Here is a 144,179-nt window from a genome sequence, read left to right as displayed (position 1 = left end):
AGGGTGGGGAAGGCCATGGAGGGGCTAGTAATGGAACAGGCCCCCAAGGCCTTACCGACCCACTAAGATACCTCATGCTTCCCCCTCCCTTCCTGCTGTGCTGGACTCATCTTGAAAAGATCCATCTCCTCTCTGACACGGTTCCTGCTGCCGCCCGGATCTGAGGCCGAGGGATGCTTCCACAGCCCTCCGGAGGCCCGATCCAGGCACCGGACACCTTCTCCAGGCTGCTGCTACATTTAAATTCTGTTATTACATCTTCTCTGAACCAGGTTAGACAAAGTTAAAACATTTTAATTTTATTTTTTAACTGACGACAAAGACGGAAGCAAGGAGCCCTGATTTCCATAACGAGGTTATGAGAATTATTAAAGAGTAGTAATGATGGGATCTTTCTTCAAATTAACTAGTAATGGTTTGTCTTCACCTGCTTTTGGGAAAATTAGGATAATAAAGAATATTGTATATGAACTGTATGAACCATTGTATCAAATTCCATGATGACATTTTCCAATCTGAATTGGAGCCTTATAATCCCTTTCTGAATTCTATCTCTGTTCACAGAAACTAAAAAATAACAGATTCAAAAATAATCTTCCCAATAGCTAGTTTCTAAGCATGAAAAAATGGTAATATCTCCAAGTACAAAATCAAAATTGTGAAAAACAAGAAAGGAAAGATAATAAGAGCATCTCCAGATTCAAATAGTTTGCAAGCAAAAAGTGATCAACCGAGTCAGGTGAGCAAAGCTAATCCAAACAAATACAATATTAGGAACACAGCAGTACATGTATAACAGCCCTGTCCCACCAAAGCAATACATACTTTTTACTGGATTATCATGTTGTAGGGAATTTTAAATGATTACCCCCACAAATCTTAGAAAACTAACACTAATGCTTTAATACTGAAAATTGGTTAACATTGTATGGCCAGAAAACAGGTATCACATGGGCAGGAATATATCAAGATCACAATTTGAAAACTTGTGCCTTAAACACTAGGATGTAATTAATGGCAGCCCAAATCAATTTGAAAGCATTCAGAAAGATTACATTTTCACAGAAATGTCTTACCACTAAGTAGTTCTATCCAGTTCTGCACTGTTTCTGGAGGCTGAGTTTCTTTAATGTGCTTCAAAGCTTCATCAAGTAGAACATCTCCTGTAGGAGCGTCTGATTTGCATATCACCTGATTGGAAGTACAACAGATAAAATGAGCACTTCAGACTTTAATTTCTTAACACCAAGTAAATACAGCCATATAACTTTTTACAATTAAAGGATTAAAGACAGCAGACTGTGTCAAGCATCCTTTCACTTTTCACAATCAAAACTCAGTATCTTCTGTGAGCTATTGAAGAATTTAAATGAAGAGTAATTATTCCAGATTACTAGTGTGTGTGTGTGTGGTATTAACAATCACAGAAACAGAAATCCACATCAATGCAGAGACATTGAAAAGAATGGCTAGGATAATTAAACTCAGTATGATTCTTCCAAATATATCCCTATACTGGTCAAATAAAAAAGGAGTCAGGAAGCAAAGCAATTAAAGCCACTGCTATCAAGTCATCATAGATTTAAAAAAAAGAAGGTACATTAGCAATAAATGCAAAAAAAGCTATTGTATGGATCTTAAAGGGAATGTATAAGATATTGGAAAGAGAATGAAAAGGAAGTATGGATAATGGCTCTCCCTTAATCTTTTAAATGCCAAACTCACTCTCCTTCTGATAGAGACCAGATGTCAACTCTTTGAGGTAGTCCAGAAAAGAAGCCCCAACCATGAGTACTAACACTACCTTTATTAGAAAATTACAGTAACAGAATCTTGTAAGTCTGAAAGCCCTTCTCCCCTCCTTTACTTTTACTTTCCAAAAAATTGGGAGGAGTGTCTTCTAAGATGCTTCCCCCTCCCCCTTCTGGAGAGTGAGATTCCTTTCGCATGATGGCCAGCTTTTCCTCCTGTCTTCTAAGGTCATTCTCATAATTCTTATTCTCATACTATTACACCAGATATGGAGAATGTACAGTTCCAACAGGGTGAATAGGATCCAAGAGATCCCAATAGAGCTCATAAATGTTCTTGTTGGGGCCAATCTTTTTTCCTAAATAAAGAAAATATCTTGTACCTGATTAGTTGCTGATTTCACATTCTATAATCACACTTAAAAGTCCTTCTAAAAGTCCAGCTAAACTTCTAAATACCAGAAAATGATGTAGGGACAGTATTTCCCAGGATGGCAAATACTGGGGAAGGATCTTCTCTCTCAGCACAAGAAAGTGTACCCTCACTTCAAACAGTGGGGGGAGGAGGCTGGGGGGGGGAACCAAGGATACAAGCAGAGAAATTTAAAAAGTAAACTGCAACATCAGCTGGGGCTATTGAGAGATTATTAAACTGAGGGCATGAATGGAATGAGTGAATATATGAGAAAGTATGCACCAAACAAAACATTTTGCTTCAAACACAAAACAAAGCAGTAATACCTGAAGATATCTGAGACTGCATTCCAGCTAAATAAAATTCAAAATATTTTAAGTATTCCAGCTATAGGAAAAAACAGAGAATTCAAAACAAGTATTTTTTTTTTTTTGGTCCTTTGTTCCAGAGCCACCAAGGTAGGTGAGATCACAATCCACGTTGCTATTTAACAGGCACTAAACTTCCACCACGTTGTGAGGGGATTATTTTAGAATACATTAAACATACATCAGGATTAGAGCAGAGACTGGAGTTTGATTAGAAAAAAAAACTTCCTCCTGCTATATTTTTTAGATTAGTATTTTTTTAAGAAGTTGTAAGCTTCAACACAAAAGTTTAATTGCAATACTCAAGATGAAACATTTGAAATGATCGAACTTTGTTCTGAGGTTGGAACAAAACAGAATTGCATTTGAGAGACCTGCTTCAAGGTTGATATATTTCACACTCCTGTAGTGACTACAGCTCTATGAAAATGCATCACATTTAGTTCAATTAAAAACATTGCTGACTATTGAGGGCTCTCAACAATTTATAATTAAAACCATTGTCCACTCCATAGTCACTTTTCCTCCTGGGCTTACCAGAACAAATTCAGACCATACTAAATGAACCCAAATATGAACAGAAAGAAAAGTGGAAATATAGATGTGAGATTCAATATAAAGGATGTAGGATAAAGCCAGAAAGAAACATTACAACCAAATAGAAGTCTACATGAAAAAGTCATAAAAACAGATGAATGATTACAGATGTAAGTGATAACCAAGTAAGAGGTAGATCCATTGAGGATCCCGGAACAACAAGTTGTTGGGGGGAAAGGGGAATGACTTTTTAAGATGGAATTTTGAGTTATCAAACCAAGATCTTGTCAACACTGCAGGCACTTCAAACGACACTGGGTGTTAGAAAGAAGGAATGGGGACAGTAACTGAATTTGAACATTTTAAACACTATAATAATTCTTATCAGCTCAACATCAAACTTGGGTGCCTATTTTAAAGGTAACGTACAGTTAATGGAAAGCCCCTGTAATATAGCTGTTCATTGTTTGATTATGTATAAACCTCTTTATACTTTGTTACATGTAAACTTGATCCCCAAGGCAATGGTTAATTGAAATCATGATTAAAACAAATTGTCTTTAAGGGTAAGCAACCGGCAGTTCAAAATTTTCCTCTGAATTTTGGTACCAGACATAAATATTCATTTGTTTTATTTAAAACATTTATATAGCTGCTCATCCTACAACCAACTTTGGCTACTGGAAAAATTAAGAGTAAATTATGAATCATTTCATAGGTGCAATTAATACACCTAGAATAGTTCTTTAAAAGCTCCCCAAAGTGAAAAGTAAAAAAAAAAAATAAAGAAAATCTTAAGATTGCATTCTTGTCCAAACTTTTTCAACCAAGGAATTATTTTTGAAAAAGGGGAGCCTGGTTTCTACCTCACGTCTACTAATTGCTCATTCCTAGTTTAATATAATATTAAGAGCTACCAGATCAGTAAGTACTTTGCAACCTTCAAGAAATGGTTAATCTTAAATACTCTCTAACTGCAATTAAAAGTTCATATAACAAACACTGGGTTGAAGCCCATAAATACTTAATGACTATAAAGACCTAATGTTTTAGAAACCAAAGTATTGCTAAAGTACAATTGTCAACAGGCCCAACTAACACAACCAATAATTAGGTATCTACAGAGTTATAATTTAAAAGCATTTGAAGGCCACAGGTTTCTACTCTGCTATCTCTCAACCAAGTTATTTGCTCGTATTGTCTAAACATCAAACCTTCTTCCTTGGATGTATCAAAATAAAAAAAGAAAAGTCGTCTAAGTTATTACTGTACAGCTGTTGAATTTCAAGGAACATTCCTGCATTTTTGGCAAATCTAAGAATTCTGAGTATTCTGCAAAGGAGAAAGGAAACCCATTTAAAATTAACAGCTGTACATTAACAGCTGTACATAAGTAATATGTCTTTGCTGTGCAAAACTTAATTCTGAACAGTGCAGTAGTGTGGAATTTTTTCAAACTTGCTTTTTGCATAGGTGAGTCAAATGTTATATTGACATGCAACCAGATTTGTGGTAGAGAATGAAGCGGGTGTTATTCACAAAATCTCTCCAGGAAGAAGGGGAGAGAACTGCCTTTATATAATGCCAATAAAATCAAACTGAAAGCAACACTGAGTGATTCATTCCCTAACTAGGCCTTAACAAATTTCATATACTAAGCACTTTTATAAGATTGACCAAATTTTTAAGCTATGCAAATTAAAGTACCAAACTTACTGATTAGCCATTAGCCATTTATAAATATCACCATATGTATAAATGTAAGGGAAAAAGATTTTAGAAAAATATAGAGGTTTACTTTACTGCACTTACCTTTCTAGTTAGCAAACTTTTACGTCTCATTCCAAATGCTTCAAGTTGAAGACGCCCCCTCAGTGCCAATTCAATTAACATGCAACCACGAAGCCCAGATGAAATGCAATCATTCCAAAATGATGTATAACCCTGAAGGGGGGGGGGGGAAATGTATAGCTGAATTTTTTGTAAATGCATTACAAGAATAAGTACACAAATACACAAGTACACAGATAAAACATTCTGTTGTCTTCTGATTCAACAAAAATAGTTGCAACAAAAATAAACTAAATACCAATGAAGAAATATTCTCTTCCATTTTTTGGGGATTGGGAAACCTGAGAATTTTACAGGAATGTTCTTAAATTGGGTCTGTGATACATACAAAGTCCACTCTTAACTACGATTACAGTATATTGAGGTTTCCACACATGTATGTGTATCCATAAATTAACTAAACAGATGTATTAAACAGTAAAAAGGCTAAATCTACAAGCATCTTCTTTTACTACCTTTATTTACAAACTCACACAGTAATATCCATTTGCAATTAAACATTAATATCTGAGTTAGATATAATTAGTACCATAATTTGTATTGATTCTAGAAAGAGGTAGAAAAATTGAGATCACATTATTAGATCAGGAGACCTCAGGATTTAAACTTTCTTTATGCTTGTCCACACTGAATGAGATTTCTAATTTAAGGTATATTACACTTTTCTATATGCAAAGTACTTTTGCTAGGCTATTAATGAACAGTTTTTCTTTAGCTACTATGTACTTTATGCTTTCCTGGAAGCTGACATACCTAACAATCTCTCCCATTTTTCCCAACATCCCTATGAAATAGGTTGGACTAAGAAAATGAATAAAATCAGCCAGTGAATTTACATCAAGTATGTACTGTATAGTATTTTCCTTCTGAAAAACTACCAGTAAAGCATCAAATGCTAGTTTTCACTCTCTTGCACATCAACAATTTCCAGATACTTTTCTTGTTCTCTTATATAACAAATGTTTCCACTTTTTTTCTTTTTCCCTACCTTATTCTGTATTATCTTTATACTACAGGAATACTGCTGAAAAAGCTTTTCTTTCTCTAAATTGGAATTGAAAAGGAAGTTTTGATATCTGCATGCATAATTGTTCATTATATAACTATTAAGGAAGCATTATATTTGTGTAAAATATATGTCTAATCATATTTGGCCTGTAACTGCTAAAAGGAGAGACAAGACCATTGTCACTGATTCACCTGTACCAATGTCTCTGCTTCTGAAAAGTTTTTCCAACTTGTAGTGAATATAAAAAATCCCAGGCTCTTCCACAAATGGAGGAAGCCCTTTCTTCTACCTAATGGCAAACCCAGACAAAAGGAATTTAAAAAATAAAATTAGGACACCAATCTTTACTCACCAAATAAAATTATCTTTAGATTTAATTAAGAACATTCAAAGCTACTTGGGTTCTGAGGCATTAAAAAGAAATGGAATGGAAAATATTAAATACAGTACCATCTTTCTTTGAGCACTATAGAATAACTCTGGAAAACTATGAGCTTTATTATTTGCTCATATATTTTCAAAAGAATGCTTCAATAATAAACATATGTATGCATCTTCTATTAACTGAATTATACTGCACATTACACTTAGAAATCACCCATCCCCCTCACAAAATGACTATGGACAAGTGTACAAGAGATAAAAACATAAATATTATACATACATTTTGTATTAGCAGACAATTAAAACAAGAATAGAATAATGAAAATTAAACATTAAAAAGATGGGGGTGGGCCCTCAAGGCACTAACCAGCCTCATGACTGCCTGCTCCTCTATACACAACAAGTAGACAGAGTAAAGTCTTCAGACACTTCCAAGGCCAAGAAAGTGGGGGCCTGCCTTACCTCTGGGGGTGTGCTGCCCTGCTCCCCCCACATATGGCAAGAGTTCTACAGGTGTTTATTCCAATCTCTCCCCCAAACAGGTCCTCAGAAAGCACTCCTGCTGCACAATAGGGCAAGAGTCCCTGGAAGACAGAGTCCAGGAAAGCAGTCCAAGAGTCAACCAGACCAGAAGGCGCAGAATTGGGCACATTGCTCCAGCAACACTCAAGTCTTCAGGGCAGGATTAAGTAGGCAATGCCAAGTATAGCCCTTTATAAGAGGCAAGGTTGCCTCCTCGTGAGTAGTCTAGCTGACTGGCATTGTGCCTATATCAGTGTTTCTCAACTTTGACAATTTTAAGGCATGTGGACTTCAACTCCCAGAATTCCACAGCCAGCATTGCTGGCTGTGGAATTCTGGGAGTTGAAGTCCACATGCCTTAAAATTGTCAAGGTTGAGAAACACTGGCCTATATCCTCTCTGCTCTACGTGTCCTTGGATCAGGAGGTGGTGTGACTCTTCCTCATTGCTGATCAGTGGCAGCTGCTTCCTGTCCTCCCCTGGAGCCTTCTGGCCAACTTGCTGCAGCTGTGGCTCTCCTAGCTCAGCCTCTCACTCCTCCGATGGACCCAACTGAGGCTGCACCATCAGGCTAACATTCTCTGAACCCCAATCTTGACTATACTCAGCTCCAAATTTTCCTCTGCAGACTCAAACTCACCCTCCTCCTCTGAACGCGCATCTGAAGAGGGCTGGGGGTGGATCCATGGGGGGGGGGAATAATATTCCAAAGGGTGGGGGCATGGGCAGACAAGGCTCCTTCCTAGACCCTGCCAGGCAATTTTTTTTAAACCGGGGGAAGGAAAGGACTGCAACATATCTTTCCTGCCCACCAAATGGGACAGGCCAATGTAATGGGACAAAGATGGTTCCACAGATAATCTGACCCCATGCCACATAGGGATTTAAAAGTCATAGTCAACACTTTGAATTGGAGCCAGAAACAAATGTAGCTCATGCAGCAGAAGTGTTTCATGCATCGTCCTTGGGCTGCCCAAAATTGCTTGCATGGCTGCATTCTATACCAGCTGAAGTTTCTGGATATGTTTCAAAGGTAGACCCATGAAGAGCACATTAGAATAGTCCAGACAGAAGATGACCAGGGAATGAGTCATGGAGCAAACAGCCCCCCTTTCCAGGAAAGGACATAGGTGACAAGCAACAGGAAGTTGAGCAAAGGCCCAATTACAATTTGAATGAAATTATAAATCACCTAATTTGCTTATAAATCACAATAAAATTGTAATACAATACAAAAAAGATATAAACAACTGAACATCTGAAAAATATAAAGCTAGAAGTCAGTAACTGAGGTGATGTGGTGTTAAAATGTTTCATGCTACATTCTAAAATCTAATATTTGAACATAAAGTAGGGAAAACTGAGTGGGAGATATATATTCTGAAAATAAATAAGAGGCCCAGGAATTCCACTTAATTTGTCTCTCCCTATGGTCGATGATTTACAGTGCTCTCCTATACATGTAACATGGAAATAAGTCCAATCAGGTAGTTTCCTCTTAGATAATTAGACAAAGAATTAACCCAACAAGGGATAAACTGGTTCATAAAACAAATGTACTATTTTATTCATATTAATCAAACAGAAATGAAAGAAACCTAAATCTTTAACATTTATTAAGCATGTTTACACTGCAGAACAGTAGCCATCTGGATTGATGACCAGATTTTTTTTCTCAGAAAAAACAAAGCCATCAGAAGAAAAAAAAAAAGGACCTGACTCAGTAGTACCACAAGTATTTTTATAAGTTCCAAGACTAATTTTAAGCAAACCTAGAATTCTACAACACACAGGAAATACATGACAAATTAAATGCATAATCAAGTTTTTTTCACAATGCTCCTGAAAGCAAACATATTACAGGCAGTCCTCAGGTTACAGCCACTTGTTCAGCAATCATTCAAAGTTACAACAGCACCGAACAAGTGGTACTTATTACCAATCCTCAAAATTCCATCTGTTGTATTATCCCATGGCCGTGTGCTCATGACTTGGGTGACTGGCAACTGGTCCCCATTTTTGACAGGTTTCAGTATCCCTCGGTCACCTGGCCACCATTTGCAACTTTCCCTGCCAGTTTCCCACAAACAACATCAATAGGGAAGCCAGCAGAGAAGGTTGCATGTTGCTTTCACCACTTTTTCTCCTGAGGAGATTCATTACAATAAATAAGATCTCAGGAACCTTGTACTCTGTAACAACTCCTGCCTATCTACATTTGTAAGTGCTCATCTGCACTCCCTCGCCAGCCCGTACTGCCTAGCACCCACTTGAAGCCCTACCCAGTACACCTGTTTCTCCTAGCACAGGGGTGTCAAACTGCCAGCCCATGGGCCAGACGTGTCACCGGGAAACCGCGCCCACCCCATTGCCGGCAATGGGGAAAAAGCTCCGATACATTGTGTGATGTCGTGAGTTTGACATGTCTATCCCTACACCTGCCCACAGCATCCCTTGAACTCCATAGTGCATGCCTACCTGCAAGACCCCACCACAGCACCCACATTTACCCCCTCGCTCCTTGCCTGGGACTCCTATCTCTTCCCATTTAGTAACCTGTACAATTTGAGGATTACAATGGCAGTCAAGAGTACAAGGATTGCTCTTGATAAATACACAGACTTTACAACCATCAAACTTTAGAATCATTTATGGCATCGCTCAGTTTCAGAAATTCTAGTCCCAATTGCTTTTGTAACTGGAGGATTACCTGTACTTATTAATAAGTTGCAAACTTTCATCTACTAAAATCCTACTTCCTGCTATGAATTGACACAGACATTAGAAGCTTCATTTTGATATAAACATGTACATATGAATATTACATCCTGAATTTGGGAACAGGTATTTCAACTTTTCACATATGACATGACAGTAACGTAACAGTAATATGAAACGATTATAAATATAACAGTGATCGTTTCTATTTTGAACTCAAAAAAGGACTTTAATGTACAAAAGAACAAAAATTGTATTAGAAACAAATTGCATGTTACTACTGTAATATTAATGAACTGAACTGTGTATCTGAAGATACCTAAGATATCTAAAGACAAGTTTTAATCTGATGCTAAACGAAATTAAGAAAGATGTTTTTATTTTAAATAGATATAATCATAACCTATTGGGAAGGGGTAGAGAAACTCCTTTACATAAATTATTCTGTATTTCTAAAATAAAGTTTATTTACTCCTTCATTTTTCTCCACAAATATTATAATATATAGCTACAACATGAAAAACATTTTCTTATATATGTAAAAAAGAAACAAGCCAAAATAGTAAAATGCAACAGATGTTATTGCATAATTTTATATCTATATCCCACCTGAATGATTTTGTCTGGATTTGAGAACTAAGGAGGTTGTTAGTACTTTTATAGGAGACCACCAGAGAATAGCAAAGCTGCACACTTAACTAGCTTGTCAAAAGACATACTAGAAGGCAGCCATAATTAATTTTTGTATTGTTTCCATGAAAACTACATGGATGGGTGAGCTTGAAGATTTCCCTTTCTACTGAAAATCTATCTTACAACTTTGCAAAGCAAACTTTTAAATCTTCTCCTCTGATACAAATATACACCGACCATATAAACTTATATGTGATACTGTTATGACCCCAAAATGTTGTACTCGTATATCTTGCATGAAAAATATGAAATTTCAGCAATTACATTACAGAAGCATTATAGTACCATACATCAATGTATAACTAATCAGTGTAAAAGGTGCAAAGTACTCTAATTCAGATGACACCACCTATGAAATTACTGCAGAACCTGGCTGATCTGCAAGGTCAGACTTGATTAGGAATTGGATGGAAAACACCAGAGAATTCCAGGGCTTTAAGCTAACCTGGGAAACTGAAGAAATATCCAGAAAAAAGCAATGGAAAACCATGAATGAAATGTTACCAGGAAAATGTCATGGATGCATCCATGGAGTGTAGTCAGCAGAAGTCATGGACTCAAGGACATCTTTAGACTATTGTCCTTGAAAATGAATTGCAAGCTATTTGCCCCAAATGCAGTAACACAGCTTTTAACACAAAGGGACCAATTTAATAGGATTGCACCTATTCTTCAGTCCCTGCATAGGTGCTAATTGGCATCACTCTTTAATTTAAATTGCTAGCAATCACCTATAAAGCTATCTATGGCTTGGCACCCTTTTACTTATTCGACAAACTTTCTTACCCAACTTTTAATCTAGTTTGAGCATGCCTCCAACAGCTCCTCAAAGGCTTTTAAAGAGTTCAACTATGTATTGTTATGGGTTCATCTAGTCTACATACTTGTTGACTCCCTCAAAAAAGTTTAAAATTAATGAAACAAGGCTTACATATGCAGAAACAATGTTTATTCTCTTTTAGAAAGAATTTGTCTCTTTGTGTGTTTTGACTATTTTCTCTTTAATAATAAATACTTTCTACTATACTATCCTAAAAGATGTTAAGCTAACTAAACTACAGTATAATTTCCCATTACCTTTCTTGATTTTTAAACCAATTTTACATTTTAATTTTTTAAAGAATCCTTGGATAGGTATTTTATAGGCCTGGAGATTGAATTATTTTTCATTTTATAAAACTTAATTTTCTTTTTCATCCATTTGTCTCAGTTGACTTGACTCCTCTGCTTGGAAACCCAACTCTCCTACACCATCACTGAACCTTTAGCCAATACATTGGCACAGAGAGCTTACATCATTATAGCTATTCACTGATTTTTGTTTCATATTTAGATTTTCCTCCAAGCAAAAGCTTCATACTACTTTTCCATTGTTCATACCCTGGGAATTTATCAGGTTCTATAAATGAGGAAGATTCCAGAATTTCTGAAACTCTAGGGTTGGACATCTCAAACTTCCTCTCCCAGAAGCCCTCTGGGTTCTGAGCCCCACTTATGTGATAAAAAATGGATATACTGAGCCATTGCATCTTCACACTGAATAATTTATATGATAGTCAGGAAACATATCATATAATACTGGGCTAGAATAAGTAATTAGAACCAAAATTACATCAGCAAGTACAAAAATCACTTTGCTGCTTAGTGTTAACAAACTAAGATAATTTCAATATGAAGTGCCAACACAATGCAAATAGGCAGAGAAGGCTGAATTGGTAACAGGTTTTTATCTTCTAAGCTACAGATTCACAAGGGATCTCCTATTTGGGAGATTCTTCTATGTGGGAGAAAGGCTATCTCGACAAAATATTTAGTGCAAAGAAATAATATTAACAGATGTGTGTATCAATAGCTTTCAAGAGTGGTGGTGGAGAAGATTGTTGAGAATATTTCATAGTTCAAGAACAAATAATATAATAAAAGCATGGTTCACAATTTGTGAATCAAAACCCTACACATAATAAAAGGATTAGCATTCCATAGTGCTGTCCTTTTTTGTAATTGAAATATACAGCTATCTTTTCCAACTGCTTTCCAGACATGCTCAAAAACGTCAAGTACCACTTCAGCTGCATCACACTGTAGGATTTTAAAACAAATATCCTGGTATTTCATCAATTCTTGTTTTAATGCTAATAATATTTTCTAATTACAATTAATGTCTGATTCAAGTCAGTATATAAAGCTTTACACCTATTATTAATTCCCCTATATATTAATACCATCCATTCTTTTTATTGTCTCCAGTAGATTTTTGCTTTAATTTCTGAAATCTTTTTTAAAGTTCTTGTTCTTCCCCTTTGATTGCTGTTTCTAATTATTGTACATTGCATATTTAAATGTAACATCTTCTGTTGTGTTGCTTTGTTATACACATTTTCTTCTGTTTCTTTTATAACAGTTTTCAACACCCCATCAGACAGCAATTTCTACTCTTTTTCTCTCCCTTGGGATATTGTTGTTTGCTTCATTTTTAATTATGCTTTAAATTGCAGTCTAGAGTTTTTCAAGTATGTGTCATACCTAATCCATTAAATCTATTCTTTACCTTCAATTGATAATCATGCAGAAATTTGCTGAAGTTGTATCTTCTTAGTCTTCTTTAGCTATAATTTTGTAAGAGGGATTTCATAATCTGAGCAATAGTCACTTTGAAGTCTTTTTGCTGACTAAATAGAGCTCTCTCTCTCTCTTTGCTTGCAGAATAAATAGTCAATCTGATTTCAGTATTGTCCATCTGGTGAAATATAAGTGTAGTCACAGTAGAGTTTGCTGGAAAAAAGGCATTTTGTATAACACTGTTGTTGCTTTTTTGGCAAATTCTATTGCTTTTATACTGAGGCTGAATGTTCTTGTTAGTCCTGATGCTATTCTACTTCCACTGTAGTATTTCCATCTTAAATAACATCTTTCTTGAGTGCTGTGCTAGCAAAATGTTTCAAGTCATCTCAGAGCTATTCAGTTTATCTGTGATTGAAGTATCAATGTAATACTAATTGGCTTGTCTTAGATGCAAATTAAGATTATTCTATTATTTTCTGAGTTATATTCAAGCACTGATTTTAAAATATTTTGTTACTTCACACACTTATTAACAGACTATGATTTTGAATGTGTATAGCTGACTTGTCAGAGCCTGAAAATAAAAATTCTTCAGTTGCAGCATGATCTTCAGATCTGAAAAAAAAATAAATCTATAAACTGGATTCCTCAGGGTTACTTAAGATTTGGATTCTAAGTTCCAATAGTCCCTCTCCCTGGTCATATGATTGTATTTCGGATGCTCAGTAACTGACTCATATTTAAGACTGTTTGCAGCGTCCTGCAGTCACATGACTGGCATTTACTTCCAATTTCCAGCAAAAAACACACATTGCAGACAATGGATCTGCAGACATGTCACTGGTTAATTACAGCATGTGCTTAACAACTCTTGCAAAGTCATAATAGTAGAAACAGTCACATGATGACTTGTCAACAACTGGAACAACATACGGCTATAATTTTGGGGTCAATTAGTCATGAATCAAGGACTACTTGTATTACTATTAGTCATTTCAGGATTACTCTAAATCCGTGGTGTCAAACTGGCGGCCTGTGGGCCAGATGCATCACGCACAGGCCATGCCCATCCTGGCTCCGCAAAAGCAAAAAAAGTCATATGTCACGTGACACAACCGAGTTTGACACCGGTGCACTAAATTATGGAAGTTAGAATTTCTATAGTGACTTCAAAAATAATGGAATCTACATCCCAAAATTTTCATTTACAAAAGCTTTTAAAATTCTGAACTCCAGAATATTTAACTGTGCTTTTAAAAAGCTATTTACTATGAGAAAAGTGACAAGAGCTTTTACATTTAAATATTTAAATACGTAATTCAATATTAAATGCCTGCAAAGCAATTCATTTTGAGGCAAGTGTACTAACAATAACTTTACATATATGATGCGGAATATTAAACACTATCCTGCCTATACAAAAGTTGACAAAAGATCAAAAATTGTTCACTATTCCACAAGAAGTATATCTAAAATCTTGCATAATGGCTACATCAATACTATATAGCAGTGATGGCGAACCTTTTAGAGACCAAGTGCCCAAACTGCAACCCAAAACCGACTTATGTATCGTCGGGTGTCGGGTGTGTGTGGCCCATTGGGCAGGTGTGGGCAATTGGGAGGGCGGACTGAGTAGGACTAAAAAGTTCAATCCATCAATTCCAACTTTGTGAGATCTTTTTTTTCTGTGAGAAGTTGAAATTGATTGATTGAACCTTTTTTTTTTGCACATGGCAGTGGAGGCCTAAAGCAAAAAGGTTTTATAAACCCAGCTAAGGGTCTAGGACTGGGGTGATGGTGGCACCTGTGGCTCTGCGTGGCACCTGTGGCACGCGTGCCATAGGTTCGCCACCACAGCTATATAGCAACTCTTTCTTCAGAAGTTTTAATCAAATAGCACACTCTGATTCCATATTCAGAATCACTGCTAAACTCATCATAGGTAGGGAAGGCTAATGCCAGGAATCCTTCTATCACACCTGGATGAAAACCCTGCAACCAAAACTACCTTTGTGAATCTTTGTTATTAATGGTACTGCAGCTAGGCCTGCAAATCAACAGATCAGAAATAAAATTAAATACTCATATGAGAACTGTAAAAAGAGTACAGCTTTGTCGCACATTAATTCATTACAAGTTCTGATAAGTATCAATAATTTATAGTTACCCTATCTTTTGAGAATATCTGTAAGCAGAAAGCAACAAGTATTGAGTCAGTCACCTTTTAAGCAAGACAGTAACAGCTCTTTGAAGGTAATGCTTTTTGTATTTACTTCAATGTGTACCTTATCTAACAAACATGACCGTCTTTTTCCAGCAAGTAGCTACAGAACATTAGCTTCAGAACATTTGGTAGCGATAGAGCATTAATTCATTGTTAAAGATGTAACTCGGAAGAGATAATGAAGTTTTCCAACTTAGGTTTGGAAATCTTTACCATCTTCAAGTCAAGGTGACATGACAAGATGTACTGTTTGCCTTTATTTAAGTGGAATTGAATTTTCTAACAACAAACGATATCACAGCTTAAGACTGTAGCTACACCCTACCTCATCACAAGAAGTTGATTCTTATCCATGAAGTTGTACCATTAAAAATGTATTATAAAGATACCACAAGACTATTATTATTAAGTTTGGCTTAATGCAACAGGTTACAGATTTGCTTTTTCAAGGATAATTTTAATATTTTGTAAACATATTTAATAAACCTTTCCTTTCTAGGAAAAATGTATTTATATGAAGTATATGGCATTTTTTACATATCTAAATAGCCATTTATTTAATAGTTTAATGGATGAGTTTATGTAATTTCCAACTGTTCTTCTCTTTTCTTAGGCACATCAATTATATCACTATAAAAAAGTGCCAACTTTTATCCCACAATCTAAGAGGGATCTATATAAGTAAATGAGAGGGAATAGGAAAGGAATATAGAGATGATGAATTAATGGTCTCAATGTTATGACTTGCACTAGCATGTTAGAGCAAAAATTGGTATGTTAATTTTGTATATTATAAGGCAACTAAAATAAGAAACCATGTAAAATAATCATCTCTCTCTTCCCCTTTCCCTCTCTCTCACACAAACACTCCTCTGAGGAAATTTGAGGCTAAATTACTTTCTAATTAGAAGCCCTGTTGAATTTTCCTGTTACAGTATATTCCAAAGCTTAGAGCTGGGATCCCCTTCCCCAATGTAGTACTAAATACACGTTTATTCCCCCAGTAAACTCTCTTTAGGTCAGTGGTTCTCAACCTGTGGGTCGGGACCCCATTTGGGGTCGAATGACCATTTCACGGGGGTCGCCAAACAATGCAGTCCGCCATTTCCCCCCCTCTTTTCCTTAGCTGTGCTACTCCCTTTTATTCTATTGGCTTTTGAAAGCCAATAGAATAGACTCTCTTGAATAGAGTCTAATTCTATTGGCTTTCAAAAGCCAATAGGAATTGTCCAGGCTGTCTCTGCCCTGCTGAGCCCACCAAAAGTCCCATTCTGCAAACGGTGCTGCATCAGTTGAGTAGCCCTCGACTTACGACCGGTTGAGTAGTCCTCGACTTACGACCGGTTGGGGGTCACGGCATTAAAAAGGTTGAGAACCACTGCTTTAGGTACAGTTCTAAATTGCTGGCTTTCTCAATTCCAGCCAATTATAGTTGCTTAAAAAAAGCTTGAACAAGGATGTGCATATTTCTGCTAGCTCATCTTCAAATGATATCAATTCCTCTGTTCTTTTCATACTATTTCCTTAATTTCATTATATTTTTCTATAAACTCACACGATTAAAAAAATGAATAATTATAATATGTGTGTGTGTACACACACACACACATATACATTCATTATAATTGTTGCTGGAATTGGGCAGTTCTAGTTTAATGAGAAGGACTAGGGGTGAAATGATAGCAGTGTTCCAATATCTCAGGGGTTGCCACAAAGAAGAGGGTGTCAAGCTATTCTCTAAAGCACCTGAAGGCAGGACAAGAAGCTATGGATGGAAACTAATCAAACTAATCCAATACTGGAAGTTTTTAAGAAGAGAGTGGACTATCATTTGTCTGTAATGATATATGGTTTTCTGCTTGAGCAGAGGGTTGGACTAGAAGACTTCAAAGGTCCCTTCCATTTATTTATTTATTTATTTAAACTTGTGAGCCATCTCTTGAATGATTTCACTATAACAAGCCATAAAGGGAGAGGGCTTTACAAGGAGAATGGCACTCAAGTCGGCTGGGCCCCTACAACTCAGTGGCTAAAATGTGGCAGTTTGTGGCACAGCATAAACTCCTGCCAATTCAACTTGGTCAATTGAATGAATTGTGTTGTGCAAACTGAAACAACCCGGAACCCATCGACTTCTAAATCCTAAGCCTTTACCCGGAAAAATCAAGAAGAAAGGTAGCACCTTTTTTTTTAATTAAGAGAGATGCTTTTGCGAGTTGACTTCCTTAGAAGCCCAGAGTGGCTGTATAGAGCATCTGAGGAAGGCAGCTGCAGCCTCCCCAAAAGTCACAAATCTGGAAAGGTGCTACCAGATTCCAGATGACTCGCTAGGGTAGACTATGCCAGTAATCTTTCTATAATGTTTCTTTTTACGCCAATAATTCCGGGTGAGCATTCCTCTTCCTCCTGCAATATCAATCTCTTGCCTCTTCAATGGCTCTCTCAAGACCCCCTCTCCCCCAAATAGCCTCCCCCCATTTAAGGCTCCAGGAGACTCTTCCCAACTACGCTGGCTGGGGAAGCTAATCTTTAGTCCAGCGGGTCGGGCCGGCGCTATGCTGGGAATGTCCACCCTCCGGCCTCTTAACACCCCCCCCCGGCCCCTTGTTCTCTCACAATCCGCTGCCCCCGAAAGGGCCAGACTCGCCGTCCCTCACCTCCCGGTCCTTAAGGCCCAGAAGCAACACCTCCTCCATAAGCGTGAGCCGTGTTTCCTTGGAGTCCCCCTTCTCCTCGTCCCCCTGCTCGTCTCGCCGGTCTTCCTCCTCCGGCCCGCCGCCGCCACCTCCCCCGCCGCTGCCGCCGCCGGCCCCCCGGTCTTTGTCGGCCGCGCTGCGCGAAGCCTCCGTGCGGCGCTGCACCAGGCCCGAGTTGCGCTGGGTCAGCGAAGTCATGGCGCGGCGGCGGCGGCAAGAGAACGGAGCCTTCGACCCCGGAGGGCCCCGCTCGGTGAGCGGAAAGCGACAGGAGCCCCGGGCGGCCGCGGCCTTCTCCCTCGGGTCCCGCAGGTAGGGCTCAGGCCCGCCGTCGCCGGCAGGCCAGAGACGGGATGGGCGGGCCGGTTCCGCCTGTTGCGGCACTCAAAGCGGCGGCGGCGGCGGCGGGGGCGACTTCGGCGGCGTCTCCTCCAATATGGCGGCGCGGACTCCCTCGGCTGACGCCAGCAGCGACGGCGGCGGAGGCGGAGGATGTGGCATAAGAGGCGGAGGGAAAAGGGAAGAGAAGCAGGCCGGCTCCTCAGAGCCCGCCTGCCGGCCCGATAGAGGCGGTCCGTGAGGGAAGGCCTGCGAGGCCAACGTGGCGGAGTCGCTCCGCCCTTCGCGGGAGCGGTACTGCTGAGGGCTGTGGAAGCGGAGGTGCCTCCCGGGGTCTTGCTGATCCAGTTCCCCGTTATCTTCAGGGAGAGCGCAGGAAAGCACCCCGGCCCGAGTGAGCAGAAGAAGCCGAGCAAGGGAAAGTGAGTCTGGGTGGGCAAAATACAAAATACTGGTCGGGGATAATTCTTAGGGTTCCTTTTTAATACTGTAATCTTGCTTAGGTATCAGCAAAGGATACCTCCTGACTTACTGTTACTGCATTTTCACCGACCCGAAACCAACCTTAGAGAAAAAAAAATCCTGAGGCAATTACTGGTTTGGGTTTTTTGGCTTCTGCCATGGTGCAGAATTTACAGTTTTATGGAGTATCTACCGGTACATGAAACAACATTACAAAAGAGGATTGGCTGTGCAGTTTGGTGCAGTGGTTAAGGCACCAGGCTAGAAATCAGGAAACTGAATGCTAGTCCGGACTTAGCCATCAAAGTTTGGCTGTGTGATCTTGGGCCAGTCACTTGCTCTCAGGCCAGCCCACCTCACAGGGATGGTGTTGGGGGGAAAAGGAGGAGGGAGGGTATTAGTATATTTGCTGCCTTGATTACCTATCAAGTAATTAGGGTGAGGAAAGGAAAGGAAATTCTCTCAGACTGGAGCCAAGGGACAAACAAATAGAACAATCATCAATTGTTCTACTTCTTCAATTCTGTACTTATAGTCAGGTCCAGAAATATTGGGACATTGACACAATTCAAACATCTTTGGCTCTAAACACCACCACAATGGAGTTGGAATGAAACAAACACAATGTGCTTTAACTGCAGACTGTCAGCTTTAATTTGAGGGTATGTACATCCAACTCAGGTGAACGTGGTAGGTCTTACAGCAGTTTGTATATGTGCCTCCCACTTGTTAAGCGACCAAAGGTAATGGGACAGAATAATAATCATAAATCAAACTTTCCCTTCTTAATACTTGGTTGCAAATCCTTTGCAGTCAATCACAGCCTGAAATCTGGAACGCATAGACATCACCAGACTCTGGGTTTCATCCTTGGTGATGCTCTGCCAGGCCTCTACTGCAACTGTCTTCAGTTCCTGCTTGTTCTTGGGGCATTTTCCCTTCAGTTTTGTCTTCAGCAAGTGAAATGCATGCTCAATGGGATTCAGGTCAGGTGATTGACTTGGCCATTGCATAACATTCCACTTCTGTCCCTTCACAAACTCTTTGGTTGCTTTTGCAGTATGCTTTGGGTCATTGTCCGTCTGCACTGTGAAGCGCCATCCAGTGAGTTCTGCAGCATTTGGCTGAATGTGAGCAGATAATATTGCCCGAAACACTTCAGAATTCATCCTGCTGCTTTTGTCAGCAGTCACATCAATAAATACAAGAGAACCAGTTCCATTGGCAGCCATACATGCCCACACCATGACGCTACCACCACCATGCTTCACTGATGAGGTGGTATGCTTAGGATCATGAGCAGTTCCTTTCCTTCTCCATACTCTTCTCTTCCCATCACTCTGGTACAAGTTGATCTTGGTTTCGACTGTGAAGGCTTTGTTAGATGTTGTTTGGCAAACTCTAATCTGGCCTTCCTGTTTTTGAGGCTCACCAATGGTTTACATCTTGTGGTGATCCTCTGTATTCACTCTGGTGAAGTCTTCTCTTGATTGTTGACTTTGACACACATACACCTACCTCCTGGAGAGTGTTCTTGATCTGGCCAACTGTTGTGAAGGGTGTTTTCTTCACCAGGGAAAGAATTCTTCGGTCATCCATCACAGTTATTTTCCGTGATCTCCCGGGTCTTTTGGTGTTGCTGAGCTCACCGGTGCATTCCTTCTTTTGGAGAATGTTCCAAACAGTTGTTTTGGCCATGCCTAATGTTCTTGCTATCTCTCTGATAGGTTTATTTTGTTTCTTCAGCCTAATGATGGCTTGCTTCAATGATAGTGATAGCTCTTTGGATCTCATCTTGAGAGTTGACAGCAATAGATTCCAAATGCAAATAGCACACTTGAAATGAACTCTGGGCCTTTTATCTGCACATTCTAATTGGGGTAATGAGGGAATATCACACACCTGGCCATGGAACAGCTGAGAAGCCAATTGTCCCATTACCTTTAGTCCCTTAACAAGTGGGAGGCACATACGCAAAGTGCTATAAGTCCTACACCGTTCACCTGAGTTGGATGTACATACCCTCAAATTAAAGCTGACAGTCTGCAGTTAAAGCACATTGTGTTTGTTTCATTCCAGTTCCATTGTGGTGGTGTATAGAGGCAAAGATGTTCAAATTGTGTCGATGTCCCAATATTTCTGGACCTGACTGTATGTTCTAGAAGAACTTTGCAAGTAGCAATTGGTGTCAATTGATTTTTCCCTGTTTTCCCTGATTTTTCCTGAACAGTCTCAGAAAATTAAATTGACTATAATTTCTTATCTTTGTAACCCTTTCTCAAATAAAGACTTTGTGCTTCATTTTGAACATTTTTATGTATGTAAAATAGAATGGCGTGATGGCTTAGTAGTTAAAGACACTGAGCTTGTCAGCTGGAAAGCTAGAAAATTGGGTTGAGACCCCAACTCCGCACAATGGGATGAGCTCCCGTTCCTGCCCCAGTTCTTGCCCACCTAGCAGTTAATGAAAATGTGAGTAGAAAACATACATAATCATGCTGGCCACATGATCACGGAAGCATCTTTGGACAACGCTGGCTCCCTCGGCTAAGAAATCGAGATGAACACCACCCCCTAGAGTGGGACATGACTGGACAGGAGAAACCTTTACCTACATAGGTAAAATAATGTCATCTAGCCATTAATAAGTCATTCAGTGTATAAACAAAATTATAACCTTCCTGCCTATGTGCATACATGTATATATAGATATTCATGGGAGTAAAGTTGATTTGTATACAAACTCCATCACTGTGGGTTCCAGTGATAGAAATAGGTGGCAGGAGCAGACTAACTTAAGTAAAGATTATGCAGAAGGATACTATCCAAAAGATGCAAAGAAAAATTTCAGAGCCCTTGTTACAAAATAGGACACAGGCTTCTGAGTTTACCGTGATGTCTTCAGGAAAGAGGATAAACAAAGCAATTCCGGTTAATTATAGTCTAAAGATGGAGCTTGAGTTTATTGCAGACATGAAAATTGGGTTCATCTTGTGCTGCGTAGTTCCATAATAGATTTTGTCTATGCTTTGTCTCAGCAGCTTTGAGAAGTATGGTACTTAACACACTTTTGAAAAGATGTTCTTACTATCCTAATCCAAAATTAGGATTAACATACAGGTTTTTTAGTAGTTGGAAAACAGGAAAAATTAAATTTAGATGCTACAAAAGGTGCTTAAAAAAAAGATCAACATGTACTTGTTGATAAACTCAACTGAAACATCTGAGAATTATTTCTGGCTATGCAGAAAATTTATATTTGGATATAGTTTTACTTAGATATTTATTATTTATTTAGGTTATTAACTAGATTGATTTATTAGGTTTATCCTGCATTTAATGCAGATGTTCATGCATTTGGGAAATAAAAATTAACAATATACCACTGGCATTGACAAAATCACCATTAATTGCAAAAAGCAACTTAAAATCCTGTGACAATACTTTTAACACCATCAAACAACATCTGCCTATTCCAGGTCATTGAGAAGGATTCTATAGATGGATAAAAATACTAAATCCAGTCTAAACATCTGGTTAAGTGATGAGCCATAATATTATGATTGCATTATATGTTACATATAAAGTACTATTTATTAGCACTGTGAAAACATTGAACCTTATGGGAACAGCCTGATGAAAGAGGGGCTGCTTAAGTGAATAGCTGAGAAGGCTGTGCTAACATTTCTTTCAAATGATTTTTGAAGCATGCATATATATCTGTACACTTACATAAATGATTGTAAGGTCAGTGTCAAGAATGTGGAATAAGGTTACTGCAGTTGCATCAAACAAGTGACCTTTATTAGCCACTGACGGTTTCTCTCTCAGAAACAGTGATTCTCCAAACCTTTCAATATGTTTATATAGTGTACAGCTTCAGAGCTGTTATTTTGTGGATTGCATTTGCTAATAATGTTTCTACAAGTTTGTTGCAGCAAAAGCACAAGAGTCTTCTGGTATTTAATACACTGTGATATATAGTCTAGCTTCAAGATGTCAGAAGCAAAGCATATTCCAAAATAACCCAAGAAATAGTAGGGTTACTTAATGAGATTTATTGCTGTGGAGCAAACATCCTTACAATTTATTAGCTTGCTGAAGGATTTTATCATCAAGATACATTCCTATTGCCTTATTTGACACCACAGTATATAAAAGCTAAAATACTTAGTGTCAGCACTTTCAGAAAAAAATAAATATATTATCGGTATATTTCTTTCCTCTGTCAGAGGCAAGAAGATATGTTTTAATATTTAGTTAAACAGGAATGATTCTAATTCAGGAATATGCGCTTGTGCAAGTTTTAATCTCTGATTCAGCTAGAAATGATCACTTTCACTTAGGAATTATATTTACCAGTGCAATTTCTGGTAATGAAACATTTCTGAAAGACTGTTTCCTTAACAGACACTGGACTAAAGGAGAACATAGCTTCTGTCTCAACAAGGGATATTTCTAATACATCAGGAAAATATATTCACAATATAACCAATATTCTCCTTCACTGATTTTCTCTGGGGGAAATATCTAAAGTAATTGTGATTAAAGCTAGAAAATTTACAAAGAGCCCTGAGACTTTTAGACTCTCAAAAATAAAACATTTTATTTTTCTTCCTTTATCCTTGTTTCTCACCATAATTGTCAATTTGCTAAGAGAGCAAACATTTTACATTTTCTCTTGTCCTTTATACTTTTTTTCAAATTTCTTGTAAAAGTATCATTTCTTTTGTAAGCATGACAAAATTCTTACACATATGCAAAATTAGGGTGTTTCCAAACAAGGAATTTTATTCTGTTCCTTTCCTGAACAGTGCGGTTATCTATTATCTTGGCTGTCTACACTTATATAACCATCTGATCAGGAGAGAGATAAATATAAATATACAATACATTTCATTTGTAATTCCTGGTCTTTGTGAAATGTTTCTAGGAGTCTGCATTGCTAGAAGGCAAATGCTTTCCTCACTAGGAAATTTAAGTCTGCTGCAACTGGGTGAGGAAATCCCTCCAGCAACAGATGGTTTTTTGATGCCTGCCATCTTCTCACAAACCAAAATGCTTGCTCTTCATGTGATATATCTTCCATCACCAGTATCTTAGCAGCATGTGCACATGCATGCAGGAGTTCATTGTTTGTCTGCCTATAAAACTAGCTATTTTAGCTCACTAGATGCAATACATTGTTCCTCTTGATCTGCTGCCACCTAAAAAAAATGTCTGATTCACGAAAAAATCAGTAGACTAGCACAGGGGATAAGGATTCCAGAAATAATGTGAATCAATCCTTGGTATCAAGAAAAATGACTTATTTTTCAGCAGTTGTACCACTTGGAGTTGACAGATAGAATGTAATAATACGGTAATAGGAGCCTTTCCAGTCAATAATTCCATATGGCCCCTAGTTGTTCCTCTCTTCCTTAGTGCCCCCAAGAAAGGTAACAATTTAGGGGAAAGAGACCCCTACCTTTTCTATCTTGTCTATCCACTTTTTTGCAATGCATCACCAAGATCATCCCTTGGAAAGGGGAGATCCAGAGATGCAAGTTCAGGTTACACACTCTAGCTGATATATGCACTTCTGTCTGGTGTTGATGAGTGCTGCATTGCAGCATTTATTAGTGAGTAGGCAAAAGCAAAATTGGTAAGCAAATGCCAATGAAGCATTGGGCAGAAATGTCTGTATTACCTGTACTACCTTTACCCCCATCCTAGTCTAAAGCAGTAAATAAGAACTGTTTGATTGAATTGAAAGTGGACAATGAGGTGCCACCTCATTATTTATAATGCTGTCACAGTCCAACAATAAAACGGACAAAATATCTTTAGAAGAATTCTAGGTAACTCTACACACTTCCACCTTAGTCTCTATGTCTTCCAGATACATCTTTTGTAACTCCAACAACAAGAATTCAAAGATTCCAATGTATAAATCAATCTGGACAGATTCAAGGATTATCACTTAAACAGCTTTTCATTGCCGAATACATTCACTTTGGAAACTATTCTGAGTGGAACCAATTTCTAGTATTACTTCATGTCAATATAATTATCAGCAGTTCTTGAATAAATGGAATGCACATACACTTTAGGCATTTCCTTATCTACATATTGCATACTCATACTCGAAATAGCTCAACATTGAACAAAAGTTATCTTTTAAAGTGAACCAGTGAACTAAAGATAAGTATAGACGGATGTAACTGACTGAAGTAACTAGCTTGTTCCTGTTTAGGTGGCACCTAATAAGGTTAAGCAGGATTGGACTGAACTCTGATTAGATGGGAAACGAGACTGGGAGGTTAAAAAAAATCATATAAAATGATTTCCCTTTTGTTGTATGGATGTGTCTTTGTCATCCCCAAGAATGGAATTTGACTCAAGGAAGCCTGTGTCCTCTCCCTTATTGCATCAGCACTGTAACACATTTAAAGATCATACTTCCAACCTTCACATCCAGCAAAACATGTCTTGTATTTATAGTTATCACATACATTTATCTGCAACAGCTTTCTTCAAACAGGAGAACTTTTAATTACCGTAAATGCCAGCATACAAGGCGACCCGGCGTATAAGACGACCCCCGTCTTTATAGCCGGGCCGCATTCCTAGAACGTCGTCTTATACACCGGAAACTACCAGCATTTCCGGCGTATAAGACGACTCGGCGTATAAGACGACCCCCGTCTTTGGTGCCGATTTCAGCGCTCACGGAAGTCGCCTTATATGCCGGCATTTACGGTACTTCATTCTCAGTGTGATGTCTGATAAACCTGCAGTCAGATAGCCAAAATATGATAGCCAAACACAAGGCCTGGGGGCCGGATGTGGCCCGCAAATTGGTTTCATGTGGCCCGCAAAGCCATCCTGGAAACAGTGAGGGAACAGCCCCCGCTGCCTTAACCCTGGTCCAGGCTGGCCGGGAACCAATGTACAATTTTGTGGTGGTCATCTTGCTGAAACACATTCAGTCTTAGCTCTACAAGGCCATCTGGAACCAGCGAGGAACCAGCCCCTGTTGCGTCGGCCCCACCCCCTGGGTGCATGCTGGGGAGGTGTCACCCTTTGTGAGGAATGAAGAAATGCACTATGCCTTGGCGCTTGCCCCGGTCCCACCCCCTTCTGTCAGAGACCCCCAGATCTGTCCCATTCCTGCCCAGGCCCCCACAGACACCCTTGACGCGAACGATGTAGAGCTGGCCATACCCACCCAGTATGCCACGCCCACCCTGGCCACACCTCCCTCCCTCCCTGAGGACAACCGCAATGGTGATGCGGCCTTCAATGAAATTGAGTTTGACACCCCTGCTATAAGCTAAGGAAGAGGTATGTCTGAAACTTCTAGCAAATTCTAAGCAAACAGATCCTGTACACAAGCAAAGTAAGATCTTTTTCCTCCTGTTCCTTTGAGTTAGTGGTCATTCCTAGCGACTACCTGGACAACTTCCTGCTGTTTTCTGGGCAAGATTTTATAAGTGGCTTATCACTGCCCACATTCTAGGGCTGAGGGAGGGACCGCCTCAAGACCACCCAGCTGACTTCTTGCCTAAGGTAGGAGTAACTTATTTACTGCTTTCTTTAAAGACTCTCTGCAGAAGTTGTAACACAGTGTCCCACACATTTTAAGAAATTGAGTTTTAATGTAATATGGTAACAAAAATTGAAAATAAACTAGTTGTTTGAAAATGGAGACTTTTCTTATTGGTACAACACACACACACCCCATATTTGTCCTTCAGAGAGTTTTTTTCCTGTACTGGGCCATTCTCTTGTGTAAAGGCTGATAAATATACATCAATATGATAAATCTTCAGTCAGTTAAAACCTACAATACAATGGAAACTAATTGAATTGAAAGAAAAATACAGATGGTGAGAGTCAGAAAGAGATAACATTAAGGAAATAAGATAACCATATAGGCAAAAATAGCTGGGTCTGAGAAAGGAAGAAGAGAACCTATAAAAATATATAGGAAATGGCTAGCCAGGAAGGTTGAATGGAAAACAGGAAAATAAGCTGAATAAGATAAGAAGAGAGGGACACTGGATTGAAAAGCAGGAAAAAGAACTTATTGTTTAAAATGAGGACATAAATATATCTGAGTTTAAAATAACCATAAGAAAATAATTTTTCTTATTCTTATTGTATATGTGAATATGATTTAGTATGTTATCAGGAAATGTGTATAGGCGGACGGAAAGAGTGTAACCTCATACTACCTCAGCCAATGGGGAAAGAGGAGGGCTGTAGCGGCCGGTGATAGGGATGAATAAAAGAAGGAGATATTTTGAGTTAAAACTTTGGAGAGAACCAAGCTTTGAAAGCTTCTCTCCCCGCTTATTACAATAAACGAAACAAAAGGCCTTCACTGTGTCTTGGCTGGTTATTGGTCAGGCGAGCTTGCCTCTGGTCACAAAGGAAAGTAGCCAGGAGCACATAACAGCCTTGGGGGCTCCTCCGGGATTTGCATCTGTTCCATCTTTGGCAGCCGGGGATATTCGAAAGGGGAATGCGCACCTGGGTAAGTTTTTCCCAGCCCTAAAGGTCGGATTGCCCCTGGTCAAACGAGGAATTGGAGATCCCGAGATGGAAAGCCAGGACCCAGTGAAAACCTAAGGGAAAGTCGGCCGACCTAAGGAAGGACTTCAACTCAGCCTGACAGGTAAGATACCAGAGGGGTATCTGTATATCAGAGAGGTGTTAATGGGCAATAAGAGTTTGAAGAGGAGGGACGCCTCCCCGGCCAGTGTGCCGGCCAATAAGGAAAAAGAGGAAAGGTATTTACATTCTGGAATGAACCCCCTTAGGGAGATGGGAATCCCTTAGGGAGAATGTTGAAGTGTTTTAAGTCAATGCTTTAAACAATGCATTTGAACAAAGGAAGGATGATACATTACAGTATATATTTGACCTAAGTACATGTTTGGCCAGCCAATAAATTAAATTGGGCTTCTCAGCTTAGCTTAGAGCAATGGGGAATGGATAGGCAGTGGTTAAAGTCTATCAGAAACACTCCTTGCGTTTCCCCACTGCCTGGAGAACAAGCATGATCTGCTATTTTGTGTGAAAGAGTTAAGTAGAAAGCTATGTATTTCATGAGGTTCCTATAATTTGGAAGGTGACAAGAGAGGAGAAAACCTCTCTCCAAAGGGGGGGGGGGAATTGTCCCCCCTAACAGCTTTTGAAATCAGGCAATCTAGGAAAGAATGGCCCAAACTAATAGAAGATCCTATTGAAGTAGGAAAACAGGTTAGAAATTTTTTTTAGGACCAATGGAAAGCATGGGAAGGTATTAGGGTACAAATGCAGAAATTAGACAGATGGAAAACTAAAACAATAGAAGATTTATTAGCGGTAAAAGAGGCTCAGAAAGTATATGCGAAGTGAGAAGAGGAGAGAGATAAACATAAGATAAGATAAAAATCATGGCTCAATTATTGCAAACAGGCCAGCAAAGAGGATGGGGAAGAGGAAATTAGGAAAGGCAGACTGGGGGTGAGGACAGCCAGTTGGCACCAGGGGATATAAATCTCTAGGAGAAAAATTTTCCCCAGTCCTTAAATAAATAAATAAATGTGCCTTTTGTAAGGAGGAAGGACACTGGGAAAATGAGTATGGTATCTTAAGAGGAAGGAGGGGGAAGAACTAGCACATTTGGTGAATTTTGAAGATTAGGGGAGTCGGGGGACAAAACTGTTTTTGGGTCCAGCTTTCCAGGAACCCCTGATAACTTTGAAAGTTGGACCAGAGAATGAAGACATTGTGTTTTTGGTTGATTCTGGAGCCACCAGATCCACATTGAACTTCATACCAAAAGGATTGAAAATTGGACAAGGAAAAATTAGGGCACAAGGCATAGGTGGGCATATAGTGGAAGCTAGAATTTTTGAACCCACTATAGTTAAGTTTCAAGAAAAAGAGCCTGGGGTATGATGTGATTTTGTATTGGTTGAAGGGAGCTGTAATTTGGTTGTGATGAGAGTTGGACACCCCCTCCCCAGCCCAACCAAGAAATAATCTAGGAACACCCCAACTAAATTGGGTCAACAGCAGTCTGAGGCTAAATGGCAAACACTTGACACACAATGAGGAACCAGCTAGCAACAATCAGGACACAACAATAAAGTAATTAACACCTTTCAGGCAGGATTAGCAAAGAAATTTAACCAACAATAGTCACTGACCAACAAATCAGAAAAGGCAAATTCAAACTCACCAATTAGAAATGATAAGTTTGTTACCAATCAGAAATGATAAAGTTTGTTACCAATCAGAAATGACAAGTTTGGAAACCACAAAAGGGTATAAAAACCCCTATTTAAAGATCACTCTGTCTAGCTAGCCGGGGACTCGAGCTGAATTGTCACTCAACGCTGATCCTCGAAATAAAACCTCTTTCTGGTAGCTGGCTTCACGATCTATTTCTTCTGCACTGCGCTGTCAAGGAGAATCCCGGCTGGAAGAACCGAACGGGGGAGTTCCTCCCAACAATCTGGCGACCTACGAAGGGACTTCCAGCTCACCCAGCCACCGGACCGGGCCCGGAAGAGTCATCACCCAGCCGGCAGCGGACACTTTGATCCGTGGGGAAGCCTCCTCGGACCCTGCCCGGTCGGCATCGGGTAGCAAAGGGAGTTTTTGAGTCTTACGCTCGAACAGCTACCAGGAAAGAGGGTAAGTGCCACCAAATTTAAATCTATTAGGTTAAAGGGTCTGGGGGACGAAAGGAAGAATGCATGAGTGTGTGTGTGAGGCATCCTCCTCTTAGAATCAGCTGGAGCTCGCTCCCTCCGTGTGCCCTCTAGCCGCACCCCGACCTGCTGCTAGCTCCAGTGGAGCCGTGACCGCGGAATTCGGGAAAGCAAGGGGGGGCATCGGAGCGTGAGACCTTCTGGTGAGAGAGGAGGACCGAGCGGGCAGAGAAAGAGAACCCTATTCTGGGCAAGCCAGGACCCCTTCTGCCAGTAAATATTAAAGCAGTAGCCCCGAGCGGAGGTGGCCGCTCACCTCCGAGAATCTGTATTAGGGGAAAGAAGTCTCGCAAGGAGACTTCGACTGTATTGGGAAAGAAGTCTCGCAAGGAGACTTCGACTGTTAGTACCCTTTAACATTGAAAGGAAAACCCCGTTATAAAAGAATGGGGAGTTCCAATTCAAGGGCTGAAGTGGGTTTAAAACCCCGTTATAAAAGGTTGGGGAGTTCCAATTCAAGGGCCGAAGTGGGTTTCCCAATTGAGAGCTTGCTCGAAGCCTGGGACAGGAATCAGCTTCCTGTCCAGGCTGGAATGAAGAAGAAGCGATTAGAGGAATTATGTAGGAAATGGGCTTTGCTTAAAGATGACCGCGGGAGACAAATTTGGCCCGAAGGTGGCACCCTAGAAATCAGAACACTAAAAGAACTTAGGTCAAGGATAGAGCCAACCCAACTACCCTACTGGTATTGCTGGGCCGAACTGTCCAGACAGAGGAACCCAACCCAAGTCAACTTGGACCCCCAGCCTCCCTTAGATAACCCTAAACCGACCTTCATGGCCCCCCTGTTAAACAGGCCCGTACCCGGGCGACAGAGGGGCCAGACTGAACACATTTTAACCCACACCCCTTTCTCTCCGTCTGATTTGGTCATTTGGAAGAAAGATACTCCCACCTTCCGAGCGGACCCTCAAACCGTTATAGAGACCATAAAGTCTATTGTAGACACTCACAATCCGTCTTGGGCAGACATGACCCAGCTGCTACACGTGTTTCTGACCAAAGACGAATTGATAAAACTTTTTGAAAAAACAGAAGAAATAGCCCGGCGTCCCGTAATACCCACGCCTGGGCAAAGAGCCCCTGCCAGGATAACCTGGCCCCTCGACCGCCCAGATTGGGATTATAATAATCAGAACCACTGGGACGATTATACTAGGGCAAAAACCAACTTAATGGAAGCCCTACAGGAAATAGGAAAAAAGCCCCTCAATTGGGCTGAGTTCCAAAAGACCACACAGAGAGACAAAGAGACCCCTGATGCCTTCTGGGTCCGCCTCTTAGAGGCCGGAACCGCATATGCACACTTAGACATAGGCTGCTCAAAGGATAAGAACATTCTTGCAGCCGCTTTTGTTAACCAATCGGCAAGCGATATCCGGGGGCACTTCCAGAAGATAGTCTCCAACTGGTCCACCTTAGATATCTCAGAGTTGCGCAGGATTGCGAACTTTGTATTTGACCAGAGGGAAAGGCGAGCAGAAGAAGAGAGAGAAAGGAAGGAAGCGGAACGAGAAAGGGAGAAAGAGAAAAGACACAGAATGGAAAGGAGGGAGGATTTGCAAGCTTTTGCCATGATAAATAGGGAAAGTGGGAGCAGATATCGTAAACCTACCTCAAGGGAAGCAATGTGCCAGCGGTGAAAGACTGAGAGACAACCCTTTTGCCGGCATTGTTTCCGTTGTGGTAGGGAAGGGCATCTTATGAGATACTGCAGGGGGGAACCGGAGAGGAACACCTGGAACCGTCACAAGCCAAGGCCCCCCTTCCCAAGGATGGCCCCTCATCGTCAGAATGAGGAAAGAGGCCAAAATATTCCCCAATGGGGACAGCCAGAACACGACCTAGCCTGACTAGAAATTGATTATAAGGCTACATTTCAGGGGTTAGCTATCCCCTTAAAGGGCGGCCCTGATGGGGAACCCCTGTTAACAATCACTGTAGGGGGAAAGACATATGAATGCCTCATTGATACCGGAGCAACCTCCTCCCTTCTCACAACGGCACCCTTTAAGGATTCAATAGTGCCTGGGGCCAAAGACAATGTAATGGGGGTTGGAGGAAAACTTATCCCAGTCGAATTTACAGATAACTTGAAGGTAGAAGTTGGCCCCTTCTCCTTAGAACACCCGTTTACTGTTTGTCCTCAATCCCCCTTATCCCTCCTAGGTAGGGATTTGCTTTGCAAACTTGGGGCAACTATTAAATGTACTGCAGAAGGGCTCCACTTAGACATCCCAGTCAAACGGGCACATTTTTCCATGGTTTGTTCAACTGGCAAGGAGATCCAGCTGCCTATGGATCTCCGAAGCTTGCCAGCCTCTCTGTGGGGTTGGGACCCTACCGAAGTGGGGCTGCTAAAAGCAGCTACCCCGGTTACGATCCAAGTTAAGCCAGGACCACCACCATGTATTCCCCAGTACAAGATACAACCGGAAGCGATAGAACCAATTCAAAAACTGATAACAGCATACCTAGAGCAGGGGGTGCTGCGTAAATGCACTTCCCCTTGCAACACCCCAATCTTTCCGGTTCGAAAGCCAAAGGTAGACAGTGAAGGGAACCCCATTTACCGCTTTGTACATGATATGAGAGCCGTGAACAATCATGTAATACCCAGAGCACCGGTAGTACCAAACCCAGCTACCATAATTACAGAAGTACCAGCGTCAGCCACCTATTTCACAGTAATTGATCTCTGTGCAGCCTTTTTCAGCATCCCTGTGGACCCTGCATCGCAATACCTCTTTGCCTTCACATGGGATAAGCAACAATACGCCTGGACTCGATTGCCGCAGGGCTATACGGAGTCTCCCACTTTGTTCTCACAGATTTTAAGGGAAGACCTAGCTTCCATCCTTCTACCATGCAAATCCACACTTATCCAATACGTGGATGACCTACTGGTAGCTTCCGAAGCTGAGGAGAGCTGTAGGGCAGATACCTACCACCTACTGAAATGTCTGGGGGAAAAGGGGCATAAAGCATCTCCTTTTAAATTACAGTACTTAAAAAGGGAAGTGTCCTATTTAGGGTATATTATTGCCCCTGGGGTCCGAAAGTTAGCACCCGAAAGAGTCGAGACCATCCTAAGAATGAAGCACCCACAAACAAAACGCCAGGTGCGTGCCCTGTTAGGGGTCTTAGGATTCTGCCGACCCTGGATACCAGCCTTTGGGGAATTAGCAAAACCTTTAGTCCAACTAACAAAAAAGGACCAACCTGATCCTATTGCACGGACAAAGGAATTGGCAAACACCCTAGAGAAAATAAAGCAGACCCTAGCCTCAGCCCCAGCTCTGGGTCTCCCTAACTATACGAAACCTTTTTTCCTTTTTATTCACGAATGCAAAGGCATAGGTTCAGGGGTGTTGGCGCAGAAGTTTGGTCCAAACCTTAGACCGGTAGCCTATTATTCAGTCCAGCTAGATCCGGTAGCTAGAGGAGCTGTTCCATGCCTGAGGGCAGTGGCCGCCACGGTAGAGCTAGTTAAGCGATCAAAGGACCTGGTTTTGGGATGCCCCCTCACTCTGAGGGTTCCCCATGATGTGTTTGCCATACTCTTAAAGTTGCAAACCCAGGCATTTACCCAACAACGCCTGGCCCAATACGAAGCAGAACTATTCACTTCGGAAAATATTTCCTTTGAACGCTGCAACACGCTAAACCCAGCAACATTGTTACCAACTAACCTAACAGATAAAGCATTACATGACTGCCTGCACCTAGTCCAGGATGCTGAACTGCCACGTCCTGATTTAACAGATAATCCTCTCACCAACACAGACCTAGAGTTATTTACCGATGGCTCTTCCTACCTTCTGGATGGGACCCGCATAACGGGAGCAGCAGTCGTTTCTCTGCATGAGTCAGTCTGGGCTTCCCCCTTGCCTCCACATTACGGCGCTCAAGCAGCTGAACTCATTGCATTAAAAAAGGCATGCGAAATAGCCGAGAACCAGTCTGCCAATATATATACAGACTCCAGGTATGCTTTTGGAGTCTGCCATGCGACCGGTGCCCTTTGGAAACAGAGAGGGTTTTTTACGTCCAGCGGCCAGCCAATTGCTCACGCGGACCTCATATCTGATCTGTTGAAAGCTATCCGTCTACCCTCATTCCTAGCAGTCATCCATTGCAAAGCACACCAAAGGGACGATTCAAGGATCACGAAAGGGAACCACTTTGCTGACGTCACGGCTAAGTGGGCTGCCACTCAACCCCTGAAGGCATTCACCATGCTCCCCACATTACAATTAAGACCAGTAACACAATACCAAGAATTGCTAGAACCTGGGGAAGAGAAATTATGGGAGGAAAAATGCGAGGCAATATATAAGGAAGGATTTTGGTGGGTCCCGGATGGAAGACCCATAGCCCCCAGACGTCTGCTACGGCTGATCTGTCAACAGTTACATTCTAAGGGGCACTGTGGGACACAGGCAATAGTAGATGCCATAAGGAGGGTGTGGTATGCCCCAGGAGTCTATAGTGAGGCCACTCGTATAGCTAAAACCTGTCAGGTATGCCAAGCAAATAATGCTTCCTCAAGAAAGGCCACACACACAGGGGGAAGACCATGGGCCCAACGCCCCTTTGAGAAACTCCAGCTGGATTACATTCAGCTCCCTAAAAGTAATGGCTACCAATACGTGCTAGTCTGCAGGGACCAGCTGACTCACTGGGTGGAGGCTTACCCATGCCGCCATGCCACAGCTCTGGAAACTGCCAGACACCTGCTAAAGGAACTTGTGCCCAGGTTTGGAATCCCAAGTGTTTTAGACATGGACAGGGGCACACACTTTGTGTCACAAGTAATCACGCATGTTCTCCAAGCATTGGGTATCAGGCAAGAACTGCATGCACCCGGACATCCCAGCTCCTCAGGGGGGGGTGGAAAGACAAAATAGAGAATTAAAGACTCTCCTAGGCAAACTCTGTCAGGAAACCCACCTGCCCTGGCCCCAAGCATTACCCATAGCTTTGTTCCATCTGAGAACCCGACCAAGGCGAGACATAGGCATCTCCCCCTTCGAACTGCTATTTGGTCGACCACCTGACACACTCAAAGGCCTGGACCCCCAGTCCCTCTGCTTGGAGAAAGGGGAGGTAGTCTTATCATCTTATCTTACAGCTCTGCACCAGAGGCTCAGAGAACTGTGGAAGCAAAGCGCCCTGACGCAGACTTTACCACTAGAAGAAAATCTACACCATTTTGAACCAGGGGATTAGATTTGGATAAAGTCATACAGCCGCAAGTCACCACTGCAACCAAAGTGGAATGGACCCTTTCAAGTTCTACTAACCACCCAGACAGCAATCAAGGTGGCTGAAAGGAATGCTTGGATCCACTGGACCCACATCAAGCCAGCAGTCATAGACCACAGCATTACACCTGAGACAACACCCAAGGTTCCACCCCTGAAGCTCAAGAAAAACCCCGAAACTGAAGAATGGACACTAAAAACGTTTTTTGAGATTGAAACAAATGGGGGAGGGAATTAAGTTTACCTTTGTTAGAATCTTATATGCAACTTGTATGATGTTTTTATATTTGAAATGTACCTCTGGGTTCATAGAACCAAAACTATTTCCGGAAAAGGGGAACGTGTGGGAGTATTTAGCGAAGGAAGTACTGAACACTACAGACTTTTGCCTTGCTGGAGGTAGGTCAGTGAAAGACATCTTAACCACATGCTTGATGGGGGTAGCAATAGCACCAAAAGCTATCACCAATGACACTAAGTTAAGGGGACACTCATTGATAGCCTCATACTATAACATTTTTGACAGGGGAACCAGTACAAACATAAAGGACAACAGCATGTACACATTACAAGTAGCAGCAGTAACCCAAGCAGCTACTTGTTTCACACTGACTGGATGCCACCAGCCTAAAGTCTCCAACTGCTACAACCTCACAAACACTGAACTGGTCTGCAACAACACCAAGGCCATCACCTTCTCATATGGCTATGTGAAACTTCCTACAGGATGGTTTCTATTATGTGGCCTGAGAGCTTATTCCTACCTGCCTGCAAATTCCACTGGGGGCCCTTGCACGTTAGGACAACTAACCATGCTGATGCCCTCCCTACAAAGGCGGCAAAGAAGGAGCTTCCACACATTACCTCCTGACTGCGATTTCAAAACCCCCCTTCTCACGAAAACTGAATATATTGCATTGGCTGTCTCTCTAGTGGGAGTGCCAGGGCTCGCAGCACGAAACTCAAGGAATATAAACAGCCTGGCATGTACCCTAGCTAAAAGTTTAAACACCACTTCCCATGCACTGGACGCCTTAAACAGAGAACTAAGGCAAATCAGAGAAGCCACCCTTGAAAATAGAGCAGCCATTGACTACCTATTATTGAGGCACAATCATGGCTGTGAAGAATTCAGAGGGCTCTGCTGCTTCAATTTATCCGACCAATCTGGGCTAATTGAACAAGATATCAAACATTTAAAAGAACTAGCACAAAACATTGGGCACAACCAGTCATCCTGGGACCTTTCCTGGCTCTTTTCATGGTTACCAGACTTCCATTGGTTGAAAATTCTTATTGGTAGTATAATCACAGTCATAATAGGTGGAGCCCTCCTTTGTTGCCTATGCCAATTAATTCCTTTAGGGTTAAAATGCCTAAAGATCTGCACAACTCCCATCAGGAGCAAGGGACAAAGCAAGAAAACATCTCTCATGATGTGCCAAATTGATCACCACTACCGTATATATGAACCAGTTGGGCTAATCACTGATACTCCAGTGATAGCCCAAAATGGGGGGATTGATGAGAGTTGGACACCCCCTCCCCAGCCCAACCAAGAAATAATCTAGGAACACCCCAACTAAATTGGGTCAACAGCAGCCTGAGGCTAAATGGCAAACACTTGACACACAATGAGGAACCAGCTAGCAACAATCAGGACACAACAATAAAGTAATTAACACCTTTCAGGCAGGATTAGCAAAGAAATTTAACCAACAATAGTCACTGACCAACAAATCAGAAAAGGCAAATTCAAACTCACCAATTAGAAATGATAAGTTTGTTACCAATCAGAAATGATAAAATTTGTTACCAATCAGAAATGACAAGTTTGGAAACCACAAAAGGGTATAAAAACCCCTATTTAAAGATCACTCTGTCTAGCTAGCCGGGGACTCGAGCTGAATTGTCACTCAACGCTGATCCTCGAAATAAAACCTCTTTCTGGTAGCTGGCTTCACGATCTATTTCTTCTGCACTGCTCCGTCAAGAAGAATCCCGGCTGGAAGAACCGAACGGGGGAGTTCCTCCCAACAGTTGGAAGGGATTTAATTGGTAAATTGGGGATTGTTATTATGGGAAATGAAAGGGAAATAATGGTAAACATTATGGCCTTAAGTGAGGAGGCTCAAAGAAAAGTGAACCCCTCAGTTTGGGCCAAGGAGGGGAATAGGGGAAGGGTTCAAATTAAACCCTTAAAAGTAACTCTTAAACAACCAGGAGAAGCTGTACATCAGAAACAGTATAACATTACATTGGAAGGAAGAATGGGTTTAAAACCTATGGTGGAAGGGCTATTGAAGGGGGGTGAAATTTTTGAGCAATCCTTTTAAACATGTTTAGTTTGTTACTTTTTTAACCCAAGAATTTCTGCCTTGGAAAAGTAAGAGAGATACAAAAAAAAAAAAGAAGAAGAAGAAGAAGAAGAAGAAGAAGAAGAAGAAGAAGAAGAAGAAGAAGAAGAAGAAGAAGAAGAAGAAGAAGAAGAAGAAGAAAAGAAGAAGAAGAAGAAGAAGAAGAAGAAGAAGAAGAAGAAGAAGAAGAAGAAGAAGAAGAAGAAGAAGAAGAAGAAGAAGAAGAAGAAGAAGAAGAAGAAGAAGAAGAAGAAGAAGAAGAAGAAGAAGAAGAGGGGGAGGCAGTTTCTGTCTGCATGTTTGTTTGTGTGTAAAGAACAGAAATTGGGTAAAATTTCCTGACTGTAAGGATAATTAATCAATGGGATAATTGTCTCCAGAAATTGTGGATGCTTCATTATTGGAGGTTTTTGGGAGGAGGTTAGAAACTGATAGGGTCTGAAATGAATAGAGTTTCCTGTTTCAGTAAGGGGTTGGACTAGAGGATCTCTAATGTCCCATTCAACTCTGATATTCTGTTTTTGTATGTATGGCACGCTTCAGTGATTTTCCTTTGCATTTTAGTTTGGATTTATCCTTAACAATGCATTTGAGGGTATTCTTGTCAAAGGAACAATCTTATGATGTTTTATTTAACATCTGATAAATATGTGTCTTTGGGACTCCTTGCTACTGCAGAAAAGATGATTAATTGCATACTGTGTGTGTACAATTTGTTTTCCTTTTCCTTGGAGCCAAAGAGGGGGAGGGAAATCTTTATAGAAAACCAATTTGGTTTCAGGGTTATAGCCACAGGCTGCAAGGCTGGATTTGAGTTCAAATCCTGCTTTAGCCATGAGGGTTGACTGAGTGTTTTGAGGCTGGTTTATTTTTAGCCCTAGGAAGGAGGTATTGGCAAGCCACTTTTGTAAATGTTAAGGCAATTTTCCTCCTGAGGGCTGTTTCAAGCAAAAGTTTTGTATAAATTTTTGTCTGGTTTAGTGAGTGGGGGAAGGGGGAGACAATCTTTTGTCTTCTTAGCTATCCTGGTGTTCTTTGATGTGCTGCCACAAGAGTGATTTGAATGTTATTTGCCTGAGACAAAAGGCATTCCAGAAATGTTGGCCCAATGCTAATTGGTGAGCCTATGTGCTTTACCTTTTAAAATCCTGAATGTGTTATTTACAATAAGTTTATTGAGTTATATTTTTGTAACATGGTATCTAATCAGGGTGAAAGGGGGAGGAGAAAGAAAAATGTGACAATTTTTGATAGAGCTTCCATGGACAAGTGTAGTCTATCTGATACAGGATAAATGATTTTTTTCTTTCTTTTCTTTCCTCCCCTTTTAAGATGTGAAAGCAAATACCTTTTTATGTAGCTTCCCAATTTTGTAAGATCTGTTCTGGGAATTATAAAGAAATGGGAAAGCAACTTTTTGGCAGAAGAAAGGATTGAGGGTGTCTAGCAAATAAAGCCCAATTGGTATGAAAGAAGGTAAAATATCTAGAATATATTATAGAAGGGGAAAGGAAAATAGATAGTAAAAGGATTAAGGATATAGATTTATAATTACCAAACAACAGAAATGGTCTTAAGGGGATTCTGTGGTTATTACAAGGTACTGCAAGAATGGTGATCCAAAAACTATATGAGGGAAATATTGGGGAATTAAAGCATAGGTAGAAATGTATTTGAAATTCTATGCTACCCTTGGAATTTATGGGATAGCCCAAAGGGCTACAGAGGGATGTTTGATATGTAAAAGGGTTAATAAAGGGTTAAGGCTCCCAAAGGAGGGAGACAAATAGCTAAATGTAGAACAAGTACTGGGGTCTCTGTCTTCTCTTTGACAGGAAGGCTTGGTGGCGCAAACAACTCCTTTGGAATTTCCAGTCCATAAGATCCAGCCGGGACAGTGGGTGCTGAATCATAAATGGAAGGAGGAACTACTACAACCAAAGAAAGGAAGTTCCTTATGTTAAATCTGCTGTCCGGAGGGCTGAGAAGGGTTGGACTCATTACACATGAGCAAAGGTGGTGACTGGACCTGAAAGAGGGTGGACGGTTATTCCAGGACAAGGACTGAAAGCCATGTTTAAAAGGACTTGAATGGGTAGTGGACCAGAACCCCTACCTATTTTGAATATCTCTTTTAGAATTTCAGGTGACCCCAGATGAAGAAAGATGTTGGTGGTGACTCATCAGAAAAATAAAAGTTGTTTGTTACAAATAAAATGAATAACTAAGTCCGAAGTCATACCATTAGAAACTGAAAATGTAGAATTGTACATTGTAAGAATTAGGTGGTAGATGTGTTACCTCTGTAATAGCTAGTGATTATTGTTATTGTTGTAATTGTGGATCAATTTGTGGGTGTGAGATACTGTGTAATAATCATGAGAGGTGGATTCTACTTCTAATATTACTGAAGACAACACACCAGAACAGCCTGGGAAATAAAGGTAAAAATTTGTTTGTGGGATTTAAAGGTAGATGATAATCATGAAGCAGTGATGGACATTGCAAAAGGAATCAGGAATGTGGCCAAAGCTCCTGAACAAAAGTATGTGGGGTGACTAGAGTTGGTTAACAAATTGCCTTCCCAATTTTGGGTGGTTAAAACAAACATTTATAGGACTAGTGTTTATAGTTGTGATAGGTATTATATGTTGTGTCTGTCTCCAAAGTTTACCCTGCTGTGTTTCATTTTGCACTAAAACATTGGGGTCAGTAGCGAGAAACATCTCTGGAGAAGATGTACAGATTCAATTTATGTTATCTAATATAACCAAAAATGAAGATTCATCAGAGTATACAGAAATACAGGGGGGATTGATAAATATACATCAATATGATAAATCTTCAGTCAGTTAAAACCTACAATACAATGGAAACTAATTGAATTGAAAGAAAAATACAGATGGTGAGAGTCAGAAAGAGATAACATTAAGGAAATAAGATAACCATATAGGCAAAAATAGCTGGGTCTGAGAAAGGAAGAAGAGAACCTATAAAAATATATAGGAAATGGCTAGCCAGGAAGGTTGAATGGAAAACAGGAAAATAAGCTGAATAAGATAAGAAGAGAGGGACACTGGATTGAAAAGCAGGAAAAAGAACTTATTGTTTAAAATGAGGACATAAATATATCTGAGTTTAAAATAACCATAAGAAAATAATTTTTCTTATTCTTATTGTATATGTGAATATGATTTAGTATGTTATCAGGAAATGTGTATAGGCAGACGGAAAGAGTGTAACCTCATACTACCTCAGCCAATGGGGAAAGAGGAGGGCTGTAGCGGCCGGTGATAGGGATGAATAAAAGAAGGAGATATTTTGGGTTGAAACTTTGGAGAGAACCAAGCTTTGTGATAACTTCTCTCCCACTTATTGCAATAAACAAAACAAAAGGCCTTCACTGTGTCTTGGCTGGTTATTGGTCAGGCGAACTTGCCTCTGGTCACAAAGGAAAGTAGCCAGGCGCACATAACAAGGCTGTTTGGTTTTTCCAACATAGAACTTTGAACACTCTTCACAGCACGGGACTATATGCAACACATTTCTCTTATGTCTTGATGTCTGATCTTTAGGATGGACAAGCCTCTATCTTAATGTGTTGGTGGGTTTCAAGAACACAGATATGTGATGTTTCCCAAATATTTGGAAAATGTGGATAATAGTGTTCACATTTTGGACAGGGAAGATAGAAGGTTTGAGAAAAGAGTGAAGGAATCCATCTATGCCAAAGTGCAAAATCTTTCCCTCAATAGAGGTGGATGCCTCAGACGCAATAGCAATAGCACTTAGATTTGTATATCACTCCATAATGCTTTACAGCACTCTCTGAGAGGTTTACAAATGTCAGCATATTTCCCCCCTAAAATTTGGGGCCTCATTTACCTCATAGCAAAAGGTAAAGTAGATTCAGAATTCTCTGTAGAAAGCAGCTATATGTATGCTCCCTATAGGCCCATTATTCATATTGCATTCATACAAAAATAACTCGAATCTGACACCACGTGTGAGAACAAAGAACACAATTATGATTCAAATACTATTTTTAAATTATTAGTAAAAGTAATTTTATTAACAAATACAGGTATCCAAACAGATTACAATGAATTTACAGGAAGGTTTTTTCTTAAGTACTGTTAAAGCTAAGCTTGCATTCAGTGTAAAAACTGAGAGGTAATAACACAATACCTGAAAAAATACATTTAAATAATTTTCATTCATACAGTGCTGTGTTCTAATCAAGACCAGAATGCAGCAATTCCATAAACTATTATAAAAATTCTTCCATATATTTTTCTATAAACATTTGACAGCTTAAATATAAGTACATTTCCACGATTAATATATTACAATCGTACTGTCAAAAATATTTAAGCTTAATGTTAGTGTTTTTAAAAAAGTATTCAAATTACAATTCAACCAGCTATAAATTTGTGTATAGGAGCCGCAGCAAATGCCGCACACATTACAAGGAAAAAGTATGAAATGTTAGCTCTTAGAAGGCTCAATACAAGTAAGTTTTATTGTGTTTCAAAATTCTGAAAACTCAAAGAGTTCATAGTAACAAGATGCATAAGGCAACATGGACTTTAGCACTTTGGCTTTTATCCTCACCAATGTATATACATATTCCAATAAAATATTCATTATCTTTGCTTCCAACAAAACTAAAAGAACAAGCAGACTCTTTGTTACTGTGAACATAATCCAAAGCAAGGAATGCACTTAGAAAGAACTAATTCAGAAATCAGACATTATAATGTATTTTTTTCTCATTCTACAGCTGGCTGGATTAGACAACTGTTTTCCGAGATTCTTAACCAGAATAGTCAAGAAGTGGAAGTGTTGGTGAAAGTTGTACTATCTTTATCAATGTCCAAAATATAGTCCTGTACTATCCTGTGCAGTACTTCTAATTTTGGATTATGTTAGTTTTTTTTATGACACTTGAAGTCTATCGGTTTAGAATAAGTATACTAGGTTTAACAGGCATTTTTGTATGGCTTTTGTAACTGCAATATTATTGTAGCATCATTCTGTAATCTGAGATTCCAATGTGCAGACTCTTTACATTCATTATTACCGTTAATGTCATGCTTTAAGAAAGCACAAATACTGGATGACAAGTCCAGTTTGATTTTTTTTAAATGCCTTCCTAACAGAAGGACTAGAGATTCAGTGCAAGTTACTAATATTGATGAGGAAGATCAACATAAGAACCCTACAAAAATTTTGATAAATACAATTCTAGCTTATTTGATACCTTGTAAATTGCTTCCTGTACTGGGCAATAAATTACCTGAAGTAATGAACTCAAGTGAGATGAACTCAAGACCATTTGTTTTATGAAAATAACACAGTGTTAGAACTCTGAAGAGGATGGATGATCAAAACAAGCAGGATTTGTGATAGTCTTTACTCTTTATTTTTCAAGCTCAAATTTAAAACAACTGACAAATTCAAACTACTTAAAAAAACAAGATTCTCCTCAGAAAAATCAGTTTTATCAAGGATAAAATAGATGACCCTCCCAGACTAGACTGTTTTCCAATGCTGAACATTTGACACCACTGCTTATTAAAACTGAAGTAGGCAGGTTCCAATAGATCTTTCTTGATATTTTCAACACCTTAATTTTTCCCATGACTGCTCAACAATCATGTTTTGTGGGTAGGAAGATAAAACTCTCATTTACTGAGGGGGGCAATAAATAGAACAGATTGTTGCTGGAGAAAAGAATCATTTTTGTTTAATCTTGCGGCTGTAGTATTACCTTCCATGCTGTCTCAGCAGGTTCTTACACAGTGATAATAAAAAAAGCGATCTTCCTTCCTGTGGCAGAAGAACCTAATCAAGAATAAGGTAATCCTCCCCCTCCCCAATGTCTATGGAAAATACATCCATGTTCTCAAGCAAAGTGGAAATCGTTCGGTATTAAAACTTTACTAATTATCTTTAGCCAGAATACAACCCAAAGGAAATTATGTGCCTCCCTGAAACCAATTTTATTCCAGTAACTGAACAGAAGTATGGTTCAAATCTATAATTGAAAGGAAGCATTACATTAATCACCACCTAGATCAACATATTCATCATCTCTCCTGGCCAAATCTTCTTCACCTTCCAAGTCTTTCCAAATGCTGGTAGGCAAAACTGGTTTAAGAGAATGTCTCTGAAGCAAGGCAAAGGGAAATAATGATGACAAACGAGCAGGATTTCTCATAAAGGGAGAAGCTTCTGTATCATCCTGAGTCTCAGCCTGACGATGCCTTTCGTCCATTTTCTTCTGCAAACCCTGTACATCCTCCATTACATCTAAGACTTTTGTGGCAGTGGCAACTGCGCCTCCACTAGGGAGTTGAGCTTCAGGAATCCATCGTAAATATCTCTGTGCCCACACTTTGATTTCTGGTCCTTCCAGACAAGGCAGGAGGAGTCCATGAAGGTCAACAGGCTTACTGTGCCAACTGTCATAGAATTCTCTGGAACTATTCTGAAGTTCATCGGAAGAAGTTATCAACCTGCTGATTCTTTTGCCCAAGAGGTTTTTAATTAATTGGTCTGTTTCCTCCTTAAAAAATCCCCTTCTTGGGGGAGGTTTCGTTTGTGTCAGGGGCAAAGAGAGTTGCCGCTGATGCTGAAAAAGAAATTTAGAAGACAAAATCAGAATTACCTGAACTCAATTCCAGCTTAGTTTCTGGGCAAAGTGGACAAAAGTACTAAATATGAACTATAAAGACATCCACATTAAAACAAAATGCATAAAAGTTTCAATTATTCTTTTTACTTCCTACAAGTAGTCCTCATGAAGATTTATTTTCTCAAAATTCACTATTTATAGCTATTTTAATTCACATACTCCAACCTAATTGAACAATGGTTACCATATTAGCAACCCATTCTGTATTAGTCCTCCAGTTATTTTTGTAGGGTTCTTATGTTGATCTTCCTCATCAATATTAGTAACTTGCACTGAATCTCTAGTCCTTCTGTTAGGAAGGCATTTAAAAAAATCAAACTCAATACTCCAAAAATCAATACTCCAGTTATTACAGTGGAAATATGCAAATATCTTACCTTGAATCGTGAAGCTTTTTTCTGAATTTTGTCTAGTTTTGGCTTTTCTGCATAAAGAGGGTTGTTAAGCAAAGCTTGACCCTCGTGTTCAAACTGCACAGACCAATCCCATACCGAAAGAAAACTAAGTTTGCTGCCTTCTGTATCAAGACTTCCTCCATACTGTTTTTTAAAAAAAAAAAAAAGTCTGGAATTAATTTAGAAATGCATTTTCTCCAATCTGCAACGCTTCAATTTGTGATACTTCAATTTTTAATAGAATGGAATGTCTTAGTTCAAAGTTTATTTATTTATTTATTTATGAGACTTATATACCGCTTTAAATGCAAGCACTCTCTAAGCGGTGTACACCAGTAAGCAATGTATATATATATTTACATTGCCCCCAACAATCTGGGTCCTCATTTTACCTACCCCGGAAGGATGGAAGGCTGAGTCAACCTTGAGGCGGTGAGATCTGAACCACTGACCTGCTGAACACAGTCAGCTAAAGTGGCCTGCAGTACTGCACTCTAACTGCTGCGCCACCTCGGCTCATTAGACCATTAGAATTAATCTTAACCATTAAACAGAGTTAACCTTAGCCATCAAACAGCCAGTTTGGTATAGTACTTAAAGTGCTGGCCTACATAACAGGAAATGTTGATTTCTAGTCCTGCTTTAGGCATGAAAGTGATCTGGGTGATGCTGTGTCTGTTTCTATGACCCTGGGATGCTGCAACTGGATCATGATGAGGAGAGCACATCTCTCTCCTTCTATCCCGGCCACTTTTTACACAGGCACGATTGAGAGCATTTTAACAAACTGCATCACTGTCTGCTTTGGTGGCAGCAGTGCCTCAGATAGACATTGGTGAGGACAGCCGAGAAGATCATAGGAAGCTCACTTCCTGGTATTCAGGATGCTGCCTATAAGCGCTATGTGCTTAGAGCTCAAAGCATTGTTAGAGACCCCACACACCCACTTTACGGTCTGTTTCTGTTGCTCCCCTTTGGGAGGAGGTTTCAAAGAATTTCTACCAGGACTACTTGATTCTGTAATAGCTTTGTTCCCTATCCCATCTGTCTGGTAAATTAGCAAGATTTGTTTTTCTTGCCATGCACATGCATACATAATCTGAACAAGACTCTGTGTTGTTTCTCTGTGCCATATAATATATGTGGGTACAAGCATAATTCTGTATTTATTTATTTTTGTCATATTTATGTAATGTATATTAGAGTGGTGACCCTTTGACAACTGTATGCAACAAAATTTCATTCTAATGTATGCCGATTAGTGTACATTCAAAGTAGACAATAAAGTTATTATTCTATTATGTTCTCTTCTGGCTGCCAAGCACCCAAATTTTGTTCATATCACCACAGTGGACATTGCAATGGTCAGAACTTTGAGGACCTTCATTCAGCACCATGCTAACTTCAAATAGTCCCTGAACAAATGGTCGCCAAATGGTTAAAGCTCAATAATTACATGGCATTTGTAGATTTTAAAATTTATCCATTTTCACATCTTCAGTAAACAATCTATCAATTTCAATCTTCACCATAAGCATTCCTTATACATTTATTCGTAAGTCCATGAAATACCGTAAATGCCGGTGTATAAGACGACTTCCGCGAGCGCTGAAATCGGCGCCAAAGACGGGGGTCGTCTTATACGCCGAGTCGTCTTATACGCCGGAAATACTGGTAGTTTCCGGTGTATAAGACGATGTTCTAGGAATGCGGCCCAGCTATAAAGACGGGGGTCGTCTTATACGCCGGGTCGCCTAATACGTCGGCATATACGGTAATTAATGGGACACCCAACAGCCAATTGTTAACTCTCATCATGTTATACTACTATCAGATACTGTTCTTAATGCTTTCAGCAACCAACTTTCAATTCCAAATTCCTGTAAAACACTTCATATTTCAAGCTTATTCATTTTACCATATAAGGTCTCCAAATTAACAGACTCATAATGAAATTTCTACACAAATTTCTACATTTATACACTCTGCGGTGACCTGCTGAAAAATAAAAAACTGGTCTGTTTTACCCTCTGCCCTAAATTTTGCTAAGGCTGCCTTTTGTTCCCATTGTATCAAAGTTCCTTCAATGGCTTCCTAAGAAGCTCAGCCCCTGAAATTGTTCACTCTCACTATCCTTCTATTTATATAGTGAAACAATAAACAGCATTCTTCCAATTCCATAAATGCAGTCTTCACATACCTGTTAACAAAACTGCAAATGTACTCCATAAATCATACTTTAACATTTCTCCAGTTAAATCATTTACATTTACAGCAACATTATTTTTAAAAACATTCTTGTAATGTTTATGACTCCCTTTTTATCTTATTTCTTGGACAGTAATAGTAATATAGTCACTATTATATTGGGCATAACTGTACCTTCATTCAAACTTTGGACCCTACAAGAAAGTATAGCATATTGGTTATGGGTTACTTCTTGAGCCCTAGATGTGGCCCTAATGTGGCCCTGTGATTAGAGGCTGGGCTTCCCAGAACTGAGGCTCCATTCAACTCACGGTAGATATTTGAGCTAGAGTTTGCATTGCCAGCATGTCATATTCATATTAGGTAACATCATCAGTTCAGGAAATGGGGGAAGTGAGGGTGAGCGAGATATGTGAGTGGTTGTTAATTTGTATGTGAACAAAGTCTTTGCGAAGACTAGAGCTTGGCAAACAACAACAACAGCAACAACAATAATAATATTGGGTGGGACCTTGGAGGTCATCAAGTACTTGCTCTACTAAGAATTTAGCCATTTTGAGGATACTACCATTACCTTGAAGGGCCAATTATACATCACAGTTAAAGATCACTTATACATTATACTAATATGGTATCATCTGAGTTCCTTTACCTCTAGGGTTAGAGAAGATGAAAAATACTGTCAGATAATAGCCAGAGGATAATGACTTCCAGAATTAGCTGAGTCAAAATATAAGAATTCATTGCCTCAAGATACAGAGATTCTCCTTTGCAAAATATTTTTTGTGCTTACTTAAAATGTGGGTGGGCAGTTTCCAAAGCCCATTATATTGTCTCATAAAATTTTTTAGAGGCAGATTTAATACCATTACAAAGCTATAATATGCTACTATTAGGCTTAGCTAAAGGTTGCACAAATAAAATTGAATCTACTGACCGTATTTTTTATTTTATTCTGATTCAATACAAATGCTACTTCTACCTTTATTTAAGAACTTCCATGGGTATTCAGATAATAATAACTCATTAAATGTATAAGCTGCCAGACTGTCAGTGACTCAGGATGACAATTCACAACAAAGAAAGAAACTACAATAAAGCAAAAAAAAAAAAAAAAAAAGATGGCAAGTGCGATGAAGTGAAGGGTCTCCCTCTCCTTCACCAAAGCGCTGAGTGAAGAGCCAGGTAGTCAAGATTCTTCTGAAAAACAGCAGAGTGGGGGCTACCCAAATCTTGGGGGGGGGGAGGATCTCACTGCAAAGGGCACATACTGCTATAGAGTGCTTCTGTGTGAACAGGTGCTTCTGGGGCTCTGAAAGATGACATGGTTTAATCAAAGGAACCCATAGCATGTCAACCCTGCAGGATCAAATCAGTCAGACAAATGTTATGAGAAACAGGAAGTTCCTCAAGTAACCAGGCCCTAAGGCAGATAGCTTTAAACAAGTAGGAGTTTCTGGTAGCAAAATTTTGGTCAGTATTTGGAAGTGTGCCTGGCAAAATCACCACCAAAGAGATAGAACTAATTAATGTTAATATAAACAGATTATATTGTAAGTATATTTATCATTGCACATAATGGTGTTTTATTTAATTCTGGCCTAAGCCTATACTAAATTTGATTGTAGCATTCATTCTATTATACTTGTTAATATGTCATTATTCCCATATAAATCTTGGGGCATACTCCTTCTCCCTTCCTTTCATTTCATTTTCATCTGAAATCACTGAATCATTTTTATTTTTAAGTCCATTTCTTCGACTACGGACTCCTCATTTAGCTCTTTTTAACCCACTTCCAAAATAATATATTGCCATGAAAATGCTTACGGTTTCTATCTGCTATATTGGGCAATGAAGATTATTTTCCTCTTAACTGTCTTACCGTGGTGGTATCTCTCTGATGTTGAGAATTGAAGAAGAAGGTGCTAAATATGGGGATGTAAAGGCTGTCAGACAGAACAGTAAGATACGTTTCGGTAAATTCAAACGCTGGTTGATATTGCTGAACCAGTTGCCAAACACAGTCCAGGAAGAGCAAGAAAACTGGAGCCTAAAAAAAAATAAGGAAACTACAACATTACAAGATACAGTAAACTGAGCACCACTGTTGAAGTGTTGCATTCAACAAATCTTGACTTAATAAGGCTTCTAGCACGTCAAGGTCTATCCCTCCATAAGAACTGCTAAGATTATCATTATCATAAAAAAGGAGGGGGAAAATCTTTCCACCAAATGAATTTCACCCCTCCCTTCTTCATTTCATAAAACAGTATTTAAAATCATTTTAGTTGCATACCAAGATATGACAGTACTGATAATAAATCTGATAATTTTTTTGATAAATAATTGCTTTTATGGCATTTCAAGTATCATCACAGAAAAACATGATCATAAAAGTTCTAATTACTCCATGGTTGCATTTATTAAGTTTTAGCAAGTTGCACTAACTACATTGCATTGATATGAATGCAAATTGTATAACTATCTTTATTTTTCTATTATCACTTCTTGCCTCTGAAATCATTAAGGAACTACAGTTCTAATCAGAGGCATCAGTTAGGGCAGCGGTTCTCAACCTGTGGGTCGCGACCCCATTTGGGGTCGAACGACCATTTCATGGGGGTCACCAAACAAGGCTGTCCGCCATTTCCCCCCCATTTTTCCCCTTTTCTTTAGCTGTGCTACTCCCTCCTATTCTATTGGCTTTTAAAAGCCAATAGGAATTGTCCAGGCTGTCTCTGCCTTGCTGAGACTGCCAAAACCCCCAGTCTGCAAACGGTGCTGCAAGGAAAGCTTCCCTCCCTGCTGAGCAACTACTAAAAGTAAATAAAAGAGGGCCAGGAATGGGAGGTGGGAGGCCGGCGAGTGCAGGGAGGGTTTCTGGCGCACGTGGGGCCCGGCGGGTGCCTTACCTGCCTGGGCTGGGCCAGCTGATGGTCGCCCTGCGCTGTCGCTTGCCGTGGCCTCCCAGGAGCGCCTGGGCCTGCCTGCCGCCGCCCCAAATGGGCATGGCCAAGATAAGGCTAGCGAGGCAGCGGCGGGCGCAGGGAAGGTTTCTGGCGCATGTGGGGCCCGGCGGGTGCCTTACCTGCCTGGGCTGGGCCAGCTGGTGGCCCAGCCGGTGGTCGCTCTACGCCGTCGCTGCCTCTTGCCAGCTAGGCCTCGGACGGCGCAGGGGGCAGCACCACACATGCGTGGCGCTCCCAGGCAGGGAAAGTCCTCGACTTACGACCGGTTGGGTAGTCCTCAACTTACGACCGGTTGGGGGTCACGGCATTAAAAAGGTTGAGAACCACTGAGTTAGGGGAAGGGTTTTAATGTTTTAGGGCCTATAGGCATAGTTGAAAACTCAGAATGAAAATGTTAGAAACAACCAATTAGGCCATCTAATCTAATCCAATATTGTGATTGGTATAGGAATGGAAATTAAAATTCTCCAAAGGAGTGCTCCCTTGGCTTCATTTTAACACCTCTTCTCTGGATAACTGGTGGAATTTTGTTTAAAACAGTTCTTACTTTAATAAGAATCTTCCTTTTTGTAATTCGTATTTATTATTCTATTTATGTGACATATTCTTCTGGTAGAATGTAGTCTGGAGGGAGGGAGCAGTACTTGGAATCTCTAGTAAGCAAGAAAAGGGCTACAACAGCCCCTCCCGAGCAGTTCACAGAGTACGTTTTCATTTTGCCACAAAATGAAAAAGATATTGAGACTCTAGAAAGAGTTCAAAGAAGAAGCAATAAAGATGATTAAGGGACTGGAGATTAAAACATATAAAGAACAGTTGCTGGAATGGGTATGTCTTGTTTAATGAAAAGGATTAACGGAGACATGACAGCAGTGTTCAATATTTGAAGGGCTGTCATAAGGAAGAGGGAGTCAATTTGTTCTCCAAAACAGCTGAAGGCAGGACAAGGAGCAATGGATGGAAACTAATCAAGAAGAGAACAACCTAAGGAGAAATTTCCTGACAGTTAGAGCAATTAATCAGTGGAACAACTTGCCTCCAGAAGTTTGCTCCAACACTGAAGATTCACTTAACTGTGACAAAAAATGTGGGAAAAGTCACTTAACAATCACCCTGCTTAGCAACGGAAATGTTGGGCTCACTTGTGGTTGTTACGTGGAAGACTTACTCATGCTTTGTTCTCTGGGCCTGACAATTTTTCACAACCTACCCAGTTAATCACTCTAGAAGACTACAGCATTTAGAACTCCTTTGCTTTCTTCATTATTACTTTCCTGATCATCCTCACTATCTTTTCAAGTCTGTTCAATTAATTTGAATACTTTAAGCGTGATACTGAAAACCAGACACACCAGTCAAGGTGGAGTCTGACCACTGATAAATAAAGTGGAGCTATTATTGCCCATTATTTGGAAATATTTCCAATGATACAGCATAAAAACCACATTTTGCTTTTTTGCATCACATCGATCATATTCAACTTGGAATACTGGATCATATTCCAGTATTGCTTTTTAAAAGGACTATTATCAGGGAACTTGATTCTTTACTTCTATATATGATTTGTTTTCTAAGAGAAGGACTCTGTATTTGTCTCTGTTAAATTTAATTCCGTTTTTTCCAACATATTTTTCTAAACCCTTAAATTTTAAATAGTGTTTCCAACTTAGGATATTAGCTGTCCCATCCAATTCTAAATCATTTGCCAATCTGATGAGATTTTCTTAGCTCTTCATCCCAATTATCATAAAAGCATTTCAAAGTATAATGCCCTGAACTGAATCTTGTGGGATTCTACTCAATAGCTCTATTTATTTTAATGAGAATCTATATATGAGCATCTTTGCATGTGACTTAACTGTCATGCCAATCAGTCTATGCTTAATTAGCCTGTCAATCAAAATGTCATGGATATTTTGCTAAAATCAATATATATTTCATCCATAGCAGGCCCATGTTCTGATAAAGAAATTCCTGAATCAAAACTGACAGAAGACAATCTAGCCAAACTTGTTATTGATAAATTCAAGCTGACTTCTGATCATTAATTCCAGACAGAGAGAGCAGTGAGCCATTTCAGGAAAGGGCTGATTAGAAATCTGGTTCCAGTTTCTACTTCACGTACCCTAATCCTTAACTCATTAGCCAGCCATCTGAATTTGTCCAGCCAGATTTTGCATACTGCATTAGTGTCAATCCCAGGAAAACCATGGGCTTGTCCCAGGTTCTCTCTGGCCCCACCCCTCAACCAACCACACATTAAATCTGGCCTGAGACATGATGTGGTTCTGGGGGCCTGTTCCATCAGTGGTTTGAAACTGGTAGATCGCTCCCTTGTGACCACAGAGGTACAAGCTTCCATGGAGAAGGAGGGCTGATTAGAAGGCCTATGAATCTGATACAAAAGATGTCCAGATGTACCTGGAGATTTTTCTCAATATCTAAAGGCTAACTTTTCTGGGTACTTTGTTAGAGTCTGGAAAATAGAGAAAGGCAAGCACTGCAGAAGTTTGCTCCTCAGTGGCTGCTCCCTGCCTATTAATCCTACTTAATTCTATGAATTGCTGTAGGAAATGAAAGAAAAGATGCCTGAAGCAATACTCGCAGAGAATGAGAAGTAGGTGTGATCAGACACGGGTATAAGCTTGAAACTATGGCAATAATTATGGTAAAGCAGAATTATTTCACACTGCATCTGCAAAATATTACTCAGCTATCTGGGAGGTTTCTGAGCCTCTGGATCTTGAAGAAGTTCTCTAGGATCTAGCTCTAGCACTAGCATCCTACTGCATCTGGCTGATTAGAGGGAATCGGACCCACAGAATAGTTAGTGCTTCTTGGAGGAAGATACCAGCAATTCAGAAAGAAGCACCAGTTTTTCCACCTTTGCAAAGCCAGCCTTGAATCCAATGGTAATTAGACAACTATCTCCCTAACTTCTGTTAATACAAATAACTCTGAGTAGTGTGTCTGATATTTAATTTCATACTTATTCTATTAAAAACCAAAACTTTTGGCCTATTCATAGCTTTTGAATTTTTTTCTGAATTTCTGAAATGTTACAGAGTAAGATATGAATAGATTAATTTATATCAACTGCATGTAGGGTTTGCTTGTTTGGCAATACATTTCTTGGGCTCTGGAGGCCGAAGGCTTAGTGTGATCAAGGCTAACAAAGCTTTGTCTGCCTTTCTTGTTTCTTCACTGAAATATTTTTGCTTCTGAACAAGAGCTCACTTGAGACCCTGACATATTTTTGGGGCAATCTATGTACTGAGACAGAGGCTCCATCATTTCCAGTTTCATGATTCTCAGTTTCCCTCCCTAGACATACTTTTGCTCAGAACATCTTTGTAGAACTTTGACCCCTTGCTTAGTTATACCTCTTCTTTATCACTTTGCCTCAGATGGTTACACCGATCCAAGAAAGCATGTCCTCCCATGATCCATTCTTTCTGAATAAGGCTCTGAAATCCCAGCTTTGTTCTACAGTATGAATCCATCATAACTTGAACCAGACAGGCAGTCACACAACAGAGATCAGAAGCATTCTCCTCTAGAAATAAAGAGACAAATAGATCTATTTCAGATGAGGGAAAAATGTTTGTGGGCACTTTAAATGAAGGATGTGTTTGTGTTATTATAGTCCCTTTCAGGCAAACACTAATGTCTACTGAGTGGGATGTTAGCACTCTTAATGCATTTACTGAACATCCTGAATCTGTACTATTATATTAAAATCAGAGATCAAAATTAGTACAGAGTAGCAAAATGATTTAGATAATAAAGTATTACTTTCTCAGAAACACAGCATTTATCCATTTACGTAATACTGTAGGTCATTCAACATTTCTCTATTATGGTCATACAAACCAAAGGAATATATTCCAAAAGCAGCATGCATTGAAGCAGTATTTCACAGTGGTAAGGCAAAGAAGATTATTGGGCATTATGTCAGAATGAGACAGCATGAACACAGTGGAAGAACGTATACAACAGATTAGTTAAGCATTTGGTACAAAATATAATACAGGACCAAGTTTCAGGACTCCAGGAAAAGCAAGGGAATATATTGTCCAAAAGTGCACCTTTTAAGTATCAAAGCCAGTAACTGGGTTCACCCGTCACACTAAATATGGTTCATTTAATGATGAACCTATAGAGAAGTCAAGTCAAATGAGTTCAGAGTAATACTAAGCCAGGATTAAACAAATCAAATTTTATGACTGCATTCTGAACGAGCTTAGCAGGTTTGTTGTACCAGTTCTTATCCTGCTGAGTAACAAGACGGGAGAGTAACAGACATGCTAAACACCAACGCATCTAAACTAGCCCTCTGCAGGCTAGCCAACAGTACTACTCACAGGTGGAGAAAAATGGGACAGCAGAAGACAGGGTCTTCACTGAAAGGAAAACAAGGAGGACAGATGCAGGTGTTAAACCAGAATCCAAGAAACATGCTAGAAGGGCTATGTTTTAAAATATAAGACAGCTCCTTGGTGTATCTTAGTCAGAAATTTATAGCCATGTACAAATGTATACAGACCTGAACACCTCAAGGGTGACTAAACCCATTTCATTTCTAACTATTTCTATTAAATTTGCAGGGGTATGTGTGTGAATCAAACAAATAGGCTCAATCCTCTTTTAGGAATGGGATAAAGCATGATGTGATGCATTTATTTTCAATGTTTGAATATAAATTTTCCTAAAAACATTGGACAGTTGGAAAAAATGACATTTATAGGAGGGAGTATTTTTGACAAATCTTAACATTTCATTAGAATAACAGTAACAAAAGTATCCTTTGAGGGCATGCCAATCAACTTTTCAAAGTGGTTTTCAATATTCAAACACTACTGACGTTGTTCTTAAGGCAAGGGATTGACAGAAAGGTGTACGTGATGTTGGCAGAAATGTAGACCTTGATGTAGAGAACTGTGCATTTAATGGAACTGTAAATGAATTCTGAAATGGAGGGATAAAGAAAGGAATTTTGTTAAGACTTCTGCATGCTAGTGCTCGACCAAGCTCTGTAAAATGAATGCAAATTATCTAACCTTCATTTATAAACTATAACTTAATAGAAAAAGTACAAGGTATTCAGAATCAGTAAGAGCAATAGTGGAACATGGTTAGAACTTGCTTGCAAGTAGTTATAATTCCACTTGAAAAAAACTGAAAAAACCTTAAGCTTGAAAGCACTTAAAACAAATAATTATAATTAGCTGCCTACTTTTTTCTTTGATGATGAAGACAGCAAAGGGTTGGCAGATGGTACTGGACACTCTTTGATAAAACAGGTTAAATAGATCTGTTTATATATCTGTTCAGGCATATTTTTGGAATGGATTACACCCAATCAGCCTATGGCTTATAACCGGAATGAATGTAACTAGCAAGAGATTCTTCTAAGACAGAAAGTTTGTGTTGGGGGTAAGAAGTAGTTTAGTAGACAAAATACTCCTATTTGGAATATCATTTCCAGAAAGTTGTATCAGGTATTATTGCTCAACTCCTTTGCAGTTGTATATTGATACTAAGTGTTACATGAAGCTCCCATGAAAGCTCTCCAGAGATTTGATCTACACTGACATTAGAATTTTAAGAAGTTGAATAATGAAAAGGCAATTTTCCTTTGTAGCGATAGGCCACGGGTAGGCAACCTTGGCTCTTTTATGACTCGTGGAATTCAATTCCCAGAAGTCCACGAGTCATAAAAGAGCCAAAGTTGCCTACCCCTGCGATAGGTAGTCCTTAGTTACGACCATTCATTCAGCGACTGTTCAAACTTGTGATGGCACTGAAAATGTGGTTCATATGGCCAGTCCTCTGGTGCTCAGCTTGCAACTACACCAGAGCTTCTCATAGTCATCATCTGTGGCCTTCTTTGCCAGCTTCTGGCAAGCAAAGGCAGTGGGGTGGCTGGCAGGGAGGGCGCAAATGGTGACCATGTGATGTCCCTGCTTAATGACCCTCACCAATCTGCTTAATGATTGCAACCAGTAATACTGGAACTGCCATCATTAAGTGGCACGTTCATATGATGCCATGCTTTATGATCACATCGTTTAGCTATGATAATTGCCATCATTAACTGAGGGCTACCTGTATTTTATTTTTAGTATTTTAACCTGTGCTTTGGATTCAGTAATGAACTGGTGGCAAATGAGATGCAACACAGACAACACAGGTAACCATTTGGGTGAACTGATCCAGATGGAGTAACAGCTTGAATTTTACTCTACCTTTCTATAGTGCTTACTCGCTATACAAAATAGTTTGTATTTGGAGCTAATTTTAAAATAATACTATTGTGTATTATTTTAAAAAAATATATCTGTCTATCTAGATCTGCAGAAAAAATAATTATACAAAACAGTGAAACACAAAGATATGAGTGGATGTAGTTAATAATCTACAAGACAAGTACTGTAGTTACCTAATCAATTGTAAGAAAAAAAAAGTTAGCTTATTAACGATTTTGTTACAATTCATGTTACAAGCTTACTTCTTCATGTATCACTACAAGTTCATTCATCCACTTGTAAAAATGATTTACATATCTTTCAGTTAACACAATAAAATCCCGTTTCTTTAAAAAAAATATGAAATTACATCCCAGGTGTTATTTCTTAGAAATTGAAGGAATTAACATTTATTTGTTTATATGGATGTTTATCCTGTTCAAATTGCAAACAACAGCCCTGCTTTATAATTTAGAACTTTTAATCAAACATTGTAAATTGTTTTCAAGTACCTCTATAAGCAGTGCTAAAATAGTTCTATTTGGCTAATGTGTATATTAGTTTACCTCTGAATAATTCGGGGGGGGGGGGATATTCCAGACTATACTTTTTTTTTTCAAATTTTATTTATAATACAATTAAAAACAAACAAACATTGGATTTGATGTGACATTCCAGTATATATATTCTTATCAGATTATTCCACTTTTTACAATCAATTCTTCATCTCTACATATACATCTAAGTTTTATATACAATACTTGTTCTAAAATAACATATATTTCTATCTTAACATTCGTCTTTAATCCCTACTGTCCTCTTCAAATTCCTCCAGCGGTAAAATTTATCCCAGGTTTCATAATAAACTGATCCACATCTATCTTTTAATGTCATTGTGAGCCTGTCCATTTCCGCACATGCTAATATTTTATGTATTAACTCTTCCTCTGTGGGAATTTCCTTGCTCTTCCATTTTTACGCTAAAGCAAGCCTAGCTGCAGTCAGGATGTGTAGCAGCAGGTAGATTGTTCCCTTGATTCCAGACTATACTTGAAGCAGTTAGATTGTGTTTCATGTATAGCGCATGCAAAAATCAACACAATTTGAAAAATTGATGTTCTGAATATTTTTTAGGAATTAAGTGAACATTGATCAGCAGTATGTTTTGAACTATTTTGCTTCTTCAAATAAATTTTCAGTCTCAGGTTATATGTATCCAATGTCAGAAAACTGTCAAGTTTAAATTGTTTTAAACATATTTACATGGCAAGCAGTTCATGAATGAAAGAGTTAAGAACTAGATTTTATTTTATTTCATCTACTTATAATTGATGGGGGGGGGAATATGCTTTCTTGAACTTACCTTGAAGAAGAACATTTGTGCTCTGTACTTCAAGCAATTCAATAATATCTATTGTTTTTCTCAGACATCGCCTGGAAGAACATGGACAAATTAGAGCTTTAATATATCTCTTGAAAATGGAAGTAGAAAAGCATAATTCTGTTTGGAATCAACTGGGATTATGATTCCAAGGATCTTGGATAAATGACTATCTCAAAATGAATTTGTTGAAGTTGTTATTAAAATCTGAGGATACATCATGTTGTCTTGTATTATCTTAAAGACTTGATGGTTTGCTTTCTTAAGTATATTTAGATAATACAACTTAGGAAGTTAACCTACCTTATGATTTCTAGCCAATTTGTACTTTCCAACAGTGAAAACCATTTTACATCAGTATCCCAGAATTCTGCACTGTTATCTGAAAAAAAAACCCCAAGATAATAATTTTAGATATTTACATATGAAATATAGAATGCATTTATGTCAATGAAGCTCAAAGATTCAAAGAGATATTAATGATTGTGTTATATTCTCATATATTTTTGCACCAGCAGAAAACCCATGTAGTCAGAGTATACGATTTATTGTTTTATTCTGTATTTAAATAATGTTTCAACAATACAATTCAAAAGAATGGTCAACTATAGAAAGGCATACAATAACTGAATGTTTATACCAATCAGTAGACTAAGAAAAACTTCTGAAAGAAAGATGAAGTAGAACTCCCCCCCAAAAAAAAACAATAAAAAACCTTGAAAGACTGATTAGGATTAATATTTATCAGTTCTTACTGGAAAATTACTTTACGGTTAACAAAAGCAGTAAAAAGCAAAGAAGACAACAAAATCTGGCTCTTTTGAAAAATGATCCATTAACTCCTGGTTTAAGATATGACATGCATCTGCAGTTTTAAAAACAAGGCCTTTGAAGTATCAATAGTAAACACAGCAGTTCATGTCCTTTTTCCACATTAGAGTTGTAAACATTTATTTTCCTTATGTTTTTACATACCTATTAAAAACAGCTGTTTAAATCTAGTATATGCAACTTGGATTTCTTGCAAAGATGGAAGGCTGCTTGAAAGGTCTTCAATTTTCAAGGCTTCATATGGAGGCTTATCAATTGTTTTATACATTCTAAATAGAATAGATTAACAACATTCAGAACACAGTAGAATGCACTAAACTGGAGACTTCTTTATTTGGCATCAAAAGGGCAGAACTATCAACTCTGGGAACAAATGTGGCAAGATTGTCAAAGTTCACTAATTTTATACAATCTTAGGATAGAGAAACCATATTTCTGTTTCTGGGATTTTTTAGCTAGCGTACAAATTTACTTTAAATCATAAAGAATCTATGGGTACCAATCTTCCTTATCTCCTTCTCTGTATTGTTATAGAGAAAAATAGATCTTATTGTGAAGAAACTTAAACCTTCCTGGAGTATTAAGCATGTAGTAATAGCAGAGAATTTTTAATAGAAAATATTTGCTATATAACCTATTGTTACATTTCCAATATCTTTCTTGCAACTCCCATTTATTGTACTGTGTTATTACTTTTTGGAGTGTTTTATAAATTTGATAAATGTATTATAAAACCAAAGGATTGGTGTCTTAATGCATGGATTTTTATACCTTTTCTCACCCGAGTCCCAAAGCAACTTCAAGCCTCATTGTGATTTAGACTTGCTTTTCTTAGCTAGATGAGTGAACAAAGTGTTCACTAATACCATGGTCTAACTAAATCAAGGGTCCTCAACTCCCAGACCGCGGCCCACTACCAGGCCATGGCCTATTTGCAACCAGGCTGTGCAAGCAGACAGCCAATGTGCGCACACATGCGCACAGTTCGACTTGCGAGCAGAGGGCTGGCATGTGTGCACACAGACTTGCAGCTCAAATTGCACAAATTGAGCTGTGTGTGCATGTGTGTATGTACCATCCCACTGCCCAGGCAAGTTGAGCTGCATGCCCACTGCTTGCATGGACCAGTTCCCCTCTTTCGCCCCCCACTGAACTGCAAAGCAACAAAGTTTGGGGACTACTGGGCTAAATGATATTGATACTTACACATAAGATATTGCTGAAAGCGCTGTATCTTTCCCTACTGCCCAAGAATTTGTGATTTAAAGTACTGGGGAATTAAAGACATATTATAGGGTTGTTCAAAATTTATGGTTCCAAAAAGAGGAAATCCTAGGGAAATTTCTGTGACCAGATTGATCCAGTTATTCCACAATTAGGCTAGCAGTCTTCTGCAGCATTCAGAACACCACACAAGGCTTCTGCTCAGATCTGCTTCCAGAAAAATGCCAGACCACGCAGAATAGTGATCCAGAGAAGGAACAAATGTCTAGTATATTACCAATGGGAAAGAAAATGACAGCTTGCCATTAGGAATTAAGTATTCATAGAGTTAATGCAGTTGAAAATGCAAATGTACTAAGTTGAAACAGAACTATTATTTACCCATCCAAGAATAGTTTGTGCAGCTGGGAAGTGTTGTCATCTTGTTCTTTGGCAAAAGTTGACATCTTGAGGAGAGCAGCACCATTATGGCAAGACCAACACCAAACCTGCAGTAGATATTTACATGTTGTGATTTGGTTATGTATGAGAAACATTCATTTTGTTATGGAGTAGTAGAGGCGTCATACAGCACGAGTTAAGAGTATTCCACTCATCATGCATAAAATTCAGTGCCCCGAAGAGCACTTAACGTGAAGGTGGATGAAACAGTTTGGATAATCCTTCCAATAACAATATGGTCTTAATATGGTCCCATGCTCCTTCCTCATTAGATCTAGCCATGTACCCCAGGATTTCCTACCTGGATTAAGAATCAATGTATAACTGTGTACCAGCAGCTAAGTTTTCTGTCATCCTTTTTATTTTGAAAAAAGGGAAGTTTAAATACACTGTTGAATAAGAAATTGCTGAACTGGCATAAATCAAAATGTTTCAGGCAATCTCAGAATGTTTCAACAAACAAGGGGTTTTTAATATATTACAACTGTTAATTAATAAGGTACTTATAAACTGTCTCATATATACCTTGCCTTTGCATAATCAACCCATATTTTCCCTCCCCTTTCTCCCTCATTTCACCCCAATTTACATCCAGTATTCAATGTATCAGATGAAAGGAAGCACAATTGACAAAAAAGTATACCTTTTAATAAACTATGTTGATTGGAAAAGGTGTTTCCAGATTCTTCCTGATTTTTTGCCATCATAGGCTAACACGACTCTCCGACAATATCACCCTTTATGAAATGTTTATAGCATATATGCTTTTCTCAAGCTATAACTATAACTATTGATATAAAAAACACTTTCAGCTTTTCTTCTAACACAAACATCACTAGAGTTTCTAAAGCAGTGGTTCTCAACCTGTGGGTCGGGACCCCATTTGGGGTCGAACGACCATTTCACGGGGGTTGCCAAACAAGGCTGTCCGCCATTTTTTCCCCCTTTTCTTTGGCCATGCCCCTGGCACCCAGTGATGTATAAGTGGTTGGGGGTCACCATAACATGGGGAACTGTATTATGGGGTCGCGGCATTAGAAAGCTTGAGAACCACTGTTCTAAAGAGTGTCAACCCAGAAGAAATCCCATTTAGCTAACAACTGGAGCAACAATTTTCTTAGCAATATCAATCTGTAAGATTTCACTCCCTTTAGAAATTCTAGTTATCTCCTCAATCCGTTTTAAAAAGAAGTTAAAACATCATGTTCAAGCATGATTTGAAGATGGCTGCCTGAGTTTTATGACTGATGGAGAGGATTTTTCACTCCTTATTTATTATTTGTAAATGAAATAATTATATTTCAATGTTTTTTGGGGGGGGTTACTAGCAGGTTTTTATTTATGGTATTTTTTATGATACTGCTAGATACCATGGGATGGTTTCACTGGTTCATGAGAGAGAGCATAGGAGAGATAAATATGATCAATGTAAATGAATGGGGTAGTTAGGAAAGCTAATATCATGTAGGAGTTAAGCTGTTAGACTAGGGGCGGGAAAACCCAATTTCTACTCCTCCTTAGGGACAGAAGGCAGATGGGTGACCTGGATCAGTCCTTCTCTCTCAATCCACATCAGTGCTAGGTTCTGCAAAAAAAGGGGCCTAACAATATTTTTTTTTGTCACATCATACATTGGTAGCTTTGCTGCATGAACCATAGCGAGTGTAAATAAAATAAATCCTACAGGTAAGCAATACTCATGCTAGAAACAACAAAATGGGCTAGAACTAGGATATATTCCCATCTCCCTACGCAAAGTTGATTCTACATGTATCAGTAGAATACTAAAACAGAGCTATAGTTTGCTAAATTGGAACTGGAAACTCAGTCTGAATTAGGTTACTGGTTCTGAACTGAAAAAGGCTTTAAAGGCCTTTAAAAAAAGGGAGTACAAAATTCGTTTGCACTCATCCAAATCAAAGGACTGTTTGAATTGATTATTAACTGTATTAATCATACTTCCCAGACTGTGGTAAGAACTCTGTATATGTAGAAGCAAACAATAATTGAGCTACGTACATGAGACAAGCTGTTAATATTCAGTTTTGCTTATTTCTGACTGTGCTAAGACTATATAATTAAATTGCACTCATTTGATGTTACCCAAATCATTTAGTAGTAATAAAGGAAGCCATATATGTGTATCTGTGTCTGTGTGTGCAATGTATATATGTATATGTAATATATAATGTAATGTAACACAATATACATGCATATATATTTACAAAAAGCTTCTTCAAGCTTGTCAACAAATACACTCACTGGAATTCCTCTTCCTAGATACTGCAAAAGGCTCTCTTCAGAAATAGCCATTGGAACAACAAAATAGGGAGGCAACCTGAGAAAATTCAATTTAACAAATTAAAATCTACAAGTTATTCAGACTTATCTCTTGGTTGGGGCTTCTCATTAGAGTTCAGTTAGTTAGAAATTTTTATTGTACAGAAGACATGAAAACATTTTAAACAGTTGATTGTCTTGTGACAATGAAGACTGCAGCCCACATCTTATATTCTCTTGGGTTTAAACTCTCTATTAAACAGAAATCTAGATTTATATTCCTCATCCTTGCTGTTAGGGAGCCTGTGGATATCATAAAGTAAGGTACATAATGGATCATCTGTATTAACTATATTCAGAAGCAAACTTTGAATGTGATGAAAAATGGGTGCAAAAGTTATCATGAACTTCGAACTAAAGAAAATGTATTTTACTTCTGTACAAAAGTTTAAAATCTATCATCTACTCATCACAATTAGTTTCATGAACCTGTATCACTTGCTATATTTACCTGCTCATATTCTAATTTATAACACAGGTACTCCTTGATTTACGCCAGGTCTTCTTCCTGAGGCTGCCTGCAATGCTTCTGAGGCTTTCTGAAACCCTGCAAGAAGGTTGTGCCAGCCATTCACTATTCTTATAATGCTTTGGAAAGTTTCCAAGGCTTTCTGAAGCATCATGAGAACAGCCCACACAATTTAGATAACAGTAGGTACAGCCTTCTGGTGGAGATTTAGAAGGCCTCAGAAGCCTTCTGAAGCATTGTCAGAAGGGCAAGCAGCCTTGGGAAGAAGATATGGTGCAGCCAGCTGCTGCCTTGCATAGAGCCAAGCTGGGCACGCTTTGTCAGCAATGGAAGGAAGATGTTGAGGGTTGGCAAGGTGAATGCAGAGGGGCAAGGAGGACAAGGGACATAAAATGGAAACCAGTTTGAGTTGTGGATTGTTCAGTCAACAACGTTAATTTTTAAAAAGTGATGAGTTCTTACTTTTTAGAGACTTTATAACCTTCATTGGCATTCACCGCTTTGTATTTTAGATTTCCTTTGGTCCGCTCCAATTCTTGACGCCAGTCTTTAATAGAATCAAACCATACTACTTGATTCTCTTTCTCTGTTAAAATATAAAAAATTTTTTTAGACTGGACAATTTTGAACTTTTTAAATGGATTTTGCATCTTAACCCAAAACCTGACAAGAGTTTGTGAAAGATGCTTTTTAGTAAGATAAACACACTGGATTTTTTTTTCAATTGTAATGTAGGTTTTGTTCTTAAAAGGACCAATTACCATCCTGAGATGTTTCAAAGCCAATGTTTCAGACTGTGACCATAATTAATAGGGGATGCATATATTTTCATTTTTAACAGAAGTAGCAATGTCACTTTTTAATCAAATTCCTGCCTACGATGAGTCTTTTACAGGTATGTATTGAAGCTCACCTCTTGAACGTACATAAACAGCTATTATACAATCTATTTCTCATCAGGATTAGACAGGACAAATGACCAAGCTAACCAAGGGGGAACACAACAAGCCTATTTTAAATAAAGTTGTCAACACAACAGTTACTTAGAATCAAAGTAGCAAGGCAGATATATTGTGCATGCTTACCTAAATTATTTGGGGCAGCTGATGCATAAGAGAACAGAAACAAGCGTTTAAATAGCTTAGGGGTCTGTGTTTGATGAACTACGCCACTGACAATCTAAGAAAGGAACAAGATATCAACATATTTGTAAGGCATTCAAGTTAGTTAGAAGAAACGAATACCTTCCAACTTTGCTAGACTACTGAATAATTTCCTAAAGCGACCATATATACTTCAAAAGGCTAATATCAACTCTGTTGAAATGCTTTTGTGGACTTTTCCTATTAGCATTTAAATATCTGACTAGGAGATGCTGTCTACCTACCATACTGTAGTACGAAGGATACAAATCTCATAAGTTGCTTGCATAGCTACTTGTCAGTAGATGGAATTGTGTTGGAGTTAGCAATTAAGTTCGGACAAACAGCAGATGGAAACATATGCAGGTTCTAAAAGTCTGAATGAGAATGAATGAATGAAGCGAATGAGGAGGCTGAAGATTAGGACTCCAAGTTGATTTCCTCTGTAATGCTATCTCTAGTTGTAAGTACAGATTTTTACGAAAAGAAGGTTTGGAAAAGATTGAGAATGCCCAGAGCTCCATGATTTGGCCATAAATTTCCTGCATTTTTGTTCATACCCTCTTTCTTCATTCTTAGCAACATAACAACCAAAATAGGTATAACTAGATCAACGTAACCTGCAAAACTGCAATACATTACCAACACTCAGGTTAGAATTCAAAGCAAATCAAACACAGAGACCCAAAATTTATTAACAGTCACAGGAGATAAAAACATAACATATTATGCGCAGTTAAGATTCCTCATTATCTAAAAATAAAGTAAGGAATAATCATGAAATCAGTGCCACATAGTACCCTATTTTTCTTCACTGTATGTTAAATCAAAAGAGAAACATTCACATGGTACAATTAATTTATAAATAGAATCCAGCAATTAGGATATAGTCTATTCCTTAGACTAAAATCAGTGATGGGATTCAGCCGGTTCACACCACTTTGGCAGAACCGGTAGCTAATTTTTTGTTGCCTAGGCCCAGAATGGACTTCCAGAAGCAGCATCCACACAGAGAACCGGTTGTTCACATATCTGAATTCCCACCACTGACTAAAATGTAAATGTATTTTAGGCAAAAGTAGATTCACGAATGAAGGCAAAAAGTGGATTCAAATCTGTGTTAAACTATAATGGGTTTTGTTTGCCATTCATTTAGCATGCAGATTGTAAATCAACGGTTTATAGTTGTGATTAACTGAAAACATGGCTAAGCCACAACTAGGCAAAGATGCTTCAACAAGGCAGGACTTTCTTCCCTATTTAATTTTCAGATATTCTTTAAAAATGTAACTCAGTTGTAACATTTTAGTGCTCTTCATGAAAGTTTAGTCATAGTCCAAAGGTTTGTTTTTAAAAAAGGAAATTGGTAAGGCCATAATTACCCTTTTAACTTCTTCTTCCTTGGTATATCTTAAACAGAAGTGAAACACTCTAAGATCTTTACAGTAGATTATTATTGTTTCTGGATATTTTCTCAGTTGACCACTTAGAGGTTTTCTTTTCTCATCATAAACTGTAAGGAAAGTATAGTTTAGTTTTAACATTTATTCAGATAAGCAACTTACCACTATTTATCCAGCAAATCAGTAAACTTAGATCTTCTTGCCCATAAAAATATTTAAGTTTATAGCCATCACAATGAGAAGCTGGGAAAAATGTTTTTTTTTTTTTTTATTAAAAGTTTTATAAATTTTACAAAAAAGAAAAAAGAATACAAAACAAGAAACAACATATACAAAAAAATAAAACTAAACAATACATATATATATAAAAAAAAAAACCCCACCCCTCCCAAAAACCCCCCCCTCCCTTCCCCCCCCTGAGCTTCCCAGAGCAGAATATAGGCTTAAGAAGTAAAAATAAAAATTAAATTAAAAACTTTATATTTATATATATAAAAAGATTATCTATAATATATATGAAAATAAAACTTATGAAAAAACTATATAATATTTTTGTATACCCAATCTAAATTGTATAAATTTTATCCATTTATCCCAAACAGCAAGAAACTTCTCTTGCGTTTGTTGCTTTAAGAAAGCCGAAATCTTTGCCATTTCCGCCAGATAAGCTACTTTAAGAAACCATTCCTGCAATGTAGGCAAAGATTCCTTCTTCCAATATTGTCCTACTAACAGCCTAGCGGCTGTAATCAAATTTAACATCAAAACAACCTCCTTTGTATCACAATCTGTAACAATACCTAACAAAAATAATTGCGGAGTAAATTTTACCCTCCTTCTAAAAATTCTCTGGATATTCCACCATATTTTGATCCAAAATGCTTTTATCTCTCTGCATGACCACCAAATATGATAATAGGAAGCCTCCTTATAACCACATCTCCAACATTTGGGTTGCACGTCAGGGTACATATAAGACATTTTTTGTGGATCAAGGTGCCATCTATAAAACATTTTATAAAAATTCTCCCTTAAGTTCTGTGCTTGTGTAAATTTGACATTTCTCACCCAAATATTTTCCCAGGTGTCCAATGAGACTGGCTCACCAAAATTCTGCGCCCATCTTATCATACAATCTTTAATTAGTTCCGTTTCTGAATCCAATTCAACTAAAACCGCATAAATTCTCTTAATGTGGGTTTGTCTTGAATCCTTCACTTGCTTGATAAGATTTTCATCTTCTCTAAGAAAACCCACCTTACAATCCATCTTCCATCTGTCTAATAATTGCCTATATTGGAACCAAGAATAAATAAAGTTTTCTTGCGCTAACTCTTCCCGTGATTTTAATTGCCAGTTTTGTCCATCCCATTTAAGTAACTGTCTGTAAGACACCATATCCATTTTAACCCCTCTTTTTATTGCTTCTATCGCATGCCAAGGTATAGCCCATAATGGTACTTTGAAATCACTTTTATAATATTTTCTCCAAATCCTAAGTAAAGAAATTCTTAAGATATGAGATTTAAAAGCCCAATCCATTTTTTTATTGAATATTAAATAGGCATGCCACCCATAAAGTAAATCCCATCCCTCTAGATAAAGTATCTCAGAATTTGTCAAATTTACCCAATCACTGATTAGTGTTAAAACCACCGCATCATAATATAATTTCAAATTTGGTACCTTAAGTCCACCCCTCTCACGGAAGTCTTGCATAATTTTAAACTTAACCCTTGGCTTTTTCCCTGCCCAGATAAATTTATTAAGACCCTTCTGCCACTCATTTAAATTAATCTCATTTTTCAAAATTGGTAACATTTGAAACAGAAAAAGAAACTTGGGTAAAATATTCATTTTTATCACTGCAATTCTTCCCATGAGGGATAATTGCAACTTTTCCCAATTCTTCAAGTCCTTCTGTACCCTGACCCACAACCTTTCATAATTATTTTTAAATAATTTTACATTAGAAACAGACAACATCACCCCCAAATATTTTACCTTATTAACAATCTCAAAACCCGTCAAGTTAGTCAAAATCTGCTTCTCCTGACTAGACATATTTTTAGGTAAAATTTTGGTCTTATTTACATTAATCTTAAAACCCGAGACCAAAGCCATAATGATGAATCAACTGTAATAAGTTTACTACAGAATAATCAGGTTGCGACAAAGTAACAACCAAGTCATCCGCAAAAGCTCTTAACTTATATTCTTTTTTATTAACATATATTCCTTTAATTTCCTGAGACTCTCGAATTTTGATCAATAATATTTCCAATGTTAAAACAAACAACAATGGCGATAAAGGACACCCCTGTCTAGTACCTTTCTCTATTGTGAAAACCTCCGAAAGACCTCCATTAACAATAAGTTGTGCTGTTTGTTTTTGATATATTACCTTAAGGGCTTGTAATATGTTTTCACCAAAATTCATTTCTTCCATTACTCTTAGCATAAAATGCCAATTCAATTGGTCAAATGCTTTTTCAGCATCTAAAAATATGAGCCCTGCAGGAACTTGGTTGTTCTTATCTAAGTATTCTAATAGATTAATAATTTGTCTAACATTGTTTTTCATATACCTTCCTGTTATAAACCCTGATTGATCTTTATGCACAAGATGATGCACCACCCTCATAAGCCTATTTACCAAAATTTTTACAAATATCTTATAATCCACGTTTAAAAGAGATATAGGCCTATAATTTTTTGGTAAAGTAAGATCTTGATCCTCCTTTGGAATCAATGATATAAAGGCACTACGCCATGAAGGAGGAATCTCTAAACCCTGTAAGATACCATTAAAAAGATCATTTAATGGTTGGATCATCTCCTCCATTAAAGCTTTATAATAAACAGCTGTTAACCCATCCGTACCCGGTGCTTTCCCTAATTTCAATTGTTGAATTGCTGAGGCAATTTCCTCCTTAGTAATTAAGCCATTAATTTCATATTTCTGATCCTCAGTCAATTTAGGAAAACTTGCCTCAGCTAAATATTTATTTATATCTAACAATTGTACATTAGTAGATTTATATAAGTTTTGATAATAATCCAAAAAAGATTTTTTAATTAATTCCTTCTGAGAAACTAGTTTACCCTTGTAATTTATTTTCTCTATTATTCTCTGTCTCTGTTTCTTTCTTAATTGATAAGCCAACCATCTCCCCGGCTTATTAGCATTACAAAATGTATTTTGTTTCATAAATAATAAGTTGGTTGCAGCTTGATCTGCTATCAACATATTAAATTGTGACCTTAATAACTTTACAGATTCTTTAGTACTTTCATCAGAAGGATTTAGAATCAAAGCCCTTTCTTTTAGTTTAATTTCATCTTCAAGTTCTCTACGTTTCTGAATCTGATTTCGCTTATAAAAATTATTCATTTTTATCAAAACACCGCGCATAAATGCTTTACCTGCATCCCATACCATTGACATTGAAGTCCCCTTATACATATTCAAAGCAAAATAGTCCTTTAAACACTCCTTTAATTTTTGAACATTCTTCTCTTGTCTAAACAAATTTTCATTAACTCTCCAGGATCTTCTTTCCTCTTTCTCTTGAATCAGCTCCATCCAAACTGGACTATGATCCGTCAGTGATCTAGGAAAAATCTTACATTCTTTACTTTATTATACAAGTCCGTGGTAATCAAGAAAAAGTCAATTCTTGAAAAAGATTGGTGTCTATCAGAAAAAAAAGTAAAGTCTCTCTCCTCTTGGTTACGTTCCCGCCAATAATCCCTTAATTCCCAGTCTTCTTTCATATCAAAAAAGGCTTTAGGTAGCCTTGCTTGTTTAAGAAAAGGAGAGGAACCTTTCTTGTCCCTTTGTATATCTAAGACACCATTCCAATCACCCATTAATACCACTGATCTATAATCAAGCAATGTTATTTTTTGATGTAACTGCTTATAAAATTGTTCCTGTTGTTGATTTGGAGCGTAAAGTCCAACTATAAGTATTTTCTTACCATAAATACCAAGTTCAATCATCACATATCTCCCCTGGGGATCTGATTCTACCAGACAAGCTGGTAGGTTTTGTTTAACATATATAACAACTCCCCCTTTCTTCCCAGGAGCAGAAGATATAAAATGAGATCCCAAACGAGCATTAACTAAATATTTCTGATCTTTAAGTAAAATATGAGTTTCCTGTAAGCAAATAACATCATTAGTATGTTGCTTCAAATAATAAAAGATTTTTTTGCGTTTCTGAGGAGAATTCAATCCATTAACATTCCAGGTCAAAAACTTTGCCATCTCCCTTGGCACGCAGCCTGGAGAAGACACCATCAAACTCTGAAAGAGCTGCGTGTGTTGCATAACTCTTGGGTCTTGCTCCTCCCACCGGCGGTGATGCACTTCCAGGAGAACTCTCTTTAGGCTCTTTTTTACGTTGCTCCTTCTCTTTACGCTTATAGGCTGCACGGGTCATCCTCTGCTCTTTAACCTCCGTCTGGCGTTGCTTTACAGCTTCTATCATCCCAGCGGAAACCAAATCTAATGCCTCAGATTGCTGCTCAACTTCCTTGCCACTCAGAGATTTCCGACCAGATGAGGTTGAGCCTGCACCCAGGACCGAAGTATAAAAATCTCTAGCTTTATCAACTGTGTTCAATCTGTAGCGTGTCCCAGCATGGCTCAAAACAATACCCATCGGAATTTCCCATCTAAATGGCATCGATCTAGCTTTAAGCTCATTGGTTAAAAAAGCAAAGTCTTTCCTGCTTCTTAAAATTTTGGATGGGATTTCCTTTAGAATGATGACATCTTGGGCAGCAATCTGAAATCTTTTATTGTAAAAAGCTTGTATAATCTCATTCCGCAGGGACTTCTTTGTAAAATAAATCACCACATCTCTAGGCAAATTCTTCTGCTTAGCAATCCAGGAGTTGAGCCTATAAATTTTTTCCACTTCTCTCTGTAATTCTCCTTTATCCATATCCAAGGCCAGCGCCAGATCAGTAAGGACCACCTCCACCAGATCTTGATTCACATCTTCCTTGAGGCCTCTGATCCTCAGGCATACTCCATTTGTCTGTACTGAAACATCAAAATATCTTCTTGTGAGGAGTCCACCTTCCTTTCCACATCTTGAATTTTGTCATCCAAAGAGTCAACTTTGTCTTCCACTTCCTCAAGCCTTGCATCGAGCTTAACCACCACAGTAGCCAAACCTGAAACAGCTGCCAGTATATCTTGTCGTAATTCATTATTGTTTTCTTGCAATTTAGTCTTTATCCCCGTTATCTCTTCTTTGAGATCAGATTTAATTTCTGATTTAATCTGTGAGACAAATTGATTCATTTCCTCTCTCATTTGAACTACAATCTCTCCCATTATGCCTCTAACCTCTTGTGCTGAAAGTCCAGATAGAGGAGGGGAGGGTGGTGGCTGAGCCGGTGGTACATGTTTAGATTGTTGTTGTAGCTGTGCAGTGGAAGTTATAGGAGAAGAAATAACCTTGGGTATTGAGGAAGGCTGCTGCCTCTTTGAAGCCATTTTAAAAAGCACAATTGTCACTTCCCTTTCCCCTCCAGCCAGGAAGGGAGGAGGGAAAAAAAAGAAAAATTTTTTTAAAAAGAGACAAGCTATAGTCCTTGAAAGTCCAGAGTAAATCCAAAGAATAAAAAATAAAAGAGCAAACAATTCAAAAGAAAAAATTCTAAGCCAGAAGCAAAAGTAAAAGCAAAAACCAGTCCTTAAAAAGGGAAAGTAAAACAAAAGAGAAAGGAAAAAAAAACTCCGACACTTTCAAAGCGCCATCTTAAATCCTTTCACTAATATAACAAAAAAAGGAGGAATAATAGTAGAAATCAAAAAATAAAAAAAATAAACACCTAAATTATAACAAAAAATCCTTTAAACTGCTCCGTCCGTTTAAAAATTACTCACCAGAATGCTATAAACACGGAGATAGAAGCGGCGGTTTCTTTTGCTTCCTAGGAAGCAAAAACAGCTGGGAGGCGGAGATCAGCAGGAGCTCCGAGGGAACACTCCTTTCACCCCCTCTAGAAACAAATCCAGAGGGGGTTCAGGGGTTCTACCTCTATCCCTGCACTCTCTGTCCCTTCCCTTTGCCCGGGAAGGGATTTTCGAGCCGCGGGCCAGCTGATGCACGCTGCGCTCCGCGGCTCTGACACTTCCCCAGCTGGACGGCTAAAAGCTAGCCGCCATCGCCGTCGCCTCACACCGGAAGCTTTTCGGAAAAATGTTTAAAAAACAGGAATTTCCCCCCAATTTGCTTAAGAGGCTAGAGCAGCCTTCCCCAATCTTTCCGGGTTGGCAGCCCACTGCAAGCGCAAGTGGGGCTGTGAGTGCCAGTACCTGCCGCTCATGTGAGTAAAGCTGTGTTTGTGCATGACAGCCTATCGCTCACATGGCCCGGTTGCAAATAGGCCACAGCCCGGTAGTAGGCTGTGGCCCACAGGTTGGGGACACCTGGGCTAGAGAACTACTTAAAAATTTAAGATGCTGGAATATAAAGTTTCATAATGAGTAAAATACACCTGAAAGAATACATTGCTTAAGAGAATCAGTGTGCAGATCTGTGGCCTGGGCTATAGTTGTCTCTGCAACCCTACTTTGGTACTATTATCCTAATCACTAACTGCAATGTACTTTCTTTACCTCCCGCAATTCATGTTGAAAATACAAACAATATGCAAACTTTCTCTCAAATGTTTGTATTCCTGAAGATTTACCATATATGCCGGCGTACAAGGCGACCTGGCATATAAGACGACCCCCGTCTTTATCGCTGAGCCGCATTCCTAGAATGTCGTCTTATACGCCAGAAACTACCAGTATTTCCGGCGTATAAGACGACTCGGCGTATAAGACGACCCCTGTCTTTGGCGCTGATTTCAGCGCTCGCGGAAGTCGCCTTATACGCCGGCATTTACGGTAAATAATATCTAAATACATGCTTCACAATAATTTACTGTTCAACTGAATTTTAACTAAAACAGAAAGTCTTTTGCTTTTGTTGACTCATGCATGCATTGATAACCTCAAGGATGGGTTAGTACAGTATAGTCTTTGCAAAGCAGGCAATGACAATAATCTGAAAACCACCTGGCCAAAAACGTATCAGGACAAATAATGTTGTTCCTTTCCAAATAGATGTATTCCTTGACTTATGACCACAATGGAGCCCAACATTTCCATTGCTAAGCAAGATAGTTGTTAAGTGACTTTTCCCCAGTTTTATGATATTTTTTGCTACGGTTAAGCAAATCACTGTAGTTGTTAAATGAATTGTGTGCTTGTTCAGTGAATCCCCATTAATTTTGTTTGTTGGAAGCCAGCTGGGAAAGTTATAAATGGTGATCACATGAATTGGGAACAATGCAACTGTCATAAATATATTCCAATTATCTGAATTTTGATTCCTTGATCATGGGCATGCTACAATGATCATAAGTGTAAAAAATGGTCATCAGTCACTTTTTCCCACTGGCACTATAACTTCAAACAGTCACTAAACAAATGGTTGTAAGTTTTAAGTACCTGCACATCATAGTATATCACAGGTTGCTCTCCAAGGCAATTCAAGGATCTCACAATGCTGTTAAAACTCTGGGTGGTTCAGAACCAAATTATCTTGAGGAATCTCATCTCCCATACAATCCACAATAGAAGAAAGCAGGATGTCTATGGAGATGCTCACCCAGCCAGGTCAGTTATCCCAAAGGTGCTTTTTCACAAGGCAACTGGACTTTGTTTTTTCTTTGAAGATGTTTCGCTTTTCATTCAAGAAGCTTCTTCAGCTCCCCATTATCCAGTCAGAGCTCAAGAAGCTTCTTGGATGAGAAGCGAAACGTCTTCAAAGAAAAAAACAAAAAAGCCCAGTTGCCTCGTGAAAAAGCACCTTTGGGGAAGGAAGCAGGTTTTGTAAGAATGGAGAAGTATAGTGAATGCAGTACTGTACAATAGATCTAATTAGACTTTGCTTTTATATCCAAAAGTGATTTTGCTTATTTCTTACTCTTCTTTTTTACTTTGCATGTCTTATTTATCACAAATATATGTAGTTTTGTAATTAAAAACAAAATTAAAATATTAACATTACATTTAAAAAATATCTAAACCCATGTTTGACAAAACTAAACTTGTATTTCTGATAACCAAGTGTAGTAATTAAGATAAAGCAATTATTAATGCTAACCTACCTCCATAAAGTTGATCTATACATTGAAGTGTTATGTCATTTTCTTCCAAGATTTTATTTTTAAACTGTGGTTCCTAGAAGAAGAAAATGCCTTAACTTACATTTAACAGAACACAATATATAATTTGATAAGATTTATCTTTTACTATCAATACAAGAGAACATACATTTAAAAGGTTAATTAGTTCTTTTTATTTCTGGAGTACCAAACCTCTAAGAACTAATGAAATAGAATATCGCCAACATTACTAAATACAGCTGAATCTTAACCACAGATTTTTTTTTCCCTTTAAAGATTCTAATCCTCCCCAGAACTGTGCCAAAACCAACCCTGGTATTTTCCTCAAATAATATCCTAATTTGCCAGGGATTTACTATTTTCACTTTCTGCCAAAAAAAGTGCTTAAAAGTCTTTAAATAGATTATACATTCAAAACTATAAGATGTAAACTTGTACTAAATTTATTTTAGGAGAGCAATAGCTTAGCTTTCCAATATTCTTTTTTTTAATTTAAAAAGTTTTATTAATAATTAACAAAATAACCCACCCATCCCCATCCCCCTACCCCCCCCACTTCCCAGAGCCAAATACAGGGTATTACAAGCATATTAAACATAATCTAATTAAATTTAACGAATATATTAAACATAATCTAATTAAATTTAACAGTTTATACAACAATTAAAATCATACTTAACCCTTAACTCCCTTTAAACCTTAATAACATATTATAAACAAATCCATTTGTAAGCAATTATTATATAAACAATTATTATAAAAAAATAATACTTATTATTTTTTCTTTTTTAAAGGTTTAATCATAAAATAAATGGAACTTTTTAGTTCCATATTTAATCTGAATATAATCTATCCATCTTCTCCATACCATAATATATCTTTCTTGTGTATGGTCCTTTAAATAAGCAGAAATTTTAGCCATTTCTGCTAAATTAGAAACCTTAAGTGTCCATTCTTCTAATGTAGGCAACGAATCTTTCTTCCAATACTGACCTATCAATAACCTTGCTGCTGTAATTAAATTCAACATTAAAATAGTTTCTTTAACATCAAAATCCTCAAAAATCCCTAATAAAAGTTGAGGAGTAAACTTTATCTTCCTTTTAAAAATATTTTGAATGTTCCACCAAATCATAATCCAAAAAGCCTTAATATTTTTACAAGTCCACCAAATATGAAAATAGGTTGCATCAGAACTACCACATCTCCAACATTTAGGCTGTAAATTAGGATACATACAAGACAACTTTTTAGGATCCCAATGCCACCTATAAAACATTTTATAAAAATTTTCTCTTAAATTTTGAGCCTATGTAAATTTAACATTTCTGGTCCAAATTATCTCCCATAAATCCAATGGGATCTGTTCCTGAATATTCTGAGCCCATTTAACCATACAATCTTTAACCAATTCCGTTTCCGAATCCAATTCTATTAACGCATTATAAATTTTTTTATATGAGCCTTATTCTGATCTTTAATCTGAATTACCAAATTTTCATCTCCTGATGTTATTCCAAGTTTCTTATCTAAAGTCCACCTATCCACTATTTGTAAATATTGAAACCATGACTGTAAAATATTTTCTTGCCTTAATACATCTAAAGATTTTAATTGCCAATCATTACCTAACCAAATAAGTAATTCTTTATACGAATTTTTTTCAAAATGCATCCCCTTAGAGATTCCCTCAATTGCATGTCCAGGAATCCCCCAAATAGGTATTTTATAATTTAACCTATAATAATACTTCTTCCAGACTCGAAGTAGGGCACTTCTTAAAATGTGTGATTTAAAAGCCTGATCAACTTTCTTATTAAAAATTAAATATGCATGCCAACCATATAATAAATCCCACCCTTCAAGAGAGAGAATATTTTTATTTGTTAAATCAAGCCAATCACTTATCAAAGTTAATGCGGCTGCATCATAATATAATTTCAAATTAGGTGCTTTAAGCCCTCCTCTTTCTCGAGCATCTTGCAAAATCTTAAACTTCACCCTTGGTTTCTTCCCAGCCCATATAAATTTATTGATACCCTTCTGCCACTCATCCAAATTAGCATCTTTTTTTAAAATGGGTATCATTTGAAACAAAAAAAGAAACTTTGGTAGAACATTCATTTTAACAGCGGAAATTCTCCCCAACGACAATTGCAATTTTTTTCCAATCGTTTAAATCCTTTTGTACTTTTGTCCATAATACTTCATAATTATTCTTATATAATTTTCCATTAGAAGCAGTTATATATACTCCCAAATATTTAACCTTCTTCACTATCTGAAAACCTGTAAGTCTAACTAAAGTTTTATTTTCCTTCTCAGTCATATTCTTAGATAATATCTTAGTCTTATTGTTATTTACTTTAAAACCAGAAACTTTCCCATATTGAGTTATAAGTTCCAATAAATGACTAACTGATTGAGTCGGTTGTTGTAAAGTTAACACCAAATCATCTGCAAAAGCTCTCAATCTATACTCATTCTTATTTATTTTTATTCCCTTAAGTAATGTAGACTCTCGAATTTGAATTAACAAAATCTCCATTATTAAAACAAATAACAAAGGAGATAATGGACAACCTTGTCTTGTACCCGTTTCAATATTAAAAGTCTCTGTCAATTCCCCATTAATAATAATTTGAGCAGACTGCTGCTGATATATAGCCTTGAGAGCTTGTAAGAACTTGTCTCCAAAATTTATTTTCTCTATTAATGAGAATAAAAATTGCCAATCTAATTGATCAAAAGCTTTCTCAGCATCCAAAAATATAAAAGCCGCAGGAATCTGATTATTCTTATCCAAATACTCAATTAAATTGATAATTTGTCTTGTGTTATATTTCATATATCTTCCTGTTATAAATCCTGACTGATCACTATGAAACAAATCCTTCATAACCTGCATTAATCTATTTGCCAAAACTTTAGAAAAAATCTTATAATCTACATTTAAAAGAGATATAGGTCTATAATTTATAGGTTCAGTGAGATCTTGATCCTCCTTCGGAATCAATGATATAAAAGCCCTTCTCCAAAAAGGGATCGAAGCTCCCAACAAGATACTATTAAAAAGTTCTTTTAATGGCTCTATCATTTCTTGAAATAACATTTTATAATACTTAGCCGTTAATCCATCTGTACCAGGAGCCTTTCCAATCTTTAATTGTTTAATAGCAAAGCCAATTTCCTCTGAAGTAATTAAACAATTCATCACATTTTGTTGTTCATTAGAAAGTTTACGAAAGTGTACTGATTGTAAATACTTCTCTACATCTAAAACCTGTATATTATCACTAGTGTATAGCTTTGTATAAAAATCTAAAAAACACTTTTTAATCAAGTTCTGTTGATAAACTTCACTACCTTTATATTTTACTTTCTCTATAATTCTCGCTTTCTGTTTCTTACGTAATTGATAAGGCAACCACCTTCCAGGCTTATTCGCATTACAAAAAGTATTATGTCTCATATAACGCAGATTGGTCACAACCTGGTCTGCCATTAACATATTAAATTGCTCCCTAAGCAGATTTATAGAAACCTTTAACTTATTATCCGTTGGATTCAAAACAAAATCCTTTTCTTTGGATTTAATCTCTTCTTCAATTTCTTTATGTTTTTGTGTCAGTTTAAACCTAAAAGCATTGTTCATATGAATCAAAACTCCCCTCATATAGGCTTTACTAGCGTCCCACACCATAGACACTGAAGTACCCTTATTCATATTTAGGACAAAAAATTCCTTCAGATGTTCTCTGCACTTCTGCACCAGCTCCTCCCGTGTAAATAAATTTTCATTCAGTCTCCAAGATCTTCTACTCCCATCTTCCACCAATAACTCCAACCAGACAGGGCTATGGTCAGACAATGTCCTAGGAAAAATCTTGACTTTTTTAACCCTAGAAAGAAGATCAGTAGTAATCAAGAAAAAATCAATCCTAGAAAATGATTGGTGTCTGTCAATGTTGGTGGTCTGCGTGGTCTGTCAAGCTTTCTAATATTCTATTATAAAACTTCATGCCCAAATCATTATTGAGATAAAAAGTATACAACCATCATGTAACAAAGAGAAATTGCCCACAAAGCAGATGAAGAATAACTTTGATCACTTACATCCTCTACAGTGGATTCTTCTCCAAGGAATGAAATCTTGAAGTTTGTGCAAATAAGTTTTCCGAAAGTGCCACGATTTGATCCATCGTCTTGTACAAATTTCAAAACCATGTTTGCTTCACAAAGCACCAGCTCACCTAACAGAAGTTAAATTTACTTCTTACTTTGCAATGAACTACTTAGAATCTCAAATCCCAAGTTGCTCAAATGCTATCACTATAAATATAATATGAGCTATATAATTAAAGGAATTTTGTTACTGTTATTGCTCTAAACTGGAGAAATAGTAGTGCACTTTAAACTGCACTAACAGATCAATATTAAACACAGAGCACAGTCACCCTTAATCTGAAAATAATCAAAAATAATATTTTAAGGAAATTATATACAATTCATCATTGCATTATAAAAAGGAACCATTCTTCTGCCCTGGCATCCATTTAGCCAGTAGTCTCTGCTATTTTCATAGATATAAGGCAAACAGATTTGTTTTTCAAAGTAACATCATGTATTTTTTAAATCAAGGAGTTTTTAAGTTACACAAACTGAAAAGTATCCTAATAATACAATACTAATACAATTATTTGTATTTACTCATTCATTGACATACATTCCTTAGAACATAGTAATTCTACTTAACTGCATCATGTAATGCACAATTACAGCATCCAATATTGTGCAATATTATTTATTTAGCATTACCTGGTAACAAGTGAGGTTCCACTTCTTTTTCTATGGGTTGCCTCACATACACTTCCTAGAAGAAAGGACATTGCATTAGTTCAGATGTTAAGCAAAAAGTTACATATTCAATAGACTGAAAACATGCTTTGAAGGCAAATTACTTCTGCTGTATTACATTGGCATGTAGAAAACATTCACCAGAGTTATTCAGTAACTTGAGACTAATCTTTTTGTAGAGAATTATAAGCTTAGAGCAACAGCACAGATTACCATTACAAGAAAGCTATAATAATCTATTGTTGATATCTAGTATTCCTTGCTCCCCTTTTTAGTATTAAATACTAAAAGAAGGAAAACAAAGCTCACAACCCAAATAAGAACTCAATAAACTTGCTAATAATCTTTAACTAGTGTTAAGAAAGCATTGGGAGGAATTATCATGCCCCGAATTACTCGACAAACACAGTACCTAGTGTATAATACATTCTGTTCCTCAAACCTAATTAGTGACTAGCAAAACCTGGTTTTGATGGTGAAAAAGAACAGTGTAAATTAAGGATTTCTAATGTCTGAAAATGTGTCTTGCATGTTGAAAGCTCCTAGTTTGATTGTTTTCTATTTTATCTGATGGTTAATACTACCTGTAGGAAAGACCTCTGATTGCAGACTTGGGAGAAATCCTGGCAATCAAAATATTAAATTTCTATGTCATCAGACTGACAAATTATTGATTTGATTCCCTACAAATTAAGTGGGAAAAGCCAACAGAAGTAAACATATCTCTGTACTCTTTCTAGAGTCTCAACATCTTTTTTATATCGTGATGATTGTTTGGCACTGAAATACGCAATGTGCTGAAATATGCAATGAACAAAAATATGCTTTTGTAGATAGATGTATGTTTTAAGTTGAGAATAGCAACAAAGAAATTCAAATAATCAGAACTCTATCCCACTATAACATTAATACCATCAATGGAATTATATTCATACATCATTACCATGTAGTTTAATAAAAGGAAAACATAACATTTACTACTCTAATTGTTTGAATCTCCATTTTTTTTAAAAAAAGCCCCAAAAAGTACATGCTGAATCTTCCAGTTCTTCCTTTTCAATTATACCTGTTTTCTAAACGTCATATATTTTATCTACAGTGAAGCATTAAGCTTATAATAGCAACCTGAAGTCTGCATAGCCGAGAAAACAAATCAATACACCATCACTACATATTTCAGGTTAACTAGAAGTTGTTATATCAACCTAAGGCAATATGATCTAAATGAGAAAAGAAACATCATTTACAGAATTATCACCACTTACAATTTCACTGCCATTTATACTTATACTAATGATGCAATATCAGGAATTGGATTTATGCAATGAATAGATGTTTAAGGTAAATATGTAGGAGTCTCAATATTATCTAATCTTATGTTCCTTTTTACCTTAGAGAAAGGAGCTAATATTTTTCAAGGCTGTTGCATTTTGCATCAAAAATGTTTTGACTGTTAACAGGAAGCCAGCCAAATATAAACAGTTAACCATGAATTTTGCATACCAGCAAACTATTTATTGTGAAAAAATAAAGGACACTTACTACAGAGCTAGTTCATAAGCAAAAAATAAACAAAAGCACTTAGTCAAGACTCTAAATCTAAAATTAAATTGTTTGTCTCTAATAACAATAATCTTTTTTGCTATTATCTCATAGTTCCTTCAAGGGACTATAATGGGAGAATTAAGAAAATAAGGCATATGGACTGCCCAAACACTTATCAAAAATGGTAAACTATCATAAATGCTAAAGTACTCATCATTTAGTCTTAAAAATTAGATAAAGTTGTCCTGAAATCCTGAAAATCTAGTGTTATCATTCATTTTACATCAGTTAAAGAAAGAACCTATAAACCTATAAACCATCCCCAATTGTTTAACCCAGGAGTCTCCAACTTTTTCGGGTTTGGGGACCAGTATGGGGTGGGAGAGGGGATGATTCTGTGCAAGCAGGCACATGTGCTTGTGCAGCTGCATTTACACAAGGGGTGGGTGCATGTGTCCACCACTCATGCAAGTAGAGCTTCCCGTGTAAGCGTCCATCGCTTGTGCAGCCTGGTTCCGAATAGGCTGCAGACCCCTAATTTAACCTAAGGCAGGGGTCCCCAACCCCTGGTCTGTGGACCGGTACCAAGCCACAGCATGCCAACAATCGGTCGGCACAAACAAGCAAAGCCCCATCTGTGGGATGCAGGTAGCACAAAAAACCGCGCACTCTCCAGTCCGCGGAAAAACCTTTCTCCACGGAACCAGTCCCTGGTCCCCAAAAGATTGGGGACCTCTGTACTAAGGGATAGGTTAAATTGAGTCCAACACTAGTTTTCAAGAATTTCACTAAACAAACAAAAGAACATCAGTTTAAATGTAGTTTCAGATTGCTTAACTGAAATGTGAGCTCAAGAATTATTGAATGCAATAATTCAAGTTATTTTTGAAAAAAAATGAGCCGAGGTGGCGCAGCAGTTAGAGTGTAGTACTGCAGGCCACTTTAGCTGACTGTGTTCAGCAGGTCAGCGGTTCAAATCTCACTGGCTCAAGGTTGACTCAGCCTTCCATCCTTCCAAGGTAGGTAAAATGAGGACCCAGATTGTTGGGGCCAATGTAAATATATATATATATATACATTGCTTACTGGTGTACACCGCTTAGAGAGTGCTTGCACTTAAAGCAGTATATCAGTCTCATAAATAAATAAATAAATAAAATTCCCCAAGTCTCCATTAACCATGCTGACTGTGATTTCTTTTCTATTAAGCAGTGAATTTGCTAAGTCATCTTAAGCCAGTCCTTCTCTCATTCTGACCTTTTCATTAAATTGTTGTTAAAAAAAAACTGAGAAAAACTGCATAAAAATTATTTGAAGTTTCACAATTTCATAGTATACTGGAGCAAACATAATCCTTTCATACCCCATTTTCTTCCTCGAGCATAGTCTTGCTCACATTAATGAATATAATGTTGATGCTAAGAATTTAGACAATTTGAATATTACATTATAATATTTTATATATGAAATTCAGATTGTTCAACTTATTCTATGTTTCTATCTAGAAGGGCATGAATAATGAAACTAAAAAACAAGTATAACCAGTATGGAACTGGCCTGAAGGGCAAGTTCAAGTATCTTTCTTTATTAAGAAACAGTTACAGTACTATACAGACAAGCACAATAATAGTAAAAATATTTTTGTAACTTTTTGGCTTCTTTTTTCCTTGATTTCCCGAACCCCCCTTCCTAATCCCTCCATTTTTGTTATTTTGCATTTTATCTTTTTGAAATTTAATACTGCAAAGTGAATTTAAAAAAAGACAGAAAAGTATAAGACTAGCAGAGCATAATTGCCTGAAGACACGATGAAAACCCCTTAATTTCATAACACATAGACAGATTTAACCATAGTATCAACTAGAAATCTGTGAGAATCTAGACCAGGGGCGTCAACTCAATTTCACTGAGGGCCGCATCAGCATTGTGGTTGCCCTGGGGGGGGGGCGGATAGGTGTGGCCAGAGTGGGTGCAGCTTACTGGGTGGGTGTGGATGGAGTGGATGTGGCTTACTGGGTAGGCGTGGCCAATTCTACATCATTCGCGTCAAGGGTGCCTATGGCGGCCTGGGCAGGAGTGGGACAGATCTGAGGGTCTCTGGCAGAAGGGGGTGGGACCAGGGCAAGTGCCAAGGCATGGTCCACTGGGGCAAGTGCCAAGATGGCCACCACAAAATTGTACATTGGCTCCTGGCTGACCTGGGACAGGGCCAAGGCAGCAGGGGCCGTTCCCTCACTGTTTCCAGGATGGCTTCATGGGCCACATGAAACCACTTCGTGGGCTGCATCCGGCCCCCGGGCCTTGTGTTTGACATGTCTGATCTAGACCAAACTAATTCCAAAAAAAATGCTAGGGAAACCCTAGAAGCTTGGGACTCACAAGTCAGCATTAACAGGCACATAAATATTTGCATACCACTTAAAAGAGACAATAAAAAAGCTAAAAAGGAAACAAAAAGATCAGAAAACCATCTGGCCAGCAATTATACCCAAACAAGTAAAGATTAACAACAGATAAACAAACAGTGAACAGCCCAATCAAGCAACTACCAAGGAGAAAATGTCACTCCCACCAACATCACAAGGCAACTTAGTGTATATAAAAATAGAGACCAAACCCCATTCTCTTCTAGAATTGAAGATGTTACCTAGGCTGGTTAATGTAACTGAATGAAAATAACCAAGCTCAGAGAACACCAAAGGTTCCTCAGTTTCATTAACACTGTCCATCTTCAAATATACCGTAACTTGTTCCGTTTGTTATATCTAGGATTTAAGATTCCCAGAATCAGTTTAACGCTATTTCAACTGTCCACAACAAGATGCTCCCTGTATGTGCACCATCTCAGTTATCACCAAATTACTAACAATAAATCCTCCTAGCTACACCACTAATTCAAATCAGAATATTCTTAACACAGTTGCAATTTTCACTTCAAGCAAAGTGTACATATTACAATGTACTCAACATAAAGTAACCAACTTCATGTTGCCTGAATGCTGCATGTATGGTTAGCTTATGGTTCAGCGAGTCACACAAATCCAAAAAACTGACTTGAGTAAACTATGGTATATTTAATTATGGGAGTGTAATGTGAGCACCACCAATGTCATTATTTATATCCTGCATACAATGACTAGATCATCCAAGCAACATTCATAATACCAGCCTTTGTTCATATTCTGGCCATATGCTGACAATCTAGTTCTGTGACAAATTACCATGTTTCACCATTCATTAGAAATACTAGGATGTATTCTTTAAATACATGATGTTTCCAACATCCTTCATTTTTAGTACAACCAAGAATAAAAATAAAGGATTAAATAGATATCATATATAAATGGCAAACATCAAACATAGAAAGGTATATTTCCACTAATATTTCATTTTTTAAAATAAATGGCTTTTCTTTTTAACAAATGCATTTGAAAGCAATAAGGTGGTCTCAAAGCTAATTATCATTTTTGCTAAATGATTAGTTCTCAGTTGTAATGTTCATGTGATCTGCTAATTTACATATTAAATGGATATGACACATCTAGACTTGGATGCTGGTTCAAGCCACAGTTGAACCACAATTTATTACCTAGTTTTTAACCCAAAGTTTAAAACAAGTTTGCTTTTGTAATATGAGCTCCTCTTTTGTCCCGATCAACTCTACAATATGGAACAGGAAGCTCCTCAAAGGTATCCATGAGGGAATGAGGTGTAAAAAAACAGGTGTAACCTTGCAAGTGATAGCCTTTTTTAAAAACATATATATGCAAAAAGGAGTTTGCTTTATTCATGCCCACCATCTTGATGTTTTTAGGTCACCCCCCCCCCCAACAAGTGCTTATGAAAGGAAGTATGCCCCTTACAATCTTTTCAGGTTCTCCATGTTCTCAGAGACACCCTACAGCAGTGGTGGCAAATCTATGGCACGCGTGCCAGAGGCGGCACTCGGAGCCTTCTCTGTGGGCACACATGCCTTGCTCCAGCCTTGCATCCCCCCACAACCCCCTCCTCACCAACAGCTTCCCTGGAGGACAGTCACCACCGAACGTGGCCCATGCGGAGCAGCGCAGACAAGGACATGGCAGCCAGGCAGCGTAGTCAAGACTCTGCCTTTACACCCCATCGCGCACAGTTGATGCTGCGGGGCGCGGGCAGAGGGTGTGGCTGCAATGGCACTGCTGGGCTGCCTGGGCAATCTGCGGCAGGCCCTGGAGGCGGTGAGTGGCCCTGCAGGCAGGTGGGGGCGGGGCAGGGGGTGGAGTGGGGGCGGGGCCAGTTTTTAGTCTCAGTCTCTAAAAAGTTAGCCATCATTGCCCTACAACTCATACATAGGAAGTGAAACAGGGACACAATGGATCTAAAGAAAAGTTTATTTTCACTTATCTCTGGGGGATCCAAAATCTTAACTCCCAGGAAAACAACAAACAGGAAGCACTGACCTGGTCAGGCACTGCTTCCCTTGGGCTGCAGATCAGCACTTTATGTCAACATGCCCAAAGCCCTTTTTTTTTAACAATACCCAAATTTAATTGATATACAACCAATTTGTTAAACAATTTGCTTTTCAAAACATTGGTGTTAATGGATGTTGTCACGATGCAACTATCTAAAAATGAAAATACTTTGGGACATATATCCCTTTTAGCTCTTCAGATAAATTTAAGTTTCAGTGAAAAAAAAAAAGAGTCTCCAAGGGGAGTAAGCTATCTCATACAGGTTTGCAGACTCCAATAGTACTTAGGACTCTCTCTATGCTGTTTTATCTAAAGTAAACTAGGACCACCAAATAATGAGAAGAAAATACTTAAGGTAGTATGGCTGTATTTGCTTGCTTAAAGCAAATCTCAATGAACTTACTGAAGTGTGCTTTGGAGAATGCAGACACAGACCTTAGCACAACTGTAATAAAGATACAGGCTATTAAATGTGGCAAAACTACTCTACAGCACTACAAACAGTTTCATTTTTAGTCTAACTACAGTGAATCTTGTAGCACCTTAAATCTTAACTAAGACATAAGCCTGTTCAATCTTACAGATGTACAATGGAAGCATTTTAAGATCCTTTTGGAAGGCCTTATGGAAATCTCATGCCCAGAAATAACTTCCCCCAACTCCACAACTTCAAGTATTACTTTATTCGTTCTGGACACCGCTTTTCACGATTTTATTCCTGAAGAGCCGAAACTGAAGCAGTCTGAAATCTTATTCCTTCTCTGCTGCATCCCGACGACAAACGCGTTTAGCTTTTAAAATTGAACTTAAAACATAGGTTCATCCCATAATACACTGATTAAAGTATATAAAAACCACATGCTTTTCCTGAGGAAGCAGGTGCTTCCAGAGGGCAATTTACGCTCGTTCACAAAGATGCACCCGGGAAGGGGAATACAAGGATCCTGTTTCACACATGCAAATCTTCCCACGTTTTACCCTCCTCACCCCCGTTTCTTTTGCCCTTCTTACTAGCAAAGGGGAAAGACGGAAAACGGCACCTTTATCCTCTATTTTGGCAGCGCCAGAAGCCCCCACCCACGCCTTTTGACACACACACACACACAAACACACACAGTTTGATAAGCTCTCTCCTCCCGAGGGCTGATAAACCGAGAGGACGCGGATGCCAAGAGTAAAAATGTTCATTAGGGATCCTGCCCCCACATCCTGCCCCCCCCAAGGCTCCCTTGAATAAGGAAGAGGGATCCCAGCCATCATTTCCTAGACTAGGGATGGGAGGCGGGCGTGGCTATAACGAGGGCACCCTCACCCACAACGAAACCAAGTTTTTCCCACAGGACGACAAACCGCCGAAAGAGCCGCCGCCGCCGCCCGAAACCTTGGGAGCGAGCCACCTTCGAGGAGGCCGCCGCTGCCGCCTCGCGGGAACTCTTCGGAGCGCCCGCCCCCCCCCATCGCCTCACCTCAGGGCTGATGTAGGAGACGAAGGAGGGCTTAGCCGGCTTAGCCCCCGCGCCCACCCCGGCGCCCAGCATGGCTTTCCCCCACGAAGTCCCCCCCGCGGCGCTGCTGCTCCAGCCGGTGCCGGCGGGCAGGGGCGTCGGCAACGTCGTCGGCGGTGTCGGCAACTCCTCCCAGGAGGACTCCACATCCTCCGCCTCCGTCAACGCCGCCCTGTTCCGTCTCAAGTAGTTGATCCCTCCCATCGCCGCGACCGGCCCCTGCAGGCTCTCCCGCGCGCCTCGCGGCAGCCCTTCCCCCATCCTCCCCATTTCTGGAGGCAGGGCCTCGGAGGCAGCGCCGCCATTGGGCCAGCGCGCGTTCAATCAGGGCGGCGGACTGCCCAATGGGGGGGGTTGGGGGCCTGAAGTTCTGATCCTGGAGGGTTGGGAAGAGCGAGAAGAGAATCCAATCACAGCCTCAAGAACGAACTTCGATTGATAGTTGCTTTGTCCAATCAGTAAAGCAAAAGCCTCTGCGGCTCCCTGATTGGCTCCTTCTCTCTTTTTTTTTTTTCCTGCTGGAAGTTCGGAGTTTGAATTGATTGCCCGTGTATGGTCACGCTAATTAATATTTATATCGGAGTAAAGTATACGCACAAATGAGGTTCCTTTTTTCACACACAGTGCATTTTTTAAAATAAAATCTTTTGAATTCTGCATGAATTCTAAGATTTACTAGTTGCTGAGAAACTCACATAACGCACAACTATTATAGAAGAGATAACAAACACAGCTGGGCGACTCGGGACCATTGGATTTCGCTCAGCCCCTCATCTTACAGGATTATTGTGGGGGAAAATACAGGTAGTTCTCGACTTACAATAGTTCATTTAGTGACCGTTCAAAGTTACAACAGCAATGAATAATGTGACTTATGACCATTTTTCACATTTATGACCATTACAGCAACCCTCCAGGATCAGAGCTTAAGGCCCCCAACCCTTTTGCCTAGCCTGCAACTCTGAGAGGAAACCAGAAAAAGCACCATTTTGTTCCTTTTATACAAGTGAAGCATTGGCAATTTATTTGTGTTTGTAAAATAGAAATAAAAAGGGCTAAAAACTGGAGCATGCATTGGAATGAGCAGCACTTCAGGGAATTGGTGGGGACAAACCATGCTGCACTGGAAACAGGGTTCAAAGCATACTTGCTTTAAGTTAAATCAGTGATGATCATCCCATTTATTGCTGAAACCATTCACCATGGAAACCATTCATATCTTTGGGACTGAAGTACAATGAAAATTATTTCACTAAAGACCAACTGGAGACTCACCAGAACTACTACAGTAAATATTTATTATTTTTTAATTTCATTTTTGTGTGCTGTTTTTCGTGCTTTTGTCTCAGTGTTATAAGTTTCTTCAGAATCTGAATGTCTATGTCATGGCTGTCCCAAAGGTGCTTTTCCAAAAGGCAACTGGACTTTCCTGTTGTTTTTTCCCTTGAAAACATTTCACTTTTCATCACTTCAGAATCTGCATAAAGCTGAGTTTTCAGAAACACTATGGCACTTTGGCCTATGGTAGGGTGTGAATTCAACCACTGTTGCCTGTCTCACTTTGCTTACCCCCTTAAAAATGCAATCTTGCAGCAAATGTTAGCTTTCTTGACCATGGAGGAAATACCCTAACAATTCTGACAGCCCAGATGGAATGATTCAGAACAGTTCTTACCAGCAGTTTTTTCATTGTTGCATAATAAACTCTAGAGCAGACATGTCAAACTCGCGACATCACACGACTTCATGCAACATATCGGAGCAGTTTCCCGGTGACACGTCTGGCCTGCAGGCCAGCAGTTTGACACGCCTGCTCTAGAGGGCTTGAAATAACTGATTCCTTGGCAGGGGTTCTTGAGTTCTTGCACAATTGATTTGCAAATAGCTCTGATGGTAATAGTAATTATAAAACTTAGTCTGAATAAGGGGTCACTAGTTCTGACCCCTAAAATAGTTGAAGTCATTCATCAATGTATCTGCAGAAAGCTTTCTCTTTTTAAAAATTCAGGAGTTTGGGGACTTGGAAAATGATTGCTTGAGGTTTCTACTCCAGTTAACTTATTTTCTGTCTCAGCTGTAGCTTAATAGAAATGTAGTATTTCCTGGAAGAAAGCAGTAGTGCTATCTCAATGGCTTAAATATTAAATGACCCAGCAAGACCAATAAAACAGCTGCTTCTAGATAGCAGTCAGTTCACACCATTGTTAATCAAAGAAAATGTTTTCATTGATATGATTGTTAGATCCAAGTGAAAATTGTGTTCTAATTTCACTGGAATTTAGAAACAATGTCCTTAATGTTGAATTATTGCTTGGTTAAGCAAGCATGCTAACATTTTGTTTGTTCTGTAGTAGAAATACACAATTCCAGCCTCTGTTTGAACATTGCATAATGCATTATTGATGAAACCTGATGCTTCCCAGATATTTTGGATTACAATTTGCATAATCACTGGCTATGCTGATTGGGATTTAAAACATATTTAAAGTTTTAAAAGATTTAAGATCCGATCCTAGCCATGCAGGGATTTGTTTGCTTTTGATCCAGCACCATATGTGAACCAATTTCTTCAGCAATTAAACAAAGAGTAGATTTGTAAGACACCCATCTTGAATGTGTTGTATATTTCTTTTTAAAGCAGAGGAAAAAAGTAACCAATTAAGTCCACATGTAATACTTGCACCACTATTTCCCAAATTCTAAAATGTTGTTAATCCTGTATCTGATTTCTTTGAAGAAAACAAAGTTTCATCCAAGTTTTAAAAATTCATATCTATGTATAGTCACAGCTTAATCTTATTTGTATTTACTGAGAAGCCCTACTTCATTCAGTGGAACGTATTCCCAGTCAAAGCTGTTCAAATCTGCAATCTAATTTTTAGGCCTTCACATTCAAAACTTCAAGGCTAGTACAGCATATACATCAATGGCCAGAGCAGTCTTCTACTGATATATGCATGGAAGGTTTTATTCCACATATCTTTTCAGTAAACAGCAATCTATTTCATTATAATCCGGCCAAAAAATACTAAATCCATATAAACCCAGATGTTCTGATTTAATTTTGTTTTTGGAGGCAAGCTATCTGAATTTTTATACAAGCAGTCCTTAACTTATGACCACAATTTCAATTGCTAAGCAAGGTGATTTTTAAGTGAGTAGTTGCACCTGATTGTTAAGCAAGTTACTCGGATGGGGGTTAAGTTCTCCCATTAGACTTCCCTTATCAGAAATCAGCTGGGAAGGTCACAAATGGTGATCACATGATCCCGGGATGTTGCTACTCTTATGGATACATGTTGGTTGCTAAGCAGATTTTGATCATGTGTCATGTTTCTAACCAACAGAAAAGAAGTCCAGTTGTCATGACTCAACTACCAGAATAAGCATAAATAAATGCTTTTGTTCTTAAAGAGCTTCTCACTTAAATTGAAGTGAGATTGGGGAAAAAAAAGAATGCAAGAGATAAAAGCTAGCTAACAGTTACTTGAACTAAATTTATACAAAAGCTTTACCAAGATTAAAAAATTAAACTGATATGAACCTCCCCTTCTCCATCATCTTTAATTAACAAAATGAAACAAAGGAATAGTACAAAACCGGCAGGATTCTAATTAGCTTTGGCACATTTTTTCCCTACTCTCTAAAAAGCTGCTATTCATCTTTAACTCTTTACATATACACCAGCAAATTGGTTATTTTGCTTATGTTTGTTAAGAGAGGCTGCACTAATGCTTGGTTCAGAAATGTCATTATCTGAAACTGCCTACTATAAGGATAAACATACTGTAAAGGCAACCAGTACTTTCTTCATTGGAATGAATTTCATCTATGGAAAATATTTACACATGTATCTTACTGATGGAAAGATTCCTCATTTTTCGACTCTTTATTTATTTATTTATTTATTTATTTTACTAGGGACAGAGAATTTTCCTCTTAAGGAACAGAAATTAATTCCAGCCCCCAAAAACCCAGTTGCACATCACCAGACATATGCACATATTATTTTGACTTATGTGCATTATATTGTCCACATATTAAGATGCAAAATAGTTATAATCAATATATTTTACTATTCAAGGAAGTATGATGCATCTTGTCCCCAGATTTGTTTCTGAAGAATCAATTAACGCTTATAGTATTTTAGATAATTTTTTTCCAGATAGTTTCAGAAAAGTGTCTGGAAATTCAACTCTCAAACTTTATGTGAGGGAGAAATTCATAGCAGCTGATGATTTTATTTATACTCTTATTAGAAGTGTATTTTGTCTTTCCTGCAAAAGCTCAAGGCAATGGGCATGGCACATTCAAACATTTTGAAGGATCAAGAATTTTGCAATCTGATTGGAATAGAAAGCTTAAGGTAGTTTATTGAAATTAGACTGATTCAAAATGTCATATTTCCAAGGGCAGTTTTAGGAATATTATGAACATTGCTAAATTGATATATGATAAATTAGTGTAACTAATAATAGGAGTATCTGTCCTGAGTGTACAATCAATAGTACATCACTTAGTACATTTTTAGTCTTTATTTGTGTATTCAACTGTAGTGTTGTAACAAATCACACCTGTGAACCAAAGTATACATCAACAGGCAGATGTAGACTGAATTACACCATTGCTATCATATTTAGCTGTTTGAAGGAGACGTAAGCATACATTATGGCCACAAATAATTTTCTGCTATTTTTCCTTTATAGCATAGGCTTCAATTTATGTAAGATACTGTTATCTTCAATTTTAGGTTTAAATGTAAATTATTGTATAATTTGGTAGAAAATCAGCAAAGGAACCATTTCACAGGAACTGATATGGTAAACAATTATTTTAATTCAGAGCTAATGATATTATTACCATACTTATAAAGCTCTCCAAAAATAGTTAGCCAAACTCTACCCAAACAGGAAAAACTGTCCTCTTGCTTACAGTTTCTGCAACATTTCAGAAAATTATTTTTTGGCCTTGCTATGTCAAAATCAACAGAACAAAGCCCTAAAGATGAAGCCTAAAACAATACTTTTAAAAAGCCATTCTATTAAAAAACAAAATCATGCAATTTTCGATCAATTGCTAAAACTGCTGTTCATACTGCATAAGTTTGCATTTATACTGCTAATGTGTAACTAACAACAAACCTGATTAGAATAACACAAATCTGTCTTAATTACACCATTATATCACTAGATAGACAAATGCCATGGAATTGGCAGAAACATTAAACTGAAAGCACTTAAATAGCAGGATAAGAGTTTGTTAATGCTTCACATTAAGGATAAATACTCCTGCAGCCCCACTTTATAAAAAAGTGTTCTGCTCTAAAATATTAAGTGAAGGAGGAGCTGTATTTACCATTTTTTTTAATACAAAGCAACTTACAAATGTGAAAGGTAAGTAAAAAAATCTAAACATATTTGCAAATACACAAAGCAATTGAAACACGTTAACAATGTATTAAATACAGTACAACTTAAGTACATAGTGACCAGTTAACATAAAGAACAGAAATAAAGAGTTATATTTTAGAACCTAAAGAAAGGAGGCAGGCTAAAAACAAACCAAAAATTGAAATACAGTTTTCATTAGTAATCTTTTTCTATCATAATTAAGTCTGCACACTCTTTAAAATGGTGTGAATGCTGCACAAAACTATTTGTAACTTTTGGGGGCAGTTGTACTTGAAGAGATATTAAGAATTATTATTATTTTTACAACAAATGGCTTCCATTTTCACTTTGTTGTGTTAACAATGCACACACAAACTTCTTGATTAAAAGTTATCATAGTCTTTCTTGTCTTTTTTCCCCTCAGCTTCAAATCCATCAACTCCATCACTGTCCCTTCTCCTTTTTCGATTGCTGTGAATATTGAAACGCTGGTTCATCTGGGGCAAAGGATCCATTCCTAGAACTTTGTGGATCTGACGGAATGCAAGGAGTCTCAGTGCAAACTAGTAGCAAGAAGGATAGAAAAAGGAAATCAGATGGATTGAATTACAACTTCATAAGAACAGAGACCGGTTAGTTTTAATTTCCAGCACCAAAAAACTTGTTTAACACATATTTTTTTCAGTACAAGAATTGTTACTTAATTGGAACTCCAGTCATCTGTGAATTATATAGGTTATATATCTGCACATATTTGGAAATTGCTAGTTTACAGAATAATTTGGTGTGCAGACTTTTTACTGTATTTGATTACCATGGAATTCCAAACTATGAGAAGCTCAAGAAATTTTGTGATATCTATGTTTATACTCAGGGTGTTGTATGCAGAGATCTTGGATGTGAACTCCTCATCCTGACATGAATGTATCAATGATGAGAGCATTAATATATATATAAAAAGAGCTTTTTATATATATATATATAAAAATATTTGAGATAACAACGGTCCCTAACTGGCGATTTTCCTAGAGAGATTAAAGTGCCTATAAAAAAACAATAAAGAAAAAAATGAGAGGAATCTAGTCCCCAAGACAAATTTTTCCAAGAAGGAACAAATGAGATGCTTAGAAATGATGGTTTGATATGGCAACAGTTTAATCCAGAACATAAAATGATAACTTTGCAAAATGCTCCAGAAAATATCACGTTGTGGAATCACATATATCTTAAAAGTGAGCCATGTGATCCCAAAATGTATGCTGTAGATGAACATCGGAGTTGAATGATGGTCATTTGGAGCCTTCAGGCTGATGTCTATAAATCTGCTATGTTGGGTGTCTAAACAATGCCAACATCTGGCTAAAACATCTTGGTAAAGTTCTTCTAACTGAAAGTTTGATATGTGAGTGGGATGAAAAATTGTTATAGAAAGCATCTAAATCCTTTGAAGGATAATCGGGATAATCGCAGTATAGAATCAGAGACATTATTGTCAAGTTCAGAGACACTGGCATGAACCCCACTACAGAATGAAATAGCATGGAATACAATTTGAGATTTCACAAGCTACATATCATCTCAGGAAATGACAGGGATCTTTGTCCAAACAGGACTTACGATGGGAGAAAAGAAGGTATTATGGAGTAATAGATATTAAGGCAAACCTATTTCAGATTTCTCATTCTGAGATTGATTTCTGTGTATGAGGAGAAGCTAGTGTCAGCTGAGGTATATGGGCTGAAAAGGCCATCAAGAACAGAATTTGTGGTACCAGGATTAGAAAAGGACGTGGTAGAGAAGAATTAGAGATCTGGAATCAGGGAAGTGATAGGCCTTTATCCATCTTTTTCTTTTTATCTTGCATGGACTTAGGTTGGCAGACCACTCAGAAGGCTTCAAACCCTTATTAAGTGATTTTTTTTTCAGTGCCTATAATGGTAAAGCAGCATCCAATCCTCTATGGGCAATGGGGATGTGAAAGAAGCTAAAAGAACACAAATGCTTTGGAAATTGCAACCTTTAAAAGCTGCTTCAGGAAGTGGGAGTGTCTGGCTAAGTCAACTATGAGCTTCATCCAAGCCAAAAAAAAAAAAAAAAAAAGGCATTTATTATGCTTTAATGCTAGCATTTGCAAAATGGGTTCTGAGAGTAATAAATTGAAAGCTGGATCATGATGAATAACTTGTCTTGTTATGATGAGTTTTGAGTCGAAAGAAGGAGGGGAAAAAAACTTCAGGAAAATCAGCTCAACCAATACTATTTCAATTCTATGGTAATTGAAAAATATAATGGAAGTCATGCTTAATTGTATGGCATAGGGAAGGGAGGGGGAGAAACAGGATACTGTAAGCTCTACAAGGTTTTGAATTGAGCTCTAGAGAGACACATTACTCAATATACATGAATCATGGGACACCATGGTGGACCTGTCAGGTGTTTTAGTATTTGGTATCTATGTTATATACATAATGAGGCAAGCAGGTATTAGCTACAATTTTCTACAGAACATTTCATTTTTTCTCATCTACTATTGTTTGCTTAGTGACTTCATTTTTAAAAGTCAAAAGCAATAATTTATAAATAAAATTGTGTCCATGTATAGGACAACTAGGCAATATTAGGGCTGTAAACTACACAGGAAAGTAAAAAAAGAACATAAAGAATGAAGTAGCAAACTCTTTAATGCTATTGCCAAAAGAACTGTATGGCAGTGTCATGAGTTGAGCCTGACTCAAAGAAAATTTAAATAAATTACCAAATTATATAAAAAAGATTTTCCATTTACTTGAAAACAAATGTTAAATACTACTGGGTATCACAATTGATTTTCAACTTAAATTATATGTTGGCTTGCATATCTTCATAATTCACAACATTCAATTACCTGTGCACTTGAAGTAATGTCTTCTCTTTGCTGATCTGTCATTAAAGCCAGTGTATCAAAAGGATCTTTTTCACAAGGGTCGAGAAGACCAGGACCACCTACAAGAAACCGGATATATCAGAAATATTATTTCATCCTTACTAAAATCTAATGAAAGAATATGGATATGAGAAGGGCAGTATAAATTTAAATAAATAAATTATCAGCAAAACTAATAATCAAGAAATTACTCATTTTGGGTATCAATCAACTTGCCTTTTAGGATAATTCCTGAAGATATACACTCAAATACTCTTCGCAATGCATCTCCAGGGCTTTGTGGTCCAGTCGCACTGCTAATTGCCTTTTCTACTAATAATTCCATTGCCTAAATAAATAAGCAAAAATAAGCCACTGCCTACATTTTCATTTAAATCATATAGCAAAACTTATTACTGTGGAAGTTCCTTCTGGTTTTGTGCAACAGAGTTCACTAACAATAGGTTAAATTCTTACATTCCCTGAGAAAGGCAGTGATCACATTCCATCCATGGCTAAACCCGATATCAACTATACCAAGAAGCTTGTTTTAGGAGAACGTAAGTAAAAAGAAAATTAAAACTCTCTGTAACAGACCAACTGAGTGAACAGAGGGGTGGTGGTGTGACCTGTTATTAGGTGAAAAAGTGTGATGGAATCTCCAGCTAGACTGGAGAGGATGAGTAAGCATAGAGTTCTTGTGCTGTAGAATGCAGCACAGGCCTGATGTCCCCCAGAATCCCTGAAGCCTCAGCTGACTGTTCCCAAGGGAATTCAGTCAGTCTGCTGAAGTTATTGTAACATAGGTAACTAACCATTTTGTTTTGCTTGAGACTATTTATCAGTGGTACTGGTTGTTTGCACCTGACAAAAAGACTCTGCTATTGCTTGAGAGAGTATCTGGATGATTCCATCATTCTAAACTATTTAGTACTAACTTTTAGGAACTAATGCTCCAGTATATGTTAAGAATGTGAGGAATACAAGCAAAATGCTTTGGCTGAATTTTAGGAATTGGGAATTATCTTTAATCCGTCCACTAACAAATGTATTCAACAAAAAAGAATATGTAAACTTTAGTTCATGTACTTAAGTAGGTTCAAATGGCTAGTTTGTGAAGAACACTGCTAAAACTGCTGTCTTCCTTGTAGAATGTGCTGTAAGATGCATCTTATAAGAAGGTTTTGTGCATCATACGTCTTACATCACTAAAAAGATAATGCTGAAGAAAGGAAACAAATCTAGTCTGCAAGGCTTGCTGGGTCCATTATGAATAAGTCTTATGGCACAAGCCAGATAGATATTCATGTTTTTTCAGAAGGGAGTTAACTATTGAACGGAGTAGAGCCTGGGCCATAGAATTATAGTATCCCTCTGAAAACCCAATTTATGTTCTCTAACTGAATGGAACTAATAGTTCTAAAATCCTCTTGGATAAGGCAACTGCTACCAAAGAAGGATCTTCTTGGAAAACAACCAGGTGGAAGACATTTTACATACTGAAATACAGATAGTCCTTGGGTTACAATCAATCGTCCAGTGACCATTCAAACTTACAATAGTGTTGAATGAGGGAGCCTTACAACTGATCTTTAAAGTGCTAATTATTGCAGCGTTCCTGGGATCATGATCTGGGATGCTGGTGCCTGGCTCACAATTATGATGTCGCAGTGGACCATAGTAACGATTGCAGATTTCCAACATTTCCTGTTGACTTCCCACAAGCAAAATCAATGGGAAAGCCGATAGGAGGTTGGAAGTTGCTCCCTCTGATTTTTCACCTGCCTGTGCCTGCCCACAGCATCCCTGCACTCCTCCCCCTCCCCGGCATCTGCCCACAGCATTCACAGTTTCAAAGTCTACCATAAAGAAAACTCTCAGTTTCCTGTAACCAATTATATTGCCATATTTATGTCCGTATGGAGAAAGATTACATATTATTTTTGTTTTAATAATTCTACCTTTCCCTTACATTTCCCAGTATTACCATCTAAAATACACAGCTTGTAATAAATAGATGTTAAAAATATTGAATGAATGAGCTTTTGCTTATTTAGAAATTCATTTTGCTGTGATGTAACAGATAGGTTTTGTATTTGTTTTTACTGAACTATGAATAATAAATAGTATCAGGTACTTAATCCAAGATACACGAGATACAGAGAAAAAAATAGAAAATATAAAAAATAATTTAGTGTAAATAGACAAACCACATATTACAAATTTACCATATATGTAATAGTATACTATATTACAGGGTATTGCTATTGAGGTAAATTATAAAATCCATCCAAATTAAACAGACAAATCCTTTATTTTTAAGCTTAAGGTTTGATCCTATAAATAAATGCAGTAAACCTAACTTTAGGGAGCAGAGTTTAGTGATGCTATCTCCACAAAATCTTACATCAAAAGGATATAGCTTTATCGCATGACCACCACCACAAATCAAAAATAACCCTTTTTATGATCTTTCCAATATTTGGAAGAATATTTTTGATACATATGTGCTAATCTAATGGAAGTCAAGTGCCAGTGACTTATAATCTTGCAGTTCTTATACTGAAGCTGAGGTGAATCCACCCAATTGCCACAATATCTACCAAATCATCTCTTGTATGAGATTACTAAAATCAGTATCCCAAGCTTCCTTTAAGCCATATGGTGGTTCTCCTATTTCTAATTGCAATATAACCTGTACATGTGTTTGAGATTGTTGCTTTTGGTTGTTCTAAATAGTGAAATATTAAATTCTTGAAATTACTGTTACTGAAGGTGTAATATTTCTATTGCTCAAAAGAGTTTTGACTTGATACCAAAAGACCCATGGTAATTTATCACTCATTTGTTGCTTTATCTGATCTTTATTAAGAAGTTTCCTATTATTAGAAATCTTTTACTGTATATTTTATTCTCTAACGTATTTCATTTTAGTCATTCATGATCATCCTGATCTATGTATATTATCAGAGGAGTTATCATAATAGATAATAAATCTTCACTTTAATAGCCTTATGAGGAAAGCTACACCTCTGTGTTAGAGTTGAATGTCTGTTAAATGGCAATGGGATTTTATATGTGCATAAAGAGTCATGTACAGTATATAATGAACATAAAAAGTAAAGACATTATTCAAACTATCTGCCATACAATGAACTTGCTTTGAGCAAAGACTTTATTGTTGGAAATTCAGTTTTGGGTTTTTTTTCATCCAAAATCCACTAAATCAAGGTCTATAAAATTGAGGATCTACTATAATGTAACTTCTGAAAGAAATCAACAAAGACTGAGAAACTGACTAAATAATGCCCCTGAAAGGAAATACACCAATGCAAATATTGTGATAATATGTTCATAGTTTTAAAATACTACTTACCCAGCTTGGAAAGTCAGACCAAGTGGGCACTCGCTGACAGAGATCACGAAGAATACGTATGATAATGACACAGGACTGCAGACCATTAGCTCTAGCCTTGAGAGCAATACAAAATCAAGTTAATCAATCCCAGCACCAACAGAAAAAGACGCCTCTTAGAAAAGCTAAAATGCCACTGTTCAATGGAAGCTCAAACACAGAAAATAAATAAGTCACTTGGAGACATTCCAGGAGCTGCCATTTACAGAAGCGTTTTAGGCCATGGTTAGTAGATTAACAAGTCAAGGTGCACAGGTTATATTGCAAGTCTAATATGCCTTGAATTCCTGCACACTTTGACCTAAGATTTATTTGTAACAGCAAATACAATTACCTTCCTATAATAGAAATACAAAAAGTAAAAAAGCTAACAAGTAGAGAGAATGAAAGGCTGTGGGAATCTGTTTGGTTTCTTGCTTGTGCCTTTGCTGAAGAGCAAAGTCACAGAACCAAATAGTTTCTTACCTTTCATTCCCTACACTTAATGAGCTTAAAAAAATAAAAAAGTAAAAGTCTTACATCTAAAACACAAAGCTTTAAACACACATTCTGTTATTTAAAGCAAAGTTACTCTGCAGCCTTATGGATACATAACAGATACCAAACATACAATTCCCCCAGAGCGAGCCAAATGTTCAACCTCGCTAGCTGGTTAGAAAAACAAGTTGACATCAAATTGGCAAGAACTGAACGAACAGTTCTTCTGTACAAATCTTCAAAGATGAATTTTTCCCATCTAGCCATTTAATTTTATATAGGAGTACATATATTCACTATGGGTAACCTGGATTTCACCCCCTTTTGATGTAGTTTAACATCCAACTGAACAACTGAACTACTCTCTCTCATAAGGCTACAAGAAGAAAGTAAAATGATGTTCCGAACCTGGAACCACTTAGCGTGGCGTAGAGCAGCCAGAGCGTCAAGGCATTTTTGCCTGTCCAAGACGTCCGGTGGGTCTTTCACCATACCCGAAGTTACATCTAAAATGGATTGAATTGGCAAAATGCAGTGAGGAATGGGTGTTTGACCAGGTGAGCAAGACAGTTCCTTAAAATAGCTTCCATGTCACACATGCCATTTATTTTGAAATCCCTGTCTCCAATGTATATATCATCGGCAATATTCCTTAAACTGTGTATCATTTAGTCCAAAATGAAAAATAGGAGCGTAACAAAATGTTAGCTCTCAATCTTATCTTTTTACACTCATCTACTTGTGAAGAACATCTACTGGGAAAATGATTTCCCCCTAAAATTAACATGTTGAAGGAAGAATGGTTGGACACAGTGCACCAGCACAGGAAACACAAGACAGAAGGAACACAAAAATCCACTTGAATGAAGTAAAAGTTACAACAAACTGTGAGCAAAATCGATCTGGAAATTCTCCAGTGCAGGCTTCATTGAACCGAATGGGCATTTGTAGACTTCCCATTCATTTTAATGAAACTTGTGCAGGAAACCTTCCCAGTGAATTGTGCCCTGTGTTTGTTGAGACAACTTAAAATGACCACATACTATCTTAAAACATAGTCCCAGTTAAAAGTGAAATTCTTAAGTACTCTGAAGGTACTAAAATACCTCACATTAATGTAAGGACAAAGTGTACTTATAGAACAATCAAGGTTATTTAATTTTATGGAGTTGAAAGAAATATGAAGTACTGTACAAACATTTAAGCCAGGAGTATCTGTACATTTTCATGTCTTACTCTGTTTTGATCTTATAGTATGAAAGTGTATGCCATATATATCCATCCCAATTTCATCTAGAAAGATACCAAGAGAAAACTAGAAAGATTTAAGAAAAGGTGGGAAAAACCCGAAACCATTGAAGACCAAAAGTTCTACAGAAAGAAAAATACTGTACCTATTGAAAACCTTAACATGATTTTGCCAATTGTGTCTAAACATGTGGCAGATATAATTTTATATCCATTTTAAGTAACTGTGATTTTGAAACTACGATTTAGCGACAGCTTTGATTTTGCCAAGTGAGTTTGCTGTTACAATAAACATTTAATGTGCCACAAGACACAACTGAACATTAAAATGTAACCTAATGCAAGCAAACATACTAGTAACAGCAAATCAAACACTCAAAAAACACACCAAGAAAGAATGTAAAGTCAAGGAATTAACAGATCAGGCTTGACAGTCATCATCAATGAAGACATGAAGAGAAACAGATCAAGAGGAAATGTCAAGCTTGAAATTATGTTATATATGATCTAAGTACAGAATATTTTAATTTTATAGAGAACAATGTGTCTGTGGAAATCCTCATGAATATTTCCAACGGAATTTATGGGGCATATTCTGTCATTTACTGGCTATCCCTATACAAGTGAAGATTGATATCCTTAATCAGAGATTTAAAAGCAAGTGAAGTAAAGCATTAAGATGATAGATACTGTCAAGTGAAAGGCAAAAGAAAATTAAAGATAAAAGAATCAACTGAGGCCAAAGTTTGGTAAGATTTTTTAAGGTTTATAGCCATGAATAATGTCAATATAGGCAGTTTATTCTATTTAATACAGCTTGTACTTATGACTTCAGTTACAAGTCTTAAATAATTATTCTTAAATGAATAATGAATAATTTAAAAATGAACACTAGCATTTCAAAACACTATGTAAATAAGTACAAATAAAGTTTATTAACTATATATGATTAATGAGCAAGAGAAGATATATGATTCAGCTCTATTAAAATTAGTTAACATCTTGCCATTGACCTCAGTGTAAGATAAATAATATCCATCCATAAATCAACTCTGAAACTTGGAGTCATCAGAAGATGCCAAAGCAGCTACAGAAATTGGGAAGACATCTAGGCTGGATATCCATAAAAGCAGCTTTCCTATACGTGGATTTTTGCATCTGTTTTAAGATTCCAAATGGATTAACCCCTTAAACTCTAGTCCTTAATGAATTAAACATTAGCCATCATTTTTAAGGTGACTGCTTTTCTATATTCTGTATATAAGGGGTTAATCTTCAGTAAGACATGCTGTGTCCACACTATTTCATTATTAAAATGTTAACAGGTAGGTCATGCTCGTTCAGTTCCAGATATGAATTAAGTATTACCCAGTCAACTATTTCAACACTAGTGTGAACACTGCGTAATTCCAGAGAGAAAGACAAAGACAAGAAGGAAAAAAAAAACCAACACAAAAGTAACAGTAAATGCTAGGACTATGCAACCAAACACCCTCATTGTTCAAATATGGCAGGTGTGACACTGAGCTTTAAAAACCTTGGTCAAAAATCCTTCCGATGTCTTGGTAGCAATCCCTGACAGGATTCAATTGTCTCTGCTAGAAGGCTTTGGATGGGGACTAACAAAGCTACGGATAAAAAAACAAACATAAAAACAGAAATATTTTGCTGAAGAAACGCATTCCACAGCAGCTTCGAGCATTTTTAGTATTATATCCAGAACAAATTCAGTAAAATTTACTATTGAATGCACAAAACTGCAAAGCAAAATTCCTATATAATTAACAGTTTTGTGTTACCTTCTCTTTCTTTCATCTCCCCCTTCAGTTTGTAATTGAATAGGATCACACAGAATTAAAGATATCATTTAGCAAACAAGAATACATTAAAGTAAATATTGGATTCTTCCAACAAAGCCTTCCTTGTCACCTGAATTCAACTCCCAAAACCAGCTAAATTCCATCAACCCTTTTAAGACACCGAGCATTAGCTGGAGTAAAATTTTGCAACAAATAAGCAACAATCTTTACAGAGTCTTGTTTATTGCAAATCTGCATGTAAGTATCATATTTAGACATTTCAAACTTTTTTTGCATATTTGTTTAAAGCTGCTCAGTGTCTTGAGGAAATTATTCAAAATAAAAGCTTTGCTTTCTTCAAGGTAATACTTTAGCAAGTGAATTAAACTTAGAATAGCAACTGTAATTCAAATCTGGATCAGATAAAAATAGAGCTTTGTTTTCTTTTAAGACAGAACAATATGTGCAGAATTCAAATGCTCTAGTGAAAAAACAAAAAATGGTGTTATTTTCATAAACAATATTTTGGATGGTAATCTTTATATGCCACGTATGATTACATTTGCATATAACTATGAAAAATTCAAATCATGGCAATTAGGCAACACTTTTTTCTCATCAAATGAACTGTTTATATTGCATATAAAGCATTCAATTAAAATGTACACTAACGTTCAGCCATTTTTTTTCAAAGAAGCCTTCACATAAAGTTTTCTTAAATTATACTTTATAAAAGCCTAATGCTATGAATTCATTCTATGGCTGCACGTATGCAACCTATCTCTGGCCCCTATTAAGAATTTTAACACAGCCAACAATGCAACTGTTTTTTATGTTTTATATATTCCTAGACAATATAACTCTGTGAAAATAATTATTTTGCAGATGTAAGAAAAAGAAAATAAAGTTCACTTTATCTGACCCAATATAGAGCCAACACATTGCAGACATTAAATTATCATGCTTGCTGGCTTTAAAACATCTGTAGCTTTCATAGAAAGTGACCCCAAAGCAACGCTGCTGGCACAGTAGGACTGCAGAGATTATAAATCCATACTGCTTTTCAAAGATCCAGTATCTACTTTAACTGATCTCAGGTACCTCTTTATACTATAAACACACTGCATGTGTACTGTTCAGTTAAAATACTCTGATCAACATCAGGAGCTCCATAAATGACACTGTAGATCAAAAATCAACCTCAAAAAACTGGAAAAAAATACACACCTTGCTCCAAGCAAAGTCATAATTGTTTTTAAATTAAAAATAAACTATGCAATTAGACATCAAATACAGCAACCCATATATTAGATAACAAGACTGATCTACAATCAGAGACACAATATGATTTCCTAATGCAATTTCTTTTTACAGAAGAACATTTCTTCATGATGGGCTTGTAATGCTTGCAATAAAATATTTATTTTTCTGAAGATTTTTCCAGTGAAATTAAAAAAATAACCTTTTCCAGAAATCTGAGGTTGTTAACTACAGTAAATAACATAAGAATGAAAGTATTTTAAAAAATACACTCTTGCAAAAGTTGCTCATAACTGAATTGAATGTGTATCACATGCCAGCATGTTGCCTTCCAGGACTTAATGCAATCTTAGAACAGCATGAATTCTTAATTAAAATAGAACATCTTTTAACAGATTTCCAACCTCCATCCCTCATGTTCTCTTCCCGAATCACTGGTGATGTCAAAGTTATCGTCACTTGCATTTTTGGTTCCACGCATGAATTCAAAATGATTGCTGCTTCTTGTACAGCACATTTTATTTCATATTTCTCAGGGCTGATTACCTACAGGAAGGAAAAACATTAAAACTTTTTCATCAATTAGAGGAGTACTGTTTTACAGCTATATATTATATTCTTTTATTTTTGTTCCCCCTCCTTTGATTTACTGCTTGTTTTTATGTTGTAATGCCACTCGTCACATCGTTTGAACGGGACAGTCTTATAAATAATAATCTAGCATAAGATAAAAAAACACGATGAACAGCTGAAAAATTCAGTGCTTAGGGAAGTAAGCTGTATTGTATTGTATAATATATGACATACATACATTCTCACATTGAGTAGTGGGAAAGGTTTGTTGATTTTTATACTGTAGATACAATAGTTAGTAGTTAATTTTGTAAGCCACCCAGAGTCACCTTGTTTGAGTTGGGCAGCCATATAAATGTGTTTAATAAATAATACCCCCCCCCATATACACAGACTGTTCTTTGGCTTCAAGTGCACTGACTTGAACTCTAAGTTCTGTATAGGATCCAAGTTCCTGTGATATACAAAACGGTACCACAACCCAGGCCCCTTCAGTTTGTCTATTCAGGAGTTGAAATCAGAAAATACTTGGAGAGCTAGAAGAGGATAGTCTGTTGTATTTGACTGCAATGTTCCCTCAATTATCACCCATCTAAATATATATTTCCCCAGTATGCTAGTCTGGGGAAAATATTAAATCTTGAAAACTCCGAGTATTTCCCACTTTCATTTATAGTGAATTTATTACAGGAGAATCTCTTTGAATGATCTAAAATATTTCTTCTCAGCTTCCTTTCCACCTTGGGCTAAGCTGCTATTTACGACATAAGCTGTTAATTGTCTTGCCTGTTATTTCGTGATTATTGACATTGATTCTCCATTCCTTTTCCAGGCTCCCAACATATTTTATTTATTTATTTGATTTTATATAGCCACCCACCTCCATATGTTACTAGGCAGATAACAAAATAGATAAAAACAAACAGAATACACAATATAAAATAAAAACACATAGCAGCTGAGCTTCACAAAATAACCACCAAGAAAGTCAAGAGATGAATTCCATCACGCTTCTGAGGTTCCAGGCCAGAGCACAAAACCAACTTTTTTGGACCTTGCAAAAGGCCAACTAATCTAATCTCATGTAGAATGATATTTCTACATGGGTAGTAGAAAAAGCCCTAGGTCCTGCCAGCCAGCATTCCTTAGCTGACAGCAATTATCTAATTACCAAGCCTTTAGAAATAAACATTACCAAACTTTTCTGCTCAGAAGAAAAATAACTGAGAGATTCAATAATATATTTGCATGTTATAAAATATATATAGGTAGCCTTCGCTTAGTGACAGTAATTGGGACTACAATTTTCATATGCAATAGTGAAATATGTTGTCATGTGACTGCATTGCTTAGTAACTGCAATCCTGGCAGTCCCTGTTACCATCATTAAGTGAAAATTGCTGGTCCTTAAGCAAGTATCTCCTTGCAACTTCCTGCCGGCTTCCAATAACCAAAGGCACTGGGGAAACTAGCAGGAAGCTGGAAGTCCCAAGTACGCCAACAGTCAAGTAAGTGGTGCACGTGAGAATTTTCAGGACCAGACACAACTGCTGCTGCATGTGCATGTGGTTGCAGCAGCATATGCAAGTGATTTCAGGCCCCAGAGATGGCTGCTGCTGGGTGGGGGAGATTTGCCTGAGCAACTTGCCAGTTTCCTTATTGACTTTCCTTGTGGGAAGCTGAAACGGAAATCTGCAAATAATGATAACGAGACAGTGGGATGCAGCAATCTTTGTAAACGTGGCCGATTATCAAGCACCCAAATCGCAATAGCAATATCCTTAGACTTATATTCTGTTTCAAAGTGCTTTACAGCTCTAAGCGCTTTACAGAATCAGCCTACTGGGTCCTCATTTTACCGACCTCGGAAGGGTGATGAGAACTGAACTGCTGGCAGTTGGCAGAATTAGCTTGCAATATTGCATTCTAACCACTGTGCCACCACGGCAATCATGTGATCATAGGTGTGGTATGACGGCCAGAATGTTGAGGACCACTTATTAAGTACCACTTGTCAACATCATCACAATCACGTTTAACAAATGTTCAATTAGCAAGGACTACTTCTACCTTGACTAGAAACCCTGACACTGTAATACATGCCTTCAATTGTTAAAAATTTCCTGTTTCTCATAATGTTTGCTTATTATCATACGCTCCTTTTTGGATTGACACAATTTGTTCTAACATCTGTTTAATGTAATAAAGTCAATCCATTCCAAACGTAATAATCTACCAGAATAAAAATGAGCTCCATATGATTCCCTATAGAGAGAACTGTTACTTCCTATCTTCAAAGAAAAAATATTACTTAATTGGAATATAAATAATGCATATGGTTTTTTGCTTTTTAATCTTGGCCTCTTCCTTTCCATGAGAAGATGGAAAAAAAAGGAGAGGGAAAATTAGTGACTATTGATCTTCTTAAGATCCTATATATTTATAGTATAATGGAAAAAAGATGATCATTTCAAGGTTAAAAATCTTTCCCAAAGTATATGCTGAAAAACAATTTCCAGTTGTCAGGTTCTAGATTCTAGAACTTCGGGTTATTTATACCCTCTAATACTACAAATTTTGCTGGATATAGCTTCTTTTTGCTTCTATTTGAAAATTAGATTACAATTAATTTACCTGCTTTAAGATAAATGAAAGGGATTTCATTTACTATCAGAATCTTTAATCTTTATAAAACTGCAAACCAAAGTTAACACCATACATACGGCAAGTTGTTTGGGTAGACTTTCAGCAATGCGACACAATAAAGTTTTAGTTGGTTTCTCAGCGCAGAGCAAGACAAGATGGACATTTCGGTCCCCCCGAAGAAGCAAACCTTTAGCCAATACTCCTACTCGTAGGACTCCTTTCAAAGCTCTGTAAAAAAATTAAGCTTCCATTAGAAGCACATTATAACTGATTTTCATTGTCATTCTAGTCTAAGAAAGTATTCATATAGCAATAAAAGTCCAGTATGTATCATATTCTTGATCAGAGTAAGCAACATTTTTTGTATCATATTTTATGTGATGTGTTAAGATCCATATTCTAAAACTGGACATGACAGAAAATAGTGAGCAAGATTAAGATATGTGGGTAGGGATAAAACAGAAAGACACCAATTACTGAATGCATTAAAAATAACTTTAAAATAAAACTTCTGTCTTCAGGAATAATATGTCTGATATTTCTAAGAAATCTAAGTATAAGGCAGTATAGACAAAATAGCACTCATATTTTTGTTCCCATGTGCATTTTTTCTTAAAATTGAAGATATCGCTCAGAATCATATACAACAGAGCAAATACAATATATTTTGTCAAGAAATAGGACATTTGCAAAGATAAAGAAAATACAATTTAATGTTTCAAAATAATTCTAAAACGTAATCTATTGTGTTAATCCATTTTAAATTGCTATCATCCTAAATATTTAATTTGTCAATTATTGCTTGCTTTCAATTCATTATATTTTTTTTCAATTAATGCTTAAAAATATTATTCAATATTTTTGTTTCCAGATAGCATGCTGATGAAATTTAGCCCCATGTGAGCCACAACTCCCTTTTAAAATTATTTGAATTGTTGGATTTTATTATATTGTATGGCAGTAAATTCCATAGTTTAACTATAAGTTGTATGAAACAACACCCATTTTTTCTGATGCAAAAAGTTTAACTTTGGAACTAAGAAGAATCAATCAATAAAGAGGTGAATGACAAGGTAGATATTTTTGGCATTGTTCTTCTACATTAGCCTGATGACAAAACATCAAACAAGGAAAAGTATGCCAAATGGTTTTTAGATTGTAAATATCTACTATACTGCTAAGATAACTTTTTATCTGATCAAGAAGAGAACCGCAGATGAAGGACAGGGATCTGGTGGTTTATCCAAGAAAAACATTATTCTACAGCAACTGGAACCAGAATTTCTGTTGCTAAGTGATGATGTCACATGACTGCATTGCTTAGCAACAGCAATCCCACAGTCCCTATTGCTGTTGTAACCCCAGAACCAAGCAGTAAGGGTTAAATAACAGACTGTCAGCCCTTCCACATAAACCAGTCAGGAAGCATGACTAGATGACCTAATCTCACTAATCCCACCAGGAATTATCCAAAATCAAAGACAAGATACAGAAGGCAGAAAGAAACAATGCAATCTACAAAACCAACTATAACTATTGCAACCAATTCTATGTGGGACTAACATCACATCAGTTAAAAACCAGGATCCGTGAACACCGGCTGGCAGCCAAATGCAACAATCCCAAATCCTTAATCTCTACCCACACTGACACCAAACAGCACCAGTTTGATTGGAGCAACACAAAAATAATCAGTCATACCACCACCTGCCACGCTCTTGAATTCATCGACGCCTGGCACTCCATAAGCAATTCCATCAACAGACACACTGACCTACAACCAGCCTATGAACCCCTCAGAATCCCAAATCAACCAGAGATAACAACACCAATCCTCAACCAACCCACGCAACCCAACCAGCAGTTCACCTCCCAATGACCCTCACTTGATATAACCTCCCCATCACAAGACACCCACTGATGATTCACACCTGACCCATCACCTCATTTGACACACCGTTTGACCCATCACAAGACTCTCACTTGATACACCCACACCTGACCCACTGACTACACAAAGCCTTTATAAACAGAAGAACACTGACATTGACATCCCCTAAACAACACTGAAGATGTTACCTAGCCTGGTAATGAAATGTTCGGAAACCAACATTTCTGAAGCTCAGAAAATGAACCTTCACCCTCCCCCCTAATCCCACTATTTTGTAGGGTTATATTAACAGAATCAGTCTGAAGGTAACAATTTCCCATTGCCACTTTAAACTGCTTGATCAATTAGGGCAGATCCTCCCTAAAAATTTTTCTCTGATCAATAAGCCATTGTGGTTCCTCCATCTAGTCTGATCGTTTCGGAGACAGAATCTGTTCTCCTTGTCCCCCAAGGTCATCCACACTTTCCATTATACAGGCAGGAGCCCCAGGTAGGTGATTGGGTTGCATGGGTGCTGTGGGTGGGAGGAGTGCTGTGGGCAAGTGTTGGGGAGAGTGGTGTCTGCGTAGGTGGTCAGGGGTACTACAGATAGGCATTCTAGACCAGGGCTTTTCAACCTTTTCACCCATTGTACCACTTTTAGGATATGGCAACATCCAAGTACCACTAGTCGCCTAGCAAGGTGTCAAAAACTTGATGACCAAAAAAAAAAAAAAAAGTGATAAAGTATAGGTAGTCCTTGACTTACAACAGTTCGCTTAGTGACTGTTTGAAGTTACAATGGCACTGAAAAAGTGCCCCCAAATCACAGCCGAGCAAGACACCTGCCTGCCTGCGTGGCAGCGCTCTTTCTCTTGTCCAAGGTTTTCATTGTTGTGAGCATTTCTGTTGAGGATTGGCAGTGGGGGTGGGGTGGGGGTGTTTAGTTTTTATTCCCCCCATCTGCTGGGTGGTTGCAGCAGGTTTTGGTCACTTCACATGACTCTGGGACACTATGACCGTCATAAATATGAATCAGTTGCCAAGCATCTGAATGTAAATCACAAGACCCTAGAGATGCTGCAACATTCCAGCTGATTGGCGCTTCTTCTGAGCTCAGCAGAAGCATCAGGATCAGTGCTGCTTTCCAGCTGATTGGTGCTTCTTCAGGGCTCAGCAGAAGCACCAGGATCTGCGCTGAGCTCCAGCTGATCCTGGCACTTCCACTTAGCCCTGAAGAAACGCCGATCAGCTGGAAAGTGGCACTGATCCCGGCGCTTCCGCTGAGCCCTGACAGCCTTACAGCTCCAGCCATCTCTCGCTCAGGCTTGTGCGGTGCTGTCACTGGTTCAGCTCATTCCCCTCCCCCACAAGCACTTTTCTAGGATGGTCGCATACCACCTGCCAGGTGCCAATGTACCACAGGTGGTACCCGTACCACTGGTTGAAAAGCCCTGCTCCGGAAGGTGGACAGGTGAAAAAACAGCAAGATGGGATGTAATTTCCAACTTCCTATTGCTTCCACACTGAGGGAAGCTGTTAAGGAACACTGGAAATCATGTGGCTTTTTGCAAGGTTATAATTAAAAGCTGGACACTCTGCATCTAGGTTGTGATCATGTGATTGCAGTGATGCTGCGACAGCTGCAACTTCATTTATTTCCCCATTGTTCAGTGCTGTCATAATTTTGAATGGTCACTGAATGAATAGCCCTAATGACCTGTACTCTGATCACAGAGGCCAAGATGTTTAGGCACAGGCGTTGGAATTAATAGCAAACAAGAATCCTGATAACAGGCTCAGAATAAGCAGACAGGAATTCAAAACAATGTCGTGATCTCAAGTACAAATGTGGTTCTATTTTGTATTATCTGGCACGCCCAACATGTTTGATAATAGCTTTCAAAATAAAAGAAATGGGATATAACTAAATGATTAAAAAAAAACAGACCTGTCTTTATTGCCTTCTTTTTTATCATCTCCTTCCTTTGTCTTGTTTTTCTCATTATCAGTCATGTTATCTGATACAAGTTTCAATGCACGTTCAGTAATAGAAACTATCTTTTGGACTGCCTGGAGCTCCTCCTCAGTTGGATAGATAGCTGCATGTTTGGTCATCACATAACGGTCATCAGAGGAGTCAGGTCGACGCAATGGCTACAAAGAGAAATTAATTCTTAAATTCAGTTAGTTTCCCAAATAGTTGTGCTTTACTACTTTCAAATATTTGCTATTCATTTCAAATATTGTCTTGCTCTTCAGAAGAATAGATCAAGAAGGCTTGTATAGTCTTAAAATATTTGGCGTAAGTCTTCCACATAAACCATAATGTGGCTGGTGTAACTGAAAGAAAAATCAAATTTGGTTCTACTATGTCAAACTATAACCTAAATTTCAGCTGCTTGTATTAACAACCTCAGCAGAAGGAACATTTAATTATGTCAGTCTAAATTTTATTTGTGAGATGTTTGAACTTCTAATTAAAATCTTCTATGAGCACAACTTTGCTTTTTTAGATGGCGACAGCCTTGGCTCACCCTGGAAAAGCTAGACAGGATTAACCTTGGATAACTGGATAGGAGATCAAAAGGAAATCCAAGGTCTGAGAACACAAAGACACTGAAAAACATCTGCAACAAAGGAAAAGCAAGCCACTTCCATATTGTGAAAACGAAATGGACATATATATGTAATCAATCTTGGCTTGGCAGAAACCTTTAAAACATCTGTAGAACATATGAACTTTTGATGGAAGAAAAGCCTATTACTAAATATTCAGTGTGTTTTCTAAGTGGGTAACAATGAATTCAAAGGAGCTTAGATGTAAACATGACATGATAGCAGTCATGTTACAATAACATTTTCAAATTGACAATCTTCATTTTTACAAAACAGTTTCTTACAAATGAATTGTAATCCGTTAAGAATTGTGGTATTGTAATCTAATACCACAAGAATATTGTTTAATATTTTTGCCTGTAGAAAATGTGATAGTAAATTAGCCATATAATTTTAAAGGCAATTAAGCTTCTTGAAGTTGTGGAATAAATCATAGTCACCATGCTATAAAATAACCAGGATTTAACACAATTTTAATACATCTTATAATACATTAGTTTTGTGGGGATTAGATTTCGGAGCGAGAGACCCAGTTTAGTACAGCGATTAAGGCATCGGGTTAGAAACTGCCTCAAGCACACAGCCAGCTGGATGACTTTGGGCCAGTCACTGTCTCTCAGCCCTAGGAAGGAAATAGTGGCAAACCATGTTTAAAATCTTGCCAAGAAAACTGCAAAGACCAGTCGATGCAGAAATCAGGAGTCAGCACCGATTCATGTGTGTGCGCACACCCACATGCCATATATCATTGACATAAAAGATGAATTCAGAGCTAGATAGTTTGGTAGCCAAGCTGCACTGTGCATTCTGAGTCTCCATGTCCTCAATGTCTATGGTAGTATGAAGGAAACACTGATAGTTTTCACTAATGAACCATTATAACCAAATTAATTTCTAGCTAATATCATGTCTGTTACAGATACTGCATTAGCAATTATTTTGACCACAATGAGGCACATTATTGATTTCATTAGAACTGGGTAGCCAGAAGTTATTCTAAGGCAGTGATGGCGAAACTTTTAGAGACCGAGTGCCCAAACCACAACCCAAAACTCACTTATCGCAAAGTGCCAGGGTCACATCAGCATTGTGGTGCCCTCAGGGCAGCATGGGGGTGTGGCCAACTGGATGGGCATGGCTCCAGTTGTCACGGCAGATTGGGTGGGCATCGCTGGGGTGGGCATGGCCACCTCGATGTTGCTCATGGTGGGGGTGCCTGTGGGGGCCGGAGGCCCAGCATAGATGGGGGGGAGGCACGCAATCCTAGCTGGGACTGGGGGGCCATGGTGCTGATGGGGATCCGGCTTTCCCTGCTCGAGGTGCCTTTGGCTTGCTGGCTGTGGGTGTGCTCTACCACCTCTACTCGAGCTTGCTAGCTAGCCGCTTCGCCTCCTTTGTGCTGGGTGGGGTAACAGCTCTGGACAGCGGCGGCCTACTGGACCTGCGCAAGCTGCTGGCAGCAGCAGCATGTGTGCCCACAGAGAGGGCTCTGAGTGCCGCCTCTGGCACGCGTGCCATAGATTCGCCACCACTGTTCTAAGGGATTCAAATTCTTTGAGAATTGAATTCATGCACTTCGATGACTATTCAATGTATCAGCTAAGAGCCGAAGTGGTGCAGCAGTTAGAGTGCAGTACTGCAGGCCACTTTAGCTGACTGTGTTCAGCAGGTCAGCGGTTCAAATCTCACCGGCTCAAGGTTGACTCAGCCTTCCATCCTTCCGGGGTAGGTAAAATGAGGACCCAGATTGTTGGGGGCAATGTAAATATATATATACATTGCTTACTGGTGTACACCGCTTAGAGAGTGCTTGCACTTAAAGCGGTATATAAGTCTCATAAATAAATAAATAAATAAATAAATGTGCTATCCAGATTCTGAACCTCAGCAATAGCAAAATGTAACATCTGTTTCTTTGGACAGTCTGAGAAAAGGTGGATTGTATAGCATTCTGATAGCTGCATATACAAGCAATTTAAGTGGTTGTAACAAGCTATTAAACTTCCTTGATATGGTCTCATGAGCCAGAACAAAATACAGTTGAAGTATTACAAAAGCTACATAGCAATGTTTCTTTGCTAAAATAAGCCTTCATGTAACATTTGCTGAAAAGATCTTCCAATAAGAAATAATTCTAAAACAAATGAGGGCAGTTATACAAAGAGTTGGTATCAAACATGTTAGGTTTTAAGTAAATAAATACTCACAGCTGGTCCCTGGGGCTGTGGTGGCATTCCTGGTCTGACACCAAGTAACCCAAGAGGGCCTGGAGGACCATGAGGATATCCTCCATCAGGTATTCTACGACGATCGTCCCAGTGATGCTGTTCATCTTCCATCCTCCTCCAGTACATGTCTTCCTCATAGCGTCTGAAATATACAAACCAAATCGCAATATATCAACTATATTTGTGTGTGTGTCTGTGTGTGCGCGCGCACACATGTGTATCTACCTAACTGTGAAGAATTCTTTTCTTTCGAAAAGAGGAGATTCTTATCGTTCAACATGGTCCATTAACATACACAAGGACCCTTCACCAAAAAAAGTTCAACTGAGTATGAATCATGATAATCTAGTTGGCGTATTACCTCATTTCCATTCTCCATCGTTCTTCTTCTTCACGCCTTCTCCAATATTCTTCTTTCTGCATTTGCTTTCTCATCTTTTCTTCTTGTATCTTCCTTGCCCGGATGCTAGGCTTCACTTCTACTTGTAAGTCTGGGTTTACTTTTTTCTGTTTTAAATGTGAAGATTTTGAATACATTTATCTAAGATTATTTTGTTTTTGTACATAGAGCGATAGATACCATTCAATATAGTGTACCATCCTAACGACTTTTGTGGCTTTAGAATAAAAAAATAAGCTTGTTCTAAATACTCCTTATTCTATATAGTGCAACATGCCACTATTTTGAATGTATTCCATTAGAATAATCCCACTCAAAATATTCTACTTTGACTATTTTGTTTTAAGCATATATGAAAAATTTAGTTATTATTTTGTTCTGAGTATGCTCTAGAATGAAGAACTTATATATTAGAAATATAAATCTTTCTAAGAAATTAGCAATAAAGAATTTTACTTTCACAGTATATTGACGTTCTGAAGCATGATACAAAAATGCTTAGAATTATTTTCAAATGAATTTCATAATTAAATAACTTCTTGTTAGATGCTGCCCACCCTCCTCTCCTTTAGAACTATCAATATCTCACTGTAATAGTCTTCGTTTGTTAAAAAGTAAAAACTGAATATGCATCAGTTTGTAATGAGAGCAAGTATTCTAAACAAAGAATGCTGTTTCAAATTGCTGATTCTAAATTCTATTTGTGTGAAGTCTTACAATATGCGGCAAAAACTTTTTCAATAAACGTGCATATGTACTGAAAACAATACATTATTTAAGACATCTACAATTCCTATATGTATTTGTAAGCTTCGTAACAGACAAGAACAGACTTTCACCTTATATTGTAACCGATGCCGTCTTCCTTTTAAGTGCATCTCCTTAGCATTAGGATCATTAAAGCTACATTCACAAAGCTTGCAATGGAAACGAATCACTTTTCCCTCATCATTACGAACCTTTGCAAGAAAGAAAATGTGGTTATCAGTTAGAGCTACTTCTTATCATGTGATAACAAGCCTGAATCAAACATTTTCAAGATAACAACTGAGCTCAAGGACTCCCTACCAGCCCAGAAGGGAGAAATCTGTCAACCCAAAACTCTGCAAAAACAAAAGCAATTCTACTTTTTTTTAATCAGTCTCTTTAATAATATACATCAATCTCCAGTCTACTGAATGATATAGACCCAGTAGCACTTTCCAGGTAAGGGAATTTGACTCCAAGATATGTTATAGATTTTGTTGCTTTTAAAGGTGGAATTCAATGTAAATTATTTAGAGTCATCCTTTCGAGTTAAATAGAAATAGCACAATTCAGTTGTTGTTTTTTTGTTCCTGTCAACAGAGGCACCGTGACTTATGTTAACCTATTTCTGCCAATACATATTTGAAATGATGGCACTGTTATTATTTAGGAAATCTAAATGGTAAGCTAGTCTCTTTTTCCACTCTTAATGATAGTTAATATTTACTTATACAACTAGACAGACACAAATGCAGCAGTAATATTTCTGACACATTAATGTAAAATGCAACTATTACCACACATTTGAACAATGATACAAAAATATTACTGTATCAGCACTGTACAATTTAAGAACAAGTATCTAATACTAGACTCTCTAATACTGCGCCATTTTTCAATTTTAAGTCAAAAACTCTACCATATTTCAGTATATATTCCAATACATGCTGCCATGCATCTGAATTCTGATTATTCAGTTTTGAAGAATGCTCCATATCTTAACTAATCTTAAATTGCTAAGATAAGGATGCAATTATCCTCCTTTTCTCAAATGCCAAACAGCATTGCAACTAATTTTTATGAAACTAGATCCAAATAATTAGGTGACATTTAATTAACCATCAATAAATACTATGATTCTGTAATTTCAATTCTGCAAATTTTAATACATTTATGTTAGCAAATACATCTGTGTTTAGTTTATGCTACGTGATATATCTGGATTTAATCAATATAGTTTTCACAATATTACCTCTTCCACATAGTCATGACCAACAGGTTGGACCTCGCTTTGCAAAGCAGCAAGAGCTGTAGAAGTTACAGCTTCAGCAGAGATATCTGCTTTAGACTCCTGCATTTGTACTGCGGCAACAGGGGTAGTCTTGATATTTTCTACAGCTTTCATGTCATCTATTTTACTTCCTGTTGTCTGTAATTTATTGCCACCTAATATGAAATAGTATAAAAGGAAAATGACCATCGCCTACAATAATCCTTCCCATAGTGCTTGTTTGGTTGGGTTGCCCTGCAACTTAGAAACTTACATTTTGATTGTTCATTCTTAACTAGATTTTGCTTTTATAGATTTATTGTAAAATCATTTGGAGACTAATAAATCAGGATATTTTAAAAATACAACACAATACAATAATAAATAAAAGAGTTGCCAAACATCATTTATATCTTTGTCAACTCCTGAAAATCTGCTGCCCAAATGATACGCATTGAAGGCCATTATTCTGGAATCTCTTTTCCTGGCTGAGGGTTACAACACAGTTCTCATAAATTCTATGGATTGAACAGCCTTCTGGAACTTGGTGTCCTCCAAATGTATAGCTTTATAAAATTCTCAGCAATAGCCACATTGGCTCTGGAATTTTGGGGAAATCTATAAATAGGAGATATAGATGAATAATTAAGCCACAAACAGTTCTACGGGGTTCTATCAGGACCCTGGAGAGTTCACTGTAGAGGCTGGATCAACTCTCAAGAACAGTTATGAAGAGAACCAAGTGATCTATAAGCTCCATTGCTAATTACAAATTCTAAACTTAACAAGCCTGTAGAATTTAGAAAGTAAAGCTGAGACTCCTACATAGTTAAGACGCTTTAGAAGTTTTAGAAAGGTCAACTTCTAAGGCTAAATTATTAAATCTGGCATTTAATTAACATTTCCCTCTACACTTAATTAGCAATTTTGAAAATTATTTATAAAGATTTCTGGAAAAGGCATGGAATGGAAAATATCTGTTCAATTAAAGAACCTCATTCAAAAATATAATCACTAGCAGACAAAAACATAAAAGATCTGTCTGCCTGTTCAATCATGTCTGATTCTCGGAGACTACCTGGATAAGTCCCTGCAGCTTTCTTGGTATCGTTTTTCAGAAGCAGTTTGCCATTGTGACTAACCCAAGGTTATCTTAGGCTTTGTGCCTCAGGTGGGACTAGAACTCATGATCTCCCAGTTTGTAGCCTGGTGTGTTAACCCCACTACACCAAACTGGCTCTTATATAAAGTATACTGAAATTTTATAATTATATATAAATGAATTTATAGTCTTAATATTTTTATAAATTTAACAATAAAGATCTCTATACTTGCCAACAAAGTTAATTTTGGGTGTAGATATCTTTTTTACAGCAATGTTAGTTGGAACTATCGTAGCTTTGTTGTTTGATGTTGTACTAAGTAGCACATTGGCAGAAGGAGTAAGAATTTTTACTGCCAAAGATGTAACAGAAGAATTCACAGTGCTGCTGCTACTTGCGATATTTGAAGACACAGCTGCTGGCTTAGAAGATGACGTTGCTGATGTAGCCTGGGTGACAACATTTGGTTCAGTTGAAGGAATGGGTTTGCCAAGTTTAGTATGCAGCTTAACCACCTAGAATCATTAATAAAAGAAGTTTATTTTAACTGAAATTATAAACATGCATGTAGATTTATAACTGCTAAATATTTAAAATAATTTTAAAAGTCTATAAAAAGAATTAAGAAGGGGAAAGGCCTACTTTTTGGTGTTTAGCTCCGCGAATATGAGCAGCATAAGCATCAGCTCCAGTGCAGGACACATCACACAGCTCACAACGCAACTGGTTCTGAGTCCCACGAGAAGAAGCACTGTTACTGGTGGTGTTCTGAGATACTTTCAATGCTGCTTCTTTTTTTTTATGCTTCTGTCCCTCCAAATGTTCTTTGTAAGTCTAAAATAGAAAACAAAAGAGATTAATACATTTGTTTTATTATTCCAAGTTTTATGTAAACAAGATGAGGCAATTCTTATGTTTGCTTTTGAGAGGGTACAGAATTTATAGTATTATGTCATGATTTTAATGTCTAAACTTGCTGAAATGTTCTAAAAAAATTGTTATTGTTCATTGTTCATGTTTGGCTTAGCAGTATAGATAATTTAAAAGCAGGAATTTACATCTGATAGCAGATAATCACCCGATCACTTAAGCTGGCAAAATCACCAATTATTATTTTGAGAATGTACCTATCCTAACCTTCAGAATGACAAAATTTGACTCTGAATAGCTTATATTTGAATGTAGTAAAACAGGTTAACTCAATATTTTTGTACTGTTATATACATAGACACAAAAGTCAGTTTGACGTAGCAAAGGCAGCAGGCTAGAAAGCAGGAAACTGTAAGTTCTAGTTCCATCTTAACATAAAGCCAGCTGGGTGACCTTGGGCCAGGAGAGCTAACCAGTTCTGAAAAACCTTGGCAAGAAAACGTTTGTCCAAGAATCAGACATGACTAATATGGAAATTACACACACACACGCACACACACACACACACAGAGATGCATCTTATGAGAATATTGAAAGACTCCTGTGCCTACTTTGCATGAATACTTGGATGGGCTTGGATGCTTGTCTACTATAGCAAAAGAACCATCATGCAAATTCCAGTCTTCCAATTCCTTATTGTGGAAGAGGGCATCTGATGGTGAGATATACCAGAATAATGGCAGTAGAAAGCATCCATTCAATTAGCATCACTGAATATCGGCTGACTATAGGCCTATGGAAAGAAAATCTCTGTCCAAAATTACACCCTTCCCAAATGATATGAAATTGTTTTTCTATCTGATGATTAGGAACACAAGATGTTTGCAGGCAGGTTCAGATGGCTCTCCTTCTGTTCTAAGGAGGGGAAGCTTATCAATAGATTGATCAGCCAAGCATAAATATGCATTAGATGTGAAATGGGCAAATTTGTGAATACTTAGACAGTTTACAATACACTGAAGGGAAGAGCCATGCTTTGATAACAGGCTCACAGAAATTTTCTGAGTGGCATATATATGGATATGGGGGGAAGTAGTTCTCTGGCAGATTTACAGATACCAGGCAACTCTCTCTTTGATGGCATTCCACAATGAATTTATAATTTCATGAATATAAAATTTTCATGAAAACTTGGTCTGTGTCATAACAATTTGTTGTTCTTCTGGGCAGTTACAAAGACAATTGGTAGAAATCAGAATATTTGTTTGTAGGTGGCATGGTTCAGTTGTTGTAATTTGGAGCACATGCTGTGTGTGGAAGTTTCCTTTGTATTCTTGATCTCTAGAGACAAAAAGGACAAAGCATGGAAAGCATGATGGGAGATCTATAGTACCATTAGGCTCAGGTTTCCTATGCATTACTGATAAAACCTTTCTCTTGATTTCGGTTTCCATTAGATATACTCCCATGCCTCTTTAAGCAGGTTCTTCCCTTTAAATAAGCCTGCGGTCACAAGTGGAGTGCATATTTCAGGGTTTTTTTTTTTTTTTAGTTAAAGTTATGTCTTGGTTGCAATATCCAAGGACACTGTTCTAGCAAGAAATTAGAGACAATTTAATTTAGACTGACATCTGCTATAAAGAACACAACTTTGGCTACTTTATTTACCTTATCTTGCTTCCTTCAGTTCTGAACCATAAACTAGAGAAGCTGGTTTGATTACAATATAGTGGTTACAAACTAAGAAAACAGACAGAAAAGAAGACGATAACTAAGCTTCAAGAGGGGAATAAGACCTATATGGACAACAGAAACATTCAAAGAGTTTTTTGGAATTAATATACGAATTTATATAAAGAACAAGAAATCTCTTTAGATACAATAGAGGAGTATATAACAACTAAAAATGTTCCTCAACTGTCGGAAAACTACAAGCAAATTTTGAATAGTTGAATAACAACTTTTGAAATAATAGAACCAATTAAAAGAGCTGAAACAGGCAAAACTCTGGGACCAGATGGCCTACCGAGCGGATTTTATAAAATTTTCGAAGATCAACTACTTCTTCCGATAAAAGACTTAATGAAGTCCATCTTACAGGGGAATCCTATACCAGACTCTTGGAAAGATGCCTACATTTCTTTAATACCCAAAGATAAACTGGATGTGACTTCTGTGAAGAACTACAGCCCAATTTCTCTCCTTAATGACTTAAAAAAGTTTTTACAGGATTATATACATAAAGATCAGAGTGGTTTCCTATCTAAAAGACAACTAAAAGATAATGTAAGTAATTCTGAATATAATTGGATATTTACAACAACATAGCGACAAATAGATTGCATTAGTCTTTCTGGATGCAGAAAAAGCTTTTGACAACTTGAAATGGGCCTTCATGTTTAAAATAGTGGAAAAAATGGATTTTGGATTGGGCTTTATACAGGGTCTAAAGTACATCTATACATTCCAGAAAGATCGAATCATAGTGAATGGAGATTTTACAAAACCAGGTGAACTCAAGAAAAGAATAAGGGATGTACTTTATCCCCTTTATTATTTTATTCTAGTGCTGGAACTATTAAATAGAGCTATTAGATAGGATAATAGAGCAATAGGACCACAAATGGAAGTGCATAATTACAAATTATGTGTATTTGTCAACAATTTGGTATTGATTGTGCAAGTCCTGTTAGAGAACTGGCAGCTGGCAGGACAGTTTGTTTTGATTTCCTGGAGTTGCGTGTGGAAGATCTGCTGCTTGCTGTGCTTGAGAACTGGGCTTGAAGAGAGCTAGAATTACTTTGTAAGTATTTTAAAATATTCTTTTTTGTTACTCTATAATACTGTATTATATTGTTTGTAATTACTTTGGGAATTGCTCTGCTTTTTATTGTTTTGTAAGTACAGTATTTTGCAAGATTGATTGTTTGCATTTGCCTGAAACTTATAGCATGTGGCGGCTGCTACTCCTTTCCCTAATGTAGACCCATCAGAGATTCTCCTAACACTTACTGGAAGGAAATTCCCCCCACCCCTCCCCATTTTGGATTTTGGCTGGAGAGGCTTGTCCTGATAAGGAGCAATGTTTTTTTTTTCCTTAAGGTTTTAAATTTAAATTGCCTCCAGAAGTTGTGGGTGTTCTCTCACTGGAGGCTTTTAAGAAGAGTCTGGATAGGCATTTAGCAGAAATACAGTTCAGTATTCTCTTATGAGCAATGGGTTATACTAGACGACCTCAAGGTCCCTTCCATCTCAGTTACTGTTGCAAGCCAACAGTTCTGTAAACTCCACCCCATCTCCCTCTGCACGCGTCCACCCCATCTCCCTCTGCACGCCTGGCTGGAGATGCTTAGGCTAATGGCCGGCAAGTGTTTGTGTGTGTGTTTTAAAGCAACCAGAGATTTCTGTAAACTGGAGACACTTAAGCTAATTACTTTAGTGGCAGCTGCAATGATAGATTTCTCCACCCCACTCTGAAGAAGCTTGAGCTACCTAGCAACAAATGGCTTTTCCTTTTAAAAAAAAAAAGCCTATTGCCTACTTGGGAGGTAGTTTACAAGTACTGTGGTTACTGAAACTGGAAACAGCTGATTTGCGCCTGGAAACAAACAGCTTGCAGCAACGGCAGGAAAAGTCTCTCATTTCAGGCAGCCATCGGAGGAAATAGTAAATCAAATATTTGTTCGTTTAATGACCCATTTGATTCAATTAATGAGTTTGATTTTAAAATGTTGTAATATTGAGTCTGATTCATTTGACGATTATGAGCCTAATGGGCAGATTCTATTAGGCTCGTACCTTGGGGACTACCTGTAAAGATATTGTTTCATTTAAAGTTCAGTGAAAAGAATATTACTGATACCTGTGGTCCAGCACAACTGATTTTGCAAACATCACAATAGTGGATCTGCGGTGGTTTAGGAGGCTGTTTTGGTTTTAGTTGTTTATTTTGGAATGGTGCCTTTTTAGTAAAGGTGGTCCCTGTCCAGGCAGCTGTTGCAGCAGCAGCAGCTGCTGCCGCCGCTACTTGTTTTTGCTGTTGCTGCTGCTGTTGATAGTAAGATGATGCAGCTGAATACACTGCAGCTTCATAACCCGAATAGGATGTACCTTTAAACAACAGAAAATTCAGGTCACATTTATGAGAGCTACAACCCACAATTCATCTTTTAAGGAAAGTTTCAGCATTAACATAGCATTTGTTAAGAACGGTTTCATCTTTAAAAGAGAATTTCAACATTAATATAGTACACAAAAAGTTGGTAATTTATCAAATTTGTAAGCCAACTGACTCTCAATGACCTTGGGTCACTCATAACAACTAAGACAAGGGGAATAACTAATACAAAAGTAAAAGATGGTATGACTGGCAGACTGGTTAGGAAAGACACAAAGTGTCTTTACTCTCCCTTGTCAAAAATCTGGATGAAGAGCCACATCTTCAAGGCTCTTCAAACAATACAAGGTGGGGACCATCCAGGTTTCTAGGAGAACCTCATTTCACAGAAAAATCATTGCTACAGTGAAGTTTAATTTCACAGTTATACAAAATTAAACTTCATTTCAATCTATATAGGCAAGCTATATCTCAGTGCAAAGAGGAGTGACTTGCAATTTTTAAAATCAATTCATTATAATATCAAATCAATAACATCTACAACATAAAAGCATTCATAGCATCAGTTGCTGAACACCTTCCAAATATATAGACTTTATTTCTTGGAATTCTGCAGACATTTCTGAGAAAACTGAATTGTCTACTCAATCAATTTACTTATGCTTTGAGATAGGATGGGAAGGGGTAACGCTGAAGGATAAAGATTAAGATTTTTGGTTCCATCCACATATTAACCTCCTATTATCCTGTTTTTAGCACTATTTCATTTAGGATTCACTACAGTACCAAAATTCCACAAGCCCATCTCTCTATTGAATTTATAATGATGAAATTTAAATAATATGAGTTAATTGGCCATGTTAAGACAATCTAATCTGCTTGATTCTGATGATTTATGCAACAATTTACACCTTATAATATACTAAATATATTATATTTATCTAAGACATTTTTTATCATTATGTGTACCACTATAACTTTTAACAGATACAGATGTCATATCTGCTATGGATTAAACTAAGGCAATCTGAAATTGGCTTCTTGTTTTCACCAAGTCATATCAGGGCCAAAACTAATCTAAAAGCTGCAATCCCATAATTATCTCAAAGGAGGCCCTGACAGAATCCAACTCACCTCTTAGTAAATATGCACAAGATTAAGCTGCACACCATGTAATTTGAATGTAAAATCTAGTTTTTCTAAGATATGTCAATGCAATATTTTTATAACTCTGACTTCTCCCTTATATACACCTTACAAATCATTTCTGTCCTGTTTAAGTATTACTCACCGGAATATGTAACTGCTGTTGTACTATACGTGGCACTTTGGGTATATGAGGGAACCACAGTCGCTGCAGCAGCAACAGGTTGCACAGTGGAAGATACCGGATATATAGAGAATGTAGTAGTAGCTGGACTTGGAGTGGCTGGTTTTATGGCTGTAACCTGTCGAGTTTGCTGGGCTTGAGTGTACTGAGTAGCTCCTTGGCTATAACCAGCCTTTGGAGCTAGATAAGAGCAGGAAAAAATTACACATTAAAATCAAGAATTCTCTCCAACCTGTAATTTTATGAAGCAATTTCCTTTTTTCTTTATCTTATTACTAATATAAAAATAGAAGTACAAATCCTAACATATCTTTAGGTTCCATAAATATATATTTTATAACATTTTAATTTAATTTAATTTAATTTAATAGCATACCTTCAAAATAGTACAGGAACAATTGCAGAAAAAGCCGATGTCCTGTGGTTTAAGTTTGTATGGATGAAGGTTTTATTGTACTTATCAATCAGATCCCAAATGTCCAAGAGAACAATATAAAGCTTTTAACTAGTAGTTTTTAATTTATTTATTTATTTATTTATTTATGAGACTTATATACCGCTTTAAGTGCAAGCACTCTCTAAGCGGTGTACAACAGTAAGCAATGTATATATATATATTTACATTGCCCCCAACAATCTGGGTCCTCATTTTACCTACCCCGAAGGATGGAAGGCTGAGTCAACCTTGAGCCGGTGAGATTTGAACCGCTGACCTGCTGAATACAGTCAGCTAAAGTGGCCTGCAGTACTGCACTCTAACTGCTATTTGCAGTAACATTTGTTTAACAAAGTATATAATTTGATTGATTATACTGACTTAAGGTTAGATGACATGCTAGTTATAATTTGAAACCTAATGAAAATTATCAGCACAGGACTACACCAATGAACTGATCTGCTAAAAAGACTGAAATATTTTAGTCACAGCATATTTTAAATTCACTCAAATGTCAATTAAGAGATTGCTAACTATTCATCCCCAAAACATGAATATATGAATACATATACACTCTTCGGGGTATGTGCTCTGCTTAAGAAAGCTACAAACTTTCTTTGGGCACTAGGAGAGTGTTAGGTAAGCCCATTTCTAAAGAAGGATGATAGCATATTGATTAGCATCCTTCTAATTTGTATTTCTTCTTTGATATGTATTTTTAGTGATTGTTTTTATTTTGTTTGTACATGACTCAGTCATCATGAGCTATATGGCTCTACAACAGCGGTTCTCAACCTGTGGGTCGCGACCCCATTTGGGGTCAAACGACCATTTCACGGGGGTCACCAAACAACGTGATCCGCCATTTTTTTGTCAGCCGGCGCAGGGGGCAGCACCGCGCATGCGCACTGCGCATGGGGCCGGCACCGTGCATGCGCGCCGCGCAGGGGGTGGCGCTGTGCAGGGGGCGCCGCCGCGCATGTGTGCCGTGCAGGGGGCGGTGCATGGGGCGCCGCCGCGCATGCGTGCCACGCAGGGGGCGCCGCCGCGCATGCGCGCCGCCTGCTTATGTCTGGGGTCGCCATATAAAAAGGTTGAGAACCACTGCTCTACAAGTTAAAGAAATAAATGAAGTAATAACCGAACCACTAAAACTACTATTATTAGAGCCATGGTCGAGCAGTGGTTAGAATGCAATATTGCAGACTAATTCTGCCATTGCCAACAGTTTGATCCTCATCGATTCAAGATTGACGCAACTTTCCATCCTTCTGAGATTGGTAAAATGAGGACCTAGATTGACGGGGGCAATATGCTAACTCTGTACACCACTTAGGGAAGGCTGGAAAGCACTGTGAAGTCTAAGTGCTATTGCTATTAAATTACATTTGTTAAAGCTACCCAATTCCCCAAAACTAAGTGCTTACACAATATCAAATATATAATTAAAATATAGTTAAAAATAAAACAAGCATAACTACCCAGAAAAGCCAACAATACAATATTAAAAATAAGAAAGGCTTCACAAGTGCCTTAACCCCAGACCTGTGCCCAAGCAAGTTAAGGAAGGAATTGGACTCAGTCCCAAATTCCTACAATAAACTATTACTTGGTTTTGAGAATGTTTAAACTTTAGACTTTTTAAAACTATAAGATAAAGACAAAAGGATTTGAAAGTATGAAACTCACCTGTTTGATAGTATGATTCAGCTACAGAAGGCTGTGGTTGGGCAGCAGCTGCCACTGCAGTTGCAGTTGGCTGCTGATAGTATTGCTTGCTGTCATAAGCTACAGCTGGAGCAGTAGATCTAACATAGGAATAGGAGTCCTGAAGAAATACATGGGGGGGGGGGAATAATGGAATTTACATGAGGGAATCTTTGTGGCTCATGTGCTTCCTAAAAAAATTCTTCTAGGTTTGTGAAACTCTCCTAAATATGATACAGACAGAAAGTTTTTCCTTTTGGAATTAACTTTTTAAGTTACATTAATATTTCATATTTAGCCACTAAATTAGAAAAGAACTGAGGCTGAGAACTGACTTAAATTATATAGGATTCAGCATACCATCAATGTATAATCTGTTCCCTGTATTAATTCTGAGAAGTTCTTTAACATTATGCATTCAAAAAATACCCCAGAGGTTTTCATTCTTATTGCATACTTATTCAATTACCCATTTTTAATAAGGAAAAACTGTTTTGATTTATATATTACACTAAGCCATGACATGCTTTGTTTGGCTTTGTACATTTTATGAATTTACCCACTGAAATTATAAAATATAGTACTATAGTTAATATGTAGTATAAATATAATTCTTGGTTAGGCAGTGTTGGACTTCAGGGTTTAGTGACTGGTCCAGAGAACAGATTTCCTGACATTTCAAAGGGAGACACCAGTCCTCACCAATTAGAAATCAGCTTGGCTAAAGATCAATCAGAAGTTAGGATACCTGGTTATAAAGATAAGAGTCCAATCAGTTCCTGCTTCAGTAGCCTATGGTCTGCATAACAGATCATCTTGCTTGTAAAGATTGCAGCCATAGTTACTGGTAAAACATCAGGGAATCTGATGTCTAGTCCACTAAAGTCTGAAGCCAAAAACTGCCCAAACATGTACCAGCATAAAAGCCAACACAAGTAAATTCTTGGTTATTCAATAAATCATGGTTAAACAAAAAAACTGAACTGCACCATTAGTGAATGATACTTTATCCATATTTACCTGGTAATTCTGTGTGGTGACTGGTGGAGGTGGTGGAGGAGCTTCCTGCTGTCTCTGTGTGTAACCATAATCAGTTGCCGTATGTGCTGTAGGGTATCCTCCATAGGCTGCAGCTGTTGCAGCAGCTGCAACAGCCACTGGAGCAGGCCTGGCTACTGCAACTGTTGCTGCTGCTGGGGCATAGGCTGCAGTAACTGTATGCGCAGCTACAGGAGCCTGATGAACAGTGTAGCTTGCAACTGTAGTTGGATGGGAATAAGCTACACCTGAAGCCGGCTGTTGGCTGTAATAGGAAGAGGCCAAGAAGTATCACTATATAATAATGAAGTCTAATACCCAGCAACTATGCTCTTAAATTGTTCAAGTCTCAATAAATCTGAGAAAGGTTAAACTAAATTAAAAATTTAGTATTATGGATCTACTGTACCTAATAAAATACATATTAAGTAATATTATGAGCATCCATTAATGAAAGTGTATCTACCAAAGGAACTGATTCCTAGTTATCCTTTAAAATTAGCTTCAGAGAATTAAATTTGAGGGGCAGAAGTTCTAATGGTTCAATGTACCAGGTAGAACCCACCTAAATTACATTTGTAAAGTTCTTAATAAGGCCTAATTTTATAGCCTCTAAAAAGCAATCACATATAATAAATTCATATTATACACCTGTACATTAACATCACATTTATATTTTGTTTCTTTTGTTAGGTTGAAGAATGCAGCTTTTCAAAAGGACTGAATGAGGTACAGCAGACAAACCTCACAGAATCACACAGCTGAAAGGGACATGCATCTCAGAAGAAATTCATGCAGTGTTACAACTAATTCATTTTAATTGTGTAAGCCATCATCATTTGAGAATAGCTTTCCAAGTCTAATAATAAATGTACAATAAGTAATCCTGCACATAGAAATCTGCTCTTAATTTTTGTATAGAACTTGTTGATTTTGAACTTGTTTAGTAATATAACTAAGAATTAACTATTCAGTTTCAAGAACAAAATATTTATTCCCTTCTCAACAAACCTGGCAACTCTGACTAGCAGATTTGCAAGAACAATACAATATAAATTCATTTAACCTTTTAATCTCAATTTGTCATATTAGAAAAAATAAAATGTGTACGAAGATCCTGACCACACATCAAAATATAGTCATTATGCTGAATCACTTAATGTTGATTCACAGAATATAACATCTTTATATTCCTCTTATAGTACTTAAGGATAAGATGTATAATACCCAAAGAAATTCATTAAAAGAATATTTGCAGTTTCATTTAGTAAAAATAAGTTTTGTTATAGCACAGAATGAGTAGCCTTAGTACTGTTTTTTTTCTCTCTAAGGCAAGTATGGTTCTGCTACTATTTTTGTTTTAGCAAATCTGTTCCCTTTGCTTCTGCAACATCATGCAGAGCCAGTGATCGAATTTGCAAGATCATTCACTTTGAAAATCTTAAAACTCTTAAGTGTCTTTACCAGTGTTACTACTATATTATTATTTACAATTCGCTATTTCACTTTTTATCTTCCTGATTTTCCACATGGGATATATTGGCCACTGGCTATTTATGTGTAAGAAATGTTTTATTTAATTATTCATTTTATTAAATTTATTATGGCTACCCATTCCAAACAACTCTGCTTCTGTACCCTTGTATTAAAGTATCAGAGCTGTTGGGCAGCCTATAAACTGTATAAAAAAGTAAAGGCAAACGTTATATGGGCTCAGTTTGTTAAGAAAGTTGATATTTTTCTCTATACTTACAACGTATCTAAACCGACAGAAGCACTGATAAAATGGAAAAGGAATTATTTTATTCTCCTGATAATTCTAAATAACTGTGCTTTCTAGATAAAAGCTGCATTCTGATTAAACTTTACTTTCTACAGACCTAATTCTAGATTATTAGAGGTAGTCCTTATTTAGCTACCACAACTAGGACCAGAAATTTGATCATAAAGCAAAATGGTTGCTAATTGAAACCACGCCTGTGCATATGATCTTTCTTCAGCTTTCCTTTGCTTTAGAGACCCATGAAGGTCAGAAATAAGGATTGGTCACAAAGCTATTTTGCTTGCTATGGAGACTTATGAAAGTTGTAAATGACCTTTGTTTGATTGCAAAATTATATTTTTATTACCATCATAGCTATGAACTGTTTCTATATGAGGAAACAGCTAAATGAAGACCTATATTCTGATGAAATTCAGTGAAGAATCACTAATGTAACAGATAAATTATGGGAACCGCACAGACTTACTGTCTTTGTATAAAACCTGAAGTATAAATTTATAGAATATTTATATATTGTCTTTTATATTAAGATTTGCAAAGCAACTTCAGCATTTGATCAACTGATTCACAAGTTTTCCTGATAGTTTGGTATCCTATGGTGACTACAAATATGCCTCTAGGTTCAATTCAAGTTACTGATACTGTGTCTCCCCAAAAATAAGACTGGGTCTTATTCCCCCCCCCAAAAGAGGCACCGGGTCTTATTTTCAGATTAGGCCTTACTTCACCTCTGGCACTGACAGCTCCACCCAGCCGGTCCACTTCTTCTGGGGCCAAAATTCTGCAGCTGTATTTGGCCCTGCAGTCAGGCCTTTCCAGAAGGCCTAAACAGCTGAGTACAGAGCTATGGATTCAATTCATAGCTTGGTGCTCAACTGCTGAGGTCTTGCAGAACCGAGGTATGGATTCAATCCATAGCTCCGTTTTTGGCTGCACAGGCCTTCCAGAAAGCCCTGTGAGTGAGAAATGCATACCTGGCTGCAGAAGAGGCCTCAGAAGAAGTGGGCCGGCAAGGAAAGGCCTGGCTGCAAGGTAAGTGGGTGCAGGGCGGGTGGAGCAGCTCCACTCCCCCCCCAACTTGATTTTTAGGTGTGTTCCTCACCCCAAAACTAGGGCTTATTTTTGGGACAGGGCTTATATTAGGCCCACCCCCAAAAATCAAGCCAGGGCTTATTGTTGGTGTAGGCCTTACTTTCAAGGAAACACATAGTTACTTTTACGGCAGCAACCCCCAACCTTTTGCACACCAGGGACCGGTTCTGTGGAGAGAGGTTTTTCTGTGGACCGGAGGGGGCATAGATTCGTGTGCTGCCTGTATCCCACAGATGCGGCTTCACTTGTTTGTGTGGACCAGTTTCTGACATGCTGCGGACCAGTGCCGGTCCACAGATCGGAGATTGGGGACTCCTGGTTTAAGGCATGGAATGTGGTCAGGTTATTTGCAGACTGCTATATAGAAGATTACTTAAATTGATATTAGCAATATATGTTACCATCTCACTGAATACAATTGCTTGAAATAAATTGTTTATTCCTAAAAAGAGAATCATATGTTTGTTCATTTATACTTTATGATTTGCTTTCCAACAAGCAAAGTCAAGGGCGAACAGGGAATTCAGCAGGAAGTTGCAGATTGTAGTCATGCAAGGTCCTTGCTTAACAACAGTAAGAGGGGTTGCCAAAACAGCTATTGCTAAGCAGCACTGTAATGTGGTTTTTAAAATTATGATGTGTCACTTAACAATGGAGTTTCTGTCAGTTTCCCAAGTAGACCAGAAGAAACATGACAAGATGAGCTGATTCTACTTTACCATAAGGCTACAATAACAGAATCTTGGTGCTGTTTCTTTTTATCTACTGATTAGTAAAGATAGATCCTTTCTAAGTTTCTTCCGCTAGCAAATTATTCAATTGCAGGCTCTCCTCCCTTTGATCTGATCAGTTCTTTAGTCAACATCTGTGCCCCCCCCCTCATGCTCACATTCAGCCACATCTTCTGGTCCCAATTAGCAAGGACTATCTGTATTTAAACATAGTCTTGTAAACTATTTTTTTAAAAAAATGTCAAACTACTTAGATCACCATGATCCAGGAGAAAACTAATATTGTTTGCAATAAACATGATTCTACTCAGAAAGTATATAACAAATAATAGAAACAAAGTGTGCTTTTTTCATCCTCAGCTATCTGTAGAAACACAATTCGTAACAACGAACCCAGCAAAGCAACAATTTATTTACTTAAACACAATCCAGGAAGAATACAGCAATAATTAAAATAACCTCCTGCATTATTTGAGTTTTGCATTTTGAGTTCTTGCATGAAAAATAAAGTACTATATATAACATAATAACAAGAACAGTAGCAAATTTAAAGCAACAATACATCTATCTACCAAACAGGCAAAAAGAATTTTTAAACAACATATTTCTTAGTCTTTGAAAATATGTTTAATTATCTTTCCCATCCACCAAGGTAGGGGCAGCAGAGCTGGAATGAGAGCCTGGTGCTTCAAGGGCAAATGCACTGTATCACCATGCTGCAAGAATGTAAAAGCAAACAAACAAACCAATTGTGGGATCAGAGGACCTTGAAACTTTCCCTTTTCTTTCAGCATAAGGCAAAACTTGGTAACATATGAATGAATTGTTACAATATGCAAAATATTCTCTGTGGGAGTAAGTAAGCTCTTAAATATATTTTTTCTTCCCAGAAAGAGTCCTGCTAAGCATTCAAACTCTTTCCCTCTAGCAGCCATTTTATATTACCCCGAGAAGGCTGCCTACCTCATACTACTGAATGTATTCTTCCTCTGGTATAATTGTATGAAGAACTGTCACCTAAGTAATTTTTTTTCTAAGGTTTCTAAGTAATTCTGAGAAAGTCAAATTAGAGCCTATCTGAGAAACAAAAAAACCCATCAAAATCAGTAATTGTTTTCTACTGAGTACAAAATTCAAAATATATACAAGTGGTCCTTGACTTATAACAATTGGAACCAGAATCTCAGTCTTTGACAATGGAGTTGTTAAGCGAGACGCCTGAATAACAACTTCACTCAATGGACACAGTCTCTGCGCTTCCAGTTTCAGCTGTTAAGTGGATGAAACAAAAGAGCTGCCTGCCAAAGGGCAGGAAAAAAATGCCTACAGCAGGCTGCAGAAATGAAGCTCAAATCTTCAGGAGGTAAGCTTCATTTCTGCAGCCCTCTGAAGGAGCTCCCTTTACCTCCTTGTGCAGAGAAGAACCTCTTTGAGGGGATGCAGAAACAGGGCTCTGATCCATGGGACATGATCTGTTTCTGCAACCCTTCCGAGGAGAACCTGTCCGCTGGGTTGGAGAAACAAAGCAGGAATCGCAAAGATCCACACTCCAGCCCCAATATACAAGTTCCCTTCCATACATGTCGAATCCCACTCACCATGCATGGAGGGGAGGGAGAATTCTTCAATAGGCAGCAGCTGCTTGCAACCTTTCTTGCCCGCTTCCCTACTGACTTTCTGAAGAAGCTGGCAGAGAAGACTGAAATGAGGATAAGATTGTGGGGCACTTGGCAACTGATTCCAAGTGCAAACAGTTGCCAAGCACCCAGATCAGGATCATGTGACCACAATGGGGAGAGGGATCAATGCAGTGTTTTGTGCTACTACATTAAATGACTGGTTGTAAGTGAAGGCCTATCTGTAATGAGGAATTGAGTTGATTGAGGTGTCAGCATAATATAATTACATGACTAGGAGAATCTAATAATAGCAATTTTCTAATAATTATAGAACTGGAAAAGGAATTTTGGGTTTGTATCCTTATAAATGAAACACATTGGGAAGGTTTGCCAATGTGGCAATCCAATTTTTAATATAATGATTGGAAAAAACATCACTGGAATGTTTATACATAGAATAATCAATTCCTACAGAATTCTAAAGAACTTTCTTCCTTTTCTGTGATAGAAACCAGATCAAAGGAAGACTACTAAAAGTTTTCCATATTATTTTTCAGAAATACAAAGGCAGCATTCCAATTCTAATGCCAGAATTCAAAGACATACGCAGAATGTTCCTTAAACACAGAAAAACTTTGTCCCTTCTTCCAAAGCCTTTCAGAAGTCTATGCAAAGCAAAATTTTAAACCAAAGAGGAAAACCAACAAAAATCCAGGATCTATTTTTCATCAGTTTGAATTCAATAATATGCCATAATTATGACTAATTAATACCAGCCAAGAAAGATATATTGTTCAATAGTTACAATTTGCTCCTCTTTCCACTAGGAAGGGGTAAACCACCAAATAGTTTTACCTCCAAAGATAAATTTCCAGTTTGTCACTTTGCAGCATGTCAAGAATTATAACCCAAGAAATAAAATCCCAATTTGTTAAGTGAGTAATAAACGAAGAATTATAAAACCAATAGAAACATAACATTAAGTTTTTGTTTATTTTAACCAAATGATGATTTCCTAGTTATTTTAACAGATGTTGATAGAGCAAACAACCAGAAGAAATTACTACAGTGATTATTAACACATACTAGTTTATTACTAATCAGCAAAGGATTATCTTATTACATAATCAACAATCCTCTGTGTGAGCAAAAACTGTTTTCAGACTGCCAGATTATTTTTAGCTAAAAACATGCCCTTTGGAGTAAAATATGCAGCTCTTGAAATGAATAAAAGTATATAAGTAAATAAAACATTTATTGTAAATATGCCCAGAGTCAATTGTTAAATACTATTTACCACTTTTGCTTCTAATGTGACCTAAAATTCATAAAACAAAAAATGTAAAGTTTTGTCAACATTGAGTTAAAAAAACTTTACAAGGCAATTTTCTTTAATTTACCCCAATTCAATTTTTTTAAAAAATGTTGAAATGTACATGAAGAAAACTTCATGAACTAAGGTGAAATTACTAATGCTATCACTGTATTTATCATCTGCAAGTTAAAATCATGACACTTTCATCTGACTAAAATTACACGTCCATAATTTTTCCTAACAAAACGCCCTATATCTTAAATACAGGAGAGAAACTAGACACCACATTGCATGTTCAAGATTATTCAGATACTTTTCTTCCACTGTAGACAGCAGATTTTAAAATATAATTTACTATAAGTAATGTCTTGGGTCCTTAGAAGACATTCAGTTTTAGGTTTCACTTTAGCAATTGCCCATTCAATTCAGGGAATCTCAATGGAGAGACAGAAAAAATTGCCCTCTTTAAAAAATAAATATTAAGAAATTTTATAATTATGCCAAAATTTTATAATTATGCATATTAATATGTTAACACATTTTGGTTATTCTAATTATTTGCTCTTTAAATGCCACTGAATTAATTAATTTTTTTCTTATTTTGCATTTTCTGCCTCTCTATCTCTGTTTATGAGATTTAAACCAGAGATTTAAGATATGAAACTTAATCTTTATAAGGATACAGGTAGTAAAATATAGCTGACAATGTTCATAAAAATCAACTGAGAAAAACTAAATAATCTAATATTGATGAATTAAATCAAATATTGATGAATTAAACTAAATGTAAGTCAAAAAATCTGCTAAGTGCTGAAAGAGACCAGTTTTGAGATTTATTTCAAATGAATGCTGTGAGCTTCATTGGGCCACATGCCAAGTCAAAATAATAAATAAAATGCATAAATTAAACCATTTGAAAAAGAAATGGCTATGTTTGAAATTTTGTGGACATATGCATGTAGGGTAGTAGTGAGTAGAGGCTTAAGAAATTGAACTAGAAAAGCTTGGATTCAAGTCCTGATTCAACAACTGAGCTGACTACTGACTTTAAGCCAGTTTTCATCCCATTCTACTTTTGATTTTTTGTCAAATGTATACAAAACAGTTCAAATTCAAAATGGACAAAAATTGAAATAGGCTGGTTTGATATTAGCATTAGTATTCTGACCATATCACGTGTTTTGAACATTAAACATTTTCATATTGAAAATACCATTTGCATTGTAAAACACTGCACACCAGTATTATAACAGAAAAATAATCCTGAGATCACCACAAGTTCCAGAGGAAAAGAATATAAGCACAATATGATTGTTTTGCTTCACCCAGAGTCACTTTTGGTGAGATGGACAGCTATTTAAATTTAATTAATAAATAAAACAAAGTATTTGTTACAATCATTTTACAATGCCAATATCAAAAGGAGAAATGAGTAATAGCAGAAGTTGATAAATGCTGCATTCATCAGCTTGTCTAATGTTCATAAAGATGGAGCAGTTCATTGCTAAGAAGTTCCCCCCCTTTTGTGATTAAAGACTTCAAGTATGCAGATATTTACAAATATACAATTAGAAAATATTTTCTTTAACAGAATACTTGCAGAAGTGTACAAGTGATAAACATATTTATATAAACAATTTTACCCTACATATATATTTTATGTACATGGGAACAAAGAATATTCCACTCCTACTCTATTTCAAATAAAAATGAGCCTATCCAGAATATCTCTAAAATTTTTATAATTTTAAGATCACAATTTTTATTTGGGGGGGGGGCTGAATTCAGTTAATTTGCGGAAAATTAATTCAGCATAGTCATGGATGGACTACCTTTCAAAAGTACAGAACTTTGGTTTTGATTATTCAAGAAATTGCTGGAATGGTCTGAGAAACTGATTTATATGGTATATTTTAATTTTTAAGAACAAAAAAATACATATCTCAGGATTGAATTGTGGAGTCTTTAGTGTTCTCATAGCTTAGTTGTTTTCATGTAGATGTTTCATTACCCAGCTAGATAACACCTTCAGTGCTACAAGAAAGTGGGGTTTGCTCCATTTATATAAAGTACAGGTATTTCTCAACTTACAACAGTTCATTTAATGACTGTTCAAAGTTACAATGGCATAGAAAAATGACTTATGACTATTTTTCACACTTACAACCACTGCAGCATTCCCATGGTCTCATATTTATGAGGGTTGCAGTGTCCTGGGGTCATGTGATCTGCTTTTGTGACCTTCTGGCAAGCAAAGTCAAGGGGGAAGCCAGATTCACTTAGCAACTGTGTTACTAACTTAATAGCTGCAATGATGCACTTACCAACTTGGGCAAGAAAGGTCACAAAATGGGGCAAAATTTACTTAAAAATTTCTTGCTTAGCAACAGACATTTTTGGCTCAATTGTGGTCCTAAGTCAAGGACTACCTGTAGCTTGACCTGTCAGTGTTGGAAAGGGGTGTTACTTTCTCCTTGGTAGTTCTTCAGTTGGGCTGTTGTTTACTGCTTATTTACTCCACGTTTCATTGTTTGTATTCACGATGGAAAATTGTTTTTATTTTTAAGATTGTTCACCGCCCCGATTCACTTCTTAGCAGTAAAGGTCACCCAAACCGAATAAATAAATCGGGAAACCCATTTAAGGTATACCAATAGGCACAGAGGACCCATGTTCCTTCAACAAGAGAAACACACTTTGGGAGAATTTGGGCAAGCTCCCTTCGGTTTGGAAGCCCGTCGCCATTAGAGGCTCAAGCGCTACAGGAACGTGGATGCGAGATTGGGTATCCCCACAGCATCCCTCAGGTGTGCTGCGTCCCTGCTCGTTGCCCCCGGTGGGGGACGGCTGAATAGAGCGGGGGTGGGTGGATTCCACAAATCCTGACTGAGTTGTGGGGGGGGGGGAAGACTCCGAAACATGCCCGCGAGGACTCGCGGCCGCGCGCGCCGGACGCAGCCTGTAGCTCTCGGGCGCCTGCGCCTTCCGCGCGGCCTCCGCGTGTCCGCACCAACCGCCCCACACGAGGCTGGGGCGGGGTCAGCTCCCCCGAAGCAGCCTTCTCTCCCAGGATTCCCGTTACAGACCGAGGTGCCTTTACCTATATTGAGCAGCGGCCCCGGTGTGGGTGAATCCGAAGTAGTTGCCGGTGGCCATTTTGGCATCTTCCCCCAGCCGGCTGGGCACTGCAGCGACGACATGGCGTGCAGGACGGGTGGGGGGGGGGACAGAAAAGAGCCTCGTCAGAGCCAATTCCTGAGGCAACGCGCCCCCTCTCTTCCCTCAGCGCCTCCCCTCCCCCGCTCCCCCTGCCGCCTTTTCCCCAGACTTGCCAGGGGCCGTTTCTTACCATAGGTGAAAGAGACTACCGGGCATATGGGAATCATGGAGCCGGGCTGACCGAAATGGCGGCGGTCGAAAACTATCTCGGTCTGTCCGTCACAGTCCTTAGCCGTCGCACGCGATCGCTAACCCGCCTCGCCAGCACCCCTTCGCACCATCCACCATACGATTCCAACGGCGATGTGAAGGAGCCAGGCCTCGCCGCTGCGCATGCGCCGCTTGGGGCAGGCAAGAAAAGAGCGGCGGGAAATGTAGTTCGTCTGCCGGGTTACTTACGCTAGGTTGTAACGTGGGTGCGTGAAGCCATCTGGGAAATGTAGTTTCATTAGGAGTAATTCTCCCATCCAAATGGATTATCTGAAAAAAAAAAAAATGTCTTGCGGGTGCATGATATATCATGCTAACGGTGGGTTCATACATTGTATTAAGTCATAGCTTGTTTAAACATGGTTGATTAAAAATGACTGGGTTGATTAACATATTAAATGTCGCTTATACAAATGACGACACTCTTGCAACATTCTAAGCTTCAACCTAGCCACGTTAAATATGTTTGGAGGAGAATAAAGTACAATAGGTTTATATAAAGTATCCGTTGCATTGATAATCAGTTTTAGAGATTGCAGAGGTGTCAGAGTTGGGCCTTTATTATTAATTTGTATTGGACTGTGAAAATTATTGCTCTTAATCAGTGGTTCTCAACCTTTCTAATGCCGCGACCCCATAATACAGTTCCCCATGTTGTGGTGACCCCCAACCACTTATACATCACCGGGTGCCAGGGGCGTGGCCAAAGAAAAGGGGGGAAAAATGGCGGACAGCCTTGTTTGGCGACCCCCGTGAAATGGTCGTTCGACCCCAAATGGGGTCCCGACCCACAGGTTGAGAACCACTGCTCTTAATCTTTGATGATCATCCTTCCAGCAGCAGGAGGGCTACACTTAATTTCAGAGTTGCGAGGAGCTAATTCAGTGATGGGATTCATCTGGTTCGCACCACTTCGGCAGAACCAGTAGCTAATTTTTTGTTGCCCAGGCCCAGAATAGACTTCCGGAAGCAGCATCCACACAGAGAACAGCTTGTTCAAATATTTGAATCCCACCACTGGGCTAATTGGACAGGTGTAAGGACCCATATCAGCTAACCACCCAAGAAAGCAGAATCTTGAAACAAGCATTGTCTCAAAAGGAAACTTTTGGGTTAGTGACAGGAAAGTCAAGGTGAAATCTGGGGAAAATCCCACTAAAATGGTATAGTTAAACCAGCAAATATTCTTCCCACCAGAGTCATAATGTCCATTTGAAATCCAGCCAATCCACAGGTGGCACAGTTGGAGCACATCTCATCTTCTCCAGTTTCCTTTCTCTGCAACACATTTCTTTCTCAAGTGGATAGAGGTGGGAGAGGAAAGGTAGAAAGTAAAAGTTATCCCAAGCACAAGCCCCCCTCCCCCCAGCATAATGGCAGGCCCCAAAACAAAAGCATACAAGCAGGGAGAACAAAAGTTCATGTGTGAGGGGTGGCATGCTGTGTGCACGTGCAGTTCAACTTGTGCGAATGGCGGCCTACCACGCACGTGCATACTGGCCTGCCGCTCACATGATGTGCACGTACATGCTTGTATGCACTGGCCCACCGCTCACATGGCCTGGTTGCGAATAAGCCATGCCCTGGCTCACAGGTTGGGGACCCCTGCTTTATGGGATTCACTAAAATGTGACTCATGATTTTCCTGTTGTCCTAAAAAGTTGTCTCTATGGTTTAAATTAGTGTTTCTTTATTTTTTCCTCTTTGGATCGATTCTCACTGTTAAAAGGATCTTAGAAGAGCTTTTGTTTATATGGCTTATATTTATCAATTCTCTGCCACTCTTACTTTTAGGGGATTGTTTTAGGGGATTTTAATACTGCATTATTTTTCAACATAGTCTGGCAAATAATTCTGAATTCATGGACCCCTAAGAGGATCCTAGGACCATATTTTAAGAAACAGTCCTCTAGTGAAATGGCACAGCTAAAAGCATGTTTCCATGACAAATATTATTCCACAACAAATATGTCAAATGAATATATTATTAGCAGATCGCACTTTATCACCCCATGTTATTTATTATGTTATACTATTTCTGCATTCTAATTATAGCATGTACCAGTAGCATAGCAATAATGCTTCCATGTATTTTTCAACAAAAAATTATGTGTGAAAGCTTAACTTTCAGCATTGAAACCATTTACAAAGAACTAGTTTGATCTAGTAGTTAAGATAATGGTCTAGCAACCGGGAGTCTATAAGTTATAGCCCTGCTTTAGGCACAAAAGCCAGCTGGTTCCCTTGCAGATTCAAACACCTGACATGGTTGCTGGTTTTAATTTTAGATGTCCATGGTTACATTTTGGAGCATTGAGAGAGAAAATCTGGACCATAGTTTGGATCTAGGGCCTGCTAATTCTCTATGAAAAATAATACAATTTGGATTAGCAATTGTGACCCTTTATTTTATTCTGGATTCTGATTAATTCTGCTCATCATAAGCACTATTCCTTACAAAGTGGTTTTCAAGCTACAAAATCAAGTAAGCTAACTGTGTTTTATATGCCATAGAGATAAACATGCTTCATTGGTCATTGAACATTTCAATAGAATAGAATAGAATAGAATAGAATAGAATAGAATAGAATAGAATAGAATAGAATAGAATAGAATAGAATAGAATAGAAACTGGAAGGGACTTTGGAGGTCTTCTAATCCAGCCCCCTGCTCAAGCAGAAGAATCTGTACCATTTCAGACAAGTGACTGTCCAGTCTCTTCTTTAAAAACCTCCAGTGATGGAGAACCCTTGATTTCTGAGGGCAAGCTGTTCCACTGGTCAATTGTCCTCACTGTTAGGAAATTCCTCCTTAATTCCAGGTTGTTTCTCTCTTTGATTAGTTGCTTTTTGTCCTGCCGTCTGGTGCTTTGGAGAATAATTTGACCCCCTTTTCTTGGGGGCAGCCCCTCAAATACTGGAATACTGCTAACATGTCATCCCTATTTCTTCTTTTCTTTAGACTAGCCAAACCCAAGTCCTGCAGCCGTTATTCATATGTTTTAGTCTCCAGGCCTTGGATCATCTTAGTTGCTCTTCTCTGAACTTTTTCCAAAGTCTCAACGTCTTTTTTGTAGTATGGTGATCAAAACTTGTTGCAGTATTGCAGGTGGGGTCTTACTAGGGCTTTATAACGCGGTAGTAATACTTCGCATGATCTTGAATTTATGCCTCTGTTTATACAACCCAGGATTGTATTACATTTTTTGGCTGCTGCTGCATACTGCTGGTTCATATTCAAGTGATCGTCCACTAGGACTCCAAGGTCCCTCCCACAAGTTACTGTTTTTAAGCCAGGTCTTGCCCAACCTGTACTTTTAGCTTTGATTTTTCCTACCTAAATGTAAAACTTTGCTTTTCTCCATCATTTTGTTGGATAAGGCCCATTGTTCAAATTTGTCAATATCTTTTTGGATCCTGAACTTGTCTTCTGGGGTGTTAGCTATTCCTGCCAGTTTAGTGTCATCTGCAAATTTGATGAGTTCCCCTTCTATTCCCTCATTTAAGTCATTTATGAAGATCTTGAAGAGTACTGGGCCTAAGATGGAGCCTTGTGGTACCCCACTGCTTACTTCTCTCCATGTGATGTGGATGTGGTACCATTGAGGACTACTTGTTGAGTGCGGTTTGTCAGCCAGCTACAAATCCATCTGATGGTAATGTTGTCTATTCCACCTTTTTCTAGCTTACCAAGCAATAGGTTGTGGTCTACTTTGTCAAATGCCTTACTGAATTCTAAGTATACTATGTCCACAGCATTTCGCTGGTCTACTAATTTAGTTACCTTATCAAAGAATGAAATAAGATTGGTTTGGCATGATCTGCCGTTAACAAACTTGTGCTGGCTACAAGTTTCAACTTTGTTTGCTTCTAGTTTTTTGCAGATCTGTTTTTTGAGTATCTTTTCCAGGATCTTCCCAGGTATGGATGTTAGATTGATTGGTCTGTAGTTTCTTTTGTTGAAGATGGGAACCACATCAGCCTTTTTCCAATCCTCAGGTACTTCCCGGATGCTCTAGGACAGCGGTTCTCAATCTGTGGGTTGCGACCCCTTTGGGGGTCAAACGCCCGTTTCACAGGGGTCGCCTAAGACAGGGCTTTTCCTCCCCCCACTCCCCCCGCAGCATCGCCTTCCTCCCCCCTCCTTCACAGCTCACTTGTTGAAATTGAAAACAAGCTGCAGGAACCCTACTGAGGGCGTGTGAAGAGCACAGGCTCAGAGCGAGGCCCCGCCCTCCCCAGGGACACATTGTGCAGGATCCGTGTCGCCCTTCCCCCCCCTCTTCTTACTTCAGAAGCAAGCACAAGCCTGAAGGGGGCAGAGCCATCCACTCACAGGTAGCTGTTTGAAACCGCTTGCATTGCGGCCCTGAGAGCCAACCTCATAACCTCCCCCTTCTTTTCCCCCTTTTCTCTCTCTCTCTATTGCGGCCTCACTCTCTTCCAATTTTTTTTCTCCCCTCCTGCGAGCTTGCGATACCCCTCATGGCCCTCACGTTGCCTCCCAGGGCTCAAGTCTTTTCCCCGAGGTGCCCAGCTTTATGGAGGGGAAAGCAAAGCAGCCAGACGGCACGCGCCCCCCCGGAGGACTCATCCTGCGGCAGCATGTGGGAATCAAGGCCCACATTTTTTTTGCTGATGCTGATCAGAACGGTGACTCGGGGGCCAGCCATGGGCGGGGGGGCTGCTCCCTTGCTCCAGGCTCACTGAGCTCAGCTCTCCACTCCCCACTCCCGATACCGATCGAAGTGGCCACAATGGTGCCGCACACTCAGTAGCCACCCCCTGCCCGGCACTCATTGGCCACTAGCGCGGTCTCATCAGGCTGTGGTGGCGGCTCGAGGCGATCGCTGGCGCCTCGTTGGCTCAGGCCAGCTGCCCGTGATAGGCATCTGATGGTGACTCGGGGTACAGCCATGGGCGGGGGTGGCTGCTCCCTTGCTCCGGGCTCACTGAGCTCCGATACCGATCAAACATTCCAACACCCGCACGGTGGGAAACTGATACGGGCACCGCAGCAGAAGCCACAAGCTGTGGAGGATCCCTGCTGCCGCCTCCAGAGCCGGCTACAACGGAGCACCAGCCAGTTGCTTCAACCAGGCGCCGGCGGCCTCAGGATGCCCTGCCCATTGGTGACGTTGCCTTGCCGTGTTCCATGATTCCAGGGAATCCCTGCTGGAGCTGGCCACAATGGAGCGCTGGCCACCTGCTCTAACCAGATGCTGGCGGGCAGTCCTAGGGTGCGCTGGAGTCCTGCACGCCACCCGGTAGGCTGCTGTCAGCTTCAAGGTCACACAGGTAGCCCTCGGCCACTCCCCTCCCCACCTCCAAATTGATCGGAGAGAGAGAGAGGGAGGGAGGAAGAAAGGAAGAGAAAGAGAGAGGGAGAGAGAAAGAGAGAGGGAAAGAGATGGAAAAAGAGAGGGAGAAAGAGAAAGAGGGAGAGAGAAATAGAGAGGAAGAGGGAGAGAGAACGAGAGGGAGAATGAAATAGAGGGAGAAAGAGGAAGGGAGAGAGGAAGAGAGAGGGGGAGAAAGGGAAAAAGAAAGGGAGAGAGAGGGGAAGGGAGAGAGGGAGAGAGAAATAGAGAAAGGGAGAAAGAGAGGGAGAAAGAAATAAAGAGGAAGAGAGAGAAAGGGAGAGAGGGGGAGAGAGAAAGAAAGAGGGAGAGAGAGATTAAATTAGTAATATGGTTCTTAAGTGAATCTGGTTTCCCCACTAACTTTGCTAGTCAGAAGGTTGCAAAAGGTGATCACATGACCCTGGAACAATGTGACCATCATAAATATGAATCGGTTGCCAAGCATCCGAATATAAATCACATGACCCTGGGGATGCTGCAAAGTGTAAAAAATGGTCATAAGTCACTTTTTCAGTGCCGTTGTAATTTTGAACAGTCACTAAGCAAATCGTTGTAAGTCAAGGACTAATTTTATGGGTTGGGGGTCACCACAACATGAGGAACTGTATTAAAGGGTCATGGCATTATGTTGAGAACCACTGCTCTAGGATTTTTGAAAGATATGGTGCAATGGTTCTGAAATAACATCTGCCAGTTCCTTCAGAACTCTGGGATGTAATCTGTTGGGTCCAGGTGATTTATATTGTTGATCATGTCTGCAATGACATAGTCCTGCAGCAGGTGGATATTGCATCAATAAGAAAAAAAATGTGGGAAAAATACCTACAATGCTATGGCCGTATTCTGGGAGCAGCACTCCACTGTCACTTGAACTGTCTACCACTTTAACACTGATGGCAAACGCCTGTGCAGAAGACCAAGGTTGCAGGAACACAATGCAGACCTGAAAGTCACCCAGTTGGACCATGTTGCAGCATTTGAAACGGCATTTTTTGAACTGAAAAGTGGACCCTGAACCTGCAGGAAAACTGTAGGATGAAGGTTGTGCTTAACAGCCTTCAGACACCACTAGAATTATATAGCCTGAAAGGCTCTGGAATTAATCACAGAAAATTGTAAGCTAATAGTATAATTACATACTGGCTAGAAATCGCATATTGCACTAAGTCTCTGACTGCTCTTTAAACCCGGTATTTTATTCAATAAACAACAATGTGGAAACTCGGTAGTGCAGGTAATTGTCAACTCCCTCTTTTCCCCAAATGCTACAAAGGTATGGAAATTTGCTCGCTTGTTAACTAAGAGCGTAAAAACTAACGGAGGCGGCTCTGTTTTTACAGAATGCAAAAATCGAACGACTCAGGCAGATCTTAGTATGTACAAGTGTATCATACAGATGGAGTGAACGACCATCTTCCCTAATCAAGAAGCCAGATGGCTAATCTTCAGAACCTTCGCGAGGTTGCCTTATTAGGAAAGGCCGTTTTAATGAAGGGGCGAAGCGAATACAGCTGAGAAAGGTAAAAGAAATGGCCCAGCTGATCAACCCTCCCGCCCTCAGCGAGTCTCTCGCGCGACTGAACAGGCATCCTTCTCACCACCACGTGGTGGTCAGGAGTAGGTGGTGCTTGTTACAAACGCCACTTCCGTTTTTTCAGTAGTGCTGGGACTACTGAGAGGTCGGGAGCCGTTAGAAACACCGGAGTGGAAGGTTTCGAGTGGAATGTGAGTGCGCACTTCCCTTTAACTCCCTACTCCCCCCCCTCCCGGCTTTCTCTCAGGGAGGCGGGAGTGGACTGTGGGCTGCCTCGCGCTGCGGAACTTTGAGGCCGCCATGTTGCCTTCAAGGAGTTCCCCAGAATAGGCCGGGAGGAACTGAATTGTCCCGTACAGAGAAGGCGTGGTGGGGAACGAGCGGATCCCCACGAGCCGGGAAAGGGACCCGGCCGGACCCGCCTTAGCCCGTTTCTGTCCCGAATTCTGCTATGTTGGGCAAGGGGGGCAGCGAACGCAGCGAAGGGAGGGAGAAAATGGCGGCTGGGATCCGCCCCCTCCCGGCGGGTCTGAGGGGCTCCTCATCACCCCTTCAGGCGGGGTGCTGGCGGGCTTTCCCGCCCCCGCCTCGGCTCCAGTGGTTTCTCCCTCGTCTGCTTGCTCGTACTTGCATCGTCCTGCTGCCTGCTGCCCTCCAGGTGGGCAGGGGTTGGGTCCAGTTGTCATAGGAGCCCAGTGTGTGTGTGTGGGGGGGGACACGTGCTGCCCTTTGCTGCTGCCCGCGCTCACTTTCTGCCCTCATTCGCTCCTGGACTTTTTTCTCAAAGTGATTCGAGGAGGCTTTTGGGCGTCCTTCAGCCCGCTCAGGGGTCTGCGAAATCAAAATGATTTGTCAGCCTACACTGGAATATAATGCAGTATCAAAAACCCATCAAACAATTGTGAGAAGTGATAGCAATTGTGTCAGTTTTAATTTTTGATAATGGTAAATATCAATAAGTCTAACCAGTACAAACAAACTGTCCTGGGTCCCCGATAATTTTTTAAAATGGGGCCCTGAGAGAAAAAAAGTTTTAAGAAAGAATGAGCTGTAGAGTAACCCACTGAACTATTGTGCTTTGTGGCCTGGTCTCATCTCGTTATTTACTTCTTCATGGGCTATTCTGCACCTTGTCGCATCTCATTTCGCTCAGGCCTTGTGTGACAGTTGACAGATTAACGTGGCATACATTTTTATGAACTCCAGTTGACTGTATATTAGCAGTACAGGTCTGCTAAAGTTTGGGGAAAAGGAGGAAGAGTAAATAAAGAGGAAAGGAAATGAAATTCATGAGATGAGAATGTTCTAATCTTGATAGAATGATTTGTTATTTTATGATTTTGCTATTATGTCCCAGAGTACTTGGTACTGTGGTTTGCATTCATGTTTTAATGACAGGTTATATTTTGCAGAGATGTACAATAAAATAATTTTTACTTTATAATTAAAAGAAAGCATGAGAACAAGAACTCTTTTGCAATTATTAGATTTTTGTCCATTTGTTATTTTTCACTCTGCATTATTACACACTTCTTTAACTTTCTTCATTAATCTATCTATAGCTTTGTCATACTGAAATTGTGACGTCTTCTCAGTCTTTTTCTACTGTTGCATTTTTCTTTTATTATAAAAAACAAATGAGATTATCATGCAGTGTTAAGATTCAAAATTCAAAGTCCATATTAAGGCAAAATCTTAAGACTACTAAAGTTAAATATTGTGCTCTTTAGAATTTCTAAGAATTCTTCGGGCGAGAACAATAAAAAGGGAAGTAAAGTTGTTATCATGATAGGGTGCAATATAAACAGAATTATATTAAAGTATAATACAATCAGAACTGTATAAAGAATGGAATTTTTTCTTAAATGAAGTAGTATTTTTCTATAGTGCTCAGTTAGTGGAGATTATATCCCAAGCAAAGTGGAGAGTATAAAACTTGTGTATGGTTCCTTCCTAGCACTCAGATATGTTTTTTTAGCCTTGCGCTTGAAGCCCACATCCTGTACTTTATCAATTTCGATAGCCTGAGTATATATTTATGTTCATAACCTTTTGACCTTTTTTTCTTTTCTCCACATTTCTTTATTCTTTACTATAATGGTGGGATATCTGTGTGTCTCAAGATGCTTTGAGATGTCTTCATCCTCTGTGACAATCAGCCGTGTAATGATGCAGTGATGCAAAAGGTTTTGGAGACATACAGATACACAGTCTTTATAATACAGTATGAAAAACATAGAGGAAAGAAGGAATTGTAGGTATTACTTAAGAAACGGAAAACTTGTGCTTCCCAGCTAAATCCTTTTTTTGAACTGCACCCTTGTTCATACAACCTCAACAGTAAAATAAGCTGGATATCCTAATAAAATATTACTTTGGTATTTACTAGAAATTACAGGTAGCCCTCAACTTACAACTATAATGGAGCCTTTTCTTTACATTCATAATTTTTGATAATTGTAAAGGGAGTCATGATGTGACCTGACATGTTTTTATGATTTTCTTTGCAGTAGTTGTTAAACAATTGTTAAGTGAACCCATTGTTTGCTATGAGCTATTTTTGGGGAAAACCCAGCATTGATGCCAATTTTCAGCAAAAACAATATAAATTGTGGTCACATGACCACAGGATGCTGCAAAT

At 38.2% G+C, this 144,179-nt stretch overlaps 4 protein-coding genes, 1 long non-coding RNA gene and 1 other non-coding gene across 9 annotated transcripts in view; 2 read left to right on the top strand and 4 right to left on the bottom strand.

Annotated features, from left to right (window-relative positions):
- GOLPH3 (golgi phosphoprotein 3) overlaps positions 1–18,174 on the bottom strand; it is a 23,920-nt gene extending 5,746 nt beyond the window's left edge. The window contains exons 1-3 of the mRNA XM_039353055.1: positions 17,692–18,174; positions 4,884–5,015; positions 1,077–1,191 (exon numbers count right to left, since the gene is read on the bottom strand). Coding sequence (XP_039208989.1) covers positions 1,077–1,191; positions 4,884–5,015; positions 17,692–17,928 — 484 coding nt within the window. The 5' untranslated portion in view covers positions 17,929–18,174. The remainder of the gene's footprint in view (positions 1–1,076; positions 1,192–4,883; positions 5,016–17,691) is intronic.
- A 24,134-nt stretch (positions 18,175–42,308) lies between these two features.
- On the bottom strand, positions 42,309–85,440 carry MTMR12 (myotubularin related protein 12). Of its 2 annotated transcripts, XM_039353053.1 has the most exons (16): positions 85,190–85,440; positions 77,686–77,740; positions 76,984–77,120; positions 72,850–72,922; positions 64,640–64,770; positions 63,201–63,294; positions 62,578–62,701; positions 61,569–61,644; positions 59,247–59,353; positions 57,786–57,910; positions 57,114–57,192; positions 56,793–56,863; positions 52,565–52,737; positions 48,095–48,262; positions 43,984–44,145; positions 42,309–43,543 (listed from the first exon to the last, which is right to left on the bottom strand). In XM_039353053.1, the coding sequence occupies exons 1-16, from the start codon at positions 85,430–85,432 to the stop codon at positions 42,971–42,973; spliced, it is 2,391 nt and encodes a 796-aa protein (XP_039208987.1). In that variant the 5' UTR covers positions 85,433–85,440; the 3' UTR covers positions 42,309–42,970. The 2 variants fall into 2 exon arrangements, with proteins under 2 accessions (XP_039208987.1, XP_039208988.1); XM_039353054.1 differs by lacking the exons at positions 72,850–72,922; positions 76,984–77,120; positions 77,686–77,740; positions 85,190–85,440 and adding an exon at positions 68,087–68,143.
- Positions 85,441–89,575: 4,135 nt separating this feature from the next.
- Positions 89,576–134,971, bottom strand: ZFR (zinc finger RNA binding protein). 2 transcript variants are annotated; one of them, XM_039353049.1, is made up of 20 exons: positions 134,563–134,965; positions 134,314–134,398; positions 124,656–124,938; positions 123,618–123,756; positions 121,454–121,672; positions 119,908–120,155; positions 115,818–116,009; positions 115,408–115,690; positions 114,055–114,248; positions 112,895–113,014; positions 112,017–112,162; positions 111,635–111,797; positions 108,760–108,965; positions 105,016–105,166; positions 102,124–102,265; positions 97,821–97,918; positions 96,897–96,992; positions 93,758–93,869; positions 93,503–93,600; positions 89,576–91,181 (listed from the first exon to the last, which is right to left on the bottom strand). In XM_039353049.1, exons 1-20 carry the CDS (start codon positions 134,597–134,599, stop codon positions 91,002–91,004), a joined length of 3,192 nt encoding a protein of 1,063 aa, XP_039208983.1. In that variant the 5' UTR covers positions 134,600–134,965; the 3' UTR covers positions 89,576–91,001. The 2 variants fall into 2 exon arrangements, 1 of the variants encoding a protein (XP_039208983.1); XR_005557883.1 differs by lacking the exons at positions 89,576–91,181; positions 93,503–93,600; positions 97,821–97,918 and having other exon boundaries at positions 93,824–93,869; positions 134,563–134,971.
- Positions 116,027–125,572, top strand: LOC120312388. Its single transcript, XR_005557884.1, has 2 exons — positions 116,027–118,331; positions 125,367–125,572. It is a non-coding gene; the product is annotated as an uncharacterized LOC120312388 (long non-coding RNA).
- On the bottom strand, positions 125,952–126,094 carry LOC120312393. Its single transcript, XR_005557885.1, has one exon. It is a non-coding gene; the product is annotated as a small nucleolar RNA SNORA66 (small nucleolar RNA).
- Positions 134,972–141,581: 6,610 nt separating the features above from the next.
- The window catches only part of SUB1 (SUB1 regulator of transcription), an 8,937-nt gene continuing 6,339 nt past the window's right edge, over positions 141,582–144,179 (top strand). Inside the window, exon 1 of one of the 2 annotated variants that reach the window (XM_039353051.1) lies at positions 141,582–141,729. The gene's annotated coding sequence lies outside the window, so the exon portion shown is untranslated. The remainder of the gene's footprint in view (positions 141,730–144,179) is intronic. The other variant, XM_039353052.1, reaches the window with a different exon arrangement.

Source organism: Crotalus tigris, unplaced genomic scaffold (assembly GCF_016545835.1).
Source record: "Crotalus tigris isolate CLP2741 ecotype Arizona unplaced genomic scaffold, ASM1654583v1 scf7180000018490.839948, whole genome shotgun sequence".
Taxonomy (NCBI): domain Eukaryota; kingdom Metazoa; phylum Chordata; class Lepidosauria; order Squamata; family Viperidae; genus Crotalus; species Crotalus tigris.
This window is presented reverse-complemented; position numbering and strand designations above follow the sequence as displayed.

Bases quoted from the DNA above. Each gene is read 5' to 3' on its own strand.
- MTMR12 (XM_039353053.1), bottom strand. From the start codon at position 85,432: ATGGGAGGGATCAACTACTTGAGACGGAACAGGGCGGCGTTGACGGAG. The intron at 72,923-76,983 runs GTAAGTGATCAA...TTCTTCTTCTAG, and splicing joins AAGAATCCACTGTAGAGGAT to GAACCACAGTTTAAAAATAA. The intron at 56,864-57,113 runs GTAGGTTAACTT...ATGTTCTTCCAG, and splicing joins AATTGGCTAGAAATCATAAG to GCGATGTCTGAGAAAAACAA.
- ZFR (XM_039353049.1), bottom strand. From the start codon at position 134,599: ATGATTCCCATATGCCCGGTAGTCTCTTTCACCTATG. The intron at 124,939-134,313 runs GTAAAGGCACCT...TTCCTATTACAG, and splicing joins GGGGCCGCTGCTCAATATAG to CCAACAGCCGGCTTCAGGTG. The intron at 97,919-102,123 runs GTTGGAAATCTG...AATCCATTTTAG, and splicing joins AGAGAACATGAGGGATGGAG to ATGTAACTTCGGGTATGGTG.